We start from the raw sequence: 144,179 nt of genomic DNA, 5'->3' as shown, positions 1-144,179 counted from the left end.
ATTTTTCTCCTTTTGTCACCTCTCAGCTGACCATAATGAGATGTATTTTTGAGAGGGAGTGTTTTTCCCCCTTGAATGTTGTGACTTTAAAGAATAGACACAAAACAGGCATTCTTGTAAGTCTAAATCAAAAGAAAGGATAAACGATAAACAAAACCCACTCCCCAAAACACACAGGTATCCACACACAAGAAAAGAAGATTTCTAAAGATGTAACATGCACTTATGTTACTAACAGAGTGTCATGAATGTGTAGTTGATATTATAGATCTTGTGAAAAAGGCTAACACTCCTTTTTAAATAGACAGAAGAAGCCTTAAAAATGGCTGCAAAAAGTCACCTGACCTATTCAATTGCAATGTGGTCAAGCTTTAAGTGGATTGCAGGCAGACAGACCCAGACATGAAAAGACTTTTGAAATTCAATGAGCCCTCATATAGACAAGGCTTGCCCTTAAGGCGTGAAAATCTTGGCCCCTTTTGAATACTGCAGCAGATAAGGGGACTTCAGATTGCTAAATGGGATTATCACTTGCTTTATTTGGAAGATGACTTGGCCTTTTGTCCAGATCACATGATAGCAACCTTTTTAAGTTTTTGAACTGTATAAATACAGGCTGCGAGCCGCCACTTTGTGCACAGAACCCCAGGAAGAATTCTGAGAAACAACTTCAGAAATGGTTCTTGGCCAGGGGGAAAGTATTAAGAAATCAACTGCTGTTTCTGCCAAAAAAAAGTCCAGGCAATCTGCAAGTGCCATAGCCACAGAAGTAGAGAGGAATAGAAAACCTCTCTCTCCCAAAAGCCTGCTGAATCCACCTGAAAAAGGCAAACACCGACTGATCGACTGCAGAAGTTATCACAGCTGATCAACAGGACTTCAAGTTTCAACCCCTTTACTTCAGTAAGAAAGGAACTCAAGCAACAGGCCTGCAACAATATCCCACAGAAATTGTCTTGAAATCTCTTCTTCAAATATCTTTTAATCTTTGTATCTGTATTTTTAGTTAATAACTTTATCACTTTTACCTAAGTATCTTTCAGTAGTAGTCTTTGTAATAAACTAACCTTTATCTTGTTTAAGACTAAAGCTTATCTCTGGGTTATTTTTAAATTGAACCACTCATAAATTAAAAGGGGATACATTCACACATACAAATTTTTAGCTCACAGACCACTTTAAGGAAACGCCTTTTACGTGGTTGTGACAAACAGATCATTTGTTCACACAGTCTTTAAGATGGTGGTTGAAAAGTTGCAGGCCTGAAGGATTCTCTCTTGATTCACTGGAGACAGTGGAGGTTAGAAGTTTCTGGCTGTTTCAAATAAAATTGTGGCCAAGCTTCTTTAGTGAAGAAAATATAATCTTGCAGGTCAAACTTTTTTTTTTGTTTTGCAAAAATATACTTTATTCATAAAATTCCTTCAATCACATTCCAAACCATTTCAAAAACACCATTACAAGGGTACAATCCAGGTTAAACTTTTACAAAATGTATCACCAGGTGCATCAGTACAAACAATATTACAATCATTTACAGCCTTTCATTTTGAGCTGTACAGCCCGAGGGGCTCTAAACAGTTCCCAGTCTCTCGGTGCACTGTGGCAGAAAGGTCTTAGACAGCGACCCTTCCCCATTGCGCCTTTGCGGCAGCTGCCCCAAGCTTTAGTGCGTCCCTCAGCACGTAGTCCTGGACTTTGGATTGTGCCAGTCCGCAACAATCGGTCGGGGACAACTCTTTGTGCTGGAAGACCAACAAGTTTCGGGCAGACCAAAGCGCGTCTTTCACCGAGTTGATGATCCTCCAGCTGCAGTTGATTTTTGTCTCGGTGTGTGTCCCTGGGAACAGCCCGTAGAGCACAGAGTCCTGTGTCACAGAACTGCTCGGGATGAACCTCGACAGCAACCACTGCATCTCTCTCCAGACTTTCTTTGCAAAGGCACAATCCACAAGGAGGTGAACAACGGTCTCTTCCCCACCACAGCCACCTCGAGGGCAACGTGCAGAGGGGGTGAGACTCCTGGCGTGTAGGAAGGATCTGACGGGGAGGGCCTTTCTCACCACCAGCCAAGCTACGTCTTGGTGCTTGTTGGAAAGTTCTGGCGATGAGGCATTCTGCCAAATGACTTTGACAGTCTGCTCGGGGAACCATCCCACAGGGTCCACCCTCTCCTTTTCCCTCAGGGCCTCTAGGACGTTACGTGCTGACCACTGCCTGATGGACTTGTGGTCAACGGTGTTTTTCTGCATAAATTTTTCCACCAGGGACAGGTGGTACGGCACGGTCCAACTACTTGGAGCGTTCCGCGGCAGCGTGGCCAGACCCATCCTTCGCAACACCGGGGACAGGTAGAACCTCAGCACGTAGTGACACTTGGTGCTTGCGTACTGAGGGTCTACGCACCGCTTGATGCAGCCACACACAAGGATGGCCATCAGTATGAGGGCGATGTTGGGCACGTTTTTTCCCCCTCTATCTAGAGGCTTGTACATCGCGTCCCTGCGGACACGATCCATTTTCGACCTCCAGATAAAGCGGAAGATGGCTCGAGTGATCGTCATCGCGCAGGAGTCTGGAATGGGCCAGACCTGCGCCACGTACAGCAACAGCGAGAGTGCCTCACACCTGATGACCAGGTTCTTACCCGCAATGGAGAGGGAGCGTCGCTCCCACATGCCCAGTTTCCTTTTCACCATAGCCACTCGCTCCTTCCAGTTTCTAACGCATGCCCCGGTCCCTCCGAACCATATCCCCAGCACCTTCAGGCCGTCAGCCCTGACAGTGAAGGGGACAAAGGATCGGTCAGCCCAGTTCCCAAAGAACATGGCCTCTCTCTTCCCACGATTTACCTTGGCTCCCGAGGCCAGTTCGAACTGGTCGCAGATGTGCATCAGTCTGCGCACCGACAGCGGATCCGAGCAGAAGACGGCGACGTCGTCCATGTACAGGGAGGCTTTTACCTGAGTGCCTCCACTGCCTGGGATCGTCACTCCTCTTATGCCCGGATCCTTCCTGATGGACTCGGCAAAGGGTTCTATGCAACACACGAAAAGGACAGGCGAGAGAGGACAGCCCTGCCTGACTCCAGATTTAATCGGAAAGCTATCTGTTTCCCACCCATTGATTGAGACTGCGCTACTGATGTTAGTGTAGAGCAGTTGGATCCAATTTCGAATTCCCTCCCCAAACCCCATTTTGGAGAGCACATCCCCCATGTAGGTGTGCGATATTCTGTCAAAGGCCTTCTCCTGATCCAAGCTGATAATCTTGCAGGTCAAACGATTAAGCCCCTCATCTCTGCCTAAAGTGATTTTTGAGTTAGGGTCCTTCCTTGTGCTGGGTGAGAGATGGCTTCCTCTAGCCTTCATATTCCAGATTGACTTGCTGGGGATGAATAAGGTATTAGCTCTCCCTCCAGCCAGTCATATGAAGACAGTATCAATGTATTCCATTATTCACACAATGGGTTGAAGCAGATGTAATTTACTTGCTGCACTCCGTTCTCTCAGGTCCAACCCTGACATTGTCATCAAACCTGCTGACAAGGGTGGTGCTGTTGTTGTCTGGTGCACTGACCTCTACCACCCCCCAGACCATGACCCCACCACTGAACATCAAGCCATTGTTTCCAGGACTGTTACTGACCTCATCTCCCCTGGAGATCTTCCTTCCACAGCTTCCAGCCTCATAGTCTCCCAAACTCGGACGGCCCACTTCTACCTCCTACCCAAAACCCACAAACAGGACTGTCCCGGCAGAACGATCGTGTCAGACTGTTCCTGCCCCACGGAATTCATTTCTTGCACTCTTGACTCCATTCTCTCTCCCCTTGTCCAGTCCCTTCCCACCTACATCCGTGATTCCTCTGACACCCTACATCATATCAACAATTTCCAGTTCCCTGGCCCCAACCGCCTCCTCTTCACCATGGACGTCCAATCCCTCTACTCCTCCATCCCCCACTGGGATGGTCTGATGGCTCTCCGCTTCTTCCTCGAATAGAGGCCCGAACAATCCCCATCCACCACTACTCTCCTCCGTCTGGCTGAACTTGTTCTCTCACTGAACAATTTCTCCTTAAACTCCTCTCACTTCCTCCAAATAAAAGGTGTGGCTATGGGTACCCGCATGGGCCCCAGTTAAGCCTGTCTCTTTGTGGGGTATGTGGAACATTCCTTGTTCCAGTCCTACTCCGGCCCCCTCCCACAACTCTTTCTCCGGTACATCGATGATTGCTTTGGTGCTGCTTCATGCTCTCGTCTGGACCTGGAAAAATTTATTAATTTTGCTTCCAATTTCCATCCCTCCATCATTTTCACATGGTCCATCTCTGACACTTCCCTTCCCTTCCTTGACCTCTCTGTCTCAATTTCTGGTGATTGACTGTCCACCAATATTCATTACAAGCCTACCGACTCCCACAGCTACCTCGACAAAGCTCCTTACACCCCACTTCCTGTAAGGACTCCATCCCATTCTCTCAGTTCCTTCACCTCCGTCACATCTGTTCTGATGATGCTACTTTCAAAAACAGTTCCTCTGACATGTCTTCCTTCTTCCTTAACCGAGGTTTTCCACCCACGGTGGTTGACAGGGCACTCAACCGTGTCCGGCCCATCTCCCGTGCATCCGCCCTCACACCTCCCAGAACCATGATAGGGTCCCCCTTGTCCTCACTTATCACCCCACTAGCCTCCGCATTCAAAGGATCATCCTCCACCATTTCTGCCAACTCCAGCATGATGCCACTACCAAACACATCTTAACTTCACCCCCCCGGCGGCATTCCGCAGGGATTGTTCCCTCCGGGACACCCTGGTCTACTCCTCCATCACCCCCTACACCTCAACCCACTTCCACGGCACCTTCCCATGCAACCGCAGAAGGTGCAACACCTGCACCTTTACTTCCCCTCTCCTCACAGTCCAAGGGCCCAAACATTCCTTTCAAGTGAAGCAGCATTTCACTTGCACTTCCCTCAATTTAGTCTACTGCATTCGCTGCTCCCAATGCGGTTTCCTCTATATTGGAGAGACCAAACGCAAACTGGGTGACCGCTTTGCAGAACACCTTCGGTCTGTCCGCAAGCATGACCCAGACCTCCCTGTCGCTTGCCATTTCAACACTCCACCCTGCTCTCATGCCCACATGTCCGTCCTTGGCCTGCTGCAATGTTCCAGTGAAGCTCAACGCAAACTGGAGGAACAGCACCTCATCTTCCTACTAGGCACTTTACAGCCTTACAGACTGAATATTGAGTTCAACAATTTTAGATCATGAACTCTCTCCTCCATCCCTACCCCATTTCCGATCCCCCTTTTTTCCAATAATTTGTATAGATTTTTCTTTTCCCACCTATTTCCATTATTTTTAAATGTATTTCCATCCATTGTTTTATCTTTGCCTTTTAGCCTATTTCGATCCCTTCCCCCCACCCCACCCCCACTAGGGCTATCTATACCTTGCTCATCCTGCTTTCTACCTTTAATGTCACCTGTTATCACATTCCTTAGATAATATCACCACCTTCAACAACTCTTTGTCCTTTTGTCTATGACATCTTTTGGTTATCTCCACCTATCACTGGTCCTCTATCCAGCTCTACCTGTCCCACCGCCCCCTTAAACCAGCTTATATTTCACCTCTTTTCTATTTTTCCTTAGTTCTGTTGAAGAGTCATACGGACTCGAAACATTAACTGTGTTCCTCTCCGCAGATGCTGTCAGACCTGCTGAGTTTTTCCAGGTATTTTTGTTTTTGCTTGTAATGAGTATTGGTGGACAGTCTATCACCAGAAATGGAGACAGAGAAGTCAAGGTATTTTTATTCTTGTTTTGTCATTTACACACAATGGGGGAGTGTTTGATATCCCATCGACATTCCAGCTATGATTACCCTCCTGAATGACTTTATTTGAAATCCCATCTTCATGGGGCCGGCAGGTCTGGAAGCCATTGTCAATTTAAGTCTCTTCCACTGAAATAGCGAGGGATAGTCAGCACCTGGGAAGGCCATTTGCATTTTAACTTCGCAGAGATATGTTCATACATGTCTCTGTCCAACAAGAAATCACAAAAGAAGTCACCTGACTCCCCTGGAGTCCATTTTGTGAAGGTACAGTGTCTGTATTCCATATGCTTTTAAAAGTAGTGTCCATCTCCCAATAAAGTTTATGGGCATATGACATGACTGTAACAATGCTCAATCCACTTTTGTTCTTAGTATGAAAGAAGATTTGGGCTTGGGTATGGGGAGCTCAATATCAAATATCTGATTGTCATGTGCTTGTACCCAGGAGTGTGTCAATGCTTTCAGGAGAGGAAGAGAAAAATCAATTTTTAAAAAGTGAAGAAAGAGGAATTGAAAAAAAAGAGTTGGATAAATTTAATAATAAAAACATCTCTGTTATTTTCTCTGCTAAAACATGGGTATAAAGGTAAAAAATATATATGACTGTCACTTTCCACTCAGCCATGCCTCCCACAGCCCCCATTACCATAACCTCCTGGCCCAACAGTATCTCCAGTTTGTCTGCCTTCCTTCCTCACTTATTTGAGAGCCATTGTGATGTCAGCAGTGGCCCCATTTTCCATTGCACTTTACTGCCAAGGTCTCTGTTTCCCTCAGCAGCTTGCTGGGTTAATGGAAGTGAGGCCTGAGGCCCTGTATTCAAGGTACCTCAGGTCTCAACATTTAGTTGCTGGGATTGTTCCCTGAGCAATCTGCACACCTGCATTTCTAGACCCAGGTGTGATGCACTGTCATAGGTGATGTCTCTCAGATGAGCCATTAAATTGAGGACCTTCCCAGACATGTGGGCACAGAAGATGCCAAGGCACTATTAGAAGAGTAATGAAGTTCTCCCAGGACCCTGGTCAACATTAATTCCTTCACCCACAATTAAATGGAATTGTCCAATCATTATTTAGTTTGTTGTCTGGAAACTTGTTGCAACTTTCTGCTGCATTTTTCTACATAGCAACAATGATTACATTCAAAAATAATAAATTAATGAAGTACCGTATGATATTTTGGGAATGTGAAAATGGTATATGGATTCAAGTCATTCTTTCTTATAATATAGAGTCATAGAGTAATTATAGGTCAGAAGGAGGCCAGTTGGCCCATCGAGTCTATGCTGGCTGTCTGTAGAGCAATCAGTCCATCTAATTGCCTCACTCTATATATATTTATATATTGTATATCTATAGAAACATAGAAAATAGGAGCAGGAGTAGGTCATTCGCCCCTTCAAGCCTACTCTGCCATTCAATATGATCATGGCTGATCCTCTATCTCAACGCCATGCTCCTGCTCTCTCCCCATACCCCTTGACGCCTTTAGAGTCTAGTAATCTATCTGCTTCCTTCTTAAATTTTTTCAGTGATTTGGCCTCCAAAGCTCTCTGTGGTAGAGCATTCCACAAGGTTCACCACCCTCTTAGTGAAGAAGTTTCTCCTCATCTCAGTCCTAAATGGCCTACCCCGTATCCTGAGACTGTGATATTTGATTTGTTTTTTTCCATGATTGATTTATGAAAGTGCCTCTACAATTGCCAACGAGGAGTAAAAGAAAAGAACAGCAAAATAATATGTTCAATATTCTTATAAAAACAAAAAGCTAAAAGCTACTGCGGATGCTGGAAATCCAAAACAAAAACAGAATTACCTGGAAAAACTCAGCAGGTCTGGCAGCATCGGTGGAGAAGAAATCAGTTAACGTTTCGAGTCTTCATGACCCTTCGGCAGAACTGAGTACAGTTAGGAGAAAAGTGAAATATAAGCCGGTCTAAGGTGGGGGGGGCGGGGGGGAGAGAGAAGTTGAGGGTGTGGTGATTGTGGAGATAAGCAAGCAGTGATAGGAGCAGATAATCAAAAGATGTCACAGACAAAAGGATCAAAGAGGTGTTGAAGGTGGTGATATTTGTCTAAGAAAAGTGCTAATTAAGAATGGAAGACAGGATACTCAAAGTACAGCTCTAGTGGGGGTGGGGTGGACAGACTAACAAGGTTTTAGTTTTAGATTTAAAAATAATGGAAATAGGTGGGAAAAGAAGAATCTATATAAATTATTGAAAAAAAAAGGGGGGGGTGGAGAAACGGGGTGGGGATGGGGGGAGGGGGAGTTTAAGATCTAAAGTTGTTGAATTCAATATTCAGCCCGGAAGGCTGTAAAGTGCCTAGTCGGAAGATGAGGTGCTGTTCCTCCAGTTTGCGTTGGGCTTCACTGGAACAATGCAGCAAGCCAAGGACAGACATGTGGGCAAGAGAACAGGGTGGAGTGTTAAAATGGCAAGCGACAGGGAGGTTTGGGTCTTTCTTGCGGACAGACCGCAGGTGTTCTGCAAAGCGGTCGCCCAGTTTGCGTTTGGTCTCTCCAATGTAGAGGAGACCGCATTGGGAGCAACGAATGCAGTAGACTAAGTTAGGGGAAATGCAAGTGAAATGCTGCTTCACTTGAAAGGAGTGTTTGGGCCCTTGGATGGTGAGGAGAGAGGAAGTGAAGGGGCAGGTCTTGCATCTTCTGCGTGGGCATGGGGAGGTGCCATAGGTGGGGGTTGAGGAGTAGGGGGTGATGGAGGAGTGGACCAGGGTGTCCCGGAGGGAACGATCCCTACGGAATGCCGTCGGGGGGGGGTGAAGGGAAGATGTGTTTGGTGGTGGCATCATGCTGGAGTTGGCGGAAACGGCGGAGGATGATCCTTTGAATGCGGAGGCTGGTGGGGTGATAAGTGAGGACAAGGGGGACCCTATCATGTTTCTGGGAAGGAGGAGAAGGCGTGAGGGAGGATGCGCGGGATATGGGCCGGACACGGTTGAGGGCCCTGTCAAAGACCGTGGGTGGAAAACCTCGGTTAAGGAAGAAGGAGGACATGTCAGAGGAGCTGTTTTTGAAGGTAGCATCATCAGAACAGATGCGACGGAGGCGAAGGAACTGAGAGAATGGGACGGAGTCCTTACAGGAAGCGGGGTGTGAGGAGCTGTAGTCGAGGTAGCTGTGGGAGTCGGTAGGCTTGTAATGGATATTGGTGGACAGTCTATCATCAGAAATTGAGACAGAGAGGTCAAGGAAGGGAAGAGAAATGTCAGAGATGGACCATGTGAAAATGATGGAGGGGTGGAGATTGGAAGCAAAATTAATAAATTTTTCCAGGTCCCGACGAGAGCATGAAGCAGTGCCGAAGTAATCATCGATGTACCGGAGAAAGAGTTGTGGGAGGGGGCCAGAGTAGGACTGGAACAAGGAATGTTCCACATACCCCATAAAGAGACAGGCATAGCTGGGGCCCATGCGGGTACCCATAGCCACACCTTTTATTTGGAGGCAGTGAGAGGAGTTAAAGGAGTGTTCGGTGTTGATGAGTCTCCTCCATCTGGCTGAACTTGTTCTCACACTGAACAATTTCTCCTTTAACTCCTCTCACTTCCTCCAAATAAAAGGTGTGGCTATGGGTACCCGCATGGGCCCCAGCTATGCCTGTCTCTTTATGGGGTATGTGGAACATTCCTTGTTCCAGTCCTACTCCGGCCCCCTCCCACAACTCTTTCTCCGGTACATTGATGATTACTTCGGTGCTGCTTCATGCTCTCGTCGGGACCTGGAAAAATTTATTAATTTTGCTTCCAATCTCCACCCCTCCATCATTTTCACATGGTCCATCTCTGACACTTCTCTTCCCTTCCTTGACCTCTCTCAATTTCTGATGATAGACTGTCCACCAATATCCATTACAAGCCTACCGACTCCCACAGCTACCTCGACTACAGCTCCTCACACCCCGCTTCCTGTAAGGACTCCGTCCCATTCTCTCAGTTCCTTTGCCTCCGTTGCATCTGTTCTGATGATGCTACCTCCAAAAACAGCTCCTCTGACATGTCCTCCTTCTTCCTTAACCGAGGTTTTCCACCCACGGTCTTTGACAGGGCCCTCAACCGTGTCCGGCCCATATCCCGCGCATCCTCCCTCACACCTTCTCCTCCTTCCCAGAAACATGATAGGGTCCCCCTTGTCCTCACTTATCACCCCACCAGCCTCCGCATTCAAAGGATCATCCTCCGCCGTTTCCGCCAACTCCAGCATGATGCCACCACCAAACACATCTTCCCTTCACCCCCCCCCGACGGCATTCCGTAGGGATCGTTCCCTCCGGGACACCCTGGTCTACTCCTCCATCACCCCCTACTCCTCAACCCCCACCTATGGCACCTCCCCATGCCCACGCAGAAGATGCAACACCTGCCCCTTCACTTCCTCTCTCCTCACCGTCCAAGGACCCAAACACTCCTTTCAAGTGAAGCAGCATTTCACTTGCATTTCCCCTAACTTAGTCTACTGCATTCGTTGCTCCCAATGCGGTCTCCTCTACATTGGAGAGACCAAACGCAAACTGGGCGACCGCTTTGCAGAACACCTGCGGTCTGTCCGCAAGAAAGACCCAAACCTCCCTGTCGCTTGCCATTTTAACACTCCACCCTGTTCTCTTGCCCACATGTCTGTCCTTGGCTTGCTGCATTGTTCCAGTGAAGCCCAACGCAAACTGGAGGAACAGCACCTCATCTTCCGACTAGGCACTTTACAGCCTTCCGGGCTGAATATTGAATTCAACAACTTTAGATCTTAAACTCCCCCTCCCCCCATCCCCACCCCGTTTCTACTACCCCCCCCCTTTTTTTTTCAATAATTTATATAGATTCTTCTTTTCCCACCTATTTCCATTATTTTTAAATCTAAAACTAAAACCTTGTTAGTCTGTCCACCCCACCCCCACTAGAGCTGTACTTTGAGTATCCTGTCTTCCATTCTTAATTAGCACTTTTCTTAGACAATATCACCACCTTCAACACCTCTTTGATCCTTTTGTCTGTGACATCTTTTGATTATCTGCTCCTATCACTGCTTGCTTATCTCCACAATCACCACACCCTCAACTTCTCTCTCCCCCCCGCCCCCCCCACCTTAGACCGGCTTATATTTCACTTTTCTCCTAACTATACTCAGTTCTGCCGAAGGGTCATGAAGACTCGAAACGTTAACTGATTTCTTCTCCACCGATGCTGCCAGACCTGCTGAGTTTTTCCAGGTAATTCTGTTTTTGTTTTGTTCAATATTCTTCATTGTCATTTTTCTGGAATGAAATGTGTAATCCAGAATGCATTTTTTTCAAGTCAATTAATAATGTCATTATACTGTGTCTATGAATGCGTAAATAGTGATGGGTTGTCATTTAGTTTAATTTTTACCTTTTTAGTACCTTTTTAGCCCCTTGCTTGTTTTCTTAAGTTTTAATGATGTTCCAAATAAAAATAAATTTTCATTTAATTTGCCCCAACTTCAGGGGTTGATGTTTTACTGTCACGGAAGCCAGGTTGTTGCATAGAAGGATAACACTATGTAGATGTTGCGTTCTGCATTTGGTACCATGGGTTAATGTTGTCCCTTTTCTTTTTAAACAAAAAATGCAATAAAAATACTAGTTGGCCCTGTGGCTTAGTGCATCAGTGCAAGAATGTAGGACACATGAACAACAGTAGAGCATTAGGCCTATCATATCTCCATGATTTTGTCGCCCAGAACGAAAAAGAAGTAAAAACTGGGAAATAACAATATTGGTCTGAACTGCTTATTCCTCCTGGGTAGCTATACTACCTTTTTCTTTTAAGGCACAATTCTCTACCTTCCTCCATATCTCTAATACTTTTATATTCAAAATGAGCATGGGGAGATGTGGTGGTGTAGTGGTAATGTCACTGACTAGTAATCCAGAGGCCCAGGCTAATGCTCTGGTAACATGGGTTCAAATCCCACCACAGCAGCTGGTGGAATTTAAATTCAGTTAACAATCTGGAATTGAAAAGCTAGTTTCAGTACTGGAAACCATTCTCAACTGTCATTAAAAAAAACCCTATCTGGTTCACTAATGTCCTTTAGGGACATTATGTTGAGGCTGACGGATATTTTTCTGATTTTGTGTTCCTGGTGAGGATTTTTGCACACCAAGAATTGGGTTTTATCAGCCCTTGAGGGAATGGGAGGCAGGAGGACCCACAAAATAGTGAAGAAACGTGAGCGATTGGAGTGCCTGTCACCTTCCCACCACAATGGTATTTTCCCAGTGGCGGAGACGATGGAGGGTGGCCCACCCGCCCAGAAGCCAATGTTGCCAATCAAGTGGCCGATTAAGGACTTCTTCCCACCAGCGCTGTCATTTAACCAGTGGCCGGTGGGCCCTCTGCCATGTGGCAAGGCCACCTGGTGAATTCTGGCAGCCTTTCTATGGGCTCATGGTGAGGGCCCACAACAACAAGCACCCCCCACCCCACCACAACCCCCCCTTCCTCAACTAACAACCACCCCCCTTCACCAGAGCCTGCCAGACTCGCCTCAAGTGACCGCCAACACCACTCAACTTGTTCCGAGGCTGACATTCATCACTGTGTCCTCTCGCTTGAGTGCAGTCCCTTCGATTGGCAGCTTTTGGAGGCAGGCTCTCGTCTTTAGCAGGGATGAAAGCCCCAAAGGCAGCTAATTAACTGCTGGATGGTCTAAATTGTGGCCCTGCCTCCACCAAATAGTTGAACCGGGGCTGCCCCCGGCTTTCCAGCTCATCGTCCAGGCCCCATTGCACTGACAAAATTCAACCCAACACTGCGCACCAGAAATTCAGGGGTGACTTACATAGAATTTTCCACTAATAATTTAAATAGTCAAAAATCATGAACAGCAAATATCCAAATTTCCAAAATATATTGCTAATGAGCAAGGTTCCCCACCAGGAGCATGAAATTAGAAAATTAACCCTTAGATGTGTTTAAGTTTTTACCTCTAAAATTCATTCTCATGATGATGATGTTAGAAAGAAACATTAGAAGTTTTGTCAATTGCAAATTATTGACTAATTAAGTTGAATCATCATTGTTATTTTAATTGCTCTTGATTTGCTTATGGTGAATCCCTTTTATTCAATTCACATAAATGATGGAGACACTTCAGCAATTGAGTTAATGCTACAATTTTATTGAAACAGTGATACGCTTATTTATTCTTTCCAAGCATGGAAGAAATATCACCTAATGACTAGCAGGCCCGGAAATACCAACTACCTCTTATGTGTTGGCCAAAGAATAAAGGAATGTGGCTCAATCAGAAAATATCTAGGTGCGAGATCTGCCCCAACGACGTATAATAGTGCCCCCGTACCTGGAGAGATGGGAGGACATAGGAATATGAAGCACATTGCCTGGGGTCAGTTGGTTCATTTGATCCCGGAGGCAGAGTCTGTCCTCTCCATGGCAAAGCCGTTCACGTTTTTCCAAGAATAAACTCTCCTCCCCTTCATCATTTGGTATTTCACATAGTTTTTGATGCTGAGATGGGAGCATAAAGTAATGATCAAAAAATTGATTATGTTCTGTACTAATTCATTAAGATTAACTTACAAATGCTTTGAAATCAATGTTCAGAATTTACTAACTTGTATAACGGAGAATTTAAGTTAATCAACTTGTGTTGTGAGTGGATATGTATGAAGTCATTGGTTTTGAGTTGAGGCTGGGTTGGTAGCCCTCTCACTTGAGTTATAAGATTTTGGGTTTAAATCCCATTTCAGGACTTGAGCACAATAATCTAGGTTGATACTTTAGTGCAGGGCAGGGAGTGTTCCACTGTCAGCGGTACCATCTTTTGGATAAGATGTTATCCAAAACAGGCACCGTCTGACCTCTCAAGTGGACATAAAAGATCCCACGACATTATATTGAAGAAGAGCAAGAGAGTGGACAATATTTGTCCCTCAATCAACACCATAAAAAGATTAGATTATCTGGTCATTATTACATGTTTGTGGGAGTCTGCTATATGCAAATTAGTTGCCGCATTTCTTGCACTGCAACAGTGGTTACACTTCGAAAGTATTTAATTGATTATAAAGCACTGTGGGATGTCCTGTGATTGTGAGAGGTATTATATAAATGCAAGTCTTTCTTTTGATAAGATTACTTCTTCCTCACTAATCCTGGGGATAATCTAATTGCAATATTGTTCTTTCCATTTAAAAATAAAACATGCTGTCAACAGAAAGCCTTGTACTTATTTAGTATCTTATTTCGCTGATGAACATCTCAAAGTGTTGCACGTAGCAATGAATTAATTTGAAATATTGTTATTTAGACAAACAGCAACCATTTGCACATATACAGCAACTGAAAGAAATTGCCATGGGAAACATTGGTCCATGGAGATGAACAGGTAATGGAGTCAATTAAGGCCCAATTAAGGGCCATTTCCCCCAGTGCTGCAACTTTCCCGGATCCAATCGCACAAGAAACTGCCCTTTTCTGGGATAAGAAGCAGCGCAATAGCCGAGGAATGCATAACTGCAGGCGGTGTCATGGATGTTAACACTGCACTTCAGGAAGTGCTGAAAACTTCATACATCCACGATTGCTTGTATTGTGGTCTCCAGGAAGCTGTCAAGGTGCTGGACAAATGACAGGCTCACTTGTGTGTCCTGGCAGGCAATTGTGATGAGGCACAGAATGTTAAGTTGGTAGACGCACTCCGTGCTGAGCATCAGATCAACCTGATTAAGGTTGATGACAACAAGAAACTTGGTCAGTGGGTAGGCCCAGTGCAAAATAGACCGAGAAGGGAAACCTCGCAAGGTTGTAGCCCGGTGGTGTGTTGTTGTCAGGGATTATGGCAAAGACTCAAGCAAAGGATGTCATTGACAATTATTTCAGAGGAAAGTGATGTTTCATAAATAAAAACAAAAATTAAAAAAAAATTTCCCAGTATTACATGGGGCCCTCCGCTGTGTCGGGATCCCAGCTATGCTGTGGAGGAGACCTCTCGCCGGGAGGTCAGTGAGCCCAGGGTAGCTGAATTAATTGGCAGCATCACGGGCCACAATGCTGACAGAGAACCAGGAGCGGCTACAAGCTCTCTTCTGGAGGGGTCAACCTTCCACCCTGAGGTCACTTACTTTGTCATTCTTTTCACCACTGAAGAGGGAGGGCTTTGTATGCACCTCATTTTGAGGCGCCTCCTAGAACTCCCTCTTTTCCAACAGCGCTCATCTTTCTCAGTGGTTCAACCATCTGGCACACCTGCTTCTTTTCCCACTCATCGTCCTTAGGATTAGATGGTGAACATGGAGGTGAACAATTAGGAGGCTACCTCATGTAAAGTTGCTCTAACAGACTCATGGGGGTTACGTGCAGGTTCTGAACCTAAATATGGTTCAGACGCTGGGGTTCCAATTCCCGCTGGAAAATTCAGCCCCTCCTTTCTGGACTGAAACATTCAAGGATTTTATGGGGTGGTGGGGGTCTTGCTAATGGGTGGGGTGGGAACCTGGGCCACATCTTGTCCGTGGCAACAAATTAAGTGGCTGTCACTGGGGCTGCCGTCCCTATTAAAGATGGCAACCCACTCCTAAGAGCAGCCAGGTCAAGCAGAGGGTCCACAGCACAGCAGCCCCCACAGCACCACTGCTAGAGCTGAACCTGCAAGAAGAGAACACATCAATGGATGGGCACCTTAAAGTCAAGTAATTGGGGTCTGGGGATGCTGGGGCGAGTCAGGCAGGCCTTGATGATGAGGCTTACTGAGGGCAGGTGGTGCAGTTGTCACGGGGGTGGCCATTGCAATTGGCAGCCTTGTCATGGACCCAAGAGTGCCTAAAAGGGGGGAGTCCTATCCCTGGAGCCTGCAAGGAGGCATCTAGGGTTTTTATTTGATGGTCTCCTCACGTGGCGGTGGGCCCGTCCAAGCACTGGTAAAATGCAAGAGCTGGCAGGAAAAGTCCCTTAATTGGCCACCTAAGTGGCTCAATTAGGCTCTGAGTGGGTGGACTAATTGCCACCATTCTCATCATTGGGAAATGGCGTGGTGTTGGGAAGATGACAGGCATGCCATCCATCACCTTCCCACACTAGTGTTCACGCCTCCCAGCCCACCCCCAAAAGGGCTGGTAAAATCCAGCCCCAAGTTTGTACAGTCTTTCTGACCTTAGGATCAATCCTGACTCTAGGATCAATCCTGTAATTCTTCTCCTCTTTTTGTTCTAGTGAAATAATGTTTTAATGTAAGACACTATACAAAGCAGTAATTGTTATTATTGCTTAGCTTCACCTGCTGTCCTTTCATATAGTCCTCACTTTGTTGTCTGATCACTCCTTCGGTACCTTTCTTCATTTTCTTTTAGCTATCAAAGTGAGGCCTTTGTTTTTTTCTCCTTTTGGTAATCTGTCGTATCAAACTCCCCAAAACAGCACCAATTGACAGTGAATTTGTTAATCTTTCTAAAGAGGCCCAAGAGATGGCCAGTGTAGATTTGGAAATGTATCAAAGGACTTCTACTTTAAATAACCAACACAATCAAGGATCCCCAGAAACATGGGAACACTGATTCTCATTGAGATTGTTGCGAATGTCCTGACAGCAGGGATTTTGAGCTTGCACGTTAAAGCTATTCATTCTGCAATATTACATTAAATTATCCTCCCTATAGGAAAATTGTAAGTCTTCAATCATAAAAACAGTTCACATTGATTAACCATACCTTTAAAATGAGCCTCCTGTTTTTCATATCCTGTTTCCATGGCATTACATAGCGCCTTGGAATACAAGGATGGAGGTCTGAGAAAATTGGGATGTGAACAACTTCACAACTGGAAAAGATAAATTAAAAAAGAATATTTTCAGTTCCAGTTTTGCTTAAGACATTCTTTACCTAAAAAGTAATATTTAAAGGAGCTGGTATTGCAATTCCATACCATAAGGAAAACAGATGGCAAGTATTTTTATTCTTATTTATTGATAATTAACTGTTGTTACTCAACAACTATCCAACAATTATGTAATTATTTTACAGTGATTGAATAAATCAAATTCTATTTTCTGGTCATGGGGGTTTACTAGAATCATTTCCCCTTATTTCATCTTTTTTTCGGTGAAACCTGTAAATTGGTGGTCTTGAATCAAGTGGTCTTGAGTCCAATATGAAGAAGAGTTATTGGACTCGAAATGTTAACTCTGTTTCTCTCTCCACAAATGCTGCCAGATCTGCTGAGTTTTTCCAGCACGTTCCGTTTTTATTTCAGATTTCCAGCATGCAGTATTTTGCTTTTATATCCATTTTGTATGTTCATCTATAACTTGTGAGGATATCATTACGTTTCAACTGCAGCCTGTACGATCCATCAGCATCTCCCAAAAGAGGGGGGCTGTTAACAGGCAAGAAGACTCAAAATTGAGTAAACCACTGCCATAAAAGGCAGAATATATAATAAATAAATAAAACTGATAGTCTCAAATAATGCAAAGCAATAAACTCATTTTGGGATTCAAATCAGTTATAAACTACTACAGCTTAGCTCTCACAGTCTATGAAGTTACCTGAACTCCTTAATGAGATTGATACATCTCAGTTATTAATTATTTCAGATAAAATTATATTAAAAATCATTACAGATATGCTGCCAGGACTGCAACATCTACGCAATAGCCATCACAATATAATAAGGTTTAAGATAAACATTGAGAAGGACGTAAGTAAGACAAAGACCAAAGTAATGGGAAAAAAGTCGATCTTAAGGGGACAGGAATGGAACTAGGAAAAACAAATTGAAAAAATTTGCTGACATTAAAAATCAAGAGCAAACTAACTCATGATGACGCACCCTGGATAAATAAAGAAATAGAACAAAACCGAAACTAAAGAAAAAGGCATACACTAAGAACATAGATAAAAAGGAAAGGATGATGAATACAAGATTACAAAAGAAACAAAGACAACAATTAGGAAGGCAAAGAGAAGTTACAAAATTAAATGATCGAGCAATACAAAAGAGAAATAGTACAATATTGGTGCAGGCACCTAAACAGCAAAGAGGAAAAATAGAATCTGGGTAGGGCTACTAAGCATACAAAATTCTTACAGGTCTCGACAGGGTAGATGCAGGAAAAAAGTTTCTCCTGGCTGGAAGGTTTAGAACCAGGGGACAGAGTCTCAGAATAAGGGATAGGCCATTTAGGAATGAGATGAGGAGGAATTTCTTCACTCAGAGGACAGTGAATCTTTGGAATTCTTTAAAAAAGGGCCGTGGAGGCACAATCATTGAGTATACTCAAGACAGAGATTAATAGATTTCTAGATATTAAAGATATTAAGGGATTTGGAGATAGCGTGGAAAAATGGCATTGAAGTACAAGATCAGCCATGATCTAGTTGAATGGCGGAACAGGATTGAGGGGCTGAATGTCCTACTTTTGCTCCTATTTCCTATGTTTCCTGAGTGTTGCATGCAATAAACTCACAGGCAATGGCACCAAAATGTTAAGAATATTAAATAATGACATTGCCTTGGCATTTATGAAGAGACTAACATGACATGTTATAATGCAGAAACAGGCCATTTGGCCCAACAGGTCTAGATTGATCTTTATGCTCCACATGAACCTCCTCCCACTTCACTTCATCACAGTCTATCAGTGTAACTTTCTAATCTGTTACAAAGGGAGGTTTTATAAGATTGCTTTCTTTTGGGACTGAGTCTTTAATTTAGGGTAAAATTATGGAATGAAGGTGTCATGTGACCTGTTTTGAATTCTGTTGACAATAAGCTTGGGTGTCTTGGGTGTTAAAGGTCAAAGGGGAGCCCAGGTAGTTTTACTGGGAAGAAGGTGCACACCCTTAAACAATGACCAAAGTATCTGTGCTAATGGTGGATGGACTATTAGTCTCCAAAGTCCCAGGAATGTCAGGCTTTATAAATGGTTATACTTCAAACTGTCTATTTAGTTTCAAGATAAAATGAGGAGTTTAAACTGGGACTTTAAAGGGTAGCCACGAGGAATGGGAAATTCGTGGAGGAGTTTTTGAACATGTGGACATTGTCAGAAGAGTGTCTCATCTCATGGTTTGAACAAGAATTGGATGCCTCATTGGATAATTGGAGCTTTAGCTCAATTTTGATTGGATAATATGATCTTGCAAATGAAAAACCTTGTCCACTTTGGAAAGAAGGGTTTAAAAGATGATCCGGTGCTTAGCCAAAGTCAGCTGCTAGAAGAAATGATTGGCAGGTGGTTGACCGCTTGCTGTTGATCATATGTATGAGTTCTTGTAAAGTGTTTGTTACTAATGGGTATAGTGTCTCTGGTGAATTGACATGGGTGAAATGTATTGTTAACTAGTATTCCAATCAAATCTAAATAGTACCCTGTAAAGAAATTAGTGTTTAATTTGAGCTTTGACTGTTGTCTCCTTATCTCTAGTATTCAAACCGCAGAGTAACCTGTCAAGGCTGTGTGACTTGTTTATCGTCATAGAATATGAAAGTCTAATTGGGAACTGTTTTCTCCTGAGTTGAAAAGATAGGTTTACATCTGATAGGCTGAATATTACTTGAAGAATAAATACTCTTATTTCTTTGAAATCTGCCTGTTATAATTTTAGCATCTAAAATCGAAGAAAACAGTTTCCTATCTAACAACCTCAAAGTCCTTGCTCAGGATCCAAACTTCATATCAATATTATAGCAGGTCCTTCCTTGACTCTAAGTTTATGCATTGGCATGTCAATTACAGTTAGACTGTGTAGAAACACTGGAAGGTGTAGTCTATTATCATCTTCTTTGTCTATAAAATCAATGCTGATGCTCTGTTTTAATTCATCTGATAGCTTTTCTAAAATGTTTTCATTCAAATCTAGTGAATCTTCATTTTTAACACAAAGAATATCTTCATAATAATGTTGTATGAAATAATTGTCCCCGCTGTTTTGCCATACCTAACCAATTCCATCATCTCATCCAACACCCCTATGCCATCTCCTCCCTTCCATGTCATCTCCATCCCATGCCATCCATCCTTCCCATGCCATTTTTCTCATATCATACCTATCCCCGCCATCAATTCCATCTCATTCCTCACAGAAACAATCTCTCAGACTAGGGTAATTTTGTTGTTGGGTTCCTGTTACCTCCTGCTGTTTTTGTTCTCCATCAACACCCCATCAACACCCTGCTGCTGCCACCAACCATTGGCAGCTGCACTTGCATCACCTGCTCCAGTCCTCCACGTGTGCAATGTGCACCAGGCACCGCCCACCAAATAAGTCCACAAACAGACACACCCTTTAAACTCACCAATAGACAGACAAAAACTGAGCATTATCATAAATGAGGCTTGAGTTGGCTAAGGTAGATTGAGAAATTAGATTGAAAGCTATGACAGTAGATAAGCAATGGTGAACATTTAAAAAAACAACTCATAATTCTCAAAGGACATATGTTCCCTTAAGCAATAGAAAATCATGGAATAGTTACAGCACAGAAGGAGGCCGTTCAGCCCGTCATGGCCATGCCAGCTCTCTAAGTGCCACTCAGCTAGTTCTGTTACCCTGGCTTTTCCCTCTGGTCCAGCAATTTCTTTTTTTTCTCCACAGGGAAAGTTGTCAAATTTTGGCTAACCACAGAAGTGAAGGACAGTATTGGATTAAAGGAAAAGGTTTGCAATGCTACCAGAAAGAATAGTAAGCCTGAACATCAGAAGATTTTAAAAACTAGCAAAGGATAATCAAGAAGATGATGTTATGAGTGACTTGTTTGTCATTTAGCCTTATTGAAAAGGCACATAGTTAATGTTGCTGACCAGGCTAATGTTGCTCTCAGGTATCGAGTATGGAGCCTGCAGCCCTGGCATGTGTTGGTGGTTCATCTTTGGTAGGCTAGATGAAGGAATGTTGGATCAAAGCCTCCCGGGTGTTCCTGCCTCTCTGGAGGTTGCCCAGGTCAGCATCTATCCCCTCAGCGTTCTCCTGAGAGTGCTCGTCCTCGGACTCATTACTGGATTCATCGTCTGCAGCCAGAGCATCTGCGTTAACATCATCTTCCTCCACTGCGTTCCCCCTTTCCAGCGCCAGATTGAGCAGAGTGCAGCATGCAATCGCTATCAGTGACACATGATCTGGGGGTATTGCAGTGCGCCCCCTGAAAGGTCCAGGCATCGGAAGCGCATCTTGAGAAGACCAATGGTTCTCTCTACCACGGCCCTTGTGGAGGCGTGGCTCCTATTGCACCGCTGCTCGGCCTCTGTTCTTGGATGGCGGAGGGGCGTCATGAGCCACCTTTGGAGGAGATAGCCCTTGTCAACCCAGCAGCCATCCATCCAGCCGGGCTGGAACACTGAAGCGCCCCGGCCCCTGGGAGTGTCTCAGGATGTAGGTGTCATGGGAGTTGCCAGGGTACCTTGCACAGACTTGCAGAATCTGCATCCTGTGATCACACACTATCTGCACGTTCATGGAGTGGAATCCCTTCCTATTGACGATGGCACCGGACTCACCTGCTGGCGCCTTGATGGCCACATATGTGGAGTCTATTGCACCCTGGACGCGGGGGAGCCCAGCAATCGCGGCAAAGCTCCTGGCTCACTGCCTGGCTGGCGTCATCTGAGTGGTAGTGTATGAAAGTTAAGGCATGCCTGAACAGAGCGTCTGTCGCCAGCTTGACACAACTGTGGACAGCTGACTGGGAGACTCCACAAACGACCTCTGGAAAGAGCCAGAGGCATTGAAGTTGAGGGCAACCGTGATCTTCAGCACCACTGGCATGGGGTGTCCACCAACTCAGTTGGAGCTGATCTTAGCTGATCATCTGATAGATGGAGGTCACTGTCTCCCTTGAGAGACATAGCCTCCTTTGGTACTGCACCTCAGACATATTGAGGTAGCTGCATTGTTGCCTGTAAACGCAGGCAGCAGGATAGTGGCATCTTCTGTGGCCCCGTCCACCTTGCACTTCCTGTTGGCCCTGCGCCCCTTGTGCCTGTGCCTGTTCTCCCACAGATCGCTCCCCTGGAGGCTGAATATGGACTCCTGGCCTTCTACCCCTTCTCGCCCTCTCTTCCTCCTCAGGGGAAGTGCCTCTGGCTGAGAGCACTATCCGCATTCCCTGGGTAAGGGAATGCAGTCTGATACCTGGCAAGCCCCAAGCGTTATGATTCCTCTAGAGTCCTGAACTGAAGCCTGTTCTTTCTGTCAAAGCAGCTCTGAAGAAAATTGAAGTTGTCCTGTTCACACAAGCAAGTGACAGTAAGTAAAAACTAAAGTTCTAACTACTCTCATTAACGAGCCCACTCACTGCTCCTATCCCGCCCGTGGATGAGGTTTTTAAAAATGTGGCCTACCCGCCTGCACGTTGCACCCGTGTGACGCACTGAAAATCATACGGGTTGCGAAAAATCATCTTCAATTGCTGCCTCAAGGGGGGCCTTAACTGGCCCGTTAATTAATGGTGGGCTCGCCTCAGAAATCATAGCGCGTCCACCTTCCAAAATATCATGATGGCGCGCGGTGATGTCGGGACGCACAACCGACCTCATCACGCATCATTTTATGCGTCAGCGTGTCAGGCCTGCCCCCGCACGCCAACCGGAAAATTCTGCCCCAAGTGTGTAAAAAGAAATTAGCAAAAGTTAATGTTGGTTCCTTAGAGACAGAGACAGAAGAAAATATAATGGGGATAAGGAAATGGCAGGTACTTAAACAAATATTTTATATCCATCCTCACATGTACCCCTTTGGAGTGTGACAAAGATTTACTGGATTGAATCCTGGGATGAGGGTTGTGGTATGAGGAGAGATCAAATAGAATGAGCCTATATTCTCTCGCGTTTAAAAGGATGAGAGGTGTTCTCATTGAAATGTATAAAATTCTTCGAAGGCTTGACAGGATAGATGCTGAGAGTCTATTTCCCCTGGATGAAGAGATTATAACAGAGGGGGCATAGTCTCAGGATAAGGGATTGAACATTTCGGACTGAGATAAAGCAAAATTGCTTCAGTGAAAGCGTTATGAATCTTTTGAATTATCTACCCCAGAGGGCTTTGGATTCTCTGTCATTGAGTATATTCAAGACTGAGATCAATAGGTTTTGGAGCATTAAGGGAATCAAGGGACAAGGAGATAGGGTAGGAAAGTGGAATTGAGGTAAATGATCAACCATGGTCTTATGGAATGGTGGAGCAGGCTCAAGGGGCAACTTCTGTTCCTATTGCTTATATTTTAAGAAGGTATATTTTTCAAAATGTCAGTAAGCGTCTTTCCTCTTTATCAGATTTGTTAGGGCTCTATTTATTTTCTGGTGCAAGCTTCTTTTGAGGAGTTGCTCAGCAGGTTTAATTTACCCAACCTACATGCTGAAACAAGGATGAGTGAATGCTATTTTTTTATTTAAATTTTTTCCTATTTAGATCAATTCTGTTGGTGCAAGACAAACTTAATTGGAATGTTCCTTATATGTTCTGTATTCACAATTCTGATAAGAAAATGCCAAACAATGTCCAAAATAGTATAAGCAAACTTTTCTTGAACTTTAGTTTTGTTCCTTGCATAGTTGTCAATAAGTTAGGCAAATATAAGCTTTTATGTTAGTAAATTTGGCAAAATAAGAGCCTTTGGCTGGCACATTGAATTTAAAGTGAGAAGCCAGAGTTGTGAAGCAAGGAGGGGAGAAGGGATCAAATGTAGGAGCATGGGAGGGATTGGTGGTGGTGGTGGGCAAAGGTATAGTTTGTAAGAGGGGAAAATAAGCCAAAACCAGTTTATTTTCAGTGATCTAAATCCAAGCTTCAAATGCCATCTTCTGTTTCTGTGCCATCTACACATGCATACGCCATACTCTATAGAACAACGGCAATAGCCAGGGTGAAAAGGAAATTCTTATTTAAAAAAAGAACTCCTTAAGACCGTCACTGGGTCAAAATACTAGAACTCCTTCCCTAACAGCACTGTGGGCATACACCTACACCACATGGACTGCAGTGGTGCAAGAAGGCAATTCATCACCACCTTCTCAAGGGCAACTAGGGATGGGCAATAAATGGTGGCCCAGCCAGCGACATCCACATCCCGTAAATGAAAAATAAATTTGATGAAAAAGCTACAAATAAATTATTCTGAAATTTAACACAGATCAATGTGATGTCTTTCACACTCAAGGAAAAATGGGTAACATTTATGCTCAATACAAGCTACAGTGCTAGAAGTTCAATCGCTTTTCTCACATTTTGGATTTGGTGTTGGTTGCAACATCGATCTTTGAAGAGCTCATGACAGTTGTTAGTGGAGAATCTATAGTCCAAATTTACTAAGGATTTAAAATTTTCTTATATAGCTTTCTTAATATCAACACTGCCCTGTTCATTGAACGCCCAATGAGATTTAAAATCGCAGGAATAAACTTGCTAGGTATGTGAATTGTACACTATTATGATGTAAATACGAAGTCCTTTATGTTACTTGCTTAGCAACAGGAATGGCCTGTGACCTAGACAATGTAACAATGACTGCCAACTTTGGATACATATTGCTTTAAACAAGCAAACCACATCCATGAGAAGGTGTGCCTATTTCACAATCTGTGAAGACAAGTGCTACATGTAAACATGCCAATAAATTTCACAGTATGTCATCATACTTGAAAAACCACTTGAATTATACTACTGACTCCGTTGTTCATAAAAAATTCATTCATTCTCCCAATTCACCAAGGTTTCTTAGACAACACCTTCGAAACCCACGACCACGATCATCTAGAAGGTCAAGGGCAGCAGTTGCATGGGAACACCACCACCTGGAAGTTTCCCTCAAAGTCACTCACCATCCCGACTTGGAAATATATCGCTATTCCTTCACTGTCACTGGGTCAAAATCCTGGAACTGCCTTCCTAACAGCACCTTGGGTGCCACATGAGCTGCAGCAGTTCAAGAAGGCAACTCACCACCATCTTCTCAAGGGCAACTAGGAATGGAAAATAAATGCTGGCCCAGCCAGCAAAGCGCACATCCCGTAAATGAATTTTTAAAAATTCCTGTGTCGCCCCTATATCAATTCTGATGAATCTGCCTTGGCATCAGAGTTTCTGATGTGTCTTTTGAACTCAGCTAAGGTTGCCTGTTAGGGAGATCCTTTATTTTTAAACTCTGCCCCCGAGTTCTACATTCTAGATTGTTTCTGACAGAAAGAAAGGACTTGCATTTTTGATTTTTAAAAAGAGTTTAGAGAGTGGGGACAGTTCATTTTAAAAAGAGTGAGATTGCATAATGAGCACAAGAGGGAGACAGTAGTGAGATTTTATAAAGAGTGCGAGAGGGAGAGAGCAGCGAGACTTCATAAAGAGTGCGAGAGGGAGAGGACACGATTATTGGTGAGTGACAGGTGAGTAAACACTTTATATACAAAGTTTAGGGATGTCAGTGCAACCATGTGAAATGTGCATCCTACTTGATATAGGAAGTTGTGCAGGTACAAAGTGCCCTCATTGACTACATCTGCAGGAAATGTCACCAACTGCAGAAACTTGTGCTTTGGGTTGCGGATCTTGAGTGGTGGCTGGAGTCACTGTGGTGCATCTGCAAGGCTGAGGATTATGTGGATAGCACGTTTAGAGAGGTAGTCACACCGCAGCTAAGAAGTACACAGGCAAAGAGGGAATGGGTGACTGCCAGAATACCTAAGAGAAACAGGCAAGTAGTGCAGGAATCGCCTGAGGTTATCTCGCTCTCTAACCGCTTTTCTATTTTGGATACTGGTGAGTGAGATGGTTCCTCAGAGGACTGTAGCAACAGCCAAGTTCATGTCACCACGTGTGGCTCAGCTGCACAAGAGGGGAGGTGTAGAGTGGAAATGCTATAGTAGTAGGGGATTCCATTGTTAGAGGAGCAGACAGGCATTTCTGCGGCCGTAGATAGTATGTTGCCTCCCCGGTGCCAGGGTCAAGGATGTCACAGGGCAGCTGCAGGGTATTCTTTTGGGTGAGGGTGAGCAGCCAGAGGTTGTGGTCCATATTATGACCAATAGCATAGGCAGGAAAAGGGATGAGGTCCTGAAAGCAGATTTTAGGGAGTTAGGAAGGAAATTGAAAAGCAGGACCTCAAAAGCAGTAATCTTATGATTACTTCCAGTGCCATGTGCTAATGAGCATAAGAATAGTAAGATTGGGCAGTTCAATGTGTGGCTGGAAAAATGGAGTAAGAGGGAGGGCTTTAGATTTCTGAGGCATTGGGATCGGTTCTGAGACAGGTGGGACCTGTACAAGAAGGACAGGTTACACCTTAACAGGACTGGGACTAATATCCTCACAGGGAGTTTTACTAGTGCTGTTGGGGAGAGTTTAAATTAGATTGGCAGGGGGATGGGAACCAGAGGGGAAATTTAGAGAGGAGAGGAAAAAAACAGGCAGTTGGAAATAGAGAAATATTAACTGATAAGGAGGATACATCAGAGAGTAGCAGAGTATTTAGAAATACATAATCTAATCAAGCAGAGTCAGCATGGCTTCATGCGGGGGAAATCATGCCTAACAAATTAATTAGAATTCTTTGAGGAGCTAACAAGCAGGATAGATAAAGGGGAACCAGTAGATGTAATATATTTGGATTTCCAAAATGCATTCATTAAGGTACTGCACATAAGGTTATTTAATAAGAAAAGAGCCCATGGTGTTGGGGCTAGTATATTAACATGGATAGAGGATTGGCTAACTAATAGAAGACAGAGAGTTGGGATAAAGGGGGCATTTTCAGGGTGGCAACCTGTAACTAGTGGAGTGCCACAAGGATCAGTGCTGGGGCCTCAATTATTTACAATATAGATTAATGACTTTGATGGGGGAAGTGAATGTACTATCGTCAAGTTTGCAGATGACACAAAAATGGGTGGGAAAGCAAGAGGTGAGGATGACATAAGGAGTCTACAGAGGGATATAGACAGGCTAAGTGAGTGGGAAAAAACTTGGCAGATGGAATATAATGTGGGAAAATGTGAGGTTATACACTTTGGCAGGAAGAATAGAGGAGCTGAATATTATTTAAATGGAGAAATACTGCAGAAGGCTGCAGCACAGAGGGATTTGGGAGTCCTTGTGCATGAATCCCGAAAAGCTAACATACAAGTTCAACAGGTAATAGGGAAGGAAAATGGAATGTTAGCCTTTATTTCAGAGGGAATGGAGTATGAGAATAGGGAAGTCTCGCTAAAATGATACAAGGCACTAGTTAGACCACACTTAGAATACTGTGAACAATTTTGGTCCCCTTATCTAAGGGAAGATATACTGGCATTGGAGGCAGTCAGAGAAGGTTCACTTGGTTGATCCGGGGTATGGAGGGATTTTCTTATGAGGAGAGGTTGAGTAGGTTGGGCCTGTACTCATTGGAGTTTAGAAGAATGAGAGGCGACCTTATTGAAGCATATGAGATTCTTAGGGGCCTTGACAAGGTGGATGCTGAGAGGTTGTTTCCCCTTGTGGGAGAGTCCAGGACCAGAGGGCATAGTCTCAGAGTAAGGGGGCATCTGTTTAAATCAGAGACGAGGAGGAATTTCTTCTCTCAGAGGGTTGTCAATCTGTGGAATTCTTTACCACAGAGGGCTGTAGAGGCTAGGTCATTAAGTATATTCAAGACTGAGATAGACAGATTTTTAATCAGTAAGGGAATCAAGGGTTATGGGGGAAAGGCAGGAAAGTGGAGTCGATGGTTATCAGATCAGCCATGATCTCATTGAATAGCAGAGCAGACTCGATGGGCTGAATGGCCTACTTCTGCTCCTACGTCTTATGTTTTTATAGTAGTATTAAGGTAAATAGAATACTTGGAAAGTTTGATAGAACTAGAGTAAGCTATACTAAGTCATTAGATAGGATCAGAGCAAGGGGGAAAGTTATAAAGCCTAAATCAGGATTAATGTGCATGCATATGAATGCATGGAGTGTGGCTAATAAGATTGATGATCTATTGGTACAGGTTGACAAATGGAACTATGATATTATTGCGATAACAGAGACCTAGCTCAATGAAGGGCAGGATTGGGTGTTAAATATTCCTGAGTACAAAGTATTTAGAATAGACAGGAAAGGAAAAAAAGGTAGGGGGGTGGGGGTGGTGGTGGTGGAAGTAGCAGTATTGAATAAGGGTGGTATTACAATTCTGGAAAGAGAAGATGTTCCAGAGGGGTCAAGGACGGAATCTCTCCGGCTAGAGGTAAGGAATGAAAAAGGTGCAAAACATTGATTGGTGTAGTATATAGACCACCAACTAGTGAAAGGGATGTGGAGAAAAAAAATTGCAAAGAAATTACGGAGGCGTGCAAGAATTATAGAACAATTATAATGGGGGACTTCAATTATCCAAATATAGCCTGGGATAGGAACAGTGCAAAGGGACAAGAAGGGTGAGTGTTCCTGCAGCGTGTTCAAGATAATTTTCTGCACTAGTATGTTTCAGGTCCAATGAGAGGGCAGGCACTGTTGGACCTGGTTCTGGGGAATGGTTTGGCCCAAGTGGATCAAATAACAGTGGGACAGCATTTAGGGGGCAGTGACCATTGTATCATAAGGTTTAGGTTGGCCATTGAGAAGGACAAGGAGCAGTCCAGAGCAGGGATAATAAATAAGGGGAAAGCCAACTTCGATAGGATGAGAATGCATCTGAGTCGAGTGAGTTGGAATCAAATGTTGGCAGAAAAGTTGGTGGCTGAACAATGGGCTACCTTCAAAGAGATAGTATTGCAAGCAATGTCAAGGTATATTCCTTTGAAGGGGAAAGGTAGGACAAAAAAATCTAGAACACCCTGGATGATAAAAGAGATAGAGGTGAAGAAGAAAAGGAAGAAGTACGAGGATGACAGATGTCAGGTAGAAAATACAACAGAGAATCAGTCTGAATGTAGAAGAAACAGAGGGGGATTAAAAAACTAATCAGAAAAGCAAGGAGGGAGCATGAAAAGAGAATAGCAGCTAATATAAAAGGGAATCACAAAATCTTCTATATGCATGTAAATAAAATGAGAGTGGTAAAAGAAAGGGTAGGGCCAATTAGGGATAAAAGAGGAGACTTGCATGTGGAGGCAGGAGATGTAGCTGAGGTATTAAACATGTACTTTGCATCTGTCTTTTCAAAGGAAGAGGATGCTACCCAGACCGAGGTGAGAGAGGAGGTAACTGGTACACTCAAGAAATTTACAATTGAGAAGGGGGAGGCATTAGAAAGGCTATAGTTACTTAAAATTGGTAAGGTACCAGGACTGGATGAAATGCATCCGAGGATACTGAAGGAGGTGAGAGTGGAAATTTCAGAGGCACTGGATAATCTTCCAGTCTTCCTTAGACACAGAAATGTTGCACCTTTGTTCAAAAAAGGGTGCAAGGATAATGCTGGCAACTACAGGCCCATCATTTTGACTTCAGTAGTAGGGTAACTTCTGGAAACTATAGTTCGGGAACGAAATTAATAGTCACTTAGACAGATGTGGGATAATTAAGGAAAGCCAGCATGGATTCATTAAGGGAAAATCATGTTTAACTAACTTGCTGGAGTTTTTTGAGGATGTAACAGAGAAGTTTGATAAACGCAATGCTGTTAATGTGGTGTATATGGATTTTCAAAAGGCATCTGATACAGTGCCACATAACAGACTTGTGAGTAAAATTCTAGCTCATGGAATAAAAGGGAAAGTAGGCACTTGGATAAGAAATTGGCTGAATGACAGGAAAGAGAGAGTAGTGATAAATGGTTGTTTTTTCAGACTGGGGAAAGATCTGTAGTGGAGCTCCCCAGGGGTCAGTGTTGGGACCCTTGCTCTTCTTGATATGTATTAATGACCTAGATTGTGGTATGCAGGGCATGATTTCAAAATTTGTAGATATACAAAGATTTGAAGCATTGTCAACTGTGATGAGAATAGTCTTGAACTTCAAAAAGACAGACATATTGGTGGATTGGGCAGACAAATGGCAGATGAAGTTCAATGCAGAGAAGTGTGAGGTAATGCATTTTGGCAGGAAGAATATGGAGATACAGTATAAAATAAAGGGAGAAACTCCAAGGGAGGTGCAGATATAAAGGGGCCTCAGTGAATATGTACATGAGTCATTGAAGGTGGCGGGGCATGTTGAGAGAGCAGTTAATAAATCGTAAGGTATTCTATATTTTATTAATAGGGGCATTTAATAAAGAGTAAGGAGGTCATCTTAAACTTGTATCAGACACTAGTTAGGCCTCATCTGGAGTACTGTGTCCAGTTCTGGGTGTCATACTTGAGGGAGTATGTGAAGGCATTGGAGAGAGTACAGATGGGGTTCACAAGAATGATTCCAGGGATAAACAACTGGAGCTATGAGGATAGATTGTAGAGGTTGGGTCTGTTTTCCTTGGAGAAAAGAAGGCTGAGAGGAGACTTGATAGAGTCAAGATCCTGAGGGGTATGGACAGGGTAAGTAGTGAGAAACTGTTGCCACTCAAAGAGTACATCAAGAGCGAGATGGCACAGATTCAAAATAAAAGGAGTAGAAGTGATATGGGGAAAAATGTTTTCACCTAGAGGGTGGTTGGAGTCTGGAACAAACTTCCTGAAAGGGTGGTGGAGGCAGGTTCAATCAGGGTATTCAAGGGAATTGGATTTCTACCTGAAAAGAATGTGCAAGGTTACGGGGATAAAGCAGGGGAGTGGGATTAGGTAAAATGCTCTTTCAGTGAGCCAGGGCAAACTCAATGAGCTGAATAGCCTCCTTCTGCACTGTAAAGATTCTGTGATTTTTATATGATGCCTTTCGCAACCACAGAACATTCCAAGTGCTTTACAGCCAATAAAACACTTTTGAAGCATATTCGCTGTAGCAGCCAATTTGCATACAGCAAGCTCCCACAAACAATGTAATAATGACCAGGTAATCTGTTTTTGTGATGTCGGTTTGTGATGCTCTAGAGTACAATGCTCTTAGCTCCCTCCTCATTTTACTTGTTTTGATCCTTCCCTACTGCTACTCACCTTCCGAAAATAATAGCACCAATTTAATTTACACAAAAGTCCATCCCATCTGTCGAGCTTTTCCTGGACCAAAGCTTGTTCCAATATACAAGGACCAAGGACAAAAGGGGCAAAATTGGACAGCCCCTGAAAATGAGTGCGGGCATCACAATCTGTGATTAACCCATATCTGTTGCTTCCTATGCAGGTAGTATACCAACTTGGTGCTGCAAACTAATTAGCATGATACTGGAGTGCAGCCAGTGTCAACTGCACTGCATGTTGAATTAGGGAACCCAAAATTGAGAGAGGCTGGGCAGCACCAATTAAAGCTAGCCTACATTACTCAAAGTTTGGTGCATTTGGGTGCAGCAGGTACTGGAAAGCATTCTACAACTGATTCTGACCTGGGAAATGCTCAATAATGGCTCAACCATTCGCAGGAGATCTATCCAGGAGGTCAGAAAGTAAAAGGGACAAGATAGCCATGGCAGTCAATGCCAGGAAACAAGACCTAAAGAAAATGGAGTGCACTTGAACTAACTGAATGAAGACTTGGAGTTTGGTGAGAGGGGAGTTTTAAGTATTCATTCTGTTCTTAAATTTTGCTCTTAAAATCTAATCTAGTCTGTAATTAGCAGTAACTGGAAAGTACTGTGTAAGACAGTTTAGGCAGAGTAAACTCACTCTCAGTTGTAGGAGCTGAGTAGTTAACTAGCTAACTGGTTAAATCTTGTTACTGTAGCCCCAGTTCAGTTTACTAGAAATTCAGGGTTCTTCAGTGCAGCCAAGACAGAGTGCAGCTGAGCTAACTGAGTGAAGACTTGGAGTTTGGTGAGAGGGGGAATTCAGTGACAGGGGGAATGGTGGGAAGGAGACTCTTCCTCTACTACAGGGAATGGAGCTAGCTGATTGGTGAGTATCTGGTAAGTGGGTAAGTTATATTCTATCAATAAGGTTTAAAATAGTACATAAATTGGTGGTAAAGTTAATAAAATATATAAGAAAGGAACATAACAAGTGATTAATGTAATTGAGTACTTATTTAAAACACATTAAGGATGGCAGGACAGGTGATGTGTCAACACTGCAGCATGTGGGAGCTCCTGGAACATTGTGATCCAGGGCAAACATGCCTGCAGAAAGTGTTTGTGGCTTGAGGAACTTCGGCTCAGAGTTACTGAGCTGGAGGTTGAGCTGCAGGCTCTGCAGCTCAGAGAGGGGGAAAGTTACCTGGATGCTTTATACAAGGAGAAAGTCACATCACTTAGGATAGGGTCTTCTGATTTGGTCAGTGGTCAGGGACAGGAGGGTGTCTGCGAGTGAGGCAGGTAAGGGAACCCAGAGGGCAGGAGTGTAGGAGTGTGAGCTTCTATCATGAAGAGTTATTAATGTCTATCATGTTATTGGAAATTATTTTTTAAAATAGAGTTTAGTGGTGTCTGTGTGTCTTAATTGGATTAAAGTCAGCTGGTCTAGAGGCTTTAATGTATAGAAAGAAGTAGGTTTGAAATGATAATTAGATAAACATGGGGAAGTTTAGAAACATAGGAGTCAAGGGGGAAATTTGCATTTTTAAATAAACCATTCAAAAGAATGGGTGAAATCTTGCACCTAGCTAGAAGACGCCAAGCAGTGTGTTTATTATTTTCAGCTTACTAATAAAATTGGTAGAATCAAAGGATGTCATTGTTAGAAGAGGCAAAATTAAAAGCCTAGTGATGTAATGGAAAATTTACATTCAATGAGAAATATATGCATAAAGGAGAAAGGAGATTGTGTGTAAGGCAGAGATATTTTAAGATCCAACAAGTGTGAGAAACCTCAAGCTGCTGTCTGCAAGGACTCAGAGCTGAAAGAAACTCATTTTGAATGTGACTGTCCAGGGTCTGCTCTGCCAGGTGTCACTTTAAATCTGTAAGATTTACTGTTGCTTTAACAGGGGTGTAACTGAGAGTCAGATTAATTAGGGGATTTTTGTAGTTATTAAAGTAGTAATTTTGTAGACATATGTATGTACTTACAATTTTTCTTCTATTAATAAATGTTTAGTTTATAAAACCCTCTCGAAACTTGATGATCTTATTACTCCTGAATTCAAAGCCTGCATCTCAAAACATACAAATTGCAAAAATGGGTATTTTAGTTTTTTCAAGTTTCCCTCTGGGATTTGAACAATTCAGCTTTTACCATTGGTTGTGCCATAATAGCCTCTGCAATTGTCCAATAGGCTTGAGGTTCTCTCAGCTTGTTTGGATGAGAGCAGGGGCTGCAGGGTGGATGAGCAAACTGACCATGGCACTGTGGTACAAGAAGCCATTCAAGTGGGGGGAACAAAAAGGATCGTAGTGGTAGTATGGGATAGTAAAATGAGAGAGATTGACACTTCTCTGTTGCAAAGAGCAGGAGCCGAGGTGGCTGTGTTGCCTGCCCGGTGCCAGGGTTTGGGACATCTGCTCTGGGCTGGAGAGCACCTTGCAATGGGAGGGGGAGGATCCAATGGTCCATGTAGATACCACTGACATAGGAATGAGGCTCTGCATAGTCTGAATGAGAAGCTAGACACCAAATTAAGAAGCAGAATCTCAAAGGTAATAATTTCTGGATCATTACCTGAGCCACATGTAAATTGGCATAAGACAAATAAGATTAGAGAAATGAAGGCATGGCTCAAAGACTGGTGTGGGAGAATTGGGTTCCAGTTTGTGGGGCACTGGCACCAGTATTGGGGAAAGTGGGATCTGTACTGTTGGGACAGCTGGGGCTGGTGACCTTGTGAGCACATAATTAGGGAAGCAGAGAGGGTTTTAAACTGAATAGCAAAGGCAAAGGATCAAATTTGGAAAGATGTGGTAAACCAAAGAGCAGGGTCAAGGCAAGAGGGAAAGGTATTAATTTGGAAAATGCTAAACAGACTGACAGGAAGGGACAAGTGTACAAATCTAAGCATAAATTAGCAGATAAGCCTAGATACTACAAACATAATAAAAGGACAAAACTAAAGGCTCTGAACGCATGTAGCATTCAAATCAAAACAGATGAACCGGTAGCTAAATAAAAATAAATAAGTACCACCTGATAGGCATTACAGAGACATGGCTACAGGATGACATAGATTGGGACCTGAATGTTGAAGGGTACATGATATTTAGGAAGGACAGGAAAAGGTGGCTCTGTTAATTATAATGGTATTAGCACATTAGAGAGGGATGACCTAAATCCAGGAAACCAGGATGTAGAGGCAGTTTGGGTTGAGATGTAAATGATAAAGGCAAGAAGTCATTTGTGGGAGTGGTGTACAGGCCCGTTATTGTAACTACACGGTAGGACAAAGCATAAAAGAGATAGGGAGCTTGCCAGAAAGGTACAGCAATAATCATGGGGGATTTTAATCACGTATTGACTGGAAAGTCAGATGGGCAAAAGTAGTGTAGATGAGGAGTTCATAGAATGTTTTTGGGATAGTTTCTTAGAACATCATGCCTTGGAGCAAACCAGAGAGCAGGCTATACTAGACCTGCTATTGAGCAACGAGATAGGATTAATTGATAATTTCCTAGTGAAAGCACCCCTAGGTAGCAGCAATCATAATATGATTGAATTTTACATTCACTTCAAGGGAGAAATGAGTGCATCTAAGGCTAGTATTTTATACTTAAATAAGGGCAATTATGAAGGCAGAGCTAACTAAAGTGAACTAGCAATTGAGGTTAAGGGATAGATCAATAGAGGTTCAGTGGCAAACATTTAAAGGGATATTTCAGAATACACAAACTTAAAGAAAAAGCATATAATTACACAGGTGGCAGGTCTGAAGATCGGAAAGAATATAAAGAACAGCAAAGAATGACAAAGAGATCAAGGAGAGAAATATTAGAGCACAAGAGAAAGCTAGCTAGTCATATAAAGACAGATAGTTAAGAGTTTCTATAGGTATTTAAATAAGAAAAGAGTTAGCATAGTGAACGTTGGTTCTCTAGAAAGTGTGTCTGGGGAATTGATAAGGGAAAGTAGGGAGATGGCGGATGAATTAAACGGGTACTTTGCTTCAGTTTTCACTATAGAGGACACAAGTAACATCCCAGAAATAGCTGTAAATCAGGAAATGGAAGGAAGGGATGAACTCAGGAAAATTACGACTACCAGGGAAATGGTATTGAGCAAGTTGTTGGGGCTGTGCGCTGACAAATCCTCAGGTTCGGATGGATTTCACCTTAAGGTCTTGAAAGAAGTGGCTAGCGAGATAGTTGATGCATTGGTTTCAATTTTTCAAAATTCCCTCGATTCGGGGAAGGTTCCATTAGATTGGGAGATAGCAAATATAACTCCATTATTTAAAAAAAGGGAGGGAGACAGAAAGCAGGAAACTACAGGCTAGTTAGCCTAACATTTATCATAGGGAAATGTTAGAAACTGTGATTAAAGATGTTATAGCAGGGCACTTAGAAAAATTCAAGGCAATCAAGCAGTCAACATAGTTTTGTGAAGGGGAAATCATGTTTAACTAATTTGTTGGAGTTCTTTGAAGGAGTTATATGCTGTAGATAAAGGGGAACCGGTGGATATACTGTACTTAGATTTCTAGAAGGCATTTGATAAAGGGCCACATCAAAGGTTATTGAGAAAAATAAAAGCTCATGGTGTAGGGGGAATATTGGAATGGATAGAAGATTGGCTCCATAACAGGAAACAGAGTAGGCATAAATGGGTCTTTTTCTGGTTGGTAGGATGTGATGAGTGGTGTGCCACAGGGATCCATGCTGGGGTCTCAACTTTTTACAATTTATATAAATGATTTTGATGAAGGGTCTGAAGGAATGGTTGCTAAGTTTGCTGATGACACAAAGTTGGTAGGAGAATAAGTTGTGAAGAGGACATAAGGAGGCTACAAAGTGACATGGATAGGTTAAGTGAGTGGGCAAAGATCTGGCAAATGAAGTATAATGTGGGCATATGTGAAATTGTTCATTTTGGCAGGAAGAATAAAAAAGCTTATTACCTAAATAGTGAAAGATTGCAGAGCTCTGAGATTCAGAGGGATCTCGGTGTCCTAGTGCATGAATCACAAAAGGCTAATATGTAATTACAGCAAGTAATTAGGAAAGCTAATGGAATGTTATCATTTATTGTGAGAGGAGTTGATTACAAAAGTAGAGAGGTTATGCTTCAGTTGTATAGGGCACTGGTGAGACCACATCTGGAGTACTGTGTACAGTACTGCTCTCCATATTTAAGGAAACATGTAAATGCATTAGCAGTTCAGAGAAGGTTTACTAGACAAATACCAGGAATGGGCAGGTTGTCTTTTGAGGAAAGGTTGGACAGGTTAGGCTTGTATCCACTGGAATTGAGAAGAGTAAGTGGAAACTTGATTGAAACATGTAGGATCCTGAGGGGTGGATGTGGAGAGGATATTTTCTCTTGTGGGAGAATCTAGAACAAGGGGTCACTGGTTACAAATAAGGGATCACTCATTTAAGACAGAGATTAGGAGAATTTTTTTCTCTCAGAGGGTAGTGAGTCTTTGGAACTCTCTTCCTCAAAAGTTGGTGGAAGCAGAATCTTTATATATTTTTAAGGTAGAGCTAGATAGATTTTTCTTTATTTATTCACAGGATGTGAGCTTTGCTGGCTGATTAACAAGGGGATGAAAAGTTATCGCGTGTAGGCAGGAATGTGTGGTTGAGGTTACAATCAGATCAGCCATGATCTTATTGAATGGCGCAGCAGGCTCGAGGGGTCATGTGGCTTACTCCTGCTTCTAATTCGTATGTTCCTATGTAAAGATCAGAATGCAGTGCTGCAAAATGTTCAATGACCTTACATGGGTGGTCAAAATCAGTTTATACATTTTCAAATGCCATATTCCAACAGTGGGGCTACTAATCATAGACACTATTCAATACAACCCATCACTCACCTACCAACCATCTCGAATAATCAGGGCAGATGCCTAATATTCATAGCTTCATCTTATCATTTACGACTTCGCACTACTGCAAGCCTCACACCCACGTTTCAGTTTGCACACACTGCCAGTTATTCAATCATGGCAGCCACATCAAAACAGATTGCACCACACCCACTGACACATTCCCCTCTTTCTTATAAAACAAGGTGGTACACAATTGAAGGCAGCAGGCGTTAATGACTGGGGGACTTGCACAGCTCCATGTCCAGACTGCCAGAGTAGAATGTGCGTGTAATCACTGGAGCAATCCTTGCTGAGGCCATGACAAAGCTGAAAACACAGAAAGTGATTGCATCATCAAACCTAATCCTCATCCTGACATCCCACTTCCCCTTCATTGCACAATCTCTTCTGATTTAGAAGCTGCAAATGGTTTAAACATGTACCTTTACCTTCTAGCCCCTCACCACAAGCCTATCCTAATGCCTTTGCCTCAGTTGCAATCTGGTCAGGTTATAATGGAAGAGTAACAGATGGAAGAGCAAGAAGCTCGCTGATAAAGAAAGACCATCACTTGATCTTACACTTGCAGCCAGTTGCTTAAATACTATTAGTGAGGCAGGACATGAATGAGTCACAGGGCATGAATGGCCTGTAGCCAGGGCAGCGGTAAGGGTATTATAGGTGCCAACTGCCTTGAGTGAGATTGCAGATGAGTTCTGCTGCAATGGGCTCAGGTGAAGACTTCAATGGGGCGGGCTGCAAAAGGTTGATGGGTAGGCACACTGAAATGCTTGGTGCATTGGCAGGCCTGCCATAAAGCTTGCATGCAATTCAAGAAGCATAGAAGAGTTTAGCATCAACTTGCATAGGGCTTTGTACAGAGCTCAATTTGTCCTGCTTTGTGCATTCTCTGCTCCCATTCATGCCATTTACTAAGGGAAGTGCCCATTACCGCACCCTGTCTGGGTGCATCTGGCTTGTGTCAGGATCAACTCCTTCAAGTATCTGCCAAATCACTCCCTTTTTACTTCAACTTTAATGAACTCCACAACATACCACCCATATGATTGTACTTGACCTCACCTCACCAACCTGCCTATCACAGATGCATCTGTCCACAACAGTATCAGTAGGAATGACCACCAGCATAGTCCTTGTGCAGACGAAGTCCTGTCTTCACATTGAGGATACCCTCCATCATGTTGTGTGGCACCACCACTGTGCTAAATGGGATAGATTTCAAACAGATCTAACAACTCAAGACTAGGCAATCATGAGGTGCTGTGGGCCATCAGCAGCAGCAGCCACAAAAGAAATTAATCAGTAACTAACCTGGAAATAGTTGAGGATCCTGTTAAAAAGTGCTGGTGGAGGGTCCATTCTGCTGCTAAACATGTCTGCAGCTGTCCAAGGCTAAGGAATAACATTAGCTGGACCTTTGCACTCCAAAATGGCAGTATTGGCATCAAATCTGCACACACGCTGATTGACCTCATGACCCGGCCACTCTGCAAACTTCAAACAGATGCTAATTGGGTGCTGGGAACCCTCTTACCAACATGCCACCCAGAATAACATGCACCAGAAGTGTGCTTGCACATCAGGTACACCATTTTGGACCTCTAAGTCCACTCAGTGCCAAGAAAATAAGCACTACGTATCCAAATTTTGCACTAAGATCTCTTCCTTCTTACTATTCCTCGCTAACACATGGTACTAGGAGTAATCTCAAAATTATCTTATTAAATTTGCACTTCAAGAATATACGTATTCTGCAAGGAATCCATACAATTTTTCTGTTATTGGTTCCTATCTGAATCAGAACTTCTGGCTGCTTCCAGAAGTTTCTCCATCCAGCCACATTTCATACCTTGTGACTTAGAAGACAAACACCATTCTGTACTCCCAATCATAGCTGTGAAATAGACTGCCTATTACCTGAAATATGGGGTTCTCTTAACCTATTTGCTTATTGCATTGATACAACTTTTAATGCAAGTGCTTCATGGTGCAACGTATTGTCCTATTCCGCATCTTCATCCATGTCCTCATTGGGAGGTGACGACATGCATGTATTGTCAGTAGACTAATAAGCCAGAGGCGCAGGGTAATGTTCTGGTGACCCGGGTTCAAATCTCAACAGGGCAAATGGTTGAATTTGAATTCAATAAATAAAATCTGGAATTAAAAGTCTAACAATGACCATGAAACTATTGTTAAGGAAGGAAATCCATTGTGTTGTGTGGCACTACCACCGTGCTAAATGGGATAGATTTCAAACAGATCTAGCAACTCAAGACAGGGCAACCATGAGCCACTGTGGGCCATCAGCAGCAGCATTATACTCGAACACAATTTGTAACTTCATGGTCCAGCATATCCCCCACTCTACCATTACCACCAAGCCAGGGGATCAACCCTTGTTCAATGAAGAGTGCAGGAAGGTATGCCAGGACCAGGACTAGGCATATCTAAAAATGAGGTGTCAACCTGGTGAAGCTGCAACACAGGATTACTTGTATGTCAAACAGCATAAGCAGCAAGCGATTGACAGGGCTAAGCGACCCCACAACCAGTGGATCAGACCTAAGCTCTGCAGTCCTGCCACTTCCAGTCGTGAACGGTAGTGGACAATTACTCACTGGAGGAGGAGGCTCCACAAATATTCACATCCTCAATGATGAGGGAGACCAGCACATCAGTGCAAAAGATAAGGCTGAAGCATTTGCAAGAATCTTCATCCAGAAGTGCAAAGTGGATGATCCATCTTGGCCTCCTCCGGAGGTCCCCAGCATCACAGATGCTGGTCTTCAGCCAATTCGATTCACTCAATGTGATATCAAGAAACAGCTGAAGGCATTGGATACTGCAAAGGCTATGGGCCATGACAATATTCCGGCAACAGTACTGAAGACTTGTGCTCCAGAACTTGCTGCGCCCCTAGTTCCAGTACAGCTACAACACTGGCATCTACCTGGCAATGTGAGAAATTGAAAGCAAAATACCTCAGATGCTGGAAATCTAAAATAAAAACAGAAAATGCTAGAAAAACTCAGGTCTGGCAGCGTAACACGGAAAATTGTTCAGGTATGCCTTGTACACAAAAAGGACAAATCCAACCCGACCAATTACTGACCCATCAATCTACTCTCCATCATCAGTAAAGTGATGAAGGTCATCAACTGTGCTATCAAGTGGCACTTGCTTAGCAATAACCTGCTTACTGATACTCAATTTGGATTCTGAGTTGCTGAACTCATTACAGCCTTGCTTCAAAAATGGACAAAAGAGCTGAGGTGAGGTGAGAGTGACTGCCCTCAACGTCAAGGCAGCATTTGACCGAGTGTGGCATCAAGACGCCCCAGCAAAACTGGAGTCAATGGGAATCGGCGGGAAAGCTCTCCATTGGTTGGAGTCATACCTGACACAAAGGAAAATGGTTGCGGTTGTTGGAGGTCAATCATCTCAGCTCCAGGACATCACTGCAGGTGTTTCCTTCTAGTTGGCTCCCCCACCACCTGCCACGCAGTCTAGCAGCTATGCCCTTTAGGACTTGGCCAGCTTGGTCCGTAGTAGTGCTATCGAGCCACCCAAAGTACATTCTGTGCCTTTGCCACCCTCAGTGCTTCCTCCAAGTGGTGCTTAACATGGAGGAGTACTGATTCATCAGCAGGAGATTCCCTTGTCTATGTTTGACCCAATGCCATGAGACTTAATGGGGTCCAGGGCAATTTCCTGTAGACTGTATACCACTGTACCACCACAGTGATCTAAGGTATGACTAGTGAGTATGACTATGTCAGAATAGTATGTGAGACAGCTCTCCCAATTTTGGCACAGATGTTAGTAAGGAGGACTTTGCATGGCCACATATAGGTCATGCCTAAAGGGCATTAGTGAACCAGATGGGTTTTTTTATAACAGACTTTTAATTCCAGGTTTTTCTTGATTTCAAATCTGTCATGGTGGGATTTGAACCCAGGTCTCCAGAGCATTACCCTGGGACTTTGGACTACCAGACCAGTGGCAATACCACTATGCCACCACCTCCCCCAACAATTCCATGTATGCACTAAAGCATGCTATCCACTAACTCAAAAGACAATTTATTTAACTTTTATTCTCATTCAGTAAAAGCTTTGAATTAGAATTGGAGACATGGTGGTAATATCACCAGGCTAGTAATCTAGAGGCCCCAGCTAATGTTCTGGGAACACTAGTTCAAATCCCACATCAGCTGATGGAATTCAAATACAATTAATAAAATTCAATTCATAAATCTGAAGTTGAAAGCTAGTCTCAGTAATGGTAACCATGAAACTATTATTGATTGTTGTAAATGCCCAGCTGGTTCATTAATGTCCTTTCGGGAAAAAAACCTGTTCTTACCTTGTCTGGCCTACATATGACTCCAGATTCACAGCAATGTGGCTGACTCTTAATTGGCCGAGCAAGCCACTCAATTGTGGCAATTAGGGATGGGAAACTAATTGTGGCGCTGCCAGCAATGCCCACGTCCCATGAAAGAAGACAAACCTTTATTACCTACTCTCAAACTAGGGGAAATGGTCTTTTACTCACCTGACTAAACCTCTCAATTTTGTAAAATCTCAAACCACCCCCTTAGCCTTGTTTACCCTGGTAGAAATAACTCCAGTAGCTCTTATTCCTCCACTGAAGTAGTTTTTGCTATCATTTTGGTGAATCTGTACTGTACAATATGATTTTACTTTCATTTCATAATGGGATACCCAAAATTGTGCATCACAGCCAAACTACAGTCTATTGCCAATTATGTATTTATTAAGTGCTTTTGGACTATATACTCTCATTTATAAAATTCAATTTGCTATTGACCATTTTAATGGCTTTACCTACCTGACCATGCACATCCAAAGAATTGAAACCCCATAATACCTGCTCATCCAAAACCACCCATCAGTTTTTAATTTAACTAAAATCAGAATCATATATGCTGAAATGAATCGAAGGAGCTGAAAAGGAATTTGCATTTAAGTTAAAAAAAAGTTTACTCAATTGGTGGAAAGTTACGATTTGCAAACCAGTAGTAACATTTACATATAGAAGGGAAAACTTTAAGCTTCTTTTGCAGTTATGAATGCAAAACGTTACCCTATAGTCTTAACAACGCTGTTATATTAGCATAACAAAGTTAAATGACAGTTTACGTTGCTTGATTGAATTTGCAAGTTAACAAACTAACACCACAAAGGATCAAAAAATCGTCTAAAATGAAACTGAGGGATGTTTTAAATTTAGCACAAGTATTTCAACTAGACATATCAATGAGATAATCAATATAAGGGCATTTATTACATTTGTTTCATAGTATTCAGCGTTTTAATTAGGCAAACTTATCAAAAGATTTCCAGATCATTACTGTTATCAAGTTCAATTGCATCTTCTGGATCTAATGTTGGCTTCTCCATGTGAACTTCTTCTGTATCCTCAACAGAAGCCAAAGCATCATTTGTGTCACTAGCAAAAGTCTCTCGTGAAGCATCATCATCCACTTGCAGGTTCAGCTCCTTAATAGCCTGTTTCATCTTTTTCCCAATGATGTGTCGTCTCCTTTTTTTGGCTGCTTTTTTGCAATTATATTCTCTCTGATTTTCATCATAAAAGATTTCCTGTTAATTGAAAGCAAGAGTTTTTTTCTGACTCAGATACTTAATATGACTCCATTTTAAGTATTTTACCTATAAAAATGAATATTGGTAGATCATATATTTTCTGACAACGCTTTGAGAGTTTAACCTACAAATTAACAGAGGAATGCACAGGAGGACAAAGGCAGAGGAATGGAGCTGGAGGAGATTACAGAGTTAGGGAGGGGAATAATCATGAAGGGATTTAAACAGGAGGATAAGAATATATGTCATTATACGAGCATGGTTTAAGAGGCCCTCTAGTGGCCTTATCCAAGTGGCCATTCTACACATCAAAGCTTGGACAGCAAATGTCATTGTAATGACACATCTGACAGAATTACAAATGATATATGGCACAGAAACAGGCCATTTGGCCCAACCAGTCCATGCTGGCATTTATACTTAGTTGAGCCTCCTCCCATCTTTCCTCATCCACATCTACCATTGTAACTATCAATTCCCTTCTCCCTTATGTGCTTGCCTAGCTTATCCTTAAATGTATCAACACTATTCACTTCAGCTATTCTCTGTGGCAGATTGTTCCACATTCTCACCACCCTTTGGGTAAAGACATTTCTCCTGAATTCCCTCTTAGATTTCTTAGTGACTATCTTATATTGATGGCCTATTATCATGGAAAAATTCTCTCTCTATCTGCTCTATCAAATCCTTTCATAATTTTAAAACCCTCTATTAGGTTACCTCTCAGCCTTTATTTTTCAAGAGACACTGCCTGTCCATCCTTTCCTGATATTTATACCCACTAATTTCTGGTTTCATCCTTGTAAATCTTCTTTGCATCCTCTCCAGTGCCTCTATATCATTCTTATAATATGGCAGACAGAACTGCAGGCAATATTCCAAGTGTGGCCTAACCAAGGTTTGATACAGGTTTAGAATAAGTTTCTTTTTTCAATTATATTCCTCTAGGAATAAAGCCTAGAGTTAAATTTACTTTATTTATGGTCTTGCTAACCAATGGCACAATCTTTCGTGATTAGTTTATTTGCCCCGAGATCATATTGTTCCTCTACCCCACCTGGTCTTGCACCTTCCAAGGAATAACTGATCTTCCTATTCTTCCTACCAAAATGTACTACCTCATTATCTGTGAACTTCATTTGCCAAGTATTTGTCCATTATGCATGTTTATTAATGTTCTCCTGTAATGTGTTGCAATCTTCCATCAGTATTGATTACCCCCATCAATTTGGTGTCATCCACAAATTTAGAAATGGTAATTGTGATTCCAAAATCCAAATTGTTAAACTGTGAACAGACTGGTGCCAGAACTGACCCATGTGAAACACCACTTGCCACCTTCTGTCACTCTAGATAATTTCTCTTTACTCCCACACACTGCTTTATGTCTTGGCACCAGCTAGGAATCCATCCTGCCACTTGTTTGCTGAGTCCACATTCTCCGTCCTTATTCATTAGTCTATTATGGGGCACCTTATCAAAGGTCTTTTGAAAATCCACAAAAATTACATCTACATTATATCTACAGATAGATGGGAACATCACCGCCTAGAAGTTCCCCTCCAAGTCACTCACCAACTGACTTGGAAATATATTGCCGTTCCTTCACTGTCGCTGGGTCAAAATCCTAGAACTCCCTTCCTAACAGCACCGTGGGTGTACCTACACCACATGGGCTGCAGCGGTTCAAGAAGGCAGCTCACCACCACCTTTTCAAGGGCAACCAGGATGAGCAGTAAATGCTGGCCCAGCCAGCGAAGCCCACATCCCGTGAATGAATAAAAAAAACGCTATCATTGTCTACTCTGTTGCCTCCTCCAAAAATTCAATAAGGTAGGTTGAGTAAGATTTCCCTTTTGAAATCCTTCCTGACTATTCATTATTGCATTTTTCTTTTCTAGATGTTCTTCTATTCTCTCCTTTAATAAATCTTTATTAGTTTTCTTAACCAATGTTAAGCAGTTTTTATGCAAGGTCACAACCTTTCTCTCTCCACAGATGCTGCCATACCTGCTGAGTTTTTCCAGCCTTTTCTGTTTTATTCCAGATTTCCAGCATCCACAGTATTTTAACTTTAGGACCAACACTAAGCTGACCGGTCTGTAATTGCCTGGGGATGTTCTGTTCCCCTTCTTAAATATGAGAATTGCATTGGCTATGCACCAGTCATCTCACACTACACCTTTTGCCAACAAATTATGAAATTGTAGTAATAGCTCTGCTCTCTCTTCCCTAGATTCTTTTAAAATGTATGGATTCAATCTGTTCGGACCAGGGGTTTTATCCTGAGCTGGATTATTTTATTCAATATATCACCCTCTTTTAAAAAAATTTTAAAAATGCATTTATCTCATTACTCACCCTACCATTCAATGTCATGTCTACTTATTCTATCTCCCTGGCAAATACCGAAGCAAAATAATTATTTACTCTTTCCGCCATCTATCATTACCTGTGGTATTGGCCTGATTATCCCTTAATTGCCCTATTCTTATCACAGCCCTTTTTTTATTCATATGTCTGTAAAATATTTTACTATTGTTTTATATTCGTTGGTAATTTATTTTTTTAGTCCCTCTTTGCCTTGCAATTTTTTTTTGACTTCTCCTAATCTCTTCATATTCTCTCATATCTTGCATTCCTCTGCAGTCCTATGTAATTAACTTATGCCTCTTTCCTAAACCTCAGTTGTTCCCTTATGTTTTTATTCATCTATGGAGATTCACTGGTGTTTAGCTTGTTGTTTCCTTTTAGTGGAGTATATTTTTCCTGCACTCTGTTGAAACCCATGTTAAATGTTTCCCATTGTTGATCTATACTGTTGTTTTCCAATATTGTTACCCATTTATTTTCCCAGGTTTTATGCTCAGCCCCTCAAAATCAGCTTTTCTCCAATCTATTAACCTGTTTTTTCATACTATGTCCTTCTCTATCATCTTAAAGCATATTGTCACCGAGTTGTTCCTCTACTTTTACTTCTCTTATATGCTCTGGCTTATTCTCAATTCCTAGGTCCAATACCAAATCTTCCTTTATTAGGCTTTTTACATATTGGGTTATAAAGGTGTTCTGTTACACATTGTAGGAACTTATCCCTTTTACCTACATCTTCTGCCCCATTAATGTTAAGGTAGTTGAAGTCCATCATGATTAGACTGTTTTTTACTGAATTCCCTAATTTGTCTGCTTTTTCCTTCCTCTACCTCCCTTCCACTATTAGGTGTTACAACAGAACCGGTGTCTGTGGTACTTCTTTCTCAACCTCTCCTAAATCCCTGGTACCAGATCCCTAACAGTCATACCTTCCCTTCCCTGATCCTATGACTTCCTCCAGAATATGACTGTATTCTGGATAAACCTGTCCAGAAATTCCTCCTCTTTCCTTTTGTGTCAGAGTCTCTCCAACTCGCACTCCAGTTCAAATGACTCTGAACTGGAGAAATCCAAGGTGGAGCCATCTCCTAAAGACATGTTTGCTCTGGGCAGTCTCGCTGTCCACAAACTCCCACATTCGAGACAGGTAACCTGCTCTGCAAAATCTTAGACTAGCCTTATTTTATTTGTTTAATTAAAGTCTTTATTCAAGGGTTATTTGTTGCTATTTTAAGTAGTTTATCCAGTCAAGCTGTAAATTTGATATAGTACTTCTTTTTTGCTGGTCCTAATTACTATCCCTAGTTTAGAGGAAAAAATTCTTAAACCTCATCAACAAATCACCTACCTGCTCATATAATTAATGTCTTTAGCCTTCGGCTCTCAGGTTTCGCTGTCTCCTGCACCCTTTCTTGGACTGCTTTTTGTTTTGTATAATACCAGAACAGCATCTCTTCTCTCATTCACCAAATTCCCTAACTTAAGTACTCTGTAGAAGCATTACTCTGTTGAACTGGACTTTGTGCTACTTACATAATGTATCTGAGCCCTGCCTACACATTTAGCAAGCATTTCAATAAAATGATCAGCAGCAGGAACACCAGGATTTGTCCTCTCCATACCTTAGGAACTCTGAAGCAAAACATGGTGGTGAAATGACAGTGGGAACAAAGATTGGCTAACTTGAGGGATCAAACTTGGAAATTTCTGATCACTACAGATCATTAACAAAATGCACAATTGCTTCTTTTTACTCCAGCTCTAGTTCAAATAGCATTTTTGTTTCATTTACAACTGCCCTACTGCATCAATGCCAATGTCCGGTAAATTTTAAGCAAAAAAGTGCCCTTACCTAATAGTAGTATTTGATGATTAAATTCTTTACTCAAAAAATGTTTAAACTCTAACCTTTAGCTGGTCTTGGGTGATGCTTGGTGTATTCTTCAATAATTGCAAGTAAACTCCACCAGGTGTTCTTCTGCGACTGCCATCCTGAGTACAAGAAAATAAGATATTGAAGGACAGGTCTGTTTATGCAGAAAAATCTTCCGCATTCCTGTAAGTATGCCTATGCTTACTTACCACTAAGTCATCATCTCTCCCACTCTAGTTAGACTTAGATTTTTCTTTTTGCCTCTGTAAATCTGTCTCAGATATTTGCACTCTTTCTGTAACCTTTTCAATTCATCTCTTGTTACATGTATTTCTACTCCCTGGATATCCTCTCTCTCTGAGACCTGGAGTTCCAAGCCTTTGAGGTCACAGAAACAGTTCATCTCTCCCCAAGTACAAAGCCACAATGCACCAAAGCATTAGTGTTACATTAAAACTCTGTACAGAACACTTCAAGTAGGAGATCCCTCCCAGCTTGATACAAAGTACGATCTCCAAATCCCACTTTGACCGCCCTTGCTTTTTTTTAAAAACAAACTCTTCAGGAAATTGGAATGCCTTAGATAGCTTTGTGAATTGAGTGGCATCAGTCGCTCCAATAAGCAGTCCAAGGACCTTACTTTTATGGCAGCTGACTCAATGCCCTAAAATCTACTTGCAAGGTAGTGAAATAATGGAAACCTCACGACCTGAACCATGTACCAATATCTTCTGCATGTCTATTTCTTCAGTTTCTTCAATTTACTTTGTGCAATGCCACAAATCAGGTAGCAGAAAATACAACTATATAAATATATCCCAGCACCGTATAATTTACAATTCACTGTGTGTAATACCTTGGGAGGTCCGTTTGCAAAAAAAGTTTTTGTAAAGTTATCCTTGTTGAAAAGTTCCCTCAATATAACATGAAACAAGTTTTAACTCACGACTAAATAATTTTCTTATCTCATGCATTTAGCAGCTTACTCAAAAGAGACATTTTAAATTTATGATCAGTAATGTTTGAGGATATCCTTTATGTACAGTCAAGTATTAAGTTAAAGCTTAAATCAGCATAATGACAATAATAGTGTTCACTTTTGAACCTAACCAATGGATCATCGTTTTCAACAAGTTGGATAAAATCCCATCATTCATGCTCAGCTAATCTAAGTACTGTACTTCCCTCTCCATGACCATGTTGGCTCCTCGCTGGAGTAAGGTCCCTAGAGTACCAAATTCTGTGCAGTACCTTGCCCAATCAATCATTATTCAGGAGATTTGACAGTGTTGCCAGGTTATTTGATTGCAGAAGGCATCACAACCAAGCCCATTCCTCTCCTTAACCAGGTGTTCACACAGACACACAAGTCCAACAGCACCTAAGAAGGAAACACCAGCTACCTTCCCTCTTCCTAACCCAGGGGTGCAAAAGTCAATTATAACAATCCCATCATTAGCTCAGCCGAGATTAGCTAATTGAACAAAGACTGGGGATTGAGCCTGGGATTTTCCTGATGTATATAGCTCAGTTACTCAATGGACAAATTCGCAGAGTTATGCATTCATTCGAAAAACATTACTTACAACAATCATGAGTCCACCGCTCTGTTCTACTTCAGCTGTCTGAATCAGCAGTTCTATTGCTTTCTTCCTTCCAACAGTTTTCACAACCCTATGAATCAGGTCAGTTTTTGGTTCTCGGAGCCTGAATAATTGAATTTCAAATGTTAGTAAAGTTTTCTACAACATGTTATTTAATAACAGGTTTATATAGCTTCACCATTAGCAGCTAATTGTCACCAGCCACAACAAAGCCCCAACACCCAACCCCCGACATCCCCAAGCTGCATTATTTTGATTTAAGGCCAAGATATTCATTAAGTATATTTTTTAAAAATCATTTTCTATGGAAAAATGAACCCCAAGCCAGTGTATATAAGCTCAAGCAACTGAACTCACTTGAGATTTCAGTACATAATCTAGGCTAACACTTTGGTGTGGAACTAAGGGAGTGGTACACTGCTGGAGGCGTCATCTTTAAGATGAGAGATTACACCAAGACCCCATCTGCCCCTCAAGTGACTGTAAAAGATTCCACGGTTCCGTTAGAAGAACAGGCGATATCTCCATTATGTCTGGGACAATATTTATCACTCAATCAACATCCCTAAAATAGATTTTTTTTGGTAATTATCATATTGCTGTGGGAGCTTGACGTGTGCAAATTGGCTGCTACATTTCCTGCTTACAATATCGACTGCACTTCAAAAGTATTTCATTGGCTGTCAAACACTTTGGGATGTCCTGAGATCAAGAAAGGCGCTATATAAATTTAAATCTTTTTCTTTTAGTAATCTACATGGGTAGAGTTTTTGCTTGTGGCCACTCCACTTAATTAAACCCAGAGAACTTGACCGCAGGTCGTTTGAGGCTTGGGGATCTTCGCTAAGGCACTGGGATACGGTTTCATCTGGAGTTTAATATTATTATTTAAATTCCAAATAATGAGGCTGGTTGGTCAATCAGTGCCTAGTCTCAATATTGTCTTCCATAGGGAATTTAATCTGCCAGTTTGCTGCTGTTTGATATTTCATCTTGGGGCCAATTTGGTCCCTCCATCCCTGCCCCAAAATAAAAAACTGCTCACCTCTCCAACGCGAATAGGCACTAGGCTGATTTTACTTCATTGAAATCCATGTATATAACAAATTTAAAAGTACATCCCATGGCTGGAAAGCTTTTAAGATAGCAAACTTGTTTTACTTTTCAATTCAGAGAGATATAGTGTTGATTATTCAGAAGCAAAAAATTTGTTTTTTTTTTAAAGTGGTGGCAGGTTAGCCTCATGTTTCTCTCAGAGGGGAGTGAAGAGTGGTCTGCTCAATACTGGAGCTCATCTGATGAAACTTTTATGTTCCATCATTCAATTAGATCAAGACTGATATGTATCCTAACTCTAAACACTTGCCTTGGTAATAATACAGCTCTAGTTTATTTTGTTGTCATTCTGAATTGCATACAAAATCACATGCCACTATTCAAAGATGAGGGAGTCTTCCCAGTGTCCTGGTCAACATTTATCTCTCAACCAACATTGTCAAAACAGGCTATCTGGTCATTTGTTTCATTGCTGTTTGTGGGGCCTTGCGGTGCAAAATTTAGCTGCTGTGTTTCCTACATTACAACAGTGACTCCAGTTCAAAAAGTACTTCATTGGCTGTCAAATTCTTTGGGACATCCTGAGGTTGTGAAAGGTGCAATAAGTGCAACACTTTTTTTCATTATTTTACCCATGTGAAATATTAGGCTATTTTGCAGATTTTTCATTTCACATTTAGGCAGACTAAAAAGAAACTACACCATTGGTAAACGCTCTTAAAAGTGCTACAGTTGCAGCATTCAGGCAAAGCTAGAAAATTTCAGGTATGCAAACAGAATCATTGTCCATCACTACATCTGAATCTCCTTCATCCCCTTTGAACCAATATCTCCTTTCGTTACTCCGTGTCGTGTTTTGTTTCACTTTCTGTGAAGTGCCTTGTGACATTTTATTCCATTAAAGATGCTATATAAATATAAGCTATTGAGATAAGTAGCCTGATACATGGTGAATTTGAGTGTGCCTGCAGCAATATGTCCTAGAAGCAACAAGAGGCCTGCCTTGCCAGATTTAATAATGAGCAGGATTTAAGTAACAGCCTATTGGTGCATGAACATTTATCTAATAGCGGTCTTAATATGATTGTGTTTGACATAGTGGTTGAACAGGAGAAACACAATAGCTACTAAGATTCCTTATTTAGGTAAGGCTGACTTCAATGGGATAAGACAGAACTGTCCACAGTAAACTGGACAAATCTGTTAATGAGTAAAACAACAGAACGATAGAGGAAATTGTTCAAAAAATAATTTGTGATGCAGAGCCAGTTTATACCCTAAGGGGCGAGAGTTTATTTCCCAAAAGAAACAATTAAAAGAGGTGAGGTAGAGGTAAACAAAGAAAAGTAATACAAAAATTTTAAAAGTAGCACAAATAATGGGAAAGATATAAAGAATAGCAAAGGATGACAGAATAAAAGATTCTCAAAATGAGAGTATGAAAAGAAACTCACAAGGATATCAAAATCAACCATTTTCTTTTACAGTTATTAGGAAAAAGGTGATCAGGAGCAATGTGGACCTCGTGAGTAACTTATAATAGTGATATTATCAATGAAAATAAGGAAATTGTGGATATGCTGAACAATTACTGTGTTCAGTATTTAAGGTAGAGGAATAGGTCAGCTTGACAGATGCTCCAAGGAAACCAATATTGAATCAGGGACTTATCCAAATTAACATAAGCAAAATAACTAAGGAAAATAATGGCACTAAAGACTGACAAACCCGCAGGACCCCAGATGGCCTGCATCTCAGAATTTTCAAGTAGGTGATAACATTGCAGGGGCCTTAACTGTAATCTTCCAAAGCGCTCTCAATTTTAGAACCATTCCTTCAGATTGGAAAATTGCATATCACTCCACCATTTAAGAAAAGTAATTATAGGCCAGTTGGCTTGACATCTGTTGCTTTAGAATTGCTTGAATTTGTAATTGAGGATAGGCTTGGTGAAAGTTAGGACAAAGGCAGAGTTTTGGATGGGCTCAAATCTGCAGAGGGTAGAATGTGAGACATCAGCCAGGATTGCATTAGAATAGTCAAGTCTAGAGGTAAGAAAGGCAAGAATGAGGGTTTCTGCAGCAGATGAGCTGAGGCAGACATGAAGTCAGACAATATTATGGAGGTGGAAATAAGGCTGCCTTAGTGATGGCACAAATGTGGTCAGAAGCTCGACTTGGGGTCAAAGATGACACCAAGGTTGCGAACAGTCTGGTTTAGACTTAGACAGTTGCCAATGAGGGATGGAGCCGGTAGCTGGGGAACAAAGTTTGGATCGAGGACCGAAAACAATGGCTTCAATCTTCCCAATGTTTAATTGGAGGAAATTTCTACTCATCCAGTACTGGATGTCAGATTAGTAATTTAGCAACAGTGGAGTCAGAAGAATCTGTACTAATGCTAAAAAACAAAACACTCTTAAAAACTCTGCTTTTACTACATGCTTACCTAATCTCTTCATTTATATAATCTACCACTTCACAGCTGCTACCAGGAGGCCTATACACAACTCCCGCTATAGTTTTAATCCTTTTCCATTTTAGTTCTACCCATTAAGTCTCTATTGCCTGCTTCCATTTCATTATATCCTCTCTTACCACTGAAGTGAATTCATCCTTAATCAAGAAGACTACTCCTCCCCATGCCATTTTCCCTATCTTTCCTATAGTGGTTCTAACCTAGCATATTTTAGTTCTCAGTCCTGACCATCTTGCAGTCGTGTCTCAGTAAAGGCTATTATGGCATACCCTCCCAATTAAACTTGACTTCTAGTTACTCAGTTATTGACTTACAAGTATAATGGAGCCACTGTACTGCAAACTTGAGATGGTAACTGCTTGCAACAATGGTGCTGCATTACACTGAGCAGAAAAAACACATCATGTTCCAAGGCACAGAAGCATAGAATTCAGCGTCCAAATGCTGGTTAAGTTTGTTACTACTACCACCAAAGAGGCAAAGACTAGTTATCTCCTTAACAACTTGAAACAGTTTAAATTAAAAAAGGAGATTGAAAAGATTCAAAAGCAGTACATGTTGCCCAGAAACAAAGCTCTTGTGTACCATTTGTAGCTATAATGCAGTTGCGTTCAAAGCTGAAGAGGTGAGACACAATACCCTCAAGGTAGTCTCAAAAGGTGATTACAGCTTTAGAGGGATCAAGTACTCCCATGTTACGTTACAGTTTATGTTGATGTTAAGCCAAAACCAGTTAGTCTGTATTGATAAAGTCATAACTGCATTATGACATTCCCTGGAATGAGAGCATAAAAACATATACAACAGTAGGAAATCAGTGTATGTTGAGAGTGTTGTCACTATGGCAGAAGAGGCATGCAATCATTTTTGAATCATGTGGGGCAGGACGAAAATTAAAAGGACCATCACATGCCTCCCAACAGCTGACTCAAAAGCAGCAATATCATAAATGCCCAAGATCATATTTTTTTCAACCCAATTGCTGTACCATGGCACTGAGCTTGTGATTTTACTTATGGCTACTTGGAGACAGACACCTCTCACTTTGCCCATACTTTGACTCAAATCAAGGTATTGCTCAAAGAACAAAAAAAAGGAGAATGAACAGAATTGTAGTTTGAAGACCATTTCACAGCTCTGTGACACACTGAGTTGAGGCAAATTTGCTGAGGTTCACACATGAGGCTGATTCAAACTGCAGATGGCACATTATCACTACCGCTACAGCAAAATTTTCAACTCGTCATATTCTAGATAATCTGTATTTTACACAACTGTAAAGAACACATACTAACCTGTAAGCTATTTCATCTGAAATCTTATTTGGACTATCATCTTCTTTAATATCATATTTTCCCTTATAGTTCATTTCGAGCCTTTCCCCCAGCCTTTCCCTAACTGGCCTTTTGCGCTTAAGGTTGCTTTGATTACTCTCTTCCTGGCTTTTGCTTTTCTTTCCGTCCTGTACATATTCTTCTAATTCTGCTTCTAATTTATTCATTTCGTCGTCCTCCTCCTGACGTTGCTTTTCCATCATTTTCTTTGCCAGTACGTAATTGTAAGTCTCAGACTGCCGGGAATTCATGTCGATGCTGCCTTCCATTCCCAAAATCCCCAGCTCCGTTGCCACAGCATCTTGATTTTGCTCCTGCAACACACTGCCCCAAATATTGTTAATTTTGCGACCTTCTGCTTTGACAGAATTTCCAGTCCCCGTAAAACCATCACCAACTGGACCAAAAGGTATGACTGGAGATTTTAAAGGTAGATTGTTTCCACTGTGCGAACACTTCTGACGTTTCCTTCGCCACAAAAGTCTTTCCTCTTCATCAGAATCATGATCGCTGTCTTCACTCGAGTTGTCAGATGCTGTGGTTCGGTAACGACTGCTTAAATCAAATGCAGATGGATGAGCCTGTGTATCATTTTGTGCGTTAAAGGGTGTAGCAGAGAAGTTGGGGACAGCAGCTTGCTGATTCTATAAATGAAGTACAATACAGTTAATAAGTATGAACATCACAATCAGTTTAGTGAAAATAATTATTGCTTTGGAAAATAGTCAAGGAAGTGATCACTTGCTGTCGCACAACTTGACTTCCTATTGTTACTTACCCCTACCAACCACCGGAGTGTTCCAAATTTATTCTTTCACTTATAAATTCCTAAACCCATTAAAGATGCATTTTGCCGTTGAAACTTCCAACTCTTATTGTGCAATCTAGCTGCGATGTTCCCACAATCTGTGCAACATGCTTAATGAATATTTTTATTCACAGGTCTTTTCTTCAGTAATTGAAATTTCTATGTTTAAAGTAAAAATCTCAACAAACAAAAAACATTGATTTAGAAGATTACATTTCTCCCTTAAATTGTCTTTGTGGCTTTCAGCGCCATCCTTAAAATCTTAATATGAAGGTGTCAGTCTCTCAAAAGCCTGAGCTTGGACTTGATACTTTTGCCCAAAGCTGCAAACCCTGAAATGAATTTAGTTTGCAAAGTCTCAGCAACAAGTTGCATTTATTTAATCCCTTAAACAAAGTTAAAACATCCCAAGGCATTTCAATGAAAATTTGACACGAGCTGCAGAAGGAAAAATTGGTAGACACAGTTAAATGTGAGAGAAAGAGAGGAAAGTGATAGAGGTTTAGAGGCAAGATTCTAGGGCTAATAGGCAACAAAAGACACAGACAATGTTAGAGCAATTAAAATCAGGGACTCACAATAGGCCAGAATTGGAAGAGCTCAGATCTTGGAGGGTTATAGGGCTGCAACAGGCTACAGAAACAAGTTTGGGCAAGACCATGGAAGAATTTGAAAAGAAATATGAGGATTTTAAAAGTCAAGGTGTTGCCAGACCGGGAAACAAACTAGATCAATGAGCATGAATTGAAGGGAACTTCACAAGTTAGAATACTGGCAGAAGAGTTTCAGATGTACCCTGACAGCTCCACCACCTCCTCGACTCCTACACGGTCTCCAAATTGTCAGACTGTTTGTCCAACGTCCAATACCGGATGTTAGGGGGAAATTAAAAATGCCAGAAAAGAGAACACTAAGAATTTACTGAAGAACACTTCAAATCTCCAAGCAGCCATGGATGTTAAACCTATTGACAGCTGAGGGTAAGCAGATGGACATTGCACACAAAGGAGCTTTGAGTTTGTGTGATTTACACAGTTTCAAGAGATGAGCTAATGTCCAGTCACAGGCAGAACCATTCAAGTGGTGCAACGATGCGGTGAAGCCTTGAGAGCTGGACTGGAGATAAAGCATAACATAAAATTAGTTTAGGTATACTCCTCTCTCAGATAGGGACAGGGCAGATGGTTTAGCTTAGATATGGGAGGACATACAAAGACAAGAGAGGCCTTTTGATGAAACACAAGCAGTCTTGAGTTGAGAACATCAAGGTCTTTGCGTACGTGTTTTAATTTTGATTGGATAATATAATTATGTATACACCCTTTAGAATAATTGGTTAGCAAAATCACATGTTTATGTACTCAATAAGATAGTTTTAACATGGTACCTATGTGTAGGTTACCGATTGGATATATTCAAATGTATTGTGATAAGAAAAAGTACAAAAGTAATGAAATGTAATCAATCAGGGAGCTGGGTCTTCATTCTTAGCAATGATTGCGGCTCCCTTGCATATGCTTGAATAAAACCGGTAAAGGAAGCCTGAGTCTCTGTGGTCGTTATGTGGTTGGGGAATTGTAGTTTCTCCTCTTCAACGGGCCTATGTGATAGTTGCAGGATGGGAGGGAATACCTTCTTCACCGGACGAGTAGAAATTTCCAGCTAAATATTGAGAAGACTGAAGACATTGTCTTTGAAACCCCCCAGCCAACTCAGTTCTCTAGCCACCAAATCTATCCCGCCCCTTGCAATGGCCTGAGAATGAATCAAACTTCTAATAACCTTGATGCCGCATCTGACTATGAGATCAGTTTCCAACCACATATCCATGCCATCACAGAGTGCCTATTTCTACCTCTGTGACATCACCAGATTCGAACCCTGCCTCATCTGCTGCTGAAACCCTCATCCATGACTTTGTTACCTTTTGACTTGACTATTCAAATACCCTCCTGGTTGGCCTTCCACTTTCTGCACAGAGTAAACTGGAGGTCATCCAAAACCCCGCTAACAGTCCTAACATGCACAGAGTTCTTTTCAAACATCAACCCTGGACTCTTTGACCTGCACTGGCTCCTGATTAAGCAAAGCCTCAATTTTAAAATTCTTATCCTGGTTTTCAAATCCCTCTATAATCTCACCCTTCCCTATCTCTAATCTCCTCCAACGCCATAACCTTAAATTTCTGGTCTCTTGAGCAGCCCCAATTTTAATCACTCTACCACTGGCAATCATGCCTTCAGCTGTTGAGGTCCTAGCCTCTAGAATTCCCTTCTAAAGCCTCTCCACTTCCTTTAAAACACCACTGAAACCAACCTCTTTAGCCAAGCTTTTGACAATCTGCCCTAATATATTATGCAGCTCAGTGTCAGAAATACCTTAGGTCATTTTTACTAAATTAAGGGAGCTATATAAAAACAAGTTTTGTCGTTGGATGAGCTAAAGTTTATGAAGAGTGCAAGGTTTGAGGCCAGCTAGGAGAGCACTGGAATAGTCAAATCCAGAGGTAAGTAAGGTATCAACGAGAATTTCAATAGCAGAGAAACTGAGGCAGGGACCGAGCTGGGTGATATTGTGGAGGTGTAAACAGGTACTCTTTGTTGTAATGAAAATAATTCTTATAATGTTATTGCGATTTATTGTAAAGGCATGTAAATAGTGGGGTTTGGATTAGTGTGTGTGCGCGCGTGCGTGTGTGGGGGGGGGGGGGATTTAATTGAATTGCAGACAGTCAGTCCGGAGCTTTTGATTCATCAGAAGGGAAGCTAGGTTTGAAATGCTAAACACGTAAACTTGGTTGAAGTTTTAGAATGTGAGGTGTGAGGAATATTTGCATTTTTAGATAAACCAGAGTAGCAAATTTCAAAGAGATGATGAGATATACCTAGCCATATGAAGCTGTCATACAGTGTGTTTATTTTTCCCAAAGGTTACTTATAATGAGTACTCTGAAAAATTTATATTATGGAAAAAGTAAAGTTGCAAAGTCATATTGGAACAATGGAATTTACATTAAAAAGGGAGAAACATATATAAAGGAGATGAGCTTAAGTGTAAGGAGGAAGGCATTCCTAACACAAGTGTGAAAAGCCTCTACGCATCAGGCTTCTGTCTACAGGAACTGAAGCTAAGAAAACTTACTGTGAATATCAATTTCCAGGGCATTTTGTACTTTGCCTGGGTCTGTTGAAATCTATTTTGTTTTACTGTTGCCTTAACAGAGGTAACTGGGAGTCAGATTAATTACGGGTGCTAGGAGTTATCATAGTGGTAATTTGTAAATCTATGTATGTGCTTAAAATATTTTCTTTTATTAATAAATGAGTGATTTAGCTTTGTAGAAAACCTCCAAGACTTGGTGGACTTATTACTACTGAATTCAAGGCACGCATCTCAAAATAAAATATAAATTGCAAAAAACAGTTTTGGCAGCTGTTTCAAGTTTCCCTCTGGGGTTTGAGCAGCTCAGCATTTACCATTCGCTGTGCCATAACAAAAGTGGGGATCTTTGCAAGATATATTTGAAATTCCTTGCTTGGTTTGGGGTTGGTAAATCTTAAGGTTACAAGCACAAGAAGCACTGAATTCAGGAGTGGGTGTGAGGTTTTTTTTAAAGTGGTGAGACTTCAATATGGCTTTGGCAGTTGCTAAGATTTGCCTGGGAATTGAAGTTATAACTTTGCTCAGTTTACAAGAGGCAAATAAAGCTAAGTTAATGGAATTGGCGGATAAGTTACAATTAGGGTTACCTGCAGGGGTAAAGAAATCAGACATAACTGAAGGTATGGCACAGCATTTGAAATTGGAAGGAATACCCAAGAGACAAAGTTCTCCAAGGGGTGGGTCGTTGGAATGGGCTCAAATTCAGTTGGAACTAGAGGCAGCAAAAAACAGGAAAGGAAATGAGCATTCCAAAGGGAACAGGTAGAAAGGCAGGAGAGAGAAAGAAAACAGGAAAGGGAATTAGAAATGGCAAGGTTAGAAAAGGACGAAAGAGAAAGAGAGAAAGAGAATTCCAGCTTAAAATGCTGGCAGTTAAAAGAGACACCATAAGTTGCTGAAGGACCTATTTCCAGATCAGAACCCAGTGGGGAGATGCTTAACATTGTATAAGCTCTTCCAAAGTTTGAAGAAAAGGATATTTAAGCATTCTTTATTTCATTTGAGAAGATAGTTAAACAGATGAAATGGCCAAAGGAAAACTGGACATTGTTGTTACAATCCAGGTTGGTGGGTAGAGCACGAGGTATATGCTTCACTGTCAGAAGAAACGTCAGTGAACTATGATGTGGTAAGAAAGGCTATTTTGTGTGCATACGAGTTGGTTCCTGAAGCATACAGGCAGAAATTTAGGAATATGAGAAATCAGCCTGGGCAAACTTATATTGGGTTTGAGAGAGTAAAACAAAGTAATTTTGAACGGTGAATACATGCATTAAAGATAGAGATGACATATGCAACTCTTAGGGAAGTAATTCTTTTGGAAGAATTTAAAGATTCAATTCCTCCGGTAGTAAGAACTCACGTGGAGGAAGAGGGTTGAAACAGTAAAGCAAGCAGCAGAGATAGCTGATGATGATGAGTCAGTTCATAGGGTTAAATGTTTCTTTTTGTCACCCTTTTAAATCAGAGAAGGATAAAAAATGGGAAAGTGAAAGGAAGGTGGGTAGTTAGGGAAGAGGATTAGGTGGAAATTCCAAGAGTTTTTTCAGAATAAAAAGGAAGGTGCTGAGGGTAGAAGTGACACTCGAAAATTGAGGCGTCTGCATTGTAATGAAGCTGGATACATGAAGTCAGTGTGTTGGAAAGTACATGGAAAATCTGTCGGGATTACTGGGGTGCAGAAAAGTTTTGGAAGTAAAAGTACTATGGGTTCTGAGGTTCAGGCACAGGAAAAACCAGTGGTTTGTGCACAGGTTAAACAGGAAGAATCAGTGAAAGGTAAAGTGGGAATGTGTTCATAATTTACCAAAGGGAGTTCTGAGGAGCAGGTTGAAGAAATGTTGAAAGGTTTTGCATCTAAAGGGAAAATCCTTCCATCTGTACAGGGTGGAGTCGGTAAAGATGTCAAAATTTTAAGAGGCACAGAAGTTAATCGTTAATGTTGTGGAATAGTGACATTTGTTGTTCAGAGGAAGTAATGCAGGAACAGGTGATAATAAGTGGGGCTCATGGGGATGCTAAACCTATTCCATTGTGCAAGGTAAATTTAAAGAGTAAGCGGAAAACAGGTGATGTGATTGTTGGGGTAGTGGAAAAATTGCCCATTGCAGGGGTTCAATTTATTTTAGGTCATGATATAGCTGGGTCATAGATGTGGGTGATGCCTAAGGTAGTTGAGCAGCCTGTAGAGATATCTTCAACAGAAGTTTTGCAGAGAGACGACCCTGGATTGTTTCCAGATTGTGTAATAACAAGACCACAGGCTCACAGGTTGAAATAGGAACAGGAAGTTAAAAGGCAGGGAGAAGGTGTGGAAGTCCAATTAGCTGACGCTGTTTATGATAAGATTATTCAGGAAGAAAGAATGGAGGATAATGCAACTGAGGCGTTTAGCTCAAGGCAGTTGGTGGAGCTACAGAAAAAGGATATGCAAATAAGACAATTACGTCAAACAGCTTAATCAGAATCAGAGGCAGAATGTATTCCAGAATGTTATTACCTTAAGGGTAAAATTTTAATAAGAAAATGACGGCCTTATGTTTCAGCAAATGAAAGCTGGAGGGAAATGCATCAGATTGTTATACCATTTGGATTTAGAAATGAGATTCTAAGATCATGAAATTCCAATGGGGGGGACGTTTAGGAATTAGAAAGACGCAGGCGAAAATACAAAAACATTTTTATTGGCTTAGATTACACAGAGATGTAGTCAAATTCTGTAGAACATGTCACAAATGTCAGGTGATAGGGAAACCACAACCAGTGATTAAGCCAACACCTTTAATTCCAATCTTTGAAGAGCCTTTCACTAGGGTCATGATTGTGTAGAAGCCCTCCCTAATACTAAAAGTGGAAATCAGTACTTACTGACAATAATGGATGTGTCTACAAGGTTTCCTGAAACAACATCTTTGAGAAATATTACAACAAAGAGAATTGTGGAGGAGTTCACTATTTTTTTAAAAATAAGATATGGTTTACCAAAAGAAATACAAATCAGGTCAGGGTTCAAATTTCATGTCACAGCTGTTTAAGGAATTAATGAACAGTTTAGGGATAAAACAGTTTAAGTCAACAGCTTACCATCCTGAGTCACAAGGGGCTTTGGAAAGATGGCATCAAACTTTAAATACTATGATGAGGGCGTAAAGTCAGGACTATCCACAGGATTGAGATAGGGGAAATCCATTCTTGGTATTTGCTATTAGGGCTACTCCTAATGCATCAACTGGTTTTAGTCCTTTTGAACTATCTATGCTCATAAGACAAGGCGACCACTGAAACTGATTCATGAGAAATTGGTGGGTCAAAATTCAGAAACTACCTCCTGGATTATGTATCAAACTTCAGAAAAAGATTGGACAGGGCATGTGAGTTAGCTATGGAACATTTAAAGATATCACAGCAAGTGATGAAAGTTGAAGGCAGACAGGAAAGCTGCAGCTAGTAGTTTTGTTGCTGGGGAAAAAGTGCTCGTTCTGTTACTAGTACTGGGTGACTTGTTAAAGGCAAGGTTTAGTGGGCCTTACAGGATTAAAAAGAAGTGGAGTGAAGTAAATTATTTAATAAATACTCCAGTTAGAAGAAAGAAGCAGAGGGTGTGTCATGTAAATGTACTTAAAAAGTACTTTGACAGGGAAGAGGATCAAAAGGTGGTATTAGTGGTGGTAGAAAAGGAGAAAGAGGTAGAAATGCAGGGTTCTGAAATTGATTTTCCTCTAATCAAATTAGATAATGAGGGTTACCTGAAAGTTAAAATGTAATATTTAAATGTATTGAGTTACCTTGAGGTACTCACAGACAAGTGATTTGGAGAAGCTATTGCAGTCACACAAAGCTCTTTGTGGGAATAAGCTTGGGAGGACAAATTTAGCTACACCTGATGTACACATAGAAGTTCCATCTTCGATAAGGCAACATCCTTATAGATTAAATCTGGCAAATTTATCACAAGTACAGAAAGAAATTGAATTCATGCTTCAAAATGATATCATTTGAGTCTAGTTGCAGTAACTGGAGTTCGCCTATTGCGATGTTACCGAAACCGGATGGAACACAAGGAGTGTGCGTGAACTATCGAAAGGCAAATGTGGTGACAAAAGCTGATTCATATCCTATACCACGGTTGGAAGATTGCATTCAGAAAGTGAGACAATCAAAATTTATCACAAAGATTGACTTTCTTAGAGGATATTGGCAAGTACTGTTATTGGAGAGAGCAAAGGAGATATCAGCTTTTGTGAGGCCAGATGGACTATATCAGTTTAAAGTCATGCCATTTGCTATGGAACGCACCTGCAACATTTCAAAGACTGACAAACAAAGTAATTGCAGGACTGAGCAATTGTGCTGTTTATATTGACAACTTGATAGTTTTCAGTCAAACGTGGGAGCATTTACAACATCTGGAGGAATTACAAAGGAGCTAACTTTGGAACGAACTTGGCTAGAAATGAATTTACAAAAGTGCAAGTTACATATCTAGGCCATACCATTAGACATGATAAAGTTGGATCCGAGAGATATGACAGTCAAAGCTATCGTGGATTTCCCATGCCTACAACAAAACAAGAAGTATTGAGATTTCTGGGCATGGTGGATTTTACTGGAAATTTGTACCAAATTTTAGCAGTGTTGTTGCTCCATTGACTGAACTATTAAAAAAGAACAAGTTTCAATGGACACAGGAGTGTCAGAAGACATTTGACAGTTTGAAAATTGTATTGACTACACCACCAGTTTTGGCAATACCCAATTTTGCCAAGCAATTTAAATTGGCCGTTGACGCAAGTGATATAAGCGTTGGGGCCGAACTGTTACAAGATGACGACACTGGAATTGAGAAACCAATAGTGTACTTTCACGGAAGTTGAACATACAATAGAACAGATAGTCGACAATTGAAAAGGAAACTCTGTCTGGTGTTAGCATTGCTGCATTTTGAGATTTATATTGCAAACAATTTGTCAGAAACAATTGATTACACAGGCCACAATCCTTTAAAGTTTGTGGACAAATTTCGAGACAGAAGTGCAAGGCTATTCAGATGGAGTTTAATGTTGCAACCATTTAATCTACAGATTATATATGTGGCTGGATGAGAAAATCTAATTGTAGATGCATTGTCAAGAGTTTTAAGCTGAAAGGGAAAATTGGACATTTAAAAACCTGGACACTGAATGGGAATGATTTCTGTTGATACAAAAGATTTGTATATATATTATGTTAATGCATACATCTGGTAATGTAATAGTGTGAGTATATAGATAACTATAGGAGGTAGTATAAGGTGGGTTAAGAAAAGGAAGACATCTTTTGAAATTATGATGGTTCATTTTCCAGTTTGGGCGGGCGGGCGGGGGGGGGGGGGGGGCATGAAAATATAATAATTTTCATAATATTGTGATTTATTGTAAAGGTAGGTTAATAGTGGGGTTTGGATTAGTTTCTCTGTATGTGGATATGTGTGTGTGGCGGGGGTGGGGGGGGGGGGGAGAGTGGATTTAATTGAATTGTAAACATTTAGTCTGGAGCCTTAGAGTTATCAGGAGGGAAGCTAAGTTTGAAATGCTAAATACGTAAACATGGTTGAAGTTTTAGAATGTGAGGTGCGAGGAACATTTGCATTTTTAGATAAACCAGAGTAGTGAATTTGAAAGAGATGATGAGATAATATACCTAGCCATATGAAGTGAAGTCATACAGTGTGTTTATTTTTCTCAAAGGTTACTTTTGAGTACTCGGAACGATTTGTATGATGGAAAAAGTAAAGTTGCAAAGACATATTGGAACAATGAAATTTACATTAAAAAGGGATAAACGTATATAAAGGAGATGAGGTTACGTGTAAGGAGGAAGAAATTCTAAGGTCCAACAGTGTGAAAAACCACTATGCATCAGCTGTTGTCTACAGGAACCAAAGCTAAGAAAACTTACTGTGAATATCATTGTCCAGGGTATTGTGTGCTTTGCCTGGGTCTGTTGAAATCTATTATTTTACTGTTGCCTTAACAGAGGTGTAACAGGGAGTCAGATTAATTAGGGGAGCTAGGAGTTATCATAGTGGTAATTTGTAAATTTATGTATGTGCTTAAAACCTTTTCTTTTATTAATAAATGAATATTTTAGTTTTGTAGAAAACCTCCAAGACTCGGAGAACTTATCACTACTGAATTCAAGGCACGCATCTCAAAATAAAATACAAATTGCAAAAAACAGTTGTGGCAGCTGTTTCAAGTTTCCCTCTGGGATTTGAGCAGCTCAGCATTTATCATCCGCTGTGCCATAACATTGCGAAGTAGAGGATATGGAGATGGAAGCTGAGCTCAGGATCAAATAGAACACCAAGGTTGCAAACAATCTTGTTCAGCCCCAGACAGTGGCCAGGGACCTAAGACAGTGGCTTTGGTCTTTCCAATATTTAATTTCTGCTCATCTGATGACCCGAAAGTCTGACAAAGATTAAAAGTGATTTATGAAAGGTGATGAAACAGTGTTACATGTTACAGGCGGTATTTAAAAGGCTAATCAATGATACAGAAGAGCAACTGAGAAATCCAACATGGTGGGAGCAAGTGTGGGACTGGGGGCTGAATATAGATATACATCCCTGGATAAGAATAATCTCTCTTATACTCGTCGCAGTGCAGCTAGTGTTAGCATTGGCATGGGGAATTGCAGCATGTCGCACCTGTAAGAAGAAAGCCCTTAGACATAGGACAAAAATAATGTTAAAGGAGTATCAACGGCTGCTGGGACAGGACACAATATTAATGTAGCAGGGTCTCAGCCTCCTGTCTGATAGCCTTGAGCCACATTCAGTCAGCCCCCGTTAACAGTTTGCATAGGACAAACATACATTCTTTGCTATCTCCGAAAGACAATGCTTAGTCTCTGCACTGCAGTTACTGTACAAGTACACAATTATCAGCCCACCGGGGTGTCATTGTGCTGTGGCCTTTGTCTAACTAATACCATTAAGTTGTAACTGATAGTAAAAGATATATAAAATCCGCTCATTTGAACCTCGGTGGAGAAGCGCTTGGATTGCCCAGCGTTTGCTCCCTGCATGCGTAATAAAGGAATCAATTGAATATTGCATCTGGACTACGAGTGTTGAAATTTTGTACCAGAGTATTTCTCGGGCCTTTCACATGTATCCTGCATTACAACAGTGGCTACACTTCAAAAGTACTTCATTGGCTGTAAAGTGCTTTGATACACCTCGTGGTCATGAAGAACACTATATAAGTGCAAGTTTTTTTTTCCTTTTCAAGCTTGAAACATGCAGAAGTTATTACTGCAGGAGAGAATGTGCAAGGTTACAGGGATAAGGCAGGAGAGTGGGGCTAGGTGGAATGCTCTTTTATAGAACCAGTGCAGACTTGTTGGGTCAAATGACCACCTTCTGCTCAGTAAAGATACTGTGATTGCCCTTATTTTGCAACTTGAAACCACAGTCACACTACAGGAGGCTGAAAGGTTCAAGGAATACTCTGGTACAAAATTTCAACACTCGGAGTCCAGGTGCAATACTCAAGTGGTTCCTTTATTACACATGCGGGGAGCAAACGCTGGGCAATCCAGGCGCTTCTCCACCGAGGTTCAAATGAGCAGAGTTTATATATTTTTTACTATCAGTTACAACTTAATGGTGTTAGTTAGACAAAGGCCACAGCACAATGACACCCCGGTGGGCTGATAATTGTGTACTTGTACAGTAATTGCAGTCCGGAGACTAAGCATTGTCTTTTGGAGATAGCAAAGAATGTATGTTTGTCCTATGCAAACTGTTAACGGGGGCTGACTGGATGTGGCTCAAGGCTATCAGATGGTGTTAAATGGCATTCCCCATTTCTTGATCGAGTCATCCCGTGTCCCCGCCCGTGTGTCTCCCATTTCCTAAATGCAAATTTACAGCTGAGCCCTTTGTACAAGTTTTTAGCTTTTATGTAAGGCTGTGATTGTGACAAAAACAAAAATACCTGGAAAAACTCAGCAGGTCTGACAGCATCTGTGGAGAGGAATACAGTTAACGTTTCGAGTCCGTATGACTCTTCAACAGAACTAAGGAAAAATAGAAAAATAGGGATTGTCTGTGTATGCTTTGGCACCCTAGCTGCTGGTCCTGGCTGGCACTTTAAAATAAATCCAAATTTTCTGCATCTTCAAGGCCATTCAAGAGTTCATGGGCTCAGGCAGCTGAACAAAGGTCCTTGACCCGAAACGTTAACATTGTTTCTCTCTCCACAGATCTATATCAGACCTACTGAATATTACCAGCATTTTCCGATCTTATTTATCATTGAAGACTGGTAATGGTGGGCCGATTAAAATTGGGAGGTGCTCAAGAGGCTCGAGTTGGAGGACACCTGAGATCTTAGAGCTGCAGAAGGTTATGCAGATGGAGAGGGGCGAGGCTACAAAGGGATCTGAAAAACAAGGATGGGAATTTTAAAACTGAAGCTTCGCTGGACTCGGAGCGAGGGCAAGGGTGATGGCAGTGCGGGACCGGGTATCAGTAAGAATACGGACTGCAGAGGGCCTCGATCACAGATCCGACAATGCAGCACTCCCTCAGGACTGCACTACACGTGGGCTGAAAGGGAAAGGAGAAAGGAACCGGCTGCAAAATCAATCAGATCCCATTATCAATCATCCACTGAAGGAGAGGGGATAGCATTTTTGAAAAAAAGTTTATTCATCATGTTTGGACTGTATTTTCATTCAGTCATTTCTCAGTAAAACAGAAGCAGTAATTTCAGCCTCTCTAACACTGGATTGAGGATGGGGACAGGACCGTTTTGCTCCAATAAACCTTCAAACAACCAGCAGCCGCAACGTGAGCGGCCGGTCTGTGTCTCTCACCTCCCCCGCCCCAACCCCAGCTCAAGACACTCTCCCCGCTCCTAACCCCACCTTCATTACCTGTGGCTCGGCGCCCGTTGTCATCTCGGAATCCGACTCGGAGTCCAGAACCTCTCCGTCTTCCAACGGAGCCGCCATCGCTGGAGCAAATCCTCCTCCCGGAAACAAACAGCGGTGCTTCCGGCTCACTGGCCCGCCTGCCCTTACCTGCCCATACCTGCTCTGAGCACAGGCGGCGCTGTTAGCCATAATCCACAAAGCATCTCTCTACCCATTGGAGAGAAACAATTGGTAAATCCCTTGATAAATGGCTGTAGCAAACAGGCTGGATCAATGGGGGCGGTTGTAATTGCTGCAGGGTCATCAAACATGAACCATCACACGTCTCCCTTTTAGGACACTGCTAATATAATAAGAGATGCCAAAATCATAAAGTCCTACCAAGAAAAACAAAGGAATACCATTCCAACTAAATCAAAATGTTGTTATTGATATCTGCAAGACACACAATACCTGTGCCCACGCACAGAAGGCATCAAGAGCACCTGTGGAGACGGCACGCTTCCTCCTCCTGGGCCATCTGGGCATGGTCAAGAACATGGAACAGAGGCATACAGCCAGAGCCAATTCAATTTCTCCCTCAACAGCAACAACATACCCCCAACTACCCCACCCCCCTCCCACCAACCAATAGGTCCTACCAGATCTACAAATTACTGTGTTAGCCAGGCCTGGAAGTATGCCTGTGGGAAGATCCTCCAACATGCGCAACCTACTGTGCACATGGCAGCCAAAGATTAAGAGAGTGGAAATAAAAACAAAAAACTGCGGATGCTGGAAATCCAAAACAAAAACAGAAATACCTGGAAAAACTCAGCAGGTCTGGCAGCATCGGCGGAGAAGAACAAAGTTGACGTTTCGAGTCCTCATGACCCTTCAACAGAACTAAGTAAAAACAGGAGAGGGGTGAAATATTTCACCCCTCTTATATTACACCCCTCTCCTATTTTTACTTAGTTCTGTTGAAGGGTCATGAGGACTCGAAACGTCAACTTTGTTCTTCTCTGCCGATGCTGCCAGACCTGCTGAGTTTTTCCCGGTATTTCTGATTAAGAGAGTGGAGTTAAACTGTAACCAAAAGTTGAAAAGCAGCCCAGGAAACTAAGGAAATAGATTGGGGAAGATTGGTGAAAAGCCTGGTCAAAGTACAAGTTTAAGGGGGGTTTTAAAGGTTAAGGACTTGAAGGAATGAATTCCAGAGAGTAAATGCAAGGCAGCTGAAAGTTATGCCACCATTGGTGGGGCAAAGATGGGGAGTGCAATAGAGGGACAGAATTTGGAAGAAGAAATAGGGCTGGAGGAAACTGTAACAAGAGAGTGAGACAAGATCATGAAATTAATTATAGATGTGGATCGAATTTTAATTCGAATGCATTGGGGGAATAAGGAGAACATTGCAGATGAGTGATTGATTAATTGGATTTAGTGTAGGACTGCATGTGAGCTCTAATCAAAGTCATAATTAATATCTTATGTGACTGTGATGAACCAAACCTTGGTCTTCTTGACTTGACTGCAGCCTTTGATAAAGTTTACCACACCATCCTCCAGCCTGGTTCTATTCTTATCTATCTAATTGTTGCCAGAGTATCACCTGGAATGGCTTCTCTTCCTGCACCCATACATTCCCTCTATATTTTTCCTAGCACCCTCCTATTTCTCTGCTGCATGTTACCCCTTGGCAACATCATTTGAAAACACAGCATCAGTTTTCACACATACCCTGACCTGGCTCTATCTCGCCATTACCTCTCTCGTTTTCTCCACTGTCTCTAAATTATCAGACTTCTTGTTTGACATCCAGTACAGAATGAGCATAAATTTCCTCTCATTAAATATTGGGAAAACTGAAGCCATTGTCTTTCGCCTCCATTACAAACTCCTTTTTCTTTCCATTGACTCCATCCCTCTACCTTACAACTATCTGAGGCTAAACCAGACTGTTCACAACCTTGTGTCATATTTAACCATGAGATGAGAGCTTCCAACCACATATCCACGCTGGCACTGTGCCTGCCTATTTTCATCTCCATAGCATTGTCAACTCCGTCACTTTATCTTCTGTTGAAACCTTCATCAATGTCTTTGTTACCTCAAAACTTTAATCCAACACACTAGCTTGCCTCCCAAATTCTACCCTCCATAAACGTGAGGTCATCAAAAGCTCTGCTGCCATGTGTTTATTCACACCAAGTCCTATTCACCCATCATCCCCATTCTCTGATCTACATTGGCTCCCAGCTAAGCAGATCTTGATTTTAAAATTCACAACTTTGTTTTCAAATCCTTCAATGGCCCCACCCCTACCTATCTCTGTAAACTCCTCCAGGCCCACAACCCTCTGAGGTATCTATGTTCATTTAATTCTGGTCTCTTGAGCATCCCAGGTTTTAATTGCTCCACCATTGATGGTTATGACTTCAGCTGCCTAGGTCCTGAGCCTGGAATTCCCTCCCAAAACCTCTCCACCTCTCTATCTCCCTTTCTTCCTTGAAGATGCACCTTAAAACCATCCTCTTTAACCAGGCTTTTGACCATGTGCCTTAATATCACCTTATGTGACCTGGCATTACATTTCACGTATGAACATATGAATTAGGAGCAGGAGTAGGCCACTCAGCCCCTTGAGCCTGCTCCACCATTCAATAAGATCATGGCTGATCTGATTGTAACCTCAACTCCACATTGCTGCCTACCCCCAATAACCTTTCACCACATTGCTAATCAAGAATCTATCTAGCTCTGCCTTAAAAATATTCAAAGATTCTGCTTCCACCACTTTTTGAGGAAGAGAGTTCCAAAGACTCATGACCCTCTGAGATAAAAAAATTTCTTCTCATCTCCGTCTTAAATGGGCAATCCCATATTTTTAAACAGTGATGCCTAGTTCTAGATTCTCCCGCAAGAGAAAATATCCTTTCCACATCCGCCCTGTCAAGACCCCTTAGGATCTTGTATGTTTCAATCAAGTTGCCTTTTACCCTTCCAAACTCCAGTGGATACAAGCCTAGCCTGTTCAGCCTTTCCTCATAAGACAACTCACCCATTTCAGGTATTAATCTAGTAAACCTTCTCTGAACTGCTTGCAACACAATCACACCCTTCCTTAAATAAGGAGACCAATACTGTGCACAGTACACCAGATGTGGTCCCACCAGTGCCCTGTATAACTGAAGCATAACCTCCCTACTTTTGCTTTCAATTCCTATTGCAATTAATTGTGGTACCTGTAAACTAGCCTTTGGCAATTCATGCACTAGGACTCCCAGATTCCTCTGAATCTCAGAGCTCTGCAATCTCTCACCATTTAGATAATATGTTTTTTTCATTTTTCCTGTTGAAATGGACAATTTCACATTTTCCCACATTATATTCCATTTGCCAGATCTTTGCCCACTCACTTAACCTATCTATATACCTTTTCAGCCTCCTTATATCCTCTTCACAAGTTACTTTCCTACTTATCTTTGTGTTATCATCAAATTTAACAACCATGCCTTCAGTACCTTCATCCAAGTCAGTTATATAAATTATAAAAAATTGAGGCCCCAGCACTGATCCCTGTGGCACACAGCTCATTATGTCTTGCCAACCAGAAAAAGACCCATATATGCCTACCGATGCTCCCTGTTAGCTAGTCAATCTTCTATCCATGCCAATACGTTACCCCCTCAACCATGAGCTATTATTTTCCAGCTATAACCTTTGATGTGGCATCTTATCAAATGCCTTCTGAAATTCCAAGTATAGTACATCCACTGGTTCCCTTTATGCACAGCACATGTTATTTCTTCAAAGAACTCCAATAAATTGGGCAAACATGGTTTCCCTTTCACAAAACCATGTTGACTCTGCCTTGAATTTTTCTAAGTGCCCTGCTATATCGTCTTTAATGATAGCTTCTAACATTTTCCCCATGATAGATGTTAAGCTAACAGACTTGTAGTTTCCTGCTTTCTGAAATATCCTTTTTGAATATAATATAAACTTCCCCAAATCTTGTGAATTTTGGAGAATTAAAACCAACACATCAACTATCTCACTAGCCACTTCTTTTAGACCCAGGATGAAGTCTATCAGGACCTGGTGGCTTGTCAACCCGCAGCTCCAATAATTTGCTCATTACTGCTTCCCTGGTGATTGTAATTTTCTTGAGTTCCTCCCTCCCTTCCATTTCCCGATTTACATCTACTTCTGGGATGTTACTTGTATCCTCTATAGTGAAAATCGATGCAAAATACCTGTTCAATTCATCTGCCATATCCTTATTTTCCATTCAAATTCCCCAGACGCACTTATATAGCACCAATGCTCACTTTGTTAATGCTTTTCTTTTTAAAATATCTATAGAAACTCTTACTGTCTGTCTTTATATTTCTAGCTAGTTTTCTCTCGTACTCTAATTTTCCCCTCCTTATTAATCTTTTAGTCATTCTTTGCTGTTTTTTGTATTCTGTCCAATCTTCTGATCTGCCACCCATCTTTGCACAATTATATGTTTTTTCTTTAAGTTCGATACTAGTTTTAATTTTTTTAGTTAACCACGTATGGTGGGTCCTCCCCTTGGAATTATTCTTTCTGATTGGAATGTTGTAATTCTGTGTATTCTGCAAAATCCCCTTTAAAGTCTTCCACTGCATCCATATTGACCTATCTTTCAACCTAATTTGCCAGTTCACTTTATCTAGCTCTGCTTTCATGGTCTCATAATTGCCCTTATTTAAGTTTAAAATACTGGTCTTAGACCCACTCTTCTCTCCTTCAAACTGAATGCAAAATTCAATCATATTATGATTGCTGCTACCTAGGGGTGCCTTTGCTATGAGGTCTTTAATTAATTCTGTCTCATTGCACAATACCAGGTCTAGTATACCCTGCTCTCTGGTTGGTGCCAGATCTTGCTATTCTAAGAAACTATCCCAAAAACATTATATGAATTCCTCACATAGGCTACCTTTGTCCATCTTATTTTTCTAGTCTGTATATAGATTAAAATCCCCAATGATTATCGCCATACCTTTCTGACAAGCTCCTATCATTTCTTCCTTTGTACGCCATTCTAATATCCGGTCACTGTTAGAAGACTTGTACATCAATCCCACAAGTGACCTCTTGCCTTTATGGTTTTGCAAGTCTACCCAATCCACTTCTACGTCCTGGTTTCCTGAACTTGAGTTATCACTCTCTATTGTGCTAATACCATAATTAACAGAGCCACACCTCCACCTTTTCCTAGCTTCCTGTACTTCCTAAATGTCAATATTCAGGGCCCAATCTATGTCATCCTGCAGCCATGTCTCTGTAAAGGCTATCAGATTGTACTTACTTATTTCTATTTGCACTATCTGTTCATTTGTTTTGTTGTGAATGCTATCTGCATTCAAATACAGAGCCTTTAGTTTTGTCCTTTTATTATTTTTGTAACCTCTAGCCTTATCTGCTGATTTACTCTTAGATTTGTACTCTATGTCCCTTCCTGTCATGGTCTGTTTATCATTTTCATATAAATACCTTTCTCTCTTGCCTTGTCTCTACTCTTTGATTTACCACATCTTCCCAAATTTGATCCCTTGCCCCCACTATTTAGTTTAAAACCCTCCCTACTTCCCTAGTTATGCAGGTCATTAGAACATTGCTCCCAGCACAGTTTAGATGTAGACTATCCCAATGGTACAGCTACCACTCTATCCAGTACTGGTGCCAGTGCCGCACGAGCCAGAACTCACTTCTACCGCATCCGTCTTTGAGCCACGCATTCATTTCTTTAATCTTATTTGCCCTATGCCAATTTGCATGTGGCTCAGGTAATGATCCAGAGATTATTACCTCTGAGGTTCTGCTTCTTAATTTGGTGCTCATATTGACTATGCAGAACCTCTTTCCTTGTCCTGCCGTTGGTACCTACATGGTCTTCAATGACTGGATATTACTCCTCCCACATATGTTCCTCTCCAGCCCTGAGCAGATGTCCCAAACCCTGGCACCGGGCAAGCAACACAGCCTTCTGGACTCTGGCTCTTTGCTGCAGAGAACAGTATCAATGCCCCTCACTATACTGTCCCCTACTATCACTGCATTCCTTTTTGCTCCCCATGCTTGAATGGCTTCCTATGCCATTGTCCATGGCCAGCCTGCTCATCCAGCCTGCAGACCTTGCTTTCATCCACACAGGTTGCAAGCACCTTGTACCTGTTAGACAATTGCAAAGTCTGAGGCTCCTCCACAGACCAAATATATTCTAAGTGTATGACCATCTTGTGAAACAAAGTGTCCAGGTATCTCTCCCCCTCCCTGATGATGCGCAGTGTCCGTTGTTCAGTTTCCATATTAGTAATCCTGATCTGGAATTCGTCTAGCTGCTTACACTTTCTGCAGACGTGTTTGTCCTGGATCACATTGGTGTCCAAGAGTTCCTACATTCCACAGCTGCAACACAACACCCGTCCTGCCATTTTTACTTATGTTATTTAGTTAATTAAATTAATTTATTAATTAACTTAGAATAATTTCTATGTATATCACAATTTGTTAAATGCTAGTACCATCTATTACTAAGAGTTATACATTTCTTAGTTACACAGTTATGTGTTTTGGATTTTTATTTTAAAGTTTTAGTTAATTTTATTTATAGATCCTCCCTAACTCTGATGTCCTAAGCTTGCTATTAACACACTGTCCCTTACACTAAACACTTACCAACCTGTCAACTTACTAGTTTCCTGTGATAGCACAGTTGATTTTTTCACTCAGTTTCTTCAAACTGAGCATGTGCCTGCCCACAGCAGCTAAAGTGGTGTGCTCTGCTGCTCCCGATTGCCTCCCATAGGTCTGCTCCAACTCCCAGGTAGATTAGGCAGCACTCCGATCTCTGGGGTTTATTTATATGTGCCCCGCTGCTCCCAATTGTCTTTTGCAGGTCCATTCTGACTCCCAGGTAGGTTGTTCTATATTGCTTCTGTAAAGTGCCTTGGATATTTTATCATATTAAAGGTGCTATATAAATACAAGTTGGTGTTCCTCTTCTTTTTCCTGCTGGATGCAATGCTTTCTGACTTTTTATGACCATCCCAGTTGTTCAAAGTGATTGCCAAACAGAGAATGAGAGACCACATACTATTACTTCCTATCATTGGTTTTCCCCCCAGTCATAGCTTTGTTATAAACAACCTTTGATGCACACTTTATATCAGCACATTGTCTTTTACATTGCTGCCATTTCCCACTCTCACCCTACCCTCTGCAATGATGAAATGCCTGTGTTTTAAAAGTTTATGCATTTCAATCTTAATGGTTCATTAAGCTCAAATTTAATGCCTATCTTATTTATTTATATGTGTCTATTTTTATAGCACAATATCTTTGTCCTGAGATTCATCCATTTTGTTACGACCGGGTAAGGAGGAGTGAGCTGGCTCCCCTTCTATTCAGTCCCTTCGGTTGATCACAACAAATGTTCTTTAATTTATTTTCCCCATAAATGCTTTATCCAATCTAAATGTATTTATTTTTTAATAAGGACCCAGTCAAACCTGGTTTTCCTGAGTCAAAGAAAGAGTAAGTTTATTAGTTATAAGCCTGAGAAAAAAATAAAGATGCGACGACACACACACAGATATCAGAAGAAAGAAAGTTAGAGTCCAATAAAAAGTTAAAAGAATACATGATTAAGTCTTTTTCTTGTCTTTGAGGCATAGATTGTTGAATATTGCGGCTATTTGAAGTTAGTTGGTTTCCTTTAGAATGCTGGTGTTGACTTATTTCAGGTCTATACTTTGTTGAAGACACTCTTTTAGTTTCAGAGAGAGAGATCTTTACTGCTGTCTTTCAGCAGTGTTTTCTTGATGGCTCTGATGTTTCTTTCTCCTCCTTCCTCCTTATTCTGCTTGGTAGAACCAGTTTTTAAAACTCCTGTCTGTATATTCCCAGAAAGGAAGTTGATTAGCATGTCTTTCAGTTATTGTTGCAGACCAAGTAATCCCATTTTTGATCTTTTGATCTTTGAAATTTTTGATACATTTCAAGATAGAAATCAACAGGGGATAAGGTTACTTTGTGCTCCACTGGGGGTTTTGAATGTCTGATGAGTATTTGGCTTGTTAGCAGTTCCCATTGTCTTGGTAGAATTACAGCTGATTAAAGTTCAGCACTTTGCAATTTTAATGCTTTCCTTTCAAGAGAGCCCCTGTTTGAAGTGAACCTTGACACCCCCGAGGTGTGAAATTCCATGCAACAGGTCTGCAGTGCAATTCATATAGAAACTTTCCAATGAAGTGGTCAACTAACAGTATCAGACATCAGGTGACTCATGATTTCCATTTTTTCATCAGCATCTTTTTTTTTTAAAAAATGTCTTCTTTAGCAGTTCAATGTGTCTGAAGTTTTAGGTAGATCTCACTCAGTCGCAGTTTCCTATCATCATGACATTCTCCAGTGTGATCAGCAACATTGGGAAGAAAAGGCAGGCTTTTTGTTAATATAATTTCAACCAATTCTGTCTACATTACAGTTTCGCCTTTGTTAGAAACAAAATCATGTAATGTCATATAGATGTTACATTTTCAATTAACAGCCTTGATAATAAACTTGAGCAAAACTGTCTAATCTGACAGTCCTCGCATTTTTGGGTCTGACCTCACCAAAAAAATTTTTGTATTCTCCAGTTTAGCATATTGATAGTGGTAAGTCTGCAAATCAAATATCAAAAAGCCAGGAAGTAAACCATTGAAACTTACCTCCTGCACTGATATTTGATCCTCTACATAATGAACTTGTAGGAGTAGTAAAATCTCAGACTTTTTAACTCCAATCCAAAGGGACACGCCACTTCAATGGCATTAGAAAGATTCACGTGTTTTTCACCAATAGATTCACCTTTTTCAATGTTCCCCTTATCGATCACTGCTCTTTAAATTTATCAAATTTCTGTTAAATTTGCAAACATGACACACCTTTAACAAATCCATTTTTCATTAATTCACGTATTTCTATATGCTTACTAATCTTATCCGCATCATGCTCTCAATCATATTTGCCTTAATTTGTTCAACAGTCTCACAATCAGATGGGAGTCAACTGTGTCAATAGACTTGTTCCTTTAAAGTCCTCAGGAATTGAGCAGTCATAAAATCAATGAAAATTGGGCATTGTATGTAGCATTAAGACCATGAAACTATGAAGAGTTTCTGTCTTTTTCAGATACCTTGAAAAGTTTATGTGCTTTCTATTAAAAGCAAGTCAACAAAACAATTATGTATTTATTGACAAAATGAGATGTTAATTGATCTGTTGTTTTCTGTCCTTCCAGTTAGGCCAGGGAGATTGCTCTTTGAAATTGTTTCACATTCCAAGTATCAAGTCAACAGCCAGACCTACAAGTGCAAGCAAAAGGAAATCATTCTAATTATTTGCACAATCACAGCTAGCTATGAAAGAGCCTTCAGCTTAATGAGCAATATAGGACATAGGAACAGGAGTAGGCCATTCAGCCCATTAAGCCTGCACCACCATTCAATTAGATCATGGCTGACCATCTACCTCAACACCACTTTCCTGCACTTTCCCCATATCCCTTCATGTCATGCTCGATGTTTTAATGGAACTTAGAAACTGCTAGTTTCAAAGCAAGTATGTTTGTAAAATTAATTGGGCCACTACCTCCTTGTGGAACTCAGCCTTGTTGCAAAAAGTAAAGGGAAGTAAACAAACAAGGCAGTGTGGGTAAACATAATAACTATCATAAGATGCTGAGGCGCTTGTTTCAAAATGACTGTAGATGTGTTATTTATTGTCTGAACAGCTTCATTTGCCACAGCTTACACAGTCACCAATATAATTTCTGTTCGGTTCAATGGATTACATTGTTTTCTATGTAGAATGATTTCTGCTGTTAAATGTTCTAAAATGTACCAAATGAACTATCAACAATCAAAGCAATTCACTGGATGTTATAAAATTGCAGGAGTATTGAATGGAGTACCTCAGAAAAGTGAGGGGTTTCCTATTGTTTCTAATTGGATTCAACCAATGAAAAATTTAATGCAAAGTGGTCAAGTCACTGATAATATCAAACTGCGAGGGAAGGAAGTTAACTTGGGAATATCAGTCAGGGACTTTAAAAGGCTACAAACAGACAATCAGTGGCAGGTAAAATTTAATGGCTTAGATTTTGCAGTCAGTGACAAAGACCAGCGCTCACTGTTCATCACACATACAAATACCCACAGACTTATCTCATGTTTTTGACTGGTGATTTGCTGTCATCTGATACCTTACCCAGCACAGTGCTCTCTACAGGCATGTGGTGTGAGTGCCTGTAGCATGTGTGAGCAGCGAAAGCAAGAGCATCACTCTGCAACCAATCAAATAGAAGAACCCTCATTGACACAAGCAGACTCTAAACCAGAAAATATAAATCAGATTTAATTCAATTTAAAATCATGCACAAAAAGTGAAATAAAAAGAGTGAAAGCAGATGGGATTAGGAGAGAGATATGAAAAAGACAAAAAGAAAGTAAAAACAGTTATTTAATATTTTAAAAACCATTTCCAACAATAATTAAACTCTGAAGGAATGGAATTCCACATTCGTAAAATTATTTTTTCAGTGTCAGAGATATTATTTGGCAGATATTATGATGTTTAATGTGTTTAAAAATTTGCTTACATGCACCAGCTGTACCTTCTTCAGCCATGTTGACTGAGTAACTCCATTTCACACCCTTATATGGATTTCAGTGTTGAATCTATTAGGCGGTACCATTATAGTGCAGCTTGTAGAAGGTATTTGGAATGTGAAACAATTTCAAAGAGCAATCTCCCTGACCTAACTGGAGGGACAGAAAACTACAGATCAATTAACATCTCATTTTGTCAATACATACATAATTGTTTTGTTGACTTGCTTTTAATAGAAAGCACATGAACTTTTCAAGGTGTCTGCAAAAGTCAAAAACTCTTCATAGTTTCATGGTCTTAATGCTACATACAATGCCCAATTTTCATTGATTTTATGACTGCTCAATTCCTGAGGACTTTAAAGGAACAAGTCTATTGACACAGTTGACTCCCATCTGACTGTGCGGGAGTGTTGAACAAATCAAGGCAACTATGATTGAGGATTTCCATGGTTTACTGCCTTGGGCATCCTAATTTACTCCCTAATAACAGTGAATACTGATTTCTGAATGCAAAATCCTTTTTATTTATTCTTTCGTGGGATGTGAGCATCATTGGCTACACCAGCATTTGTTGCTCGTCCCTAATTGCCCTTGAGAAGGAGCCACCTTCTTGAATCGATGTGGTCTATGTGGTGTGGGTGCACCCACAGTGCTGTTAGGAGGTGAGTTCCAGGATCTTGATCCAGCAATACTGAAGGATGTTCCAAGTCAGGATGGTGTGTGGCTTGGAGGGAAGCTTGCAGGTGGTGGTGTTCCCTTAAAAATTCCTGGCCAAAATATGAGAGATTCTTCAATTTTGTAGACAGAACATAGGACTTAGGAGCAGGAGTAAGCCATTCGAACCATCGAGCCTGCTCTGCCATTCAATAAGATTATGACTGATCTGGTTGTGGTCTCAATTCCACTTTCCCCAATAACCTTTGATTCCAATGTCTATCAAAAATCTAACTCATCCTTGAATAAATTCAATGATCCAGCCTCCACTGCTTTCTGGAGAAGAGAATTCCACGGACTAATGAGACAGACTTCTGAGAGAAAAACGAAATCCTCTTCATCCCTGTTTTAAAAGGAAGACCTCTTATTTTTAACTGGTGTCCTCTAGTTTTAATCTCCCCCATAAGAGGAAACATCCTCCTGGTATCCACCCTATCCAGTCCCGTCAGGATCTTTTATGTTTCAATACGATCACCTCCCATTCTTCTAAACTCCAACAGGTATAGGTCCAACATGTTCAACCTTTCCTCATAAGTTAAGCCCTTCATTCCAGAAATGAGTCGAGTGAACCTTCTCTGAACTGCTTCTGACACAATATCCTTATTAAAGAGACCAAAACTGTATACAGTATTCTAGATGTGGTCTCACCAGGGCCCTGGACAGCTGCAGTACAACTTCTCTACTTTTATATTCCATCCCCCTTGCAATTAATGTCAATATTCCATTTGCCTTCCTCATCACATGCTGTACCTTCATGCTTGCATTTTGTAATTCATGTACCAGGATACCCAGAGCCCTCTGTACCACCAAGTTCTCTTCATTTAAATAGTGTACTGCTTCTCTATTCTTCCTGCCAAAGTGGACAAGTTCACATTTTCCCACATTATACTTTACCTGCCAAATTTTTGCCTACTCACTTAACCTACCTATATCCCTTTGTAGACTCTTTCTCTCCTCTTGATAACTGACTTTTCTACCTATCTTGGTGTTATTGGCAAATTTAGCGACCATACATTCAGTCCCTTCATCTAAGTCATTGATATAGACTGTAAATAGTTGAGGTCTCAGCACTGATCCCTGTGGCACTCCACTTGCCACAGCTTGCCAACCTGAAAAAGACCAAATTATATCTGCTGTCTTTTTCCTGTTAGCTAACCAATCCTTTATCCATGTTAATATGTTACCCTTTATACCATGGGGTTTTATCTTGTGCAGTAACCTTTGAATTCCCATCCTACATATTGTAGAATCATAGAATGTTTATGACACAGAAAGAGGCCACTTGTCCCATCGTGTCTGCACCAGCTGAAAATCGGTCCACCCAGCCTATTATATCAATGGTGTGAAAATGTCTAGAAAAAAGTCTTTCATTTATATCGTCTTATTATATCCTTAGAATGTCCCCAAATACTTCATAATGAATTAAGAAGCCACTGGAGTTGTGAAAGCAAAAAGGGCGAGATTGGAACAGATTTGAGAAGGGTTGGGATGAACATTAACAAAGCTCTGATCATATTGTTTCCACCTCCCTCAACGTATTCATCTGCATTCCTGCCTCAGTCCATGATCTGCTTCTGAAACTCTCAAGCACGCTTATATAATTTTTCTTTATTTGGTCATAGATGTTGCTCAGGGCTAAAAAGCTAATTTCTTACCACCACACTCAACTATTCCAATACTTTCCTGGCTGGACTTACATCTTCCACCCTTTGTAAACCTCACTTCATCAAACTTAGTTGGCAGTATCCTAACTTGTACCAAGTCCTGTTCACCCATTGACTCATTGGCCTCCAGTCCAGCAATGCCTCAAATTTAATATGACCATCCTTGTGCTCAAATCCCTGCATAACATTCTCTCTTCTTTCTGTAGCCTCCTCCAGCCTGATAACCAATATTCATCCTAAATTGCATAGCCACGCAGCCGAGCAGCAATCTACAACATACTGTGTAGCGAATCAAAGGCTGCACACAACCAAATGTTATCTTTAACATTTGTGCAAATGTTAAATTGCGACTGTGCAGAATTCATAAAGGGACCAATAAGTCCAATGAACAGACTGCACACAATGAAGAAAAATTAGAAAGAACATCATCTACAATTCACCTTCCTTCAATTCTGACCTTTTGTACATCCCTGATTTCCTTAAACCCAGGAATTCCTTCCACAAACCTATTCATCTTTCTCCCTCTTCCTTTATCACACTCCTTAAAAACTTTTTTTTTGACCAAGCTTTTGGCCACCTCCTCTAATACCTTCTATATGCAGCTTAGTGTCATTTTTTTGTCTCATGTGACGCACCCTGGAACGTTTTGCAACATTAAAGCAGCTGCATAAATGTATTAGGGAACATTTTGAAACAAAGGGAAATATATCAACTGGTTTGCCCATCATTTTGCACAGTAAGTGTGTTGCTGTTCTATTTTCAGGGTAAAGTAGTCACTCTCTCCCAGTGGAAGTTTTGTCATCCCAGTCGTGCCTGTTCTGCAGGTGGTCCCTCCTCTTTACATCGCGCGCGTCTTTCCCAGAATGGGGGCTGTACTCACTGCTGCCAATCATAGCTAACAGAATGCTGCAGGAATTGCCCTGGGCTTTTTTTTGGTGACTTGCGTTTCTCTGTCATAGGATGCAGCGAGTAACGCTCTCCCTCGCGAGGCCTTTGCTGGGAGGACGGAAGGATTTTTGCAGCTTGAGACCGTCTGCAGCCATGTCCACGCTTCTCATTCAGCAGCCCAGTTACGCCTGGCTTAAAGAGCTGGGACTGAAGGAAGACAACCACGGCGTTTTCAACGGGAGCTGGGGTGGGAGAGGAGAGGTGAGCTGAGCTCAGATTATCACCGAGCACACCCAGGCAGCGAGCGGGGGCTATTATTAGGAAGAGGCTGGGACTTGCTGCCACTGATTTATCCTATGCGAGCCTGTGACTGACTAATGCAAGCAGGATTTAAAAATAAATCATTCGTCTTTTGTTACGAAGTAGATTTGGGAGCAACCTTTTTGGATACTTCGATTCTGAGACTTTTTTTTAAACTTCCTTCCCCCTCCCCCCAGCAGACTCAGCGTTTCAATTATTAGCCTTTGACGCAATTTTTGTACCAGAAGCTGTTACATTGGAGCAGATTAAAGTGTGTAGTGTTGCTGTTGCATTTGAGGGTTGTAAGGTAAACTGGAGCATCGGTTTGTGCTAATATAGCTGGTTGTGTGGAGTTTCAGTCATGAGATTCGAGCTATAGAACTTCCAGCAGGCAAGAGGTTATTTGGGCCAGTCGTGCCTGGTCAGGTTGTCAATTCTGGAGGTATTTCCAGAGGTCTCATCACGTGCCCTTCTATCCAGCCAAAACTTTTGCCTATCTTCAATTAGCTTTTACAACAAAAGGGTTCAGAGAAACGGAGATGGCGGTTCTTAAGTACTCTCAAGATTTTTCTTCTGTGTTGCTTTCAGTAATGCCTAGGAAATTCAATTTTTAATTCTTGAAGATTCCAAAACAGCCCCGGAGATTAGCCAATCCTAATGTGTGCACTAGAGTTACCTAATCTAGAGTTTTCAAATATATGATCCAATTCCAATAACTGCTTGTTCCTTTAGCTCTGGAGAGGGGTCATACAGACTCTTCGAAATGTTAACTCTGTTTCTCTCTCCACAGATGCTGTCAGACCTGCTGAGTTTTTCCAGCATTTTCTGTTTTTATTTCAGATTTACTTTTAAAGGTTTGTGCCAGTTTGGCTCAGTTGCTAGCATAGAACATAAAGTTCCACAACAGGATTTGGTCTTATAGCATAACCAAATGAGCAAGTACTGCAAAAGCAGGGGTCTCTTAAGATCATGTACCTGTAGAATTGCTGTTTAGCATATTCTGTGCTAATCTGAAATATAAAAAAAAATGCTGGAAATACTCTGGCTAGGCAGCATCTGTGGAGAGAGAAAATCAATTAACCTTTCTCTCATCGATGACCTTTCATCATTCTGATAAAGATTATCGACAATTATCGACTTGAAACGTTAGTGCTGTTTCCCCCTCTGCAGATGCTGCCTAACCTGCTGCGTATTTCCAGCACTTTCTGTTTTTATTTCAGATTTTCAGCATCTCAATATTTTGTTTTTGTATTACTGTTTGTAGGTTGGAGAAGAGGTCATTTTCCCCAAGGCCAACATTCCTCCTTTAAGTAACATCCAGAATAAATCATCTGAGTCACAAACAGAAAATGCTGGAAAAACACAGCCAATTAATCAGTATCTGTGGACAGAACAACCAAGTTATGGCTTCAGACTTAGCCTTCAGAACTATTAACTGATCTTTGGTATCATTGTTGTTAGTGAGACTTTGCAAGTCAGCTGTCCCATGCCAACTCTCATATTCATCTCTTCTGTTCATGTTGATCTGTATTGACTTCAAGGTTAAAGAGTTAAATAATTCTGTTAATAATTTAAAAGATCCAAGAGCTGTAGATAGGATAGTAGATTGGGTAGATAGCTTAATGATGCACTTTAATGTGGATAAATGTGATGATTGGAAGGAAAAGCAAAGATTAAACATTCAATGGAAAGACACCGAAGGGAATGGATTTACATTCCCTAAAAATATGAGTGCCATTTAATAAAGCCACTTAAAAGTCAACATCACTTTAGGTTTTATAACTAGAACATACAGAACATGCAATTCAGTGTTTTTGCTGCAGCATTATCAGAAAGCACATTTAAGTGTGCAGTCTTTTATTCTTTCATGGGACGTGGGCATTGTTGGCTAGGCCAGCATTTTATTGCCAATCCTTAATTGCCCTTGAGAAGTACGTGGTGAGCCGCATTCTTGAATGCCACAGTTCATGTGGTGCAGGTGCATCCACAATGCTGTTAGGGTGGGAGTTCTAGGATTTTGATGCAGCAAAAGTGAAGGAATGGTGATCTATTTCCAAGTCAGGATGGTGAGTGGCTTGAAGGGGAACTTGCAGGTGGTGGTGTTCCCATGCATCTGCTGCCCTTGTCCTTCTAGGTGGTAGAAGTTGTGGGTTTGGAAATTGTTGTCTAAGGAGCCTTGGCGGGTTGCTGCAGTGCACCTTGTAGATGGTACACACTACTGCCACTGTGTGTTGGTGGTGGAGGGATTGAATGTTGAAGGTGGTAGATGAGGTGCTGATCAAAAGGACTGCTTTGTCTTGGATGTTGTTGAGCTTCTTGAGTGTTGTTGGAGCTGCACTCATCCAGGCAAGTGGAGAATATTCCAACAAACTCTTGACTTGTGCCTTGTAGATGGTGGACAAGCTTTGGGGAGACAGGAGGTGAGTTACTCTCCATAGAATTCCCAGCCGCTGGCCTGGTCTTCCAGCCACAGTATTTATATGGCTAGTCCAGTTCACGTTCTGGTCATCAGCTAGCATCACCAGGATAATATTGAGGTTGGGAAATATAGCTGAGACTCGAGAGTGGAATCATTTCCACTGGAAGGCTAAGATTTTTTTAAACTAATATTTTTAAAATTATAAAGGACTTTGATAGAGTTAATAGGAAAAGAGATTCCCCTGGTCGGGGCATAAGTGTCATGGCATGCAATTGATTTAAAATTATTACGACATGCGAATTAGGAGCAGGAGTAGGCCACTTGGCCTCTCGAGCCTGCTCCGCCATTCAATAAGATCATGGCTGATCTGATTGTAACCTCTCACCTACCCCCAATAACCTTTCACCCCCTTGTTTATCAAGATTCTATCTACCACTGCCTTTAAAATATTCAAAGACTCTGCTTCCACTGTCTTTTGAGGAATGGAATTCTAAAGATTCTACCCTCTGAGAGAAAAAAAATTCCCCTCATCTCTGTCTAAATGGGCAACCCTTTTTAAACAGTGACCCCCTAGTCCTAGATTCTTTCACAAGAGAAAGCATCCTGTCCTCATCTGCCTTGTCAAGACCCCTCAGGTTCTTACTACAGAGTGAGGAGAGAGATTAGGAGAAATTTATTTAGGCAGTGTTTTTGGCAGATACCATGTTATCCCACAGAGACTGATTGAGGCAGAGACCATTGCATCTTTTAAGGGAACATTTGGATAAATATTTGAAGATACACCCCTTTGTAGAGAGAGGGAGAGCAGGGCACTTTAAATTATTTTGGATTTCTCTAGCAAACAGCTGGTGCGGATATGATTTGAACAGCCTCTTTCTACCAATATTGTTGTGAATGTCTAATTTTATGATATGTTTTAGGCGCATAACTTTTCATTTTGGGAATTGATTTTGTAAATGTAAGATAAATGGAAAAACGTGGGCTAAGATAATTATAATTCAAAGGATGGTCCTTGTTTACTTAAAGGGGTTAGAGTTAGAGATGTGAAAACAAGCAACAGGTGGTTCTCTCTCAGTTTTGTAATGGAGCCAGTGAGTCTGGTAAGATTGCAGTTGTCTCCATTAGAGAGAGGAATTATTCAAGTGGGCCCCAGATTCAAAGGGATGTTTTAAGGTAAAGTCCATTAGTTAGAATCTCTGCCTGGGGCATCCAGTGTATGCCATGTTGCCATGGGGACAGATTGCGGGGAGGTTTGGAGTTTTTATCTGTGTGATTTCTCACAGAAAAACAGTTTAAGTCAGCCTGGAAGTAGCTTTGAGACATGCAAAGAGAGAGAATCGGTCAGGAGCTGCAAGCCAGTAGCAGATGCTAGTGGAATGACTCCAAGAAATCTCAGACCTTGGAGAATAGAAACATTGAGGAGAATCAAAATCAATTTTTGAGAACTGTGGCACACCTTCATTTGGTCCTGGGAAAAATGAAGGAGTCCACAAAATCCTGTAAAGTATAGAGGAATTCTTGGGTGGAAATAAAAGTGGAAAGGGATATGTTGAGATTTTTGGGTTAAATATTAAATGTTTACAAGTTATAGTGTTAAGTTAGCAGTACTTGCTCTTGTTTAACTCTTGTACAGTAAAGTTCTTTTGCTTAAAATGTGAAATTTTCTTGCATAATTTTTTTCTGGTTAATAACTGAGAGTTCAAATTTCTTGTCTCTCTGTACATCTAATTTTCTCACATCCTCCACTCTGAGGATCTTACCACCTCGGGTATATTTTTCACTACTCTTGTTTTCCGAAATACGACCCTTCGTGGTTCTTAGTAACTGCCACCTCTCTGCGAACCCAGTTAATCTGTGGCCTCCTTCAGTCCCTTGTAGTGTGCAACTGTGCCTCCTAATCTTGCTTCAGTGAATTTATGTATAATTCCTTTTGTATGTATGTCCACATTAATTATGTATGTAAATGAAGAACAAAGCAGGTTCCAGTCTGTGTTGCCTGTGATGCACCATTTTTAAAAACTTATTCATTCATGGGGTGTGGGCATCGCTGGCTGGGCCAGCATTTATTGCCCATCCCTAATTGCGCTTGAGAAGGTGGTAGTAAGCTGCTGCCTTGAACTGCTGCAGTTCACTATTCAGATCCATCCAATCTGATAAACGTACATTTATGTCTATTCTTTGTTTTCTGTTGTCTATCCATGTAGCTACATTCCCTACTATACCACATCCCTTAATATTTGTCATAGGTTTCTTTGTGGCAATTCAACAAATGCCTCTTAAAATCCATACATATAGCATCCATCACATTCTCTCTATGCATACAGTTGATTTCCTGAAATAAAAATCAATTAAGTTATTTGGGCACCACTTGCCTTTTACAAATCTTTGTTACTGCCCCTGGTTAGCTCTTGCCTCTCCAAACGTTCACTAATTAAATCTGTTAATAAGAACTTTGGAAGTTTCCTCACAAGTGATTTAAGATGAACTGTTCTATAATTTCCTAACATCCCATCCCCCTTTCTTGAGCAGGGTTGTAATGTTTGTCATCCTCAAACCCTGTTTCCAAAAATTGTACAAAGTGAATGATTTTCAGTGTGAACTTGTAAGTAATGGCACTATTTACAAAGCGGTCTCCGCTTTCAAGACATTTGATTGTACTACTTTGTATTCAAAATTCAAAGGTATGTCCAGATTCTGTGGTCACGTAATAAAGTGATGAAGGGAACCATCTTGAGTGCAATTTACACACACTCTTGTATTGATCGATAACTTTTGTCCATGTCTGCCTTACAATAGTTAAGGTCTTCCATTATTACAACACTATTTCTGCCAACCTCTCAATATTACCTATAAATCTCACTCTCAATTTCTTTCCCACAGGTTGGTTACCTGTAATTCTAGTATGACAATATATCCCAGATTGTTTCTCAATTTAACCCAGGTACTGTCTGAGCCCCACTATTGATAAGAATTTTAATTAGAGTTGAAAAATAATTAAATTATGGACTGGCAAAAACATTTAAATGGCCATTCTGTGCTCCCTTCTCCTTGCCTAGGCTTTTACAAGTATATAAAAAGGAGGAGAATAGCTTAAGCAAACATTGGTCCCGTAGAGGCAGACATTATCATGGAGAATGAGGATGTGGTATGTTGACCAAATCTGCTGTGCCTGTTGTCACAGTGTAAGACACAAATTCTATACCAGAAATATAGGGTAACCAAGCAGCTAACAAGAATGAGGAATTTAATGTTAATTACTTTTGGAGAAAAAGTATTAGAGAAGCTTAAAGGACTAAAACTGGCAGATCTCTAGGACCTAATGGCCTAGGGTTGTAAAAAAAAAAGCAGCTTCAGAGATAGTGGATGCACTGGTTATCGTTCTCTGGAGCTAAGAACGGTCCGAGTGGATTAGAACTTAACAAGTATAATGCTGTTAGCCTCATGTCAGTCATCTGAAAAATGCTGAAATCAGTTATTAAGTCTTCACAGTGCACTTAAAAAAAAATAGTTGTATGGTCAGATGGCGTCAATATGGTTTTATGAAACTTTGACAAATTTGTTAGAGTTTTTTGAGGATGAGTGTAGATAAAGGGGAACCAGTAGATGTAGTAAACTTGGATTTCCAAAAAGCATTCACTAAGGTGCCACATAAAAGATTCGTATTCAAAATAAAGGCTCGTGGATTTGGATGCTAATATATTAATATGGGTTGAGGTTTGGCTAAAGGATAGGAAGCAGAGAATAGGAATAAGTGTGGCATTTTCAAGTTGGCAGGTCGTAACATGTGGAGTGCTGCAAGGATCAGTGTTGGAACATCAGCTGTTTACAATCTATATTAATGATTTAGATGAAGAGACTGAGAATAATGTATTCAATTTTGCTGGAATGAAACTTCTAAATATTGATATTCAGAGAGACTTGGATGTACTCATACAAGGAACACAGGAAATTAGCATGCAGGTACAGCAGGCCTGCTGTGTACGCTCCCTCTCCATCGACATATACGATAGAGTGAAGACTGGGATTGCAAAAGAGACCAGAAACCTAAAGCCGAAGAGGAAGAGGGGGGGTTACAGAGGTAGGGTGAGGTGAGACCACAAAGGGAGTTGTTTTTAAAAAAAAACACAGGGATTTCAAATTCATCAGTTAGGAACAAGATGATACTCAAGTCGGCCTAATTAAGAATAGAGTGGAAGCAGCAGAGTTTTGGATGAATTGAAGGATGGATCTTGACATTCTATTGAGGAAGATGTTGCAGAAGTGTATTTTCTATTCATTCACTGTTTATCCTTCCTCCATCTGGTCTGAAACTCTCCCTAAATCTTTCTGTATTCCTACCTCCTTTGACAGCCTCCTCAAAACCACTTTCCTAACTCGCATCATTTCTTGGCATCGCTTTCTCTCTGAATTTTCTAGGAGTGATTATGTACTACATTAAAGGTGTTCTCTAATAGATGATTTGATTATCAAAGACTGTATTGACTGACCAATTCCATTCTGCTTTATCTGTAGGTTGTCACCTCCTACTGCCCTGCAAACAATGAACCAATAGCCAGAATAAGACAGGTGATTAGTTTTTCATATTCAGACTTGAAACTTGATACTATTAAATTATTGTCATAGTGTTCAGATGCATTGTCAGACTTGGTGACATAAATTTGTTTCTGACTTTTTAACTTTATATTGCAGGCCACTTTGGGAGATTATGAAGAGACGGTACAAAAAGCAAAAGAAGCATGGCAAATTTGGGCTGATGTAAGTGCCCTAAACTTTTATTTCCAAAAAATATTTAATAGGCGTGAGTAGAAAATAGTGCCTGTGACTTCCTTCTTCTGACCTTCAATAACATTACTAGTACCAGAGGCTTTCACTGTCAACATCCTGGGAATTATTATTGACCAGTAACTTAGTTGGGCCTCCTCCAGCTTCGAAATATGCAGCATCTTCCTCAATGGAATCTCAAGCTCCATCCTCCAATTCAACCAAAACTCTGCTGCCTCCACTCTATTCTGAATTAGGCCCTTCTTGAATATCATCTTGTTCTTAATTTAATGAATTTGAAATCCCTGTCTTTTCTTTACAAATCCCTCTGTGGTCTCACTCTCCCCTATCTCTGTAACCACTTCCCCCTTTTTGACTTTACATTTCTGGTCTCCTTTGCAACCCCACTCTTCATTCCACCATGTACTGGCAGAGCCTTCAGTCACCTCAGCCCTGCTTTCTAGAACTCTTGCCTTAAACTGCTCTAGCAGTCTATCTATCTCTTCACCTTCTTCAAACTTACATTTTAGATCAGTTTATCAGACACCTCTCTTGACATTAGCCCCATAGCCAGTCATTTATTTTTTTTCCTCCTAAAGCACATTGGGGTTTTCTTTACATGAATGGCTCACTACAAGTACAAAGGCAAGTTGCATTCATTCTGACTTGTTAACTGCCCAAAATTAACAATGGTAAACTTTAGAGATTAGATCATTAGATGTTATTTATTTAAATAACAAAGCTCAATTTCTGTATTGTTGTAAAAATTCCTCTAAATATATAAACTTTGTTTGTTTATAAAGAGAGCTGGATACAATCAATATTTGAATACAAAATACTGTTGTTTGTTCAGCGCTAGTTACTCTTGAAAGGCCTTTTTATTGTAGATTGCAGGCTGCTTTTTGAGCTTCCTTACTGAGATGTTCCAGAGACTGAGCTGCCTTTATGCTAATCTAGCCTGTTTCCAGACTCTGCCAATAGTGGGTAATTTTTTTTCCATTTTCATTAAGGCTCGATTGGCATATTTATTTCCCCACCTTCACACAGGGTTTACTGTACACAAATGTAGCATCTCCACTGATACCTCTGGATAAGATCAGCTAACACAACACAAGTTGCAGAATGAACTTTGGACCTCCTGGTCTGTTGACTCAGCTACTTTAGTAGTTAAAACTTTGGGAAAGCTGACTTATATTTGATTTCTGCATTTTGTGTTTTCTTTAATATGTTAAATTAACAGTGTTGGCAGGTTAGTCCGACTAGTTAGCAATTAACAGTTCTACGATAGACCCCAGGGCAATGTGAGTTGAGTGAGGACAAAATTGGACTTAGACACTACAATTAAACAGTCCATAAACACTTAACTATTTCACCTGAAAGCACAAGTATGGTCATTTGTTTGAATACTAGAAGAATCCATGCAGATAAATAATACCTTCAGGAGAAAATTGGCTGATCATGATTCTATTGCTTGTCTATTATTCCTGTTTTACACTTCAATGAATTATTCAATCTTTTAAAAAATGAATCACTTAAAGTATTTAAGATTCAATCAGCTAGCTCTATGCTGCTTAAATGCTAAAGTTGCTATTGCTCTCAGACGAGGTTATGCTAAACAACACTGAACACCCAAGCCTATTGACAAAACCCTTATTGCAGATCGTGGTGTATAAGTCAATCCACATATAAGATAACCCCATATTTTGTGGTGCCACAAATCATGCTTTTGCATATATTTGGTGTATAAGTTGACCCCTTTTCAGCTATGAAATGCTATATTCGCGTTAGTCATTGGCCTCAATTTTTCACCCCAGAAATGCAAATTTTATTTACCTTATACTGTAAGTTAGCACATGGGTTAAAGCAGGATAAACAAGACACATGGGAGTTTAAGAAATGCTCTCACAAAGCAGAGTGTGCATGGCATGGCAAGTGAACAGAAATGGGTCTTCCAGCAATAAAAATGAAGTACAAAGCTGCTTTCAAGCTGTAAGTTGTAACGTTTGCTAACTGTGCTGCAGTGAGGGAATTCGGTGTTGGTGAAAAACTGGAGCGAGAATGGAAGAAGAAGAAATCTGTCCTGAAGAAGCTGACTAAGGCCAAATGCGCCATCAGAGCAGAGACCAGCCACTGGCCTTATCTTGAGAAATGTGTATTGGAATGGGTCCTCGATAATCATAGGAATGGTTACATCGTCACCAGAAATGCAATTGGCTCTTAAGTCGGCCAAATCAAACCCTGAGTCCAGCAAAGATTTCAGACCGACAGCTAGTTGGTGTAGCTGCCTTATGGAACAAAACATTCAAGTGATGTAGCAGAAGACCAAGATCACTCAGATTACCAAATGACCTTGATGCAAAGATGACCAGTTTCCAGTAATTCATCATCGGGCAATGACAAAAACACGAGTGCCCATTAAATTGCATCAGCAACATGGATGAAATGCCCATAAATTTCTAGATGCCCAACAGCCAAAGTGTGGCTTGGAAAGGTTCAAAAACAGCTCTAGTGAAAACAACAGGAGAGAGGACCAGATTCATGGTGGTACTAGCCTGCATGGCTGACGGAACAAAATTAAAGCCCATGGTAACTTTCAGACGTAGAACCAGGCCGAATGTCAAGTTCCCTGCAGGAGTTTTTGTGCATGCCCATGACAATGGTTGGATGGATGACGATGGAATGAAGTTGTGGATCGGTGACGTGTGGAACCGGTATCCGATGGCCTACATAAAGAATACGGCTTATTAGTATGGGACACGTTCAGCTCCCACATAACTGATGAGCTCAAGAGGTGGCTGTAAAGAAGTAACACGCACATTGCAGTTATACCAAGGGGTCTGATGTCTGCAGTTCAACCTTTGGTTGTGCGCCTTCACAAAAAGAGTGGAAATATGCATGCTTTCCCGTTTGGTGTGGCTTCGTTATCAAGTTGTAGGATGCTATTAGTGCACCACGTGTCATCAGATCATTCAAAAAATACGGATTAACCAATTCAATGGATGGAGAGGAGATGATTTGTTCTGAAGGGATGATTCTGAAAGTGTCACAGCTGATTCAGAGTGGGATCCTTACAATGATGCCATAGCCGAAGATGAATTCTTTGCATTGAATGTGAAGACAATGAATTTGATTGTTTTAAAACACTTTGATTATGGTTAAAGGTATCTTTGTACAATTCATTCAATAAACCGTGCCACATTAAGTTAATATGAATTACTGGGTGTTTTTTTTCTCACGCTTCAATATGGCAAGCACCCATACCCACACTGGTGATTCACATTTTATACTTGGTGTATAAGTCGACCCCCGTTTTTGGAAGGATTTTTGGAGGTTTCAAAGGTTGACGTATACGCTGTGATCTACAGTGCACTTCAAATTGGAGCTAGAGTTTGAATTCTATAAATGACAACTGCTTATGTCTCGTTGTAAAAGTCTGTCATGAACTAATAAGTATCTGCCTTAGGTAAATATCTTTGCTGAAAAGAATCTGAAAGGGTGGAATTACCAAAGTATCGATACAACTGTAGATATGGATATTTTACTTTGTGCCTGATCTTTACTTCATGGGGAGAACGGTTGGAGTGAATGAAGTGAATTTGCATGGCATCATTGATTTCCACGGAGCGCAGCTAGAGACTGGTCAGAAATATTCAACCCCGGAAAAACAACTGCCAAAAATAGGCTCAGATTTTTGTCCCCGTGTCGGGTGCGTAGAGATGGGAGATTTTCCGGCTCCGCAAACCTGACTTTAAAAATGTCAGTTCACAGGTCAGATATTTGGTCTGGGAGGTGGGGGCTGGTGGCTGAAATTGGAGTTGGTTTGAGCGACCACAGAAGTGGAGAGGGTTCGGAAGCAGGCCCAGCGCGGGTTGGGTGACTCAGGCGCACATAAAAAGCATCCCCTCGGAGTAGTTAGTCCTGGTGAATGCAGCACATCCAGAGCCTTGGAGGAGATGTATTTCCAGAGCCCTTCTCTCAACCACACCGTTAAGAGTATTACTAGATGAGATGATGTGAAAGGTTATTGCATGTATGCACACACAAGTGAATTATAGCAATGTATTCTGATTTTCTCATGACCCTTCTCATCTTATATTCTCATTAATTATTAGTTCATAGAATGTCACATAGATCAGGCGCATCTGAAGAGATGGAGCCAGCTGCCCCAAGCTTTTCTGACCAGGACCTGGACGTCCTGGTAGATGAGATACAAAGGTGAAGGGACACCATTTACCCAGCTGGCCATCGAATGCCACCAGCCATGAGCAAGAAGGCATGGGTTCTGACTGCAGTGGTAGTGAGCACCACCAGTGACCATAGAAGATTGTGCATCCAGTGCCACAAAATGTTCAGTAACGTTTTGCGTTCTGGCAAGGCCAGTAGCTTGGCTCATGGACACAGAGGCCCAAGGGAAGGTAACATCTGCATGCTGCAGATAAGATGCCGGAGCTGCTGGCTGTTGGTGATGATGAATCTCCAGTTGCAGTTGAGATTGCCTTGGCACATGGTGGTAATGATGGAGGTCATGCTGTCACTTTGCTGAGCACCATGGGATGTTGGCATTAGAGGGAGTGTAAGGATGAGGCTGAGTCATCCAGACAGCGCAGGCATGGTTAAGGCAGTGGCGTGCATCAGAGTGCCCTTTCACTATGAGAAGGGCTACACCTAAATATCTCATTTTGTGTCTCGCACAGGCCCCAGCTCTGCTGGCTCTCCCTCCGGGTCCATATCCGGGACTCAGGAGGAGGCAGAGAAGTCCAAGGAGGCATACTAGCTCACCTGTCGCCAACTCAGATACAGGCCCTTCGGAGGGATGTAGCGCGGTTAGAATCATGAGCAGAGGGTGCAAGTCACCACATCAGAGTACAGGAGGAGGTGTCGGATTCGGAGATATCTGTGCACGGTCCCCTTCGAAGGAGGGTGAAAAGCCATGATGATGCTCCAGTGGGCAGTAAAGTGGAGCCTCAGGAGTCAGCTTTTGGGGGACAGTATTTAGACAATCAGGAGCAGGTGGGTGGACACCTGGTGGAGTCCCCTGGAGTGGGAATTCTTGGCCTGCAAATGGAGGAGTCCATCGACATCATGAGCTCCACATTGTCCTGGGGCTCAACCGCATGAGCTCTGACCATGAGAGATTGACCAATCTCATGGAGAGACACATGCAGCAGCACTCAGTGGGTGCAAGAGCAGCGTCTCAGCCAGGAAAGGGTACGAGCCTCCAACAGTAACCTGGATCAGTCTGCTGAAGAGTGTGAGTGCTGACATCCACAGAATGCATGAGGAACTGCGTATACTTAACAGGATGATTGCACTGTTGGCACACCGATTGCCGGAATGGACAACTGCGCACCAGCAGCCAGCTCCACCGAACCCCACCTGAAGGCCAGCGCAGGGCTGTGCAGGTCACTGAGGAAGGTGAACGTACAGAGAGCTCCTTAGTACCCTCATCCTCCCCAGCCCCTCCGCCAGAGCCCTCATCTGCTCGACATGTGCCAGTGACCACAGCTGCCCATGCAGAGACTGCCGTCTGAAGGAGGTCCCCAATGGGTGCTTGCGCAATGAGGCAGGCCACCATGCTGCTCATTTCCCTTTCGACAAAGAAGTGAACAGCCTGCCGCCATCTCCTCGGAGACAACGGAAGGGGGGACACACTCCATGGGAGTGGGCGTGAGCGTAGGGCACTGTCTTGCCTAGAGCACTAATGGGTTCGCCAGTTACTGTGTTCACATTGTATATTTCACATTTTAATGCTTGTCCAATATATTTCTATTCACTTCTACATGACTGGGTGTATGTGTGTGTACAACGGGGCTCAAAAGGAATGATAAACATGTGAGGTAGCTTCTTGGCAGTAATATTGAGAACAGCATGCTGAGTTGCATCTCTATGTGGTTCACCAGGAGCATTGATTTGGCTGATTGGTGAGGCATATGAAATCCTCTTCCTTCTCTGTTCCATCACATGGAGAGTCCAGAGGTCAAAAGCTCAGCCACTGAGTTGCTCCTTGTATCTTTCAGTTTCTATTTAAGCGTGCCTTTAAGGAAGGCTGAATGATCTCACTCCAAGACCAGATGCTGATCAGCAAGTGCCTCTGAAGCATGAGTGCTGGGTGCTAGACATTCATCCGCACTGCAGTGGGTGTGGACAGCGCAGCTCAGTAGCCATGTACTTCCCAGTTAATATAGGTTGACTGCTGTTGTTGCTATAGTGACTGCATTGTCATTTCTGGTGTCACAGGATGTGGTTTGTGCGGTTTGCAGAGGTATATTTAAGCCAGGATTGATGCATGTGGTGCCCAGTTCTTAACCAGGACCATTTGCCGGAATGGATGTAGCACAAGTTATTTCAGTGAGCTGTTATGGCACAGTTGTCTAATCATCATGTGTGGAATGCCATATCTGCTCAAGTGATGCAAGATGGATTTTGGTTGTGTCGGTATCTGCATTGTGGCATGGCTTGATGATGGTTGATTTGGTGGCATGGGTGCATCATTCATGGTTAATGACACTCACGTGAGGGGAGCCAGGTTGTAAAGGACTTATTACCATATGTGTGTTTGAAAGATGCTAACGACCAGGTTTATGATGAGAGGGTAGCTGCAGTCTGAATGTGACAGAATCTAACCCTTTAATGTTGCTTTGCTCCCTTGTTAGGGATGGGCAGTCCCTTGAGAGACTGGCGTCAAGATACAAGGATCTTTGTGTAGAGATATGTCATCAGGGACTGTCTAAAGGCAGTTGTTATTTTGGAGGACCTTATGAAAATCTGTTTTGGGTAAGGACACCCCCCCCACCCCCCCAACTTCCCTTGCATGGTATCAGCCCTGGATGCATGTTCTTCCCTCCTAGCTGACCTGCCATTGGCGGGCTCATCATCCTCATCTATTTCAGTTTGGCCTGAATGTACGTGGGCCCCCTCCTCTTCCTCATCGGAGGTTGGGGCTTTGCCCATGCCTTAGTGCCATCTAGGTGGAGGCCCCTCCACTGCGCAATGTTGCGCAGCATGCCGCATACAACAGTTATTTTTGAAACCCTTGCTGGGACATGTTGGAGAGCTCCACCTGAGCGATCGAGGCATCGGAATCTCATCCTTAAAATGCCAAAGGCCTGCTCGATGATGATGCTGCTGGTGACGAAATGGCTGCTATTATAGTTTCACTCTGCCTCCAATTATGGTCACCTAAAGGGGGTCATTAGCCAGGTTGTTAGAGGGTAGCCCTTGTCCCCTAGGAGCCATCCCCGGATCTGTGTGGGTGGATGAAACAGATTAGGGAGTTGCAAATTCCTTAGTATGAAGGAGTCGTGGCAGCTGCCTGGGAATCTTACATACACTTGAAGAAACAGCTCATTGTGCAGGTGGTTTGTGACCACATTGATGGAATGAAGTGACTTGTGGTTCATGAAGGTGTCAGCATGCTGAGTTGGGGTCTTTATTGCAATACGAGTGCAGCCAGTGATGCCCTGCACCTAAGGGACACCTGCAATTTGGGCAAAGGCTGTGGCTCTCTGAGTCTGAGTCTCAAGATCCAAGGGGAAACTGATGTACTCCCCCACATGAGCAAACAGGGCATTAGTCACTTCCTTAATGAATCTGTGTGCTGCTAACTGGGATTTACCAGCCAGGTCTCCTACTGAACCCTGGAAAGAGCCTGAGACATATAAGTTCAGTGTGATAGTTACCTTCACAGCCACTGACAGGGCATGGGGCGGGTTGATGGATTGTGGCTTCAGTTGCAGCAGGATTTTCACCACCACAGTGAGGCTCTCCGTTGTGGCGAAACTCCTGGAAATATCTGAAAATTCTAAGTTTCATGCGACAAATGTCTATCACAACATTACCGCTCAAACTCGGTCTTCTCTAGCACTGGTTTTTAGATTTGTTGAGGTATGATGTGCTCGCGTTGTACACCCTCCCCACAGGGTAGAAACTGGTTGTCCTCCCTCTCCTCTTCCTCTGTCCTGGCGCTCATGCTGCTGCCTCTTCCTTCTGACCTTGGGCTGCCCTCCTCCTGGGCTTGGGCTACTCACTTTGACCGGCTTCTATTACTTCTATTCGAGAGGGTGCCATGTCCATCCTCTATGCTTCCTCGGACGAAGCACTATGCAGACTTCTGAAGCACTAATTTCTTCCTTGCGCCTGGGTGCAAGAGTCAGTGGGGCAACGTAAAATTGCCCTGGCAGACCAGCAGCCTCACCCTCCCTCTCACTTGGGTCATGAGAAGACAGTGGCAGTTAAGTTCCTGGCAATTCTGTGGCACTAAATGAAAACTTCAATATAACTTTATAGGGGTACCTCACCTCCCCAAGGGAGTACTCTGGCTATCCACAACAAGTGCACAGAAAACAGACCTCCTCTGACCTGGTCTGCTCTGTGTACTTCGGGATTCACACAGTCAGGGTGAAAAAGTGAGAAGTCGGTGAAGGCACCTGGTGATTTAAATGGCCGGCTGCCTCCGCGAATCTTACGTGTGCAAACCTCAGGCCCCATTCGAGTCCCACCCCCATGAAGATGGGAAGTGTCAGATTTGGGGAGGCGTGACTTAGAATTTTCAGATATTCCCAGGATTTTCGCCACAACGGAGAGCCTCACTGTTGTGGTGAAAATGCTGGTCATAGTTTCTAATTTAACCATTAACTTCAAAGTATGTGTATTGTGTTAATGTAAAATATTCTACCTCTTATCACCCAACCTATGACTTTTTAAGTGCGTTTGTCAATTTCATGATGATTTAATAGTAATGAAGAACTGGATTATGATGACCAAGATTTTACATAGGTAATTGCAGGAAAGGTGTCACTTCTCCTCAGGCTGTGATTTAGACGGGGGTTCTAGAATAAATGACCCAGTATATTTGTAATAGATATCTTCTCAAGATAGCTCATCTGGGTACAAGGCCCTACATAAAGGATAGTGTTGTAAATCATTGCAACACTACTTTTGTTTTCAGCAGTTGTAGTTCCTGATGAAACCAACTCTATTTCCAAATAGAAATTTAATTGTGTCAGGGCAGCATTGTTTGATGTGGAAACATTTTAAGTACATCACCAATAAAAGGTTGTAGGGGCAGTGAGGGGTAATCTGCTTTATTTGTTTGGGCCCAAAAAAGGATTTTACAACCGTATTCAAACATTTTCTTTAAATATATTTCGGAGTAGCACTTTTGCTACTTGGAAAGATAGCCAGAAACCAAGTTGATATTTCAAGTTATTCTGACTACGAAATCTAACCTTCTAATTCCATGTATTCTATTGCCTGTAGTGAATATTTGTTTTAACTACTGTTTCATTACAGTCTTTAACCAACCTCTTTAAACCTTTGTTATTCAGTGAACTGATCTCTCTTTAGTATTTGAAATGTAAGGCTAAAAGATAGATGATGAAAAAAACATTTTTTCTATCTTGTCCAGATTCCAGCACCAAAACGAGGAGAAATAGTGAGACAAATTGGAGATGCTTTGAGAAAGAAACTTAAAGTGCTGGGCAACCTGGTATGTATTGTTAGGTAGAAATTTTTTATGTCTGGTGTTTAGAGAAACCATTGGTTGTGTATGTCATTTTCCTTATTAAACATAATACAATTGTAGCTATGTCATTTTGTGCAAAAACCTTGCATTTAGCAAATATTTTGCTGCCACAGTTTGGTCTTACTCTTGGCATCACGCCATGTAACTTAATTTCTGCGAAATACCTGAAATTCTGCATTCCTAAATCAGTGGCAAACTATACACAGACAGGTAAGATCACTCTAAGCACTAGGGACCAAGCAAAACATAAAACTATCAACATTTCACCAAAACTTCCAATCAAATTAATCAGTCACCAAGCAAGAGGTGAACCAATAGAATTGCTCCAATTGCTTTGAGAAAATTCTCAGCTGACATCTTTGTTTCTATACTAAATTGAGGAATTACTATAGGAAATTGGGTTTCACATATTAATGATACAAACAAAACTAGAAAATGTAAAGTAAACTTGTATGTACAATAGCAGTCTGTAATGTGCCTAATAGCATTCAGCCTGTGTCTCTGTGGAGACGAAGGTTTTAGTTCATTGAGCTGTCCATTGCTGTCTGCCAACTGAGGAGATTCGGAAGTAGTAGGCTAGAAATCCCAGCATGCAACTGTGTCTATAATTTTATTTGATAGCAAGGCAGCTAATTCATAAAGCATGCCAGGATTTTCTTTAAGCCCTATGTGTTTGCTAGTCCTGTGTTAAATGACTGAAAATAAAATGCATTTTTAGGAGCAATAAGACCATAAGACATAGGAGCAGAAATTAGGCCATTCGGCCCATCAAGTCTGCTCCGCCATTCAATCATGGCTGATAAGTTTCTCAACCCCATTCTCAGGCCTTCTCCCCGTAACCTTTGATCCCTTTACCAATCAAGAACCTATCTATCTCGGTCTTAAATACACTCAATTACCTGGCCTCCACAGCCTTCTGTGGCAATGAATTCCATAGATTCACCACTCTCTGGCTAAAGAAGTTTCTCCTCATCTCTGTTCTAAAAAGTCTTCCCTTTACTCTGAGGCTGTGCCCTCGGGTCCTAGTCTCTCCTACTAATGGAAACATCTTCCCCACGTCCACTCTATTCAGGCCTTTCAGTATTCTGTAAGTTTCAATCAGATCCCCCCCTCATCCTTCTAAACTTCATCGAATTTAGACCCAGAGTCCTCAAACGTTCCTCATGTTAAGCCTTTCATTCCTGGGATCGTTCTCGTGAACCTCCTCTGGACCCTCTCCAGGGCCAGCACATCCTTCCTGAGATACGGGGCCCAAAATTGCTCACAATATCCTAAATGTGGTCTGACCAGAGTCTTATAAAGCCTCAGCAGCACATCCTGCTTTTATATTCTAGTCCTCTCGAAATAAATGCCAACATTGCATTTGCCTTCCTCACTACCGACTCAACCTGCAAGTTAACCTTAAGAGAATCCTGGACTAGGACTCCCAAGTCCCTTTGCACTCCAGATTTCTGAATTCTCTCCCCATTTAGAAAATAGTCTATGCCTCTATTCTTCCTACCAAAGTGCATGACCTCACAATTCCCCACGTTGTATTCCATCTGCCACTTCTTTGCCCATTCTCCTAACCTGTCCAAATCCTTCTGCAGCCTCCCCGCCTCCTCAGTACTACCTGTCCCTCCACCTTTCTTTGTATCATCTGCAAACTTAGCCAGGATACCCTCAGTTCCTTCATCTAGATCATTAATGTATAAAGTGAAAAGTTGTGGTCCCAACACTGACCCCTGCGGAATACTAGTCACCGGCCGCCATCCTGAGAAGGATCCCCTTATCCCCACTCTCTGCCGCCTGCCAGACAGCCAATCTTCTATCCATGCTAGTACCTTGCCTCTAACATCATGGGCTCTTATCTTACTGAGCAGCCTCCTGTGTGGCGCCTTGTCAAAGGCCTTTTGGAAGTCCAAGTAGATAACATCCATTGGCTCTCCTTTGTCTAACCTACTCGTTACCTCCTCAGAATTCTAACAGATTTGTCAGGTATGACCTCCCCTTAATGAACCCATGCTGACTTTACCCATGACCTCCCCTTAATGAACCCATGCTGACTTTACCCGATTTTACCATGCACTTCCAAGTATTCTGAAATCTCATCCTTAATAATGGACTGTAAAATTTTACCAACGACCGAGATCAGGCTAATCAGCCTGTAATTTCCCGTCTTTTGCCTTACTCCCTTCTTAAACAGGTGGGTTACATTAGCAATTTTCCAGTCCTCTGGGACCCTCCCTGACTCCAGTGATTCCTGAAAGATCACCACTAACGCCTCCACTATCGCTTCAGCTATCTCCTTCGGAACTCCGGGGTGTAATCCATCTGGTCCAGGTGATTTATCCACCTTCAGACCTTTCAGTTTTCTTAGCACCTTCTCCTTGGTAATGGCCACCATCCTCACCTCTGCCCCCTCCGACTCTCTTGAACTTTGAGGATGTTACTCGTGTCTTCCACTGTGAAGACTGATGCAAAGTACCTATTCAGTTCCTCCGCCATTTCTTTGTTCCCCACTACTACTTCTCCAGCGTCATTTTCCAGCGGCCCAATGTCCACTTTTGCCTCTCTCTTACTCTTTATATATCTAAAAAAACTCTTGCAATCTTCTTCTATATTACTGGCTAGTTTACCCTCATATTTAATCTTCTCCCTCCTTATTTCTTTTTTAGTTGTCCTCTGTTGGTCTTTGTAGGCTTCCCAATCCCCTGGTTTCCCACTGCTTTTCCCAATGAAAGTAAATGCACTTCCTTTTAAAACAAATGCAGTTTACCATATGCGTGGTGCTGGTTAGCAAATACAGCATATTACATGTTTTGCAAATGAAATTTTGTAATTTGAAATTCTGCATTGTTTAATCTTAATATTTTGAAATACATTCTGAATGCTACACTTTTCTTTGTTTAGCTCTGAACTCAAACAGATTAGCAAACAAATATAAACATCAGAAGTTCTGAAACAGCTGTACCAATATTCAAATTTGAAGTTGGGGTTCTGAGTAAAATTCCCAGAATTAAACATGCTTGTTAAGCAGAACCTTTTAATAACACAAACGATTACTAGAGACACTTAGGTAAAATTTCCATTTGGTATCTTCTGGTATAACAGTAAAATGGCAAAAGGCCTGGAGAAATACCATTTCTCCAGGATTTCAGGTGAAGTTAAGTTGAAAAATTAGGAGACTCTCTGGAAATTCTAGTTGCTTTACTAAAATACAAATTAATTTCATATTTTTCTGTATGAAGACTTTGCCCTTTGTATAAAACCCATCACCTTTAAGAGTTGGGTTGAAATGGTGAAGAGCTGCTCACCCATATTACATGTAGAAATTTATTTACTGAACTGGTGTATATGATAAGAACAAATTTATCTATTGACAGTGGAGAAGGAAAACACTTTACCAGGAGCCAATCACTGTTTCTGAGCTGATTTCTCAATAAGTTTCTAAATCCTTGCAGTGGAGTTAGGGCCTCATGCCAGCTTTCATTTGTCATTCTGTAGCAGCATAACTTCTGTTTTCCCTGCTGAGCTGTGCCCTAGACAATACATGTATCTTACCAGTCTATTTCAAGCACCACGCTGCTAAATTGTAGATGCAAGCCAAACATTTTTTAAAAGAAAGCCAATCATTGGCAGGGAGCTTGAAATTTGCAAGCAATTGCAATACCCTGTGACTGTGAGGTTTATAAGTAGGTACAATTACTATGATAAGGCAGATTACCAAATAAACATCATTAGCGTTCTCCAAATCTGTCACTCCCCTTGAGCAACACTATGGACTATGTATGTAAATTGTTTAGGTCAGGGTGAACCTTTTAGACTCGCTGACCATGTCACAACTGTAGAGTTGCTATTATGTAACTTTGTTATATATAACTTTCACCTTTACTGCCTGAATAGAAGCTGCATGTTTAATGACAGGTTTCAAATTGGTCACTAACTTCAATTACTTGCAATTGATGGTTACCCTGTTTTTTACTAAGAGTAATAAAAGTCAAAAATCTTGGAAATACTCAGGTCTGGCACAAACTGTGGAGAGAGAAACTGAGTTAAAGAAACATTGGGCAGTATTTTCCCCCCCGCCAGGGGGGTTGTGTGGGAGCAGGCGCGGGCATGTGGGTTCCCAGTCGTTGGTGCGCTGCCTTTTTACATGGGTGGGCCAACTAAGGCCCGCCCAGCGTGATGTCCGCTCGGAAGCGCTGAGCGCTCCCTGTGCGACCAGAAAAAGCTGCCCATTAACTCTGTTACTCTCTACACAAATGCTGTCAGACTTGCTGAGAATTTTCAGCATTTTCTGTTTTTATTTCAAATTTTCAGCATCCACAGTATTTTGGTTTTGTATTGTGATGGAGAGTATTCAGTTTTGATTTTTGTCTCAATTCATTTTTCTGTTCATTGCTTCTCTGCTCAAAATGCTGACTCCTTGCTGGGTTCTGACTCCACAAATACCTTGTCCACATGATCATTATTAATAAGTGAGCCTTGAAAGAGCAGTAGATGGTGATTGAAAATGGGCCCTATCCTGTCTATGTAGTTGTACTTTCCAGGAAATAAACTTGCTAAGCTACTGCAACAGTTTTATTTTTATTTGGCCTGTTGTAAGCCTGAGAAACATACTTTTGAAATTTTATTAGTAAGGGATCCAGTGGCAAAGACTCAGTTATGGGAAAATAAAGCTTAACCCCACAGCTAGTTATGGTTCTCCCCTTTGGTGCTTCTCACAGTAAGTCAGAGTATGCACTTTTTTATTAGGGCAAAAGCATTTTGTTGTTATAGTTCAGGATGTGAATCTGATGCATTCCTTTAAGGCCATAAATTGTAATTACTGTGCCTTCTCAGCAATTTGTATTTATACAGCATCTTTTCTGTATTAATACTTTCCAAGATCATTCAGAGAATCATAATCAATCAAAATAACATTAACCAAAGGAGGCCAAAAAGACATGAATCAAAGGAGGACAGGTGACTGAAAGCTTGATTAACAGAGAGATTTGAAGGATTATCTTAAAAGGAGGAGGAGAGAGGTGAAGAGGTTATCTGAGGAAATTCCAGAGCTTTTTAGGCCTAATCATAGCCACCAAAGTTGAAGTAAAGGAAGTCAGGGCTGCATGAAAGGCCAGAATTGGAATGCAGAGTTTTGGGTGGGTTACAGGACTGGAGGGAGGTGATAGGTAGGATGGGGTAAGGCTGTCAAGAAATTTGAGTACAAGGGTGAGAATTTTAAATTTGAGATGTAGATTGACTGGGAATGAATGCAGGTCAACTAACATGGATGATAGGTGAAAGTTACTTTGTGCAAGTTCAGATATGGCCAGAATGGTTTGGATGGGCTTCAGTTTACGGAAGATGGGAGCTCAGCCAGAAGAACCTGAATAATCTAGTCTGGAGATGACTCAAACCAGCATGAGGGCTTCAACAGAAGATGGACTGAGGCAGGGGTGGAGACGAGAGATGTGGCTGAAGGGGAAGAAGATGGTCTTGAGGAAGGGGAGGATGCAGGGTTGGAGGACAGCTCAGGGCCAAATAGGATGCCAAGGTTGTGAATAGTTTGGTTCAGCCTGAGACGGTGCAGGGAGAAGCATGGAATCAGTGGCTACGGAATAGAATTTGCGGCAGGGGCAAAGACAGTTTTCAAGGTAATTAAAAGCCGATAAGCCAGTTGGATTGGATTCTCTGGTCAAACAGATTGGAAACTTACTTTTGTTAGTTTTATTGTTTGTAAATGCCTTGGGTTTTTTTGAGATTGAATCTGTAATAGAATGTGAAATTTTGTCATATATAAACTAGATGCAAAATATTTATCTAGAGGTTACAAAGTCTCTCATTACACTGCTCACGGTAAATCAGGCGATGTGTTTCATAAGTCAGGAACATTATTCTGTGCAAACTGTATAGACGTGTACTTTTTAAGGCTACAAATCTAATTCCTGTTAAATGAATACCTAATTCATACAGGGGGTCAATGAAAAGACTTCTGGTGTTCAATAAATTCTCACTTGAGTTTATGTAGATGTTAGCAAAGGGATTATAGACATGCTTGTTCCAGTATTGTGTATTCCTATAGTGTTTCTTTCGAAGTGTGATGTGGAATGCTGAGCCTGCCATCTGCCAGGTAATACAAATGATCACTGGTTATTTATTTTCCCATGGATCCACTAAGAATTTCTACCTCCACTCACTGCATTATAAACTTACTTTAAAACCAGCAGCTCAAGATATTTGGAGTGAGTGCATAACTGGTTAAGAAAAACCGTCTTTTGGATAAGATGTTAAACCAAAGCCCCACCTGCTCCTGTGAACATAAAAGATTCCGTGGCACTATTTCAAAGAACAGGGGAGTTCTCCCGACTGTCATAGCCAATATCTATCCCTCAACCAACGTAACTAAAATGGATTATATGATCATTATCATATTGTTATTTGTTTGCTGTGTGCACTTGGCAGTTACATTTCCTGTATTACAACAGTGATCACACTTCAGAAAGTGCATTGTCTGTAAAGTACTTTGGGATATCCCAGGGTCATGAATGATGCTTTATAAATGCCAGATTTTTCCTTTTACAGGCATGTCTCAAAGATCACACTTTTAAGAAGGGTTGCTTATAAGTTAATTGTTTAAAATTTGAGCTAACATTGTGAACCTGAGGTTGATGTTTATATTGATCTCATGAGAAGTTCCCAAGATCTATTTCATGGCATTTGTTGAACTTGTGGGGACTGATTTGTAATGTAGAAAAGTATTTCCATTACCTCCTTTATCAATTATGCACATAAGAGATAATTTACATGTTCTGTAACAACCTGTATTTCTTGCACCTTTGGAAAACTAAAGCTGCTTCCCAATTGCTGAAGTAATCAGCTTGTGGTTATGCCTTTGATTAACTACTTTAATCAAGTTGAAATTATGATATTAGATAGCTTACTGGAACAGCTTGGAACAATATCACTGTTCCTTTACTGTTACTGAGTTAAAATCCTGGAACTACCCTTCTAACAGCACCAACACCAGATGGCCCACAGCAGTTTAAGAAGGTGGCTCACCATTACCTTATCAAGGGCAATTAGGGGTGAGCAACAAATGCTGGCCTTGCCAACCACGCCCACATTCTGTGAAAAAAAATACAGAAATCACAATTGGTTTTATTTGCTAGTTGGCTTAATATATTTTCCAGTTTTCAAATCTGATTTAACTTGCAGCCAATTTTGGCTGCAGGAAAATGAAGTCTAAGTTGGGCCTTATTCTGAAGTGTCTCTTTTGCATGCAGATTTTCCAGATGGAAATCCAATCGGTTAACATGTAGGCTTAGTGCAGAACATTGATGTTGGGACATTTTGATTTTTGTTTGCAGATAGTTCAGTGGGATCGATTTCCAATTTCTAATTCTGAATTTTTTCGTGTTTACTTTTAAGGTTTCTTTGGAGATGGGGAAAATTTCTGTTGAAGGTGTAGGAGAGGTTCAGGAATATATTGATATCTGTGACTATGCAGTTGGACTGTCTCGAATGATTGGAGGGCCTGTGCTACCATCTGAACGTAAGTGAAGCAATATATCCTGACCTTTGTTCCTGCTATTAGTATGTCCTGTATCATTCTCTTACTTTTTTTGAATTTGATAAGTACAATGGTATGAAAGCTGCAGTTAAGATTACAGAGGAAACTATTTGTCCAAGAAAAATAGAAATAATCTCAGTTACACAATATCTATTTTATGTTAGCTAGATGTCCTTTTTTTTAATTCATTCATGGGATATGCCCATGGTCTAGGCCAGCATTTATTGCCCATCCCTAATTGCCCTTGTTCAGAGGGCATTTAAAAGTGAACCACATTGCTGTGGGCCTGGAGTCACATGTAGGCCAGATGAGATAAGGACAGCAGATTGGTTTTTACAACAATTGACAATGGTTTCACGGTCATCATTGGACTTTTAATTCCATATTTTTATTGAATTCAAATTCTACCATCTACCACGGTGGGATTCGAACCCAGATCCTCAGAGCATTACCCTGGGTCTCTGGATTACTAGCTCAGCAACAATACCGCTACGCCACCAACTCCCTGTGTCAGCACATCCCAATGATCGTGATTAATGGGTTATTGTGAAAACGTTTTCTACAGCCATTCCTGTATTTGATTAAAGCAAAATATTGCGGATGCTGGAAATCTGAAATAAAAACAGAAAATCCTGGAAAAACTCAACAGGTCTGACAGCATCTGTGGAGAGAGAAACAGAGTTAACATTTCAAGTCTGTATGACTCTTCTTCTGTATTTGATTAGTTGTCCAAGGGCACTAAACGTTTGAACATAAGTATCCAGCATGATTTTCAGGTAACAATTGCAAAATTGGTTGGTAGGTGGACTCTGGTGGAGGCGTTGGCAACACCACCACCAATTGCAAAATTGCTTCTACAACTATCTTCATACCCGGAGGGCGGCACATATAAAGTAGTGGTAACTCTTTCGAGTTATCAACAGTCACAGATTGTAACTCTTTCGAGTACATTCACAGTTCTTGGTTTTCCGGGAGTGGGACATGAACCCACAACCCTCTGATTCAAAGGCGAGGGTGCTATGAACTGATCCACAGCTGACACCTCTTATAAAGTAGTGGTATTTACACTAATTGAGACAACATGCAAAATAGTTTCCCCTTGATTAATTAAGACTTAATTGATTGATATGTTGTAGCTTTTGCAACCACTCTCAATCTTTAAAATGTGCCTTAAAAATGCCCCACTGTTGCTATTATCAGTAATTCCTTCAAACAAAAGTGAATATGTCCACCCTCAAACTTCGGCCGGGTAGTAAATTTAGCAAAAACAGGGAATGCTGGAAATACTTAGCAGGTCAGGTGGCATCTGTGGGAGAAATACTTAAGATTTCAGGTAAATTACCTTTCATCTGAGCAGCTAAAATTAACTATTTACTTTTTTTGTGACTGTGGCCCGCAGAAATTGATTTTCCATGCTGTAAGCTTTTGGATGAAACTTCTTGCAACATGAATTTGCTGCTACTATTAAAGGAGTGCCAGATACCTGGTGGTAGTAGTGTTCCTTTAATGCTGTACTCTGAAGATTCTTCTGGTTGTTTTTGTATTTTTAGAATAGGAAAAATAGTATACTCAAAGCCTTTGCTTTTTCAGTGCTGTGCACTTTCTCCTACTATCCTTTGACCCACTCACTCTGCAGAGATACATTTAATTGTTTTGATCTTTTTTTAAAATCTCAAAATCCTAGTTTAATCCAGCATTATATTGGCAGAAGATAACCAGTATGCAGTTGGTCGTGCAAGAGGAAGAGAAATTCATGGTGCATTAGATTTGAACAGCTGGAGTGGAATGTACTCCATATCAGATTGTTATACCTAATGTGGGGCTAGTTGTTGCTACAACTGAGTGTCAGAAACACTGACATCCCTCCCTTTGTTGTGTACGTAACCTGCTGTTTAACTCTGGGAGGATAATGACTGTGGGATAGAATTTTCATGCAGTTTCTCCCAATCTCCCACCATAACCTAGGTGGAAGATCAGTGGAAACACCGGAGAAATGATGTAAAAAATAGTAATTGAGGAAACCTCGATGAAATTTTATCTGTATGCATTTATTATTTAGGGATTATGAAAAAAAATCAAGAATGTATTTAATTGACACTTGACTTCCATAAAATCTTTCCATAAAAGGTCCCGGACATGCTCTAGTTGAACAGTGGAATCCACTTGGTCTAGTAGGAATCATCACCGCATTTAACTTTCCAGTTGCTGTTTATGGGTGGAATAATGCCCTTGCACTTATCTGTGGAAACTGTTGCCTTTGGTGAGTTACTTTTGTAGATAGGTGAGCTATATTATATATAGCTGAGCTATATTCATCCTGCTTTTTTAACTAATTAATTTGTCCTAATTATGAAAATATATGTTTGGTTGCATAACTTGATTTATGAAAATTTGCTCGGGAGAGGATAGACCTATGGGTTTGATTCTTGACTTTTCCTATGTAGCCAAGAGTGATGGTCTTATTGTCTGAAAGTTTCTCTCTCCCTTTCACCTCTCCTTTTTGCTAGCTGTTAGGGCTCTGTACAGCCTGCTTGACGGTGGAGTAAATTTGAAGTCCACTGTAAAACCTGATTGTGAAATAATTTGTGTAGGTCAGGAGGGGACTGGGTGAAGTAATGGAAGCTTAATCCTGCAGCCAAGTTGGAAATGTTTGTTGCTGCTAGAGTCCAAAACATCTATGTGTAATGAGGGGTTAGAGGCAGTGAGGGGGAGAAAGAGGTTGTTGGGGGCTGGGCAATTAGAAGGCAATATGTTTGTCAGTACAGACATGCGCTTTGAAGTATTTATCCTTGGATTGTTTACGATGCTGGAAAAGCCCACCTTTTGTTATTGTAGTGATTGCTTTTATAACCGGATGGCTTGCTAGCCAACTTCAGAGAAAAGTTAAATTCAGCCCTGCCATGTGTGACTGGAGTCATGCGTAGTTAAGAATGTGAGACTCCCTTTCCTACAAAGCAACAATTCAGCGACTTAGATGCCATTTCTTTGGTACCAATCTCCAAATGATCGGATTCATCGAATTCAATTTTGAAACTAACATGAGAAAATTGACCAGTGCAAAAGCAGTTGCTGACTGGAGCCGAGTAGTAAATGCACTCTTGTCAGTGTTGTCGTATTAGAGAACAAAATTTTCAGTCAGTTCACTCCATGTAATTTATGAAATGAACAAGGATGTTGTTTGGTTTGCCTTGCACAGAAAGATAATGACTTATAGCATACCGGCTCTCATTCTAGCAAGGCACATTTTCATAGTTATTGTTAGGCCAGGATTTCCTGAGCGGGGAGGGGGGGGCCCGCTCGCCGACATGGGATCATGTTGGGCGGAGCTCCTGATGTCACCCCACCCCATTTCAATTTTCAGGTAGGCGGGGGCTCAGCAGAATCAGCTGTGCACCCGCCAACCTGTTAATGCCCAATTGAGGCCCTTGACAAAGCCATTAAAGTAATTAGTGGACCTGCCCATCCAACCTTAGGGTTGGCAGGCAGGCCGGGAGCCTTGGCGGGCATTAGAAAAAGCATGAAACCTCATCCACGGGCGGGATGTAGGTTTTTAAAAAAATGTAATAAAAGTGTCTTTGAAAGTGATGGACATGTCCCAACTCATGTGACAGTGTCACATGAGGGACATGTCAGGGAAGTTTTTTTTTCTGTTTTTAAGATATTTTTTATTGTGGAGCCGATCTCCCTGAGGCAGCACTTAGCCTCAGGGAGATGAGTGCGCTCTTTCGCCCGCATAGCGCTTCCTGGCGGGTGTCACACTGGGCAGGCCTTAATTGGCCTGCCCACGTAAAATGGTGGTGCACCCCCAATTGGGGGCGCTGATCTGAGGAGCGCCTCCACGCGCCCGCTCCTAAACTCTTTCCCCCCCCCCCAACAGGGGGAAGACTCTGCCCTTTGTATAATTTTGATTTTTTTATTCAAGTTTTATTTCTAAGCTATGGGCCACTTTTCCACCTGCTCCTTTGCATACATTACAACCAAAATGCTCTGTTTTGCCTTATTCTTGTCTCTTAGTCCGCAAAATTATAAGCTGTCTCCCTTTCTAGATCTAGATCTAAATACTGATCTCTAAGAACTGATACTTTGGTTCCAGCATTAGCTTTTAGCTTCAATTTGGACATGACTTTGTGGGGTCTCTTGTCAAAACTATAAAAATGTTACTCTTCTAACCTGAGTTCCAGTATTTTACTTCAATTCTACTAATAGTGACACAACAGTCAAAAGAAAATAAGAAACTAGAAAATATTGCTCACAAACTCTGAAAAACAATTTTAATGAGATTCTTAAAAACAAAAAGCTAAAAGCTACTGCGGATGCTGGAAATCCAAAACAAAAACAGAATTACCTGGAAAAACTCAGCAGGTCTGGCAGCATCGGCGGAGAAGAAATCAGTTAACGTTTCGAGCCTTCATGGCCCTTCGGCAGAACTTCAGAAGTTCTGCCGAAGGGCCATGAAGGCTCGAAACGTTAACTGATTTCTTCTCCGCCGATGCTGCCAGACCTGCTGAGTTTTTCCAGGTAATTCTGTTTTTGTTAATGAGATTCTTGATTGGCGTGTTTCCTGGACATGGATCTGTCATATTCCTTTAGCTCCTAAATTGTAATGAACGTAACTGTCTTCAATTTCGAAACTGCCGCACAGTAGTGACAGAATAGAATGATTTTCCAAGAACTAATTTGAAGAGTTATGTAGAAAACGCTGGGCTATGGTACTAGGTAATTTGGACACCTCTTTCAAGGAACCAGCACAGACAGGCACAATGAGTTGAATGACTATATCTTGTAATGCAAAGTTCTATGAATCTAATTGGACATTTGCAATAATCACTTCGTATAATCCATAAATGAGAATAAGAATGTTTTCAGGCAGAATTAGTATTTAAATTTTCTTTTGGCAATTGAAGTTCGCCTTATTCTACCCTGTATGCTCCTTACTTTTCGGACCACTTTGCCATATGGGCCCTTGTCAAAAGCCTTGCTAAAACCCATGTAAACTACATCAAATATGCTAACCATCATTGACCCTCCTTGTTACCTCCTCAAAGTTTCAATTTAGCAAGGCATTACCTTAACAAATCCATGTTAAACTGTCCTTGATTAATCTGTACTTTTCTAAATGACGATTAAACTGTCCTTCAGAGTTCCTTTCCAATAGTTTTCCAACCACCAAGATTAGGTTGACTGGCCTGTAATTACCACTGTATAGTGGGCTCCAGGTTTGGGAGTCCCACCCTTTTTTGTGGGAATATATGTAATGCTTTCCCTAATGAAAATAGGGTACATTGGCTTTTAAGATTTGCAAGTTCATCAAAATGTAGACTGACGGCACTCAGGCTTGGTAATGTTTATCTTTTTTGATTTGGCCTTTTCCTTTAATTTGGAGTCTGTAACACTGTCTGCAAAAAAAATACTCAGTTGTGTACACCTGCAAATGTTCATGAAGGCAACCCCTACCTGAAATGACCTGACTCTGAATGTTAGAGAACTGCCGTGTCACTACAGCGGTCACAGTGAAAACATTACAATGTTGCTGAAATTTCCAATGGTTCTTGTATGGTAACCCAATTGTAGTCAGATTTATGCTGTTTCTATCCCCACTCTGGCCCCTTAATGTGGTAAAGTTGAGATTGGGAACTCAGCAGAGAAAGGTATTAAGCTGTTTCTTCAAGTTAATCATGGCTTATGCTATCCTTAATTAGCAGCATTTCTTTATGGTTATGAATACAATAGGAATTTTTATGCTGTATTGCTAAGTGGATTTAGCAAAAGTGGAATGGCAGCTCTTTGAAAATTGGTGACTTGGCCATTAGATTGAGCTAATTTTGTTTTTGCATTGCGTTGTGTGTGAATAAACAGTAAGTGCCTTGGGTTTCTGAATTAAACAAGTATGTGGTGGAAGGTGACTGATATATGGATATACTTAATTTTTGGCTATGGGAATGGTGGGTTGATATGTAGGCAGGTAATTTAATGATGTTAGGGGTAAGGCCAAAATGTGGGTGTATTATCCTGTTACATAATCAGTTGATAATTAGAACTACTGATTCCTAGTTGCAGTTTGCTCTTGAAATGTAGGAACTTTCGGGTTGTGAAGGATATGTCACTTTACCGACGGATTTACTGCATTGATCATAGGAAAGATGCAAAGCATTGGAGAGAGTGCAGAAGAGATTCATGTGAATGGTTCCAGGGATGAGGAACTTCACTAATGAAGATAGATTGGAGAAGTTGTTTTCCTTGGAGAAGAGAAAGCTGATAGAGGTATTCAAGATCATGAAGGATCAGGACACATTTGATAGGGAGAAACTGTTCCCACTCCTGAAAATATCGAGAACGAAAGGACACAGACTTATGGAAATGGCAAAAAAAGCAAAGGTGACATGAGGAAAAACTTCCATGCAGCAAGTGGCTAAGGTGCAGAATGCACTGTTTCAGTGTGTGGTTCAATCAAGGCATTCAAAAGGGAATTAGGCTGTTATCTGAAAAGGAAGAATGTTCAGGATTGCTGGGAGAAAGTGGGTTAGTGGCACTAGGTGAAATTTTCATTCGGAGAGCCGGTGCAGATACAATGGGCTGAATGGCCTCCTTCCACACTCTGACAATTCTGTGATTCTGAACAGCTGCTTGAAGATAAATCAGTGTCAGAGCAATGTGAAGGATTCAAGGAGGTCATTGTGGGGGTTCAGAAAAAGTATGTTCCCACAAAGAAAAAGGGTGAGACTCCTAAACCATGAGCCCTGTGGATGTCAAGAAGCATACAAGGTAGGATAAAGCAACAAAGGGAAGCTTACGTCAGAGACTGAGAGCTGGTCAGAAAAGTAAGAGCCATGGGATCCAAGGAAAAGTGGTAAGTTGGCTCAGTTGCAGAAAGAAAAGGGTAATGGTCAGTGGGTATTTTGTGACTAGAAGACTGTTTCCAGTAGGATTCTTCAGGGCTCAGTACTCAGTCCCTTGCTTTTTGTGGTATCTATCAATGATTTAGACTTGAATGTAGGAAGCATGATTTAAAAGGTTTGCAAATGAAAAGAATTGACCGTGCAGTTGATAGTGAGGAAGACAACTGTAGACTGCAGGATGATATCAATGGACTAGTCAGGCTAAAACGTAGAATATAAGAGCCGAAGTTAAGCTAAAACTGTACAAAACACTAGTTAGTTTACAGCTAGGGTACTGTTTACAGTTCTCGTCACAGCATTACAGGAAAGATATGATCGCACTTGGATGGATACGGAGGAGATTTGAGGTTGTTGCCAGGAATGGAGAATTGTAACTACCAGCCAAGTTTGGATAAGCTGTGATATCGTCTTTCTGCTTCACAGAAAACAGGAGGGAGGTTTAATTAATGTGTTCAAAATTATGAGGGGGCCCAGGTAAAATAGATAGGGAGGACCTATTTCCCTTAGCAGATGGGCCTTAGCAATTTATACCAGGGAGCACAGATATCAAGTAATTGGTAGAAGGATTTAAGGGAGGTTGGGGAAAAATTTCTTCACTCAGAGGGTAGTGGTAGACTGGAACTCCGCTGCCTGAAAGAGTGGTAGAGAAACCCTCATCCTGCTTATACAGTACTTGTATATTCACTGGAAGTGCCATAACCTGCAAGTCTACAGACCAAGATCTGGAAAGTGGAATTAGGCAGAGATACGATGGGCCGAGTGGCCTCCTTGCATGCCATAAATTTATAGGATTCCTTGTACTTTATGTTCACAGGAAAGGAGCTCCAACAACCCCTCTAACTAGTGTAGCAGTTACACAGTAAGTACATTTTTCCACTACGAATTAATGTTTTACTGTTTTCCAACAAGAAAAGATTACTACTATCTGAACTGGTGATTAGTTTATGATGTAATATGACCCTTGCGTGGACCTGGCCCTTTCTATGTAAGTGACTGTTAACAAAAATGGGAGTGCATAGAATTGGAAGAAATCTGTTGACATGGGCAGGGAATTAGTTGGGAGGTAATTCTGCCTGCCAACATCTCTACCCAGCTTTTAGTTTGGGAGGAGACTATCTGCTCTGTATAATTTCCCTCTACACCAAAACTCATCTCACTGGATAAGGTACTGAAAGTCTGATATCTTACACTAAAACATTAAGTTACATATTGTTCTGTTTAATTTCTGCCTGCATCTCTTCATTAATAAGTGGCATAAATAGTATTTCAGAAAATAATACAATTTAGGTCCTTCCCTTAAGCTTCCTTTTTAATAATCTGAGTTTAACATGAAGATTCAGGTTTTATTTTAGATATGTTCTTCATCACCCTATAGGTAACAACAATTGCTCCCTCTAACATTTTCTCAAACTATGTTGTGGGATCCATGCACCAAGGAAGCAACATAATGATTTGTTTGAGTCGAGATTGCAGAAATAAAACGTTTAGCTGTGTGAGCTGGTGTAGGGTAAGAGGGGCGACCTCCTTTGTGGACCCCCTAGGCTCATCATAGGCACCTCCAACCTCCATGTCATCCTCTCCTTTAATTCTCCTCTTGAACCTGGCCTAGTGAACAAAATAATCAAATTGGCTAATGCAACAATTGTCGTCTACTTTCTCTCTCTCTCTTCCCTCCTTCCCTGACAGGGTATTGGATTGTATGTGATGGCTCCTGCCCCACTATCAGAGCAGATCCTCTAACAGACCCAGCCTCCTCCTCCTAGCTGCCAGGTCTTCTGTCCTATTCTGATCAGCAGTGTGTAGCAGCACCTCTATAAAACGAATCCCTCTTTAATTGTTTTGAAGCATTGCCAGTTGCTCACTAAGGCTGACCACTTCAGCCTTCAGTGCACCGACTTGCACTTAGTTGTTGCAGCTGGAATCCACCAGAATCTGGGCCTAGAATGTAAATTTCTCACAACTTCTATACACGAATGTTTCATTTTTGTGCAATTTTAAATTAGTTTTAAGTTTGTTTGAGTTTTTAAAAAATAAGCTTAAGGAGAATTGGAAAAATAAACCTCCTTCAATTAGCCTTCTTGAATTCACCCCATTCACTTGAGAAACCTTACTCCATTTCCAGCTTGTTCTGCTGTACTCTCACGAGTTTCATCTTTCAAACATTTGTTTCAACTGGCCAGTTAGCCCTAGCCATAGTTTCTAACACTTGGCCACTGATCTGCTAGCAATGGGCTGACATTTAATAGCTAACTGACATACAGATTATTCAAGTTTAAAACTTAAGCATAAATTTCAGTTTCAGTTCAAGTTCCAAAAAAATGCACCGTTTCTGCTCACCACTGAATTCCCATATTGACCCAAGTATCAAAGCATATTTAAATATTTGGTGGTCAAGTGCAACACTGGTTGTTTGTTTTTAAAAGACTATTCCTAATGATTTTTTAAAATCCCTGGTAAAGTGCACAAAGCAAATTCAATTTTTAGCAGTGCTTTTAATCCTGAAATTGTGGCAATTAAAATAAAGGGTAGGATTTTTTGCTCAGCGTGCGGTGTGTGTCCGATACACCCCAGCATGAAATAAAGTGCGCTGACGTCGGCCGTGCATGCCGATGTCTACCCGCCCTCTCGTGATAGTTAGGTTGGCGGGTGTGCTTTGGAGCCGGCAGCACGCCTGCTGACAATTAAAAGGCGTATTAAGGCCATTAAGTTAACAATTGTCCTGAATTTTTCACTGCCCATTCAACCTAACGGTTGACGGGCAGGCGAAAAAGCCAAACGGTCTTTGCATTTTTTGGAAACGTCATCCACGGGCGGGATGAGGTTTCCTAAAGCAAATTAAAATTTTGCACTTGAATTAAAAACATGTCCCCTCATGTGACAGGGTTACATGAGGGGACATGTTTTATGACATTTGTATTTTGTTTGTTTTTTTTAAAACAGTGCTTCATCTCTCTGAGGCAGCTCTGTGTCTCAGGGAGATTGAAGTGCTCTTTTGTGTGCACTAGGCCCACTTGCATTCCTCCCCCCGCCTGCACACGCAGCGCTGAGTGCTGCCGCTCGTGTTCCATGCTGGGCGGGCCTTAATTGGCCCACCCACGTAAAATCATGGTGCGGTGCCAAACGTGGGTGGCGGTTGGCTTCCCGACCACCCCTGCCAAGGGCAAATTCTGCCCAAAGACTTTCTCGACTGCCTTTAATCCCTTTAGCTCTATATAATTTTCAAATTAGAGTATATGCAAACTTTGCACCTCGTTATAATTTATTATCTCTCTTTGCAGCATTGTTGCCCAGGTTTTAGAAGATAACAAACTACCTGGAGCCATTTGTTCCCTTGCATGTGGTGGTACTGATGTTGGGTAAGTGAATAAGGAGTAATGACAACAGGCATAATGTTCATACTCTTGAAATGTCTGAGGGGTGTTTATTGATCATTATTCTATTCACCAGTGCAATAATACTTGAGGAAAAAACTTTTTTAAAGATGTTTGTTGCAATTGGTCATCTACAAGTTTTTCAGTTAAATAATGATGAGAGAGTGATGAACTCTTGCAGCAAGATGTCTTCTGTACTTTTTAATCCTGAGTGTCTGACTGAACATGCATTGTAATGTTTGACAGAAATGACAGAAATGTTTGAACTTAAAGAAAAATCTGTTTCTATGAAGTAAAAAAAATCATAAAATTAACCAGAAGTTATAATTTTGTTTGTAAAATTCAAATGTATTATGGGAGAACATGCCCCTACACCCCCTCGGAATACATAAGTTATTTTAGTTGTTCATGGGATGTGAGCGTTGCTAACTAGGCCAGCATTTATTGCCCATCCCTAATTGCCGTTGAGAAGGTGGTGGTGAGCTGCCTTCTTGAACTGCTGCAGTCCTTGTGGTGTAGGTACACCCACAGTGCTGTTAGGAAGGGAGTTCCAGGACTTTGTCTCCACGACAGTGCAGGAATGGCAATAAAGTTCCAAGTCAGGGTAGTGTGTGGCTTGGAGGGGAACTTGCAGGTAGTGGTATTCCCATGTATTTTCTGCCTTGTCCTTCTATGTGGTAAAGGTCATGGGCTTGGAAGGTGCTGTCGAAGGAGTCTTGGTGAGCTCCTGCAGTGCATCTTGTAGATGGTACACACTGCTGCCACTGTGCGATGATAGTGGAGGGAGTGAATCTTTAAGGTGTTGGATAGGCTACCAGTCAAACCAGTTGCTTTGTCTTGAATGTTGTCAAGTTTCTTGAGTGTTGTTGGAGCTGCACCCATCCAAGAATATTCCATCACACTCCTGTCTTGTAAATGCTTGACAAGCTGTGGAGAGTCAGGAGGTGAGTTCCTCACCGCAGAATTCCTAGCCTCTGACCTGCTTTTATAGTCGGAGTACTTATATGGCTGGTCCAGTTGCTACAGAGAACTTGTCATTTGGAAGAACATTACGTGTATGATGTTTAGTTTGCTGTTGACCATCTTGTTCACATTGACCCACTTTTCATTGGCTTAGTGCAGTACAATTCTATTCAAGTGTGGTTCACATAGTATATTTTCACATTTTTGATACTTGTAGTTAGGGAAGCTTTTAATTTGTTTACAGGTTGTGGGTATTGCTGACAAGGCCAGCATTTATTGCCCCAATCCCTAACTGACCTTGAGAAACTTGTGGTGAGTAATGACCTTTGAACTGCTGTGGTCTGTCTGGTTTAGGTACATACACAGTGCTGTTAAGGAGGGAGTTCCAGGATTTTGATCCAGTGACAATGAAGGAATGGTAATGTATGTCCTAGTCTGGACTGTGTATGACTCGTAGGGACACTCAGAAGTGATTGTGTTCCTATGCACCTGCTGCCGTTGTCCTAGTTGATAGGGGTCATGACTTTAGAAGGTGTTGTCGAAGGAGTGTTAGTCAGTTGCTGTAGTTCATCTTGTAGATGGTACGCACTGCATCACCCATGGTGGTGAGCTGTCGTCTTGAACTGCTGCAGTCCATGTGGTGTAGATGCTGTTAGGGAGGGAGTTCCATGACTTTGACCCAGCGACAGTGAAGGAACGGCGATATACTTCCAAGTCAGGATGGTGAGTGACTTGGGAGGGGAACCTGCAGGCGCTGGTGTTCCCATCCATCTCCTGCTCTTGTCCTTCTAGATGGTAGCGGTCGTAGGTTCGGAAGGTGCTGTCTAAGGAGCCTTGGTGAATTCCTGCAGTGCATCTTGTAGATGGTACACACTGCTGCCATTATTCATCTGTGGTGGAGTGTGTGAATGTTTGTGGATGGGATGCCAATGAAGGGTCAGCGTTGTCTGAAAGCAAAACATGAGAATAGGTTAGAGACTGGCCCTTGTGGGAGGAGGGGGAGTTGAAGAAATAACATTTTAAATATCAAAATAGAGGACAGAGTTCATGATCTGAAGTTGTTGAACTCCATGTTGAGTCCAGAAGGCTGTGAAGTGCTATTCAGCTTGGGTTGGGCTTCACTGGAATATTGTAGCAGGCCGAGGACAGAAATGTGAGCATGAGAGCTAAGTGATGAATTGAAATGGCAAGCGGCGGGAAATTCGGGGTCCTGCTTGCGGACTGAGCGAAGGTGTTCTGCAAAGTGGTTATCCAGTCTGCGTTTGGTCTCCTCAATTTCTTCTACTGGACATCGTTCTTTCAAATCAGTCTAGAGAATCAGTGCTCATGTGTCATTAAATTATGTAGAAGTTACTCCAGATGTCTATTAGTAGATGAATTGAGTTAATGGGAGTTGGGAGTTTCACAGTTTAAATCACCTCTTTACTCTTGATGTTCCCTTGAACAGAACAATTAAACAAATGTTTGGCTTTTGTTCTTTGTAAAATGGTACACATCAACCTCCAAATAATAACTTGGGCTTAACTTAATGTTCAGCATCAGCATTTTTAGAATAGATAACATTCACCGCACATAAAGGTTAGTGGAAGCGTAAATAGAAGAGCTGAAATATACAAGTCACTGGTGAAGAATAATTTACTGACTGATGCTCTTACTGTGGCTAATCATTTGCTGGTTCAAGCAATTCTGGTTATGTAAACATTATGAGCTTGAAATTCCATGGGCCTGCCAGTACTGACTCCTGCCAGTGTTTGAAGGTTTAGTGAGAGTGACCTTCATTTGTATGAGGCCTGGCAGAATCTTAAAATGGTTACACACAGGAGGCTATTTGGCCCATTGTATCTGTGCCTGCTCTCTGCACAAGAACATGGCTAGTCTCACTCCCTTGTACCTACCCCACAGCCCTGCAAATTCTCTCTCTTCAGGTGATATCCAATTGCCCTTTAAACTTATTTGAATCTGCCCCCACCACACTGCCGGGCAGTGCATTCCAGATCCTAACCACTTGCTGCATAAAAAAGTTTTTAATTATTATACCCATAACAATCTCTCCGAAGTCGGTGACCTCATAGCCAGGAATTCCAATTTCCCTTCTTTCCAGAATTCTCACTCTTCAGCTTCACTTTAGATTGAACGGGGTATCTCACAAATACAATCCCTCTGCAAAGTATAAGGCTCGTCACACTATCTATACAGTCCCTCATCCCTGGGACCATTCTTGTAAATCATTTTTGCACCCTCTCTAAAGCCTTCACATCCATCCTATCGGCAGTGCCCAGAATTGGACATCATACTCCAATTGCAGCCAAACCAGTGTTTTATGAAGGTTCATCATACTTCCTTGTTTTATACTGTATGCCTCTGTTTATGAAGTCAAGGATCTTATGTGCCTTTTTAATTAATTTCTCTGCCTTGTCACCTTAAATAATTTGTGTACAAATACAACCCACCCCCTCCAAGACTCTTTGTTCCTACAACCCCTTTATAGTTGGATCCTTTATTTTATATTGCCTTTCCTTGTTCTATCATTTCACAGTCTCTGCATTAAATTTCACCTGCCACATGGCTGCCCATTCCAGCCTGTCAATTTCCTCCCCACAATTCATAATACTTCCAAGTTTTGTATTTTTATGATCTCCATAGAGACCTATAATTTTTAAAAGAAATTCAAGCTTCCAATTAATAACTGAAAGAATGACATGTCAAGATTTCAAGTTTTAAGACATTTACTTAATGAATGACAAAAATGCTATTAAATAAATACCATCTTTGTAGGCAATTTATACTTTTAAATCATAAAACAGAATACCCACCTTTTTATTCTTAGCCTTGGGTGTTTTCACCTTAAATCAGTATCCTCTGATTTTGACCTTTGTGCCAATGGGAACAGTTTGCCCCTTTTTACTTTGCCTAGAACATGATTGTGACCACCTCTATCAAACCTCCTCTCAACCTTCTTTTCACTAAGGGGAACAACCCAAGCTTCTCCAATCTATTCAAGTAGTTTCTCATCCTTGGAACCATTTTTGTAAATATTTTCTGTACTTTCTCCAATGCCTTCACATCCTTCCCATAGTGCATTGTACAGAATTGGTCACAATATACCAGTTGAGGCCAAGCCAGTGTTTTATAAAGGTTCTCCATAACTTAGTTGCTTTTGTGTTTTTTTTAATAAATCCCAGTATCTTGTATGGCTTATTAACCGCTTTCTCAATCTGCCATCTCACCTTCCATGATTTGTGCAAATCTCTCTACCTCTGCATCCCCTTAAAAATAAAGATTACAGTTCTGTATAGTTTTTCCCCATTCTTTGTATCAAAATCTATCTCACTTCTCTGCATTAAATTTTATCTGCCACTTGTCTGCCCATCCGCCAGCCTGTCGATGTCCTCCAAACAGTCCACAATATTTTCCCAAGTTTTGTATCATCTGCTAATTTTGAAATTGTGCTGTGTACACCCAATTTTGCATCATTAATATAAATCGAGAACAACTGTGGCCCTAGTATTGACCCCTGGTGAGCTCCATTGTATACTTCAGTTCAAGAAACAACCATCCAAAGCTACTCTATTAACTATCACTCAGCAAACTCTGTATCCATGTTGTCACTGTCTTATGTTCTTATCAGCTGAGGAAAGGCATTAGGTGCTATTCAGCAGGTTTATTTGCCCATTTTTGACCTGGTGCTATGAGATTTCGTAGGTTCTAGAGTCAATGTTGAGGACTCAAAGGGTCACAGCCTCCCAGCTGTATAGCACTCTACCGCCACTGCTAGTGGGCCTAACCTGCTATAAGGATGGGGATAGTGATGGAGGAGTCTGGGAGGTTGGCTGAAAGATATGATCCTGTGAGTATGACTATGTGAGGCTGTTGCATGACTAATCTTTGCGATTGCTTTCCTAGTTTTGGCATACAGTACCAGATGTTAGTATGGAGGATGTTTGAGTGCCATTGTTGTTTCCGGTACCTAGCTCAATGCCAGGTGGTTTGTCCCGCCCTCACCTGTGATCTGGGTTGCTCATTGATCCTAGCCCTCTGGTGGGTTCATTACCGGCAACAGCCATTGCTCCCAGCGCCGCTGACGGGCATTGGAGAGCAGTTGGTCACCAGCCGGCAGCTCTTGGGCAGGATTTTTGCCCCCAGGATCCTAAATCCTGGGGAAGGCCCGACCCCGGCTAGTCAAGTTCCTGATGGATCCACCGCCCCACCCCCAACAATGGAGGCGATGCAGAGATTCTGCCAGTTCTCCAGCTGTGGGTATTTCAGTTGCTGTGACTTTGAAGAAAAGCTGGCTTTCTTCAATAATTGATTGAAGTTGTTTGGAGCCAGCTGGACAAACTTCCCTGAATTTATACTTGAGTACTCCTAGAAGATAATTGACATTCTAAAGCTGTTTTTGATTTGATTTCAGTGCGGCAATGAGCAAAGATGAGCGAATAAACCTCCTGTCTTTTACTGGTAGCACAAATGTGGGAAAACATGTATCGTTAGTGGTTCAAGAGCGATTTGGTAAGTGGTTGTGATAGATGCAGCAGTTAAACTTGTATATTTTCCGAACAAAACTAGTGAAGTTAATAAGAAATTGGTTAGCTGTTCATGACTTAACAGTTTTGTGAAATTGGATTAGAATGATTTTTTTTCTCTTTCTCCACCTCTAGGGCGACAGCTTCTGGAGCTTGGCGGCAACAATGCTATCATTGGTAATGTGTGTGTTTTGATCAAATGTAGCCTTTGCACACAAAGCCATGTTTTCAGATTGGAGGGACATGTTCTGTCTAAGGAAAAGAAACAAAACACACACAGGTCTAGGATAGCCATTTAGTAGTCTTTTCTTCCTCACTTGAAATAAAATTAGGAACTCAAACAAAAATACACTGACAACCATACAGGCTGGGGACTGGAGTTTGAAACACAATAGTGACATCTCATGAAATTACACGCTTATGCATCAAGGAGTTGCAAAACCCTTGGCACATTATTTTAATCCCGAACGGGTATAAGTAATAGCACAGTCAAATCTTGAATATTAAGCCCTCTAGTCTTGTTGCAACCAAATGTATTGGCTGCATTTCTAAAATATCATTCTCTTTTATAGATATTGCTACAGTATCAATTACATAATTCATATGCAGGGCTTCATTGCAAGCCTGTGACAAGAACAAGAGAATCAAGGGGTAATGGGGGTAGGCAGGATAGTGGCATTGAGGCCACAATTCAATCAGCCATGATCTTACTGAATGGTGGAGCAGCTTGAGAGGCCAAATGGCCTGCTCCTGCCCCTAATTTGTTAATTTGAACGTATGTTCTTATAGGGTGGAATTGAATATTTGTGACATGGGTCTTACCTGCAGGCACTTATGTGGCTACCATCGTTCCTCCCCTGGGATTAAGGATCCTGGGGACAGAAATCCCACCCCTCCCCCTTGCACCACTCAAAGCAGTGGCAACTGCCAGCAATGCAGTCACCAGAGGCCCAGGATAAAAGAGGGACCTGAGGCCAAAGGCGAGTGAGGGTGGGTTGGGGGCCGCAGAAGCGTGGGATAGATGGGGGGGCGGTTGGAAGCAAGGGCTGGGGAGGTGGGCGATGGCTTTCAGGGAACTCCCCTTCCTGATGCAAGGTCCCTTGATCAGGCACTGTGCCTTTGAATGGAAGCCCCCAAGTCCCGCGCCCACCGCCCCCCCAGCACTCAGTTTCTCACGTGGCAACTCCCCCACCAGCTGATGGTTGAATTCCAACGGCAGCAGGATGAGGCCTAATGCCCACTTGAGGGCCTCAATTAGTATCCTAACAGAAAGTCCGTCTGTGAACCTTTCTACCCCAGACTTAAGTCGGTGAAAGTAGGAAGGAGGGTGGGAACCCATACCCTCCCACCTGATTAATTACCCTTTGGCCTCAAAATTTGCCGCTGGGAAGGGCATTAAATTCTGCCCTAAATATTCCCCATTAGAGATCCAATACCATCTTGGGTTCACTGTTGAGGATTAACTCCAGTAAATGATTTTATCTAATTCTCTCTGTAATATGTGGTAGCATGCTATAAGAAAACAATCGAGAATATTTCAGCTCTGCCCTTCAATATTTGGCTGACCATCATTAGGCCTTCAAATAACTTGTGACTTAAATGTAAATCCTTCCAACTTGCATTGAAAGGGATGGAATCGAAGGTGAACCATTCCTTAAAAAGTAGAACAGACTTTTTTCTACTAGAATAAAAACAAAATGCTGGAAAAACTCAGCAGGCCTGGCAGCATCTGAGGAGAGAGAAACAGTTAATGTTTCAAGTCTGTATGAGCCTTCAAAGCTGAAGAGAGGGGTGGAGCAGAATAGGTCAGGGATAGATGGGAGCTCAGGAGAGATTTGACAAAGATGTCATAGACACAATTCAAAGAAATTGGTAACGATTGTGTTAAAGACTAAGGCAGGTGTTAATAGTGGCATGAAAGTCAGTTAGCAGCATGTGTTAATAGCAGAACAAGGGTCAGCGCTCTCTGAAAGCAAAACATGGGAACAGGTTAGAGACTGACCCATATGGGAAGAGGGGGAGCTGGAGAAACAATATTTTAAATATCAAAATGGAGGACAGAGTTCATGGTCTGAAGTCGTTGAACTCCATGTTGAGTTCAGGAGGCTCTGGAGTGCTTTTCCTCCAGCTTGGGTTGGTCTTCACTGGAATATTGTAGCAGGCCGAGGACAGAAATGTGAGCATGAGAGCTAAGTGATGAATTGAAATGGCAAGCGGCGGGAAATTCGGGGTCCTGCTTGCGGACTGAGCGAAGGTGTTCTGCAAAGTGGTCATCCAGTCTGTGTTTGGTCTCCTCAATTTCTTCTACTGGACATCGTTCTTTCAAATCAATCTAGAGAATCAGTGCTCATGTGTCATTAAATTATGTAGAAGTTACTCCAGATGTCTATTAGTAGATGAATTGAGTTAACGTCCATGGGAGTTGGGAGTTTCACAGTTTAAATCACCTCTTTACTCTTGATGTTCCTTTGAACAGAACAATTAAACAAATGTTTGGCTTTTGTTCTTTGTAAAATGGTACACATCAACCTCCAAATAATATCTTGGGCTTAGTTTAATGTTCAGCGTCAGCATTTTTAGAATAGATAACATTCACCGCACATAAAGGTTAGTGGAAGCGTAAATAGAAGAGCTGAAATATACAAGTCACTGGTGAAGAATAATTTACTGACTGATGCTCTTACTGTGGCTAATCATTTGCTGGTTCAAGCAATTCTGGTTATGTAAACATTATGAGCTTGAAATTCCGTGGGCCTGCCAGTACTGACTCCTGCCAGTGTTTGAAGCTTTAGTGAGAGTGACCTTCATTTGTATGAGGCCTGGCAGAATCTTAAAATAGTTACAGTACAGGAGGAGGCTATTTGGCCCATTGTGTCTGTGCCTGCTCTCTGCATAAGAACACAGCTAGTCCCAATCCCTTGTACCTACCCCACAGTCCTGCAAACTCTGTTACTTCAGGTGATATCCAATTGCCCTTTAAAAGTCATATTTGAATCTGCCCCCACCACACTGCTGGGCAGTGCATTCCAGATCCTAACCACTTGCTGCATAAAAAAGTTTTTCCTTTTTTAGTTTTCATTCCTGTAGCAATCTCTCCGAAGTCTGGTGACCTCATAGCCAGGAATTCCAATTTCCCTTCTTTCCAGAAATCTCACTCTTCAGTCTCACTTTAGATTGAACGGGGTATCTCACAAATACAATCCCTCTGCAAAGTATAAGGCTTGTCACACTATCTATACAGTCCCTCATCCCTGGGACCATTCTTGTAAATCATTTTTGCACCCTCTCTAAAGCCTTCACATCCATCCTATCTGCAGTGCCCTCGAATTGGACATCATACTCCAACTGCAGCCAAACCAGTGTTTTATGAAGGTTCATCATACTTCCTTGTTTTATACTGTATGCCTCTGTTTATGAAGTCCAGGATCTTATGTGCCTTTTTAACTAATTTCTTGGCCTGCCCTGTCACCTTAAACAATTTGTGTACAAATACCACTCACCCCCTCCAAGACTCTTTGTTCCTGCACCCTCTTTATTGTTGCATCCTTTATTTTATATTGCCTTTCCTTGTTCTATAATTTCACAGTCTCTGCAGTAAATTTCACTGCCACATGGCTGCCCATTCCAGCCTGTCAATTTCCTCCCCACAATTCATAATACTTCCAAGTTTTGTATTTTTATGATCTCCATAGAGACCTATAATGTTTAAAAAGGAATTCAAGCTTCCAATTAATAACTGAAAGAATGACATGTCAAGATTTCAAGTTTTAAGACATTTACTTAATGAATGACAAAAATGCTATTAAATAAACACCATCTTTGTAGGCAATTTATACTTTTAAATCATAAAGCAGAATACCCATCTTCTTATACTTAGCCAACCAGAAAAAAAACACTTCACAGGTATACTTTACATTGTCCTTTACATAGCCATTCAATTTTCCCAATATCAATCCAAAGTGATTCTTAGCTCCTGGGGGTTTATTCCAGTTATTTTGTTTTCTCAACCAAGTAATTTGTAATCTCACAATGAGGTTTTCTTTTCCTGGAGACTTTCCCCATAGCCCATGTTGATTGACTCTTCCAGTCTCTCTCTCTCTAACTCTCCACATATCTGGTCCTTTCAATCCAAGCGTGAGCTTCCACATGCATTCCTGTGTGGTGAATCATTGAGTCTTTTTTAGCCTCTAGCTGCTCCCTCTCTCCCAGATCCAGGCAAACTCAAAAACGCCTGTATTATGCAGTGATATTCTAGGAAAGCCTGTAACCTGATATTTACAGTAGCTTCCTCTGCCTTTTCCCCATGGCAATGTGAATCACATGGGCCTTGTATCTAGGCAGAAAGGCTATCCTTGAGAGCCTAACTCTCTTTCATCTTAGAACTTATTGGATAGTTTAAAGCTCAGCTATTTACAACTGGACATTCTCAGCATTTTTCTGGGACATTGGAGACTCTCAATCTCCACTATTACTGCTGCCATTGTCTCCAAGCAAAAATACCTTGTACCTTCTTCCCAATAAAACATACTAAGCCTTCCTTTGATCTCTAACAATCAAACTACCCAGGCCTACTGTCGGACAGACTTCAGAACAGGTCACATGACCTCCTTCACGTTACCTTAAATTTAAAGATGCATTTTCCAAAACATACAATATCACCTGCAAGTTTTGAAATTTGCCCACCCAAGTGTAGATCATTAATATAGGTCAAGAAAAGTAATACCGACACCTGGGGAACCCCACTGTATAACTTCTTCCTAATCCAAAAAACAAATATTCACCACTGCTGTTTCCTGCCACTCATCCAAGTTTGTATTCTTGCTGTCACTGGCCTTTTTATTCCTTGTGCTTCAACTTTGGTGGCAAGCCTATTATGTAGCACTTTATCAAATGCCTTTAGTATATCCATGTACACCACCATCTGCATTATTCTTGTTAGCACTTTCTCTTGCCTCATCAGAAAACTCAATTAAACATGATTTGCATTTAAAAAAATTTGTGACAGCTTTCCTTACTTAATCTACACTTGTCCAAGTGTCAGTCAATTTTATACTAACTGGCCTGTATATGTCGGATTTATCATGACACCATTTTTGAACAAGGGTGCAAGGTTTGCAATTCACCACTCCTCTGGCACCGCCCCCATAAAAAAGGAAGGTTGGAAGATTATGGCCAGCGTCCCCACAATTTCATCCTTTCTTCCCCTCGTATCCTTGGATGTATCCCATCTGGTCCTGGTTATTTATCAGCTTTTAAGTAAAGACAACCTTTCTAATACTTCATTTACCAATTGTTAGCCATGTAGTTTCTCAACCACCCCCACTTTCACTGTGATTTTGGCAGCATCATCTTCCTTGGTCAAGACAGATGCAAAATAGTCATTTAGTAACTCAACCATGCCCTCTGTCTCCATGCATAGATCTACATTTTGATTGCTAATTGTCCCCACCCTCCTTTTACTGCCCTTTTACTATTTTTATGTCTTTGGAAGACTTTGGATTCCCTTTTATGTTAGCTGCCAGTCTCTTCTCTTTATTTCTCTTATTTCCTTTTTCATTTCCCCTTTGAATTTTCTACACCTGGCCTGGTTCTCACTTGTATTAATCAACCTGACATCTGTCAAATGTGCTGTTTTCCTGCTTCATCATATTCTCTATCCCTTTTCCGCCATCCAGGGAGCTCTGGCTTTGGTTGCCCTACTTTTCCCCCAAGTGGGAGTGAAACCTCAACTGTACCTGAACCATCTCTTCTTAAAGGCAGCCCATTGTTCCATTACAGTTTTGCTTGCCAATCTTTGATTTCAATTTCCCTGGAACAAATTCGTTCTCACCCCACTGAAATTGGCCCTCTCAAATTAGGTGATTTTTACCCTGAATAGTTTCTTGTCCTTTTCCATAGCTAATCTAAACTTTGTGATACAATATTCACTGTTCCCTACTGATAGTTGATCCACTTGACCCACTTCATTTCCCACCACCATATCCAGCAATGCCTCCTTCCTCATTGGGCTGTATACCTACTGATCAAGGAAATTCTCCAGAACAAATTTAGAAACTTTTCCCCTTTCAATCCTTTATACTGGGATAATAATAGTATATATTAGGATAATTAAAGTTCACCCATTAACACTCATCGACAGTTTTTGCATCTCTTCGCAATTTTCCTGAAAATCTGCTCTTGTATGTCTCTCCCATTAGTCAGTAGCCTATAGAATACGCCAAGTAGTATGACATTTGTCTTATGTCTATTGTTTCTTAAATCTAACCAAATAGATTCTGTCCTTGACCCCTCTAGGACAGTCCCTCTCTCCAGCTGTGTAATATTACCCTTCATCAATACTACCATCACTCCTTTCTCTTCTTCCCTATTTTTCCTGAACACCTTGTAACCAGTCTGTACCTTCTCTGAGCCAGGTCTCTCTTATTGTCACAAAATTGTATTCTAAGAAGTTACCTGTGACTGCAGCTCACCAGCCTTATTTACCATGCTTCGTCCGTTCACATACATGCATTATAAACCTAATTTAGACCTTATTGCATTTTCTTACTCTTGCACTTTTTTCTTCCTCCCATGCTCCCAGGGACACACTTGACTTCAGCCATGGCTGAAGATTTCCTCTTGCAAAGCAATGTGGAAACTTGCTGATAAGTCTGAGACCTGATGTAGCTGGGATACACCAATTCCTTGGAGGATCCACCAATCCCTGCTGAAGTTATGATGGGAGACCAGCAGAATTCTGTGTGGAATTTCAGGGCCACTTGCTTTCTTGAAATGAATGATGCTCGAGTAAGAGATTCAAATTCCATACACGAATGGCATTTCAAAGAGTACAGGCGCCATCATCTGGTAAAAATCAAGTACTGCAAAACTGCAGACCTGACATTACTGGGCTTGACTTATGTTTTTGTTTATTTTGTGGTGACTAGAGTTGAATCCCCAATTCAGTCACAAGACAAATCAGGTATTTGATTTTTAAAATGTTGTTGGCTTTCCACTACATCTGTTGAAGAGTAACCCAAGCAATTTATTATGCTTTTTTTTATTCTCTCATTGGATGTGGGCATCACTGGCAAGGCCTGTTGCCATAATGTCCATAGTGGTGCTTTCAATTTTTTATTTTTTGCACAATATGAATGGAATACACAACATAGAGCTGTTGGACACAGTACAAAGCACTTACAAGTGGAATAAAATAACACTTATAGGTTGTAGTGTTTTTATCAATTGTGGAATCAGTGATATCTAACTTACCCATCATCTTGTGTAACATTTTTATATAACCTGTATTATTAAATTAAATACAATAGGCTAATTTCTTTTTGGAAAGCATTTCACTTCATTACTGGAAGAAAAACTGAAAATCAAGAATAGTATTGACTATTTGAGGAACACTGATAATCCAGGGAATGTGTATATAATTGACTAATGATTGTTATATGATAACTCAATGTATCTGTAGGAAACCAAATATGATGTCAATCTTTAAAACATAAATAAGTACATGAAAAAGTTAAATTCAAAATTACCATATAACCTCTGTGTAATTCCTTGGAGGTGCTGAAATGAAATGGCATTGTGCAGTTAATAAATTGCCATGTCATCAAATTGTCATTTCCTATAAGAACAGGACCGTGTTATGCAATTATGCAATTTAAAACGTTTAATTAGGTTTCTGGAAAGGCTGACAGTAGTACTAGCTGGAGAGTAAACATCAGATGGAAAACCTTGTTGATGTATATCAAAAATCTGCAGATTGTAAGCAGATCTTGCAACAAGTTTGTTCTCTGACTAAATCTCTTCATGTAATTTAACTGATACTATCTTATTCCTGGCAGTGTTCGATGATGCTGATTTAAACATGGTAATTCCATCAGTTCTGTTTGCTGCTGTGGGGACTGCAGGGCAGAGGTGCACAACAACTAGGCGTCTGGTGAGTTAGTACCCTCGTCTGCAATCTTTTTCCAAATAAATATTTGCTAGACAAAACTACCAGCAATTTTTAAAGCAGGCTTACTTGTTTAAACAAAAATACCCTTTTAACTGTGCAGAGCTTTTAAAATATCAAATTCTTTCAAGTTTCACAAATTGTACCTTCTCTCTTGTGGTCTTTTAGTTTTTACATGAAAGCATTCATGATAACATGGTGGAAAAACTTGTGAAAGCTTACAAACAGGTTCGAATTGGAGATCCATTAGACTGTAAGTTTTATATCTTTTTTGTATAGAACAATTAGATTAGATTGAAAATCACAACAAATGATGTGACCTATTTAATATGACGCTATGAAATCTCTCTCTTTTAAGCTGTTCAGAAAGGTAATTGAGCAGGTAGACTTGAGATAGATTGATTAAAAGTTCAGTGCCAGTGGGGCCATTGAGAAATTCAGAACTGGACTGTAGCTGAAGCAGGCAGGCCCAATAGCAGCCTAACTGACAATTTAAAACTTAAAATGGAAAGCATAGGGCCTACTGTTCCAAGAAACTTAAACCAGGGCTAGAGCTGAAGCAAGCAGGACCAACAGTAGCGGCATTAATGCCTCCATTAAAAAAATTAACACAAAGCTCAAATGAGGCTGGAAGAAGGGTTTAGCTTGTCACCTTGTACAATAAACAATTAAAATGCATGACATATCATTTAAACATGTGTGATCAAAGCCACGATTCATGAATAATATTTTTAAATTCTTCAGATTTATTTTATTGTGCCTGTTCCTGGTTGTGAAGATGAGGTAATGCTTTAGTTAAGATTAGATGACAACTAAAATGTGATGGCAATACGTGCTTCCATTTACTTTTTTAATAGCTACCCCTGTGATATTTAGTCCTCCCACCAGAGGTCACGTGAATCGCCCAACTCCAGTTTCCACCACCTCACTAGCCTTACCTCTCCCTCTCTGGTTCTCCTCTTTGTTCTCTCTTCCTCTTCATAGTCTAGGCTAGACACACAATTCTCTTGGCCACCTCCTCCAGCCTCACGTTGCTGCCTGTTCTCTTTACCACTTCTTTTCACCCAGTTGGATGCGGTAGCGATAGAAGCTGGGGACTTTGGATGCTTTACTTTTGTTGCCACGCATACCCTCTAGCCACCCCCAACACCTTTGCCATGTCTTGTGGTGCTAGAGGGAACTGGTTGACAGCAACATCACAGAAACTGGTCCCAGAGGTAGGCAGGTACACATGGCTGCAGTGAGAGACTACTGACAGCTAGGATGTGCAAACTAGGAGGTGAGAATAGTGGCACGACAAACATCAGCTAGCAGAACCACAGGTACAAACCACCCAGGTAAACTTGCAAACCGTGTGCAATCCACCATCATAAATCAAGGGGATACAAATACATCAGGGGAGAAGGGCAGTGTCTAAAAAGGGATCATGAGCAATACTATGGGTGATCTCCTGGTATTGTTTTCCTTGGCCTTATGCTTTTCCTTAGAAATTTAAAATGTACAAATTGTTATCAAAATGTTTTTTGCAGTTGTCCCCCTGCACAGGTATTGAAGTGTTACAGCACTAGGCATAAAAGCTGATTGTGAATTTGAATCCAACTACAAAAATGACCTCTCATCTGCAGTGGACTTGTAGATTGATTGCTGCTGATTTACGAGTCAGCTTTTAATATTTAAAACAATTGTTTAAATGCCATATTCCAGTTTTTAGATGACTCTGTACTAGCACAGTAAATATTATGGTTTTTATTTCAGCTAATACTTTATACGGCCCCCTCCATACTAAGCAGGCAGTGGATATGTACAAGAATGCTGTGGAACAGGCCAAACAGCAAGGCGGTACTGTGGCTTGTGGTGGAAAGGTAAGACCTCTGCCACAAACAACGGATGAAATGAGAAATAAGGGAACTGTGAGTCAGAAGGATTTAGCTCTGTAGGATGTTGCAGAGATAGGGTGGAGTGAGGCAATGAAGGGCTTTGAAGACGATGATGATTTAAAATTTACTGTATTGGGAATCAATGCATTCATCTGTGAGAATGGAATTAATGGATGAGTAGAGCTTATTGTCTGACAAAATATGAACAACTGCAATTTGGACAAGTGGTTTATGGAGTGTGTACTGAGGAAGAAAAGTATTGGATAATGTGTCTGGATGTGGGTACAGGATTTCAATGGTCAAGGAGCTAAGGCAGAGGTGAAAATGGGCAATATTGCAGAAGTGGAAATAAGCAGTTGTGTAATGGATGAAGAATTTGTGGGGTGGATGGGGAGAGCAATGGCTTCAGGACTTCCTCATGTTCTGCTGAGGAAGGTACAACTGATATCAAATAAGAAGCTGACAGCACAGAGGTGTGTCAGAGCAGCTTTTCAGTCACTTTGGTTTGAGGGTGCCCTTATCATTCAGCACTCAGTAAATGGGCCATCTCTTAGTTACAAGGGTGGTGCAGCCCAGTCCAACATGACAGAATCACCAGATTTTGTAAGTAGTGCTTCACTAAGGTGGGAAACTAGACCACTGCTGGTAGGGACTTAGCTCTGGATATTTAACTATTATCCAATTGATTCTGCCTGAACTGACAAACTCCTGCAGGAAATGCAAGTCAAGAATATCTAAGCTTGAATTTAAATTGGAATCATCTTTTTTTATGTAAGCATAGTTATTGGGGGAAAAGGAAAATAACAGATTCATTAACGTTGACTGCTGTTGTCTTGTGATAGGTAATTGATCGTCCAGGGAACTATGTGGAACCAACTATTGTAACTGGACTTCCCCACAATGCAAGCATTGTTCATACTGAGACATTTGCACCCATTCTATATGTGCTTAAATTTAAGGTAAAGCAAGTTTATAATTAAAAATTTAATACAGTTTAAAATGCAGCATGACAGAACACCAGACCTGTGAACCTTTTGCACTATCTCCATTTAATCTTGAATGGCTCTGTATTGAAATAAAATGCTGGTTGTTTGCAATTGAGGAAATGTATCATAGTTGCTTTTTGTTAGTGTTTTTATTACTGCACAGGAACTTGTGGAGCATTTTAATTATGGTGGCAGTGGCTCATGCAAAAGCCTTGCAATCCATTGAGGACTAATGTGTAGTATACAATGTTTGGCACAAACATTCTGTTTTCTGTGTTATTAACTCTTCTTCACTGCTTTACGTCTCCTAACATTGAATTATCTTTACAGTCTGAAGAAGAAGCATTTGCATGGAACAATGAGGTCAAACAGGGTCTCTCTAGTAGCATCTTCACCAAGGATGTAGGCAGAATGTTCCGTTGGATGGGGTAACCTCTTTTATGCATTTACTGAGAAAATAGTTTTCAATAATGTGTGCAAGTGTCAAGTACTGTACTGATACAGCTGTTTGTAAGCATAGAATAAGAAGCATTGGTTCTCACACCTCCAGCCAATAGTAATGCTTTCATTTATTCTCTTTCTCCCCATGTAAAGGTTTTGACTATAATTTGGTTTTGACCACAATATATCATTTTTCTTTTTTGGAGCGGTGACTATTAAATTGTGAAACAGAAACATAAAATGATGGAACTATGCAACAGGCTGGTTGGCATCTGAATTTGTTTCTCAGTTGCCCTTTCATTGGACACATTAATTTTTCTTAACAGATGCTAAATGACCAGCTGTGAATTAGCAATTTTTCAGATTTCAAATTGTTTACTGTTGCATTTTCTCTGAAATTATATTTAGTTGCTTGATAGTACAGAACTTGAAGATTGCTAAAAAGGGAGACGTTGCAGAAGCTTTTCATCTTGCACTCATCAGGACAAATACAAGAATGGCAAATTTCAAATGATCGCAACAATTTATACTAGAGAAAAGGATTGCCGATTGGTTGGCAAGTTGACTGTGGCTGAAGCATTGCCATGGAGAAAGCAAAGGGAACTATAGGCTCCTCATGCTCCCAGGTAATTCAAAAAATGTGCAAGGATTGAACATATTCCTTTTGTTTGCAAAGAACACATCCCAGTGAATGAATGTATGTCACTTCTAGCAAGTATAAATGAGCCATGTTATGAATTTGACTGATTATCTTAAATTGATTGTTTGTGTAGCTATTAGCGCACTTGGGATTGTTCAGTAAGTGCTGCCCAAAGGCTGAATCACTTTTAACAGTAGACGTTTTGGGTTTTGCAAGTGTGGGCTGGTTGAGTACAGTCTATACTCTGCCTGTAACGAACAGCCAGAGGAACATGTTTTATTCAATCAGCCAATTGGGATGTATGGCCTACATACCAGGCATTGTAGCAGCATTGCAGGACAATGGCTATCCTGATCAGATCATTGTTCACTGTGTATAATGCAAACTTGCAAATAGGCCAAAGGCTGCCACTTTGAACCTGTAAAAGTGCCTTGTCTACCTCCAGTTATCCTGGAAAGGCAAAGTATCTAAAAAAAATTTGAACAACAGGTTAAGCAAGCCTTTCATGCTGCTACTGTGCAGTGGTGACGTGAGTGGTATTTTCCACTAATAGGATGCTGCTGTCACCACACAATTGAGTGAAGTTGTTTATGAATTTCAGCATTGGTGTGATACCAGGCACGTAGGCCATGTGTCCCAACAATTGGCTGATTAAAGCAAACATGTTCCTCTGGTAAAAACAAAAAGCTAAAAGCTACTGCGGATGCTGGAAATCCAAAACAAAAACAGAACTACCTGGAAAAACTCAGCAGGTCTGGCAGCATCAGTGGAGAAGAAAACAGTTGACGTTTCGAGTCCTCATGACCCTTCGGCAGAACTGCCGAAGGGTCATGAGGACTCGAAACGTCAACTGTTTTCTTCTCCACCGATGCTGCCAGACCTGCTGAGTTTTTCCAGGTAGTTCTGTTTTTGTTTATGTTCCTCTGGTTGTTCATAATAGGCAGAGTGCAGGCCACACTCAACCAGCACGCACTTGCAAAACCCAAAACAAAACATCTACCGTTAGATGTGATTCCACGATTAGGCAGCATTTGCTAAACAATCCTGAGTGTGTTAATAGCTACACTAACAACCAATTTAAGATAATCAGTTGAGCTTGTAACATGGCTCATTTATGCTTGCTAGAAGCAGCATACATTTGTACACAGAGACTTATTCTCTGCAAATAAAAGGAATATATTTAAGCCTTGTGCATTTTTTGAATTATCTGAAAGCATATGGAGCCTATAGTTTCCTACTGTTTTCTCTGTGGCAACGCTTTGGCCAATCAGAGTCGACTTGCCAACCAGTCAGTATAAGTTGTTATGATCATTTGAAATTTGGCATTCTTGTGCTTGTCCTTATGAGTGCAAAACTAAAAGCTTTGTAACATTTCTCTCTTTTCAGCAATATTGAAATTATATTTGGTATAACATCATGCAAAATGCAGTAAAACAACGCTGGAAGTGGTTTGAATCGTGCAGTATGCGAAATAATGTATTTAGAAGAAAAACATTCCAGTGTAATCTTCAGTTTATCATTTGTTTCTCATGTATCACTTCCTATTAAATTACCAACTTTTATTTCTGCTCAGACCTAAAGGTTCAGATTGCGGAATTGTAAATGTTAACATTCCAACCAGCGGAGCTGAAATTGGAGGAGCTTTTGGTAATGATTTTGTGTATTTTACATATTTTTATTCTTTCAATTATACTTGATGCCATGGGGTCTTAAATAATAGTGATTTTGAAATTATACTTTATGTAACTAAAATATTTTTTAAACACAATATGATGGAAAATGTGTTGTGTAATTAGTAACCTGCACGTCAAGTATATATTAGTTCCACTTGAATGATAAGTCATTGGAATAAGTGCAACCACAAAAAAACTTGTACAAATGTTACAGTTGAGTTATTGATAGGCGATATATGAACATATGAACAATGATTTCCAGGGAATCCTGGTCCATTCAGTCTGTCCCACACAATTGTGATACCTTGTGAATCACAATATTTCCACTCTCCACACCAATCATTAGTTTATCATGTCACTTGACACATTTGAGATATTTTTGGTCTTCCTTGCTCTTTCCTGACTGAAAATATCAACAAACACTTCCTTCACTTGATGAGATTTTTACTGCCGTGTATCCAAATAAAATAAATTTAGGTTGTCTTGATTCATGAGGCCCAACCTCAAGGGAAAGGGAAGCTGTTTTGGGGAATGTTTATCATTATAATTTTTACACTATTTTTCATAATTACAAATGTAATTCAAAGCTTTTGAGAGGATCCCTTGCTACTTTTTTCCTCATTCACTCTCCCTCAGATTAGTCCAGTGCTATTGTTACTCTTCACTCCACACATGCACAGCCACTCTGGAAAATCAAGTCATGCAAGAGTAGTGATACCTCTTGCTCTGCACTGGGTTTCTGGAGACTGACTATTTTGCTCATTGAATGCACTAAACGTTACTTAAACAGTTAACTGTTTCACAGGTAGAATTTAACTTGCTGAATTCATATCAAGCACCATTCTGTCTTGGAACTATATCGCCGTTCCTTCACTATTGTTGGGTCAGGACTGCAGCGGTTCAAGAAGGCAGCTCACCACCATCTTCTCAAGGGCAGTTAGGGATGGGCAATAAATGCTGGCCCAGCCAGTGACACCAACATCCCCTGAACAAATATTTTTAAAAAAAAGTTCCTGAACCTGCTTAATACTTTGTCCATGTCCATGCAGGTTTCCACTAAATCCTAACATGAAGGAATTGAAAGGAAATTTTTCCTGATACAATGAAGACACTTGGTCAAAGTGCATTAAGTATTACTATTCAAGTTTAAGGGCTGTGACAATTACAACCTTTTAGGGAGATGACTTCCAAAACTGCTTTTAAACTCCTGTTTGTTTTTCCCGGCATAAACCTTGGTTTTCACCAGCACTGCCTGCAAATCTCGCAGCAATGATGGTGATTTGATAGAAACATAGAAAATAGGAGCAGAAATAGGTCATTTGTCCCTTCGAGTCTGGTCTGCCATTCAATATGATCATGGCTGATCCTCTATCTCAACGCCATACTCCCGCTCTCTCCCATACCCTTGATGCCTTTGGAGTCTGGAAATCTATCTATTTCCTCCTTAAATATATTCAGTGACTTGGCCTCTGCAGCCTTCTGTGGTAGTGAATTCCACAGGTTCACCACCCTCTAAGTGAAGAAGTTTCTCCTCATCTCAGTCCCAAATGGCCTGCCCCGTATCCTGAGACTGTGACCCCTTGTTCTAGACCCCCCCCCAGCTGAGGAAACATCATCCCTGTACCCAGTCTGTTCAGCCCTGTCAGAATTTTATGTTTCAATGAGATCCCCTCTCATTCTTCTAAACTCCAGTGAATACAGGCCTAGTCGGCCCAATCTCCTCATACGACAATCCTGCCATCCCAGGAATCAGCCTGGTGAATCTTCGCTGCACTCCCTCTATGGCAGGTATATCCTTTCTTAGGTAAGGAGACCAAAACTGCGCACACTACTCCAGTGTGGTCTCACCAAGGCCCTGTATAGCTGCAGTAAGACATCCTTGCTCCTGTACTCAAGTTCTTGCGCAGTGAAGGCCGGCATACCATTTGCCTTCTTAACTGCTTGCTGCACCTGCATGCTTGCTTTCAGTGATTGGTGTACAAGGACACCCAGATCACTTTTGTACATCAACATTTCATAATCTATCACCATTTAAATAATACTCTTCCATTCTATTTTTCCTACCAAAGTGGATAACTTCACACTTATCCACGTTATACTGCATCTGCCAGGTATTTGCCCACTCACTTAACTTGTCTAAATTGCCTTGAAGCCTCTTACTATCCTCCTCAGCACTCACATAGTTTTATGTCATCAGCAAACTTGGAAATATTACATTTGGTTCCCTCATCCAAATTGTTGATATATATATATATATATTGTAAATAGCTGGGGCCCGAACACTGATCACGGCGTCACTGCCTGCCTTTCCAAAAAAGACCCTGTTTCCTGTCTGCTAGCCAATTCCCAATCCATGCCAATATATTACCCCCGATCCCATGTGCTTTAATTTTGCACACTAATCTCTTATGTGGGACTTTTATCAAAAGCTTTCTGAAAATTCAAATACACCATATCCACTGGTTCTCCCTTGTCTATTATGCTAGTTATGTCCTCAAAAAAAAACTCCAGTAGGTTTATGAAACATGATTTCCCTTTCATAGATCCATGTTGACTTTGTCTAATCCTACTGATATTTTCTAAACGTCTTGTTATCACATCCTGTATAATAGACTCCAGCATTTTCCTATCACTGATGTTAGGCTAACCGGCCTGTAATTCCCTGTTTTGTTCCGCTCCCTCCTTTCTTAAATATTGGGGTTACATTTGCCACCCTCCAATCTGTTGGGAGTAGCACTGTAGCCTTTTTAAGGATGCTCCTTTGGAATCCTTGGCCCTGATGTTTACTGGGCTAGGCTTTGGAGCCAGAGAGAGGTGTTATGGTCACTAATGCCATGAAGTTTTATCTCCATGTCAATGTTGTCTTTTTGAACAGGTTCCCTGCCCAGAAACCAGCCTGATTGACTCACTGGTTTTGACTCTGTTGGGTAGCGAAAACTCCAAAGAAGGCTGCGGCCTAGGGGCAGGTAGAGTTGCTGGTTATTCGGATAGATATTTTCGATAACTGATTTCTGCCCTCCACGCAACCCCCCCCCCCCCCGAGGACAAATAGGTTGCCTGCCCCTCGTCTTGCCTCCAGTAAAACAACCCACCTTTTTTGTGGGTTACAGTTAAGGCTCGCAACCTGTGTCATGCAATCATGCTGAAGTTGACCCCTGCAATAACTACTGATACAAAACATTGCTGCCTCTGAAGCTAGATCTTTTTTCATTTAATAAGTTAAGGAATTTGAAAGAATGTTTCTGTAATGTTTTTAGGTGGAGAAAAGCATACTGGAGGAGGCAGAGAATCTGGCAGTGATGCTTGGAAACACTATATGAGGAGGTCTACCTGGTACGTAAATGGGTCGCTGGCCTACATTACTTGGAATGAATATCATCTGATAATAGGATGGATATAATTTTTTTTAAATGCTTAACAACTTTAAATCTCAGATTTTAGGCATAATTGAAAATTGGTAACCATTGTTGAAACTAGAAATCTGAACCATATTCTCTCCATCAGGAACTTCAGAAAAACCTAGCAGATGTCCTGTGGCACCTGTCACAGGCTGAATAATGCAGTGTTTTATCAGAACAGGCCCATTATGCCATGTAAAGCCCATTATTCTGCTGCTGAAAATCTGTATTGACATAATAAGTTGCAGTAAACCAAAAGTTATATAGATATATTTTTGTGTGTTGTTGAGAAGGCTAATAGTTCTTGGGCATATCCTCAGTTCAATTCTAGATCAGGCTGGCTTTTGGCATTTTCTTTTTGTGTGAATGTTTCTTTGTTTCCTTTCACCCTTTTCTTAGTCATGCTTTAAAATAAAAATGTTACTAAGTTTGCATGCGATGTGCTCGGTGTGCCAAATGTTCAAAACATATGTATAGAGATAGGTACATGGAGGCAGAGATATATTTTTATTGACTGTATTTTGTGAGATAATACAAAATATTTGTAGCACTTGACTCAAGTTTCATAATTTGTAGAGTGGCAACAAATCATTCTGAACAGGTTGACAATATACCAATATAGCAATGAGAAAAGAGACTGGATATGCTCCCAATGAAAAATTGAAACTACTAAGGAGATAGAAAATCATTTGATCTTAAACAACCACTCCAAAAACCGACAAAGCAAGGCAAACTAATGAAACCGTTCAAAAATTGATACTTTGGCACCATTTTCGATCTTCATCTTGTTGGCTACACACACAATGAATTAAATTTATATCCAACATGTCATGCCCATAAATAATTTTCAAAAAATATTTTCACTTGCCATAAAATTTCATAATTCTTGAGGAAATATTTTGGCCATTTTGCCTTGACTTGGGCTTTCTTCAGGGCCTCTCCCTGTGCTTCTGATATGCTAATAGCTTCATGAGTATTTTTTCTTTAAATAAAAGGAGGCCCACATACCCCACCACCACCACCGAAGACTTGCTGTGTTGCTGCTTTACCCACCTTGAGTCCTTAGGTCAGCATAGCCTTGCCTTGGTTTGTTAGGTTTACCTCTGTCTATAGATAGACTTGGACAGCACAGAAACATACCATTCAACCCAGTCAGTCTGTGCTGTACTAAAGTCTCCTCCCATTTCATCTACTACACCTTAGCCTTTCAGCATATCTTTCTATTCTTGCCTGAACCCTTTTGAAAGCATCTAAGTAATTTGTCTCAACCACACCTCTGGTGGCAAATTTCACATTCTAACTTCTCTGAGTACAGAAATGTCTCCTTATTTCGCTATTAGATTTATTGGAAACTATCTTTTATTCATAGCCCATAGTTTTGGATTCTCCCACAAGTGGAAACATTCTGTCCACATCTACCCTATCCAGCCCATTCAGAATTTTGGACCTCTTTCAGGTTACCTCTAAGTCTTTTCTGAAGAAAAAAAATCCCCAACTTGCTCAATCTTTTCCGATAGTTATAATAATTTATTTCTGCACTATCGCTGTAAATCTTTTCTTGTACTCTCTGCAATGCTTCTTTGTCCTATTTATAGTATGGGGACCAGATCTGAGTGTAATTGCACTGGGCTGGGAGCTGTTTGTCAGCTCATCTGGTCCATGCCTCTAGGTGTTTGGCCACATCCCACCCATCCCATGAGCTCCTCAGTCTGCCCACCCTGAATACTTCCCAGCTTGGTGCAGGCTGCAAAGTTGAAGTGGAGAATGAGAGACAGACAGTTTGGGAGGAAGAGAGAGAGACACACACACACTGACACAAGTGCCTGAGCCCAGAACTTCCAGACGCCAATCACTCAATATTTCTCCTACATCTTACTCACCATTTCACTTTGCACCTGCTACCTCTGCTTTCCTTCCTGCCAGAGCTCCCTGGCCTGACGGTCTGTCCGCATTTCCTTCTCCTGTCCACTCACAGGGTCACCCCACCCCCATCTCAAAGCCATGCTGTCTTCCATCTTCCTGCAAGAGAAAAAAAGCTCTAAAAATATAGATAGGCTATCTCAGGAAATGAATGCCTGAGTCTCTCAGACGTTGGAACCATACAAGCATATTGAGACAAGTTGTACAGAACCCCCAGTGATAAACTCATGTGACTACCTTTAAAAAGAGACTCGCCTTGAGCATTGCTGCAACTGTAGTAAAACTGAGCCACAAGTGTCTCCAGTTAATTATTAGAGACTGAGGCCATCTCATGCTACCCAATTCCAAACCATTCTCATCTTTCCTGGCCACTGTTTCAGGTTTAACTAGACTGATCTCAGCCTTGTTCTGCTTGACCCCATATATTTTCCATCACAGAGACTACCTACTTGCACTTTGAAACAATGGCCACCCCTGCTCATCTTCTACTGAAACCTCCTTCCCTGCCTTATAACCTCTAAACTTAGCTATTTCCAATGCTGCCCTTGCTGCCATCCAACCTTCATACCCTCTAAAATTCAACTCATCTAAAACTCAGCTGCCTGTATCCTATGCCACACCAACGACAGGATTTTCCAGCCCTGCCCGCCACCAGGATCGTCCGGACCTGCTGAATGTCAGTTGACTTCTGGCTGTGCTGCCGAATCTCTCGCAGCGGGTCCCGGCATGATGGGGCTGGAAAATCCAGGCCCAAGTCACTGCTGCGCTCTGTCCTTGCTGAACTGCATTGGGGAGCATGAGCCAATTTAAAATCCTCATCCTCATGTTTGAATTGCTTAATGACCTTTTGCACCTTCCTGTTTCTGTAACCACCTCCTACCTTACACTAAATTCTCCACCAGGACTCTCTACTCCTCAGTCTTCTCTGCAACCTTTTTTTTTAACCACCATTGGTGGCCATACCATCAGCCAACTAGGCTCCAACTAGGAATTGCATCCCTAAACCCCTTCACTTCGCCACTTCCCTCTCCTCCTTTAATAACTTCCTTAAAACCTCAAGTTTTGATCAAGCTTTGGGTCTCCTCTTGATAACTCCTTCATTGGCTTGGTGTCCATTTTTGTCTCGAGCATAAGTGAAGTGCTTTGAGTGATTAAAGACACCATATCAATGCAAAAACTCAGTAGGTCAGACGGCATCTGCGGAGAGGAATAGTTAACGTTTCGAGTCCAGACTCGAAACACTTACTGTATTCCTCTCCGCAGCTGCTGTCAGACCTGCTGAGTTGTTCCAGGTATTTTTATTTTTGTTTTTGTTTTGGATTTCCAGCATCCGCTGTTTTTTGCTTTTACCATATCAATGCAAGCTGTTGCATTGAACATGCAGATACAAACTTGGCCTGTAGGTGTCAGCAAAACAGTTGGGAAACTTCTGGATGGCATGTCTAGGCTTAGAATTTTGATACGAGATGTCATCTTTACTGAATTGTAGGAAACATTTTTAAAAGATAGTTGGCCAGGTTTCAAAAGAAACTGGTTTCAGGATAGTATATGTGACAGTTAAAAGCGTGATGTTAGTGAACAGAACCCTGTCATAACCTTCCTTTGGAATTTTGTAAGATTACTATCTCAATTATTTTTAAGCTACAAAGCCTCCATATTTTTCAGTTTAAGCTTGTAGAATTTCAAATTGGAAGGAGTTTTTTCATCATGTAAAATCACTTAAGATGCTCATTAACGTGCCAACCTTCCCAGCACTTTGTGATTTTTATTGACTTAAGTATTACCATGCCTCCCATTTTTGAAGCGATTCTCCAATAACCCTTGCAGCTGTATCATGTATTAGTGTAGCTCTATTGTCCCAATAAATCAAATTATCAAGGACCTCATTGTCAGGGGATGCTACAAATTTCAATTATGCCACTAACCTATTATGCCTTGTGCCAAAATTAACACAGTTCTTCCAAGTTACTACTCCATCAGTTACTGTTTTTTTTCTAGTGTTGACTTTGGGAAGGTTTTAGTGTGAAAATTTCAGCTCCAGTACACATTAAGGTTTCATCTATTGTCTTCATTTTGATAAGCTGTCAAACCCTAATTCCAAGCTGATCAATATATTTCTACTGCCTATTGTCATATGTGGGGATCAGTTAGTTCAGTTGACTAGATGGCTGGAGTGTGATGCAGAATGGCACCAATAGTGTGGGTTCAGTCTCTGTACTGGCTGTGGTAGTTTGTGGAGACCTGCCTCCTTGCCTTGCCCCAGGCGTGCAGAGTGGTGCCCTTCAAACTATATAACCAATTGTCTTTCTCTAATGGGGAGAGATGCCAGTGGTCCTTCATGGATTACAGCTAATGCTAATTACCATGGTCATATAGTTAAATCATAATGCCCCATATGAATTTAGGTTTGAGGATCTTTGTGATTTTTCTATGGGGTTCATGGCCCCAGGTGATTGTTGCTTCATTGACTACAAGTAACCCTTTGTTTGTCTCCCCCTAGCACCATCAACTACAGCAAGGAGCTTCCTCTGGCTCAAGGAATCAAATTTGAATAATGAGAACTGCCGACTTTCCTGCAGCGGTCAAGATTTTCGCAGAGATAATAAAAGAAAAGTAGATTATTTTACAGAAGAGGGGAAAAGTCATGTGAATGAAGTGGAACGATTTTACCTATGATTTATCAGATTTGGGCTTTTGTATTTTCTCACCCTTCAGATGTGTGAAATTCTCTGAACCACCTTGAGTCTTTTTTGCTGACATGGAAACCCATGTTTCTAGCATTAAATTTACTTTCCTGACAATAGCGCCTAAGATGGAAATAAAACCTTAAGTTTATTGGAGGTCTTGTTTTGTTTTTTTAACAATTTAAAATTTTTTGTTATAAAGGTGTAACCCTTCCCACCTGAGAGCTTGATGGCAAAAATTGTTAATGTAATTTTTACAGATGATGACAAAAAGTACCCAAGGTTTAATCTACACTTTCTTTGTATATACCAGAGGACTATAACTACTTTCCTTTTTGTCTCCTAACTTGGCAAAGTTTTGTATGGCTGTCAGGATTTCCACTCTATTTCTGATCCAGAATGGCTCTCTGAGACCAAGGAAATTAAGAGAGCAGTATATTTATAATCTAGAACAAAGCATAAAATTGCATACGTCTATTTGTCGTTAAAACTAAAATAAGCAGAAATGTTTACATCAAAAAGGCCAAGTAGCTTAATGTGAAGCAGCAGTTTCAAGCAAGGAAAAATTATACACCCTTCCAATTTATTATTTAATACTTTCTAGTGCAGAATCTGCAATGTAATTCTAGAAAATCTCATTTGAGCCCCTCTCCCCAACTACAAATTTTATTTAAGATGAAAATATGACCATTAGTTGCATGTAAGTGACCAGATAGAAGAGGGCAGTGGAGCGGAGGCACAGATGTGACCAATATTGAGCCACACAGCTTACTCTCGGTGAAAGCAATTTTATTGATTTATATAAATATGAAGTGGCAGCCTTACTGAGAACTTGGCTCCATTGTATAATCTGCTGCCAAAGAAATATGCTTAAACCAATAATTTGATCTATGAATTTGGGTGCTGTTTGTAATTTCTCAAATGCATTTATATAATCAGATCAGCTCGATAGAATAACAGGTGACAAGCATTAGGAAAAGATCCATCAGCTTCCTCTATATTTATCTAGTTTCTTTTGGGATGGCGGGGGTGGGTGTTGGGAGAAAGGAGAAGCACATTTATTTTCCAAGCATCCACAACTTCATGGATCATTGTCAAAATTGATTGCAAAAGAGTCTGCAGCACTTCATTGAACATCTCTTAGGGGGAAGCAAAAGCAAGTCAATGCTTTTGGAATGTAAACTTTTTCCCTTCCTATCCAGGAAGTTGAAGTTGTTGCGTCCATCGAAGTTAGAGCAATATAATTTAAAATTTTCAACTTCATTTACAAGTAAATAAAATTGCATCTGAAAAAGCTCTTTTATGAGTCTTAGATCCTTGCAGCAGACGTTTAAAATGAAATCCACTTTCCTTGCTTGTTATTTCGCTGCAACCAAAACATTAAATGAATGCAGCATCACTAGAGTCTTGTGTAAATTCTTAGCTGCAGGGATGATTTAGGTTTGTTCATTTTAAAAAATAAATATTGGGTTGAACTTTCAACTTTTGAGGTGTAGAAGCAGTGGCATTGCAGTTAGTTGGAAGGTAAGGAGGGCTGTATAATAGATGTTCAATCAGACACCACCAGTCTTACTCCCCCTGCCAGATTTGACTGCTCATTGACCCCTCAACCAATACCAATAAAAATAGTTAGCTGGTCATTTATCATTGCTGTGTGCATTTTGGCTGCTGTGCCTACGTAACAATGATTACACTTGATGAAGTGCTATGTCTCATGCTTCTGCAGTGCTGCTCTTGCAACAGAGAGCTATGTAGTTTGAAACAATTTTCTGTCCTTTAGTCTGATCTATTGGGGGGTTTAAATCAGTAAACCTGTGCAAGACAATATTTTCTTTGCCCTGCAAACTCTAGGGGAGAATTTTCCTCCCGGTGGAGGGGTTGTGCGGGGTCGGGCGCGGACCCAATTGGGTCCGTGCCGCCATTTTAAGTGGGTGGGCCAATTGAGGCCCACCCAGCATGACGTGCACCTGGAAGTGCTGAGCGCTCCCTTTGCAGGTGGGGGGGGATTCCCTGAGGCGTGGCCAGCGCTCTCGCACATGCTCTGTGCCTCAGGGAGATTAGCTAAGTTTTTAAAATTTAAATAAGAGAGAAAATTTTAAGACATGCCCCCACGTGACAGTGTCACATGAGCTGGGACATGTCAATGAATGTTTATAAAAATTTTTGTTCAATTTATAAACACTTCATGAAACCTTAGCCTGTGGATGAGGTTCCATGAAAAATGCAAAGGTCGCCTGTACCCTTCGCCTGCCCGCCAACCTTAAGGTTGGACGGGCAGCTCAGTTTATTAGTTTAATTAGTTTTTCAATGGCCTTAATAGGCCTTTGACAGTTCGGCGGGCGTGCAGCAGAGAACTGAAAATCTAAATGATGCGTGGTGACGT

At 41.3% G+C, this 144,179-nt stretch overlaps 3 protein-coding genes and 1 pseudogene across 3 annotated transcripts; 2 read left to right on the top strand and 2 right to left on the bottom strand.

The window, feature by feature from the left end:
* Positions 1-12,996: 12,996 nt before the first annotated feature.
* LOC144690425 (sperm-associated microtubule inner protein 10-like) lies at positions 12,997-24,216 on the bottom strand. The gene is made up of 3 exons (XM_078557927.1): positions 24,074-24,216; positions 16,565-16,673; positions 12,997-13,367 (listed from the first exon to the last, which is right to left on the bottom strand). Exons 1-3 carry the CDS (start codon positions 24,118-24,120, stop codon positions 13,155-13,157), a joined length of 369 nt encoding a protein of 122 aa, XP_078414053.1. The 5' UTR covers positions 24,121-24,216; the 3' UTR covers positions 12,997-13,154.
* LOC144689680 (small ribosomal subunit protein eS12 pseudogene) lies at positions 13,522-14,751 on the top strand (annotated as a pseudogene).
* Positions 24,217-41,732: 17,516 nt separating the features above from the next.
* phax (phosphorylated adaptor for RNA export) lies at positions 41,733-66,097 on the bottom strand. Its single transcript, XM_078566954.1, has 5 exons — positions 65,998-66,097; positions 53,061-53,743; positions 48,214-48,334; positions 46,663-46,746; positions 41,733-42,378 (listed from the first exon to the last, which is right to left on the bottom strand). The coding sequence occupies exons 1-5, from the start codon at positions 66,073-66,075 to the stop codon at positions 42,106-42,108; spliced, it is 1,239 nt and encodes a 412-aa protein (XP_078423080.1). The 5' UTR covers positions 66,076-66,097; the 3' UTR covers positions 41,733-42,105.
* A 13,901-nt stretch (positions 66,098-79,998) lies between these two features.
* On the top strand, positions 79,999-141,952 carry aldh7a1 (aldehyde dehydrogenase 7 family, member A1). The gene is made up of 18 exons (XM_078566966.1): positions 79,999-80,200; positions 87,171-87,224; positions 87,348-87,413; positions 96,826-96,906; positions 104,338-104,461; positions 106,607-106,739; positions 112,190-112,234; positions 114,654-114,731; positions 120,121-120,218; positions 120,368-120,409; positions 128,068-128,162; positions 128,346-128,430; positions 129,933-130,039; positions 130,897-131,013; positions 131,371-131,468; positions 133,695-133,768; positions 137,052-137,127; positions 141,613-141,952. Exons 1-18 carry the CDS (start codon positions 80,012-80,014, stop codon positions 141,665-141,667), a joined length of 1,617 nt encoding a protein of 538 aa, XP_078423092.1. The 5' UTR covers positions 79,999-80,011; the 3' UTR covers positions 141,668-141,952.
* The last annotated feature ends 2,227 nt before the right edge of the window (positions 141,953-144,179 follow it).

This window comes from Cetorhinus maximus, chromosome 2, assembly GCF_964194155.1.
Source record: "Cetorhinus maximus chromosome 2, sCetMax3.hap1.1, whole genome shotgun sequence".
Lineage (NCBI taxonomy): Eukaryota > Metazoa > Chordata > Chondrichthyes > Lamniformes > Cetorhinidae > Cetorhinus > Cetorhinus maximus.
This window is presented reverse-complemented; position numbering and strand designations above follow the sequence as displayed.

What these genes read in the sequence shown, in the direction of transcription:
- LOC144690425 (XM_078557927.1), bottom strand. Translation starts at nt 24,120, where the DNA reads ATGAGCTCTTCAAAGATCGATGTTGCAACCAACACCAAATCCAAAAT. An exon ending in ACCAACACCAAATCCAAAAT is followed by an intron (nt 16,674 to 24,073) that starts GTGAGAAAAGCG and finishes TATCTTTTCCAG; the next exon opens with TTGTGAAGTTGTTCACATCC. An exon ending in ACAGGAGGCTCATTTTAAAG is followed by an intron (nt 13,368 to 16,564) that starts GTATGGTTAATC and finishes CTCCCATCTCAG; the next exon opens with CATCAAAAACTATGTGAAAT.
- phax (XM_078566954.1), bottom strand. Translation starts at nt 66,075, where the DNA reads ATGGCGGCTCCGTTGGAAGACGGAGAGGTTCTGGACTCCGAGTCGGAT. An exon ending in GCGGTGGACTCATGATTGTT is followed by an intron (nt 46,747 to 48,213) that starts GTAAGTAATGTT and finishes TCTTGTACTCAG; the next exon opens with GATGGCAGTCGCAGAAGAAC. An exon ending in TCACCCAAGACCAGCTAAAG is followed by an intron (nt 42,379 to 46,662) that starts GTTAGAGTTTAA and finishes TTCAATTAACAG; the next exon opens with GAAATCTTTTATGATGAAAA.
- aldh7a1 (XM_078566966.1), top strand. Translation starts at nt 80,012, where the DNA reads ATGCAGCGAGTAACGCTCTCCCTCGCGAGGCCTTTGCTGGGAGGACGG. An exon ending in CATGGCAAATTTGGGCTGAT is followed by an intron (nt 87,414 to 96,825) that starts GTAAGTGCCCTA and finishes TATCTTGTCCAG; the next exon opens with ATTCCAGCACCAAAACGAGG. An exon ending in CGGCAACAATGCTATCATTG is followed by an intron (nt 120,410 to 128,067) that starts GTAATGTGTGTG and finishes TATTCCTGGCAG; the next exon opens with TGTTCGATGATGCTGATTTA.